General features: G+C 38.2%; 4 protein-coding genes across 6 annotated transcripts; 2 read left to right on the forward strand and 2 right to left on the reverse strand.

The window, feature by feature from the left end:
* Positions 1-2610: 2610 nt before the first annotated feature.
* On the reverse strand, positions 2611-18080 carry LOC116495571 (granulocyte-macrophage colony-stimulating factor receptor subunit alpha-like). Of its 2 annotated transcripts, XM_032198150.1 has the most exons (12): positions 17993-18080; positions 16027-16120; positions 15713-15846; positions 13571-13697; positions 12133-12262; positions 11858-12033; positions 9781-9920; positions 8296-8334; positions 7237-7366; positions 5621-5717; positions 4116-4197; positions 2611-2953 (listed from the first exon to the last, which is right to left on the reverse strand). In XM_032198150.1, exons 2-12 carry the CDS (start codon positions 16109-16111, stop codon positions 2882-2884), a joined length of 1212 nt encoding a protein of 403 aa, XP_032054041.1. In that variant the 5' UTR covers positions 16112-16120; positions 17993-18080; the 3' UTR covers positions 2611-2881. The 2 variants fall into 2 exon arrangements, with proteins under 2 accessions (XP_032054041.1, XP_032054050.1); XM_032198159.1 differs by lacking the exon at positions 16027-16120 and having other exon boundaries at positions 2612-2953.
* A 6736-nt stretch (positions 18081-24816) lies between these two features.
* LOC116500207 (granulocyte-macrophage colony-stimulating factor receptor subunit alpha-like) lies at positions 24817-37304 on the reverse strand. Of its 2 annotated transcripts, XM_032205123.1 has the most exons (9): positions 37203-37304; positions 32934-33063; positions 32672-32841; positions 30604-30743; positions 28912-28950; positions 27895-28033; positions 27244-27331; positions 26599-26680; positions 24817-24902 (listed from the first exon to the last, which is right to left on the reverse strand). In XM_032205123.1, the coding sequence occupies exons 1-9, from the start codon at positions 37267-37269 to the stop codon at positions 24834-24836; spliced, it is 924 nt and encodes a 307-aa protein (XP_032061014.1). In that variant the 5' UTR covers positions 37270-37304; the 3' UTR covers positions 24817-24833. The 2 variants fall into 2 exon arrangements, with proteins under 2 accessions (XP_032061014.1, XP_032061022.1); XM_032205131.1 differs by lacking the exon at positions 26599-26680.
* Positions 37305-65357: 28053 nt separating this feature from the next.
* LOC116496310 (interleukin-5 receptor subunit alpha-like) lies at positions 65358-85930 on the forward strand. The gene is made up of 10 exons (XM_032199333.1): positions 65358-65460; positions 65846-66000; positions 66108-66255; positions 66872-66980; positions 67145-67332; positions 70363-70499; positions 77113-77257; positions 81218-81305; positions 83185-83275; positions 85811-85930. The coding sequence occupies exons 1-10, from the start codon at positions 65358-65360 to the stop codon at positions 85928-85930; spliced, it is 1284 nt and encodes a 427-aa protein (XP_032055224.1).
* A 36170-nt stretch (positions 85931-122100) lies between these two features.
* Positions 122101-136769, forward strand: CRLF2 (cytokine receptor like factor 2). Its single transcript, XM_032199454.1, has 8 exons — positions 122101-122176; positions 127381-127492; positions 128249-128421; positions 130547-130686; positions 131406-131568; positions 133790-133904; positions 135012-135096; positions 136497-136769. The coding sequence occupies exons 1-8, from the start codon at positions 122101-122103 to the stop codon at positions 136767-136769; spliced, it is 1137 nt and encodes a 378-aa protein (XP_032055345.1).
* The last annotated feature ends 7410 nt before the right edge of the window (positions 136770-144179 follow it).

Raw genomic sequence — 144179 nt, forward strand, 5'->3', positions numbered from 1 at the left:
TGAGAAAGTAGTCCTGGGAATATATAGTCTGATAATCAAATTTATAGTATCAATTATTTAATTTAGAGTGTCATTATCGTATCATCATAGTAAGATCCAAAAAATATGAATCTCCAAGACCAAAAAGAGCAGTGAGATATATCACAGAATTGCAGAATCATCTAGGTTGAAAGAGATCTCCAAGATCACCGAGTCCAACCTCTAACCTAACACTAACCAGTCCTCCACTAAACCATGTCACTAAGCTCTACATCTAAACGTATTTTAAAGACCTCCAGGGATGGTGACTCCACCACTTCCCTGGTCAACCCATTCCAATGCCTAACAACCCTTTCCGTAAAGAAGCTTTTCCTAATATCCAACCTAAACCTCCCCTGGCACAACTTTGGCCCATTCCTCCTCGAACTGTTGCCAGGCACGTGGGAGAATGGACCAGTCCCCACCTCGCTACAGCCTCCTTTAAGGTACCTGTAGAGAGCGATAGGGTCACCCCTGAGCCTTCTCTTCTCCAGGCTGAACAAGCCCAGCTCCCTCAGCCACCCCTCATAAGACTTGTTCTCCAGACCCCTCACCAGCTTTGTTGCCCTTCTCTGGACTCGCTCGAGCACCTCAGTGTCCTTCTTGTAGTGAGGGGCCCAAAACTGAACACAGTACTTGAGGTGCAGCCTCACCAGAGCCGAGTACAGGGGGACAGTCACTCCCCTAGCCCTGCTGGCCACGCTGCTTCTTATACAAGCCAGGATGCTGTTGGCTTTCTTGGCCACCTGAGCACACTGCTGGCTCATATTCAGCTGACTATCAACCAATACTCCCAGGTCCTGCTCCGCCAGGCAGCTTTCCAAGCACTCATCTCTCAGCCTGTAGCTCTGCTTGGGGTTATTGCACCCCAGGTGCAGGACCCGGCACTTGGCCTTGTTGAACTTCATGCAGTTGACCTCAGCCCATCGGTGCAGCCTATCCAGATCCTCCTGCAGAGCTTTCCTACCCTCAAGCAGATCGACACACGCACCTAACTTGGTGTCATCTGCGAACTTACTGAGGGTGCACTCAATCCCCTCATCCAGATCATCGATAAAGGTATTAAAGAGGACCGGCCCCAGCACCGAGCCCTGCGGGACGCCACTAGTGACTGGAGCTATATGAGCCATAAAAATCAGTGGGGCAACTTAAAGGATAAAGTTAAAAGTTTAAATGTTTAAAGATTAAAGTTTTGCAGCCCAGAAGGCCAACTGCATCCTGGGCTGCATCACCAGAGGAGTGTCCAGCAGGGCAAGGGAGGTGATTGCCCCCTCTGCTCTGCCCTTGTGAGGCCCCACTTGGAGTCCTTTGTCCAGGTCTGGGGCCACTGACAAAAGAAAGATGTTGATCTGTTAGAACGGGTCCAGAGGAGGGCCATTAAGTCGATCAGAGGGCTGGATTCAGCTTCTATTCACCATACTGAAAAAAATATTCCTTCAGCCTCCCTCGAAACAGTGTGTGCTTCAGCTCTCCCCAGTCATCTTGGTGCCTCTCTGCTGAACTGCTTTAGTTTGCCAGTGTCTGAAGGAGGCTGAAATCTGGACATAGAGCTGTATGTGCAGGCTCATAAGTGCTGAGCAGTGAGAATCACTTCCCTTGACCTGCTGGGTTCATTGCTCTCAGTACAGCCTACTACATGTATATGGATAGTTTTTATTACCATAAGGATACATTGCTGATTTGTGTTTGCCTCAGAGCCTTTTCTGCAAACCTGCCAGTCAGACATTCTCTAATATTCATGGGTTTAGTTTGTTCCAGGTATGGGATTTTGCATTTGCAAAACAAAAGTTGAACTTCATGAAGTCCCCATCAACCCATTTCATCAGCCTGTCAGGGACGCTCTGCATAGCAGACTGCCCTTCAGTATATCAGGCAGTATTCCCAGTTTGCTGTCATACATGTCTTGCTAAGGCTGCATTTCATACCACTGTCCAAGCTGTTGTCAGTACTAAGCAGTGAGTCTTAGCATTGATCCTGTAGAAGCATTGCTCATAGCCAGACAGTGCATTCAGCAGCCTGTGCTATTTTCCTGGTACCTTGTCCTAACCCCTTGACTCTGAAAAATACTGAGTAGTAAAGGTGTCTATTCAAGCAAAAGGACACAGAGATTAATTGAGTCACACACTCTATATTTTAAAATATGAAGCAGATAAACAAAAATGAAAGTAATGAGAAAGCAAGTAAGCAGTAAGAACAAAAAGAGCTGGATACCAGCAGGTGGGATACCAGAGAAGATTCTGGGCTGCTATCACATTAATGGTGGCCAAGCCCTTAACACGTAAATAACACAGTTACATGTTCTCTGAGATTTCTGTTGATTACAGACCATCACTCAATATGCCATCCAGTTTTTAATCCCATTATTAATTTTCAAGTTGCCTATATGTATTTTAAGAGATCTGAGGAAACTTCAAGTATGAATAGGCATATTCTTGACTAGAACAGTATCATTCAGCAGACAGGAATCTCAAAAAAAAAAAAAAAAGTTTATTAACCTCAATGAACACATTCTTTGTAATATAAGAAAAACAAAACAAAACAAAAAAAACCACCATTGTTTTTCTTTAAACAAATTGAAATGTTGCTGAAACTTCTTTACTGAAATATTTAAATCATATTCACAAAATGGAAGATACACAATAAGGGCAGTTACACTAACAGTTAAAGTCAGCCAAAATTAGAAGAAAATACAATAGCATTTCAAAAAATTACATGTGAAGTAATCTTCTCTCTTGGCTGTACTACTGTTTTTGCCAAGAAAAGGAAGTAAGTGAAGAAGGCCCATGCATTATTATTCCTGAATTTCCACAGGGACATATAGTTACCTGAGAAATACACTTTCAGGTTCCTCATTTTTTCTTTGTTATTTTACTAATTCAGCAACTAAAATCTGTTCATTTTCAGATGTTATTGACTGCATTTTGCACTCCATCAGCTGAGAGGAAAATAAAAACTTTCATTAGTTTTGTACATGTGGATAAGTTAACTCTACTAACTCGTGTGTAATTCTGACAGTATTTCAACTTCTGTTGCATATTTTATAAAAATAATTCACTTCTTAGTTCTTTAGCCAATAAGCTTTCCTTAGAAAGTCAAAAAATTGACATTTCAACATTTCTGTAATGCTGACACATGGTTTTTAGCTGGCCTGGAAGTGGATAGGGAGAATGTGCTTTTTCTCCAACACATCACAGATTGGTATACCACAAATCATTTCTAAAGAATCAGAACAAAAAGATTAACTTTGTAAAGGTATGCAAGTAGAAACATTGGCCTGAAGCTTGGCTAATTGAGCGGACCATAAGAAACTATTAAATGTCACATAAGAACCTGCTGGCCAAGAAAAAGGATATCTGGGTGCAAGTGAGCTGCTGGGCTGTATGTTTGTCTGGTTTGACAATTACAGTCTGCCCTATCATCTTACAAAATCCTGTTTTGTACTGTTTTCTGTGTCACTTTTTTTGCAGCTTGCTAACAAATTTTATTAAAGCTGAGATAGTGGGTAAGTAGACGATCCACACCCAGAAAGACAAGGTAAGATGATGACTTGGTGGGAGGACCCAGAATCTGGGCACAAAGATCAGATGTGAAGGATTTGTGAATGTGAAGGATTGTGAATGCAGAGTGAAGGTGTGTGCACATCTCACTGGCAAACTTCAGCCCTGCACAGGTGGAGATGAAAAGTAAGACTGGGGTGTCCGTGACCCTGTTTATGTGATTGGTGTCAGCGATAATGTGGTACTGGTTAAGATACCCATGCTGATCTGTGTGACTGGCTATCTCAGTGTGTGTGTTTGTGCATGTGTGTGCCTTGTATTGGGAAAATACACAGCCCTTGCTGCTGGCTGGACCTACCAATGGGAGCATCAATCCCTGTATCTGTTAGACTGGAGTGGGAGAAACCCTCCGGGTCTGGTAGGCCACTGCATTTGACTTCCCTTAGCAAACTCTCTGTTAATTTTCTCTCGTAATTCCTCAAAATATGGCAGAGGAAACGGTTATTCTTTGTGTTAAGTTCCTTACCATTTAAATAATACCTTTCAACCTTCAGTAAAGTATAGTATGCATTTCATATATTTAATATAAAGAAAGCCTACCTCTGGATTTATATCATGCTGTCCACTAAATGGATTTTTTGGCTTTGGGACTGGTGGAAATGCTGTTTTCCAATAATGAGTCCTGGAGATCAAAAGGGATGGAATTAAAAGGAAAAAATAAGTATCTAGCATGTATCAAAACCATTGTGCCCAACTCTTATATTACTTTTCCAGGATAGAAGAGAAATGAAAACTACACATCATCACAGCACAGAATGAACACATATAAGGATAACACCAAGAATTTGTACGCTAATAGTTTTATTTTTGGTAAAAGATTCACTAATAGTTATTTTCTTATTTGAAAGAAAAAGGAACTTCCTATTGTCCTCCTCTTTAAGTCACTGCAACCAGTGTAAAGTGAACATAAACATTTAAACAACTTGGAAGAACAGTATCTTCTCTGAATTACTGTATATTTCTATATGAAATGTATGATAAAGAAGATTAACCTTTTTCTTTCTTTTTCCCTGGCATAGTTTATTTCAAGAAACAACCTGCTTAGTTTTTGTGGTCTAAGATCTATTTCACTTGCTAGGACAATTTTAGTGAATGTTGCAAAATCTTTACTGTTAAGTGCGATCAGCCTGTTGTGTGCAATAACTACATTTCAATAAATTAGATTTGTTTTGCAGACTGTCTACATGTTGGTAGGCAGTCTACACTTGGTGCAGCCTCACCTTGAACACTGTGTGCAGTTCTGGGCTCTACAGTGTAACAAGGATAGTGAGACACTTGAATGCATCCAGGAGAGGGCAACACGTCTGGTAACAGTGCTGGAGGACATGTCCTATGAGGACAGGCTGATGACACCTAATGCGTCCAGTTTCGAGAAAAGGAAGCTGAGAGGTGATCTCATTGCTCTCTACAACTTCCCAAGGAGGGAAAATTGGGAGGTACATGCTGATCTTCCTTGAATGCCAGAAAGAACCGCATCAAGGGAGGTTCAGACTGGGCATTAGGAAAAATTTCTTTACCATGAGAGTAGTGAAACAGACTTCATAGCAAGGTGGTTGATGCCCCATACATGTCAGTGTTCAACAGTTGGGTAAAGCTCTTAATAATATGCTTTAACTTTTGGTTAGCCCTGAAGTGTTCAGGCAGTTAGATTAGATGTTTGTTGAAGGTCCCTTCCATCTGAACTATTCTGTTCTGTTCTGTTCTGTTCTATTCTATTCTATTTTCTATTCTATTCTATATTCTATTCTATATTGCAGATATCCAGTAGCTGTACTGCTAATCTAAGTGATTGTATATAATTGCTCTCTGCCACATTGACAGAAGAAACCCTGGAAATATTTGTGTGGGTCATCCAAAGAAGGACATTGGGCATCACAATTACATTACCTGCCTCAAGACCACCATTTTGGCTTGGCTTCCACTACAGTGTGAGTGGAACAGTTGCAACTATATCTCAAAGGCATCTGTACATTATTTATTTGTTTAAGAATTGCAGATGCACCACGAACCTCCAAAAATTTAAAAAATGCATAAATTAAGTTTACCTTTTGCAGAACAAAACTGTGAAAAAAAACACTAAGAATATTGCAACTGCCACCACTGATAAAATCCATATTGAAGAAGAAAAAACGTCTTCATTTCCTGAAAGAACAAAAGTCATGAAGTATTTTTGTTAATGAAAAGCAATAGATGCACAGCTATGCCAAACATGTCTCTGATGAGTGACTGCTGAATGTCAGTCTGAAAGGTTTCTCCTGGAATAAAAATCATCTCTTAAATTTAGCACCTTAGCAGTAGTTTTCTGGGACATATCAACGTTGAACCTGTTTGTTAATCTCTACCAGTAAGCAGGTAGGCACTCCACTTGCAAATGGATTACTTTTATATTGATTCCCAATGTTACTGCTAAGAGATGAACAAATTCTCTCTCTCTTTTTAATAAGGTAAAATGAAAAATAATGTTTAACAGTCCTTTATATTTTTGTGTGTCTGCAGTTGTAGTGGGTTTACGTGGCAAGGTTTTGGTAGTGAGGGGCTACCCCGGCTGGCATTTGTGAAAAGAATCCATAAGCTACCCTGTGTTAGATAATAGCCAGTTTCTGCTGGCTCCAAAGGGACCCACAGCTGCCCAGAGCTGAGCCAGGGAGCAACGCTGGTTGGGCCTCTGGGAGAGCAGGTTTAGAAAAGGGAAAAAAAAAAATGCTGCGCAACAGCAGCTGAGAGAGGAGTGAGAGAACATGTGAGAGAAGCATCCCTGCAGCCCTGAAGGTGAGTGCAGCAGGAGGGCAGGAGGTGCTCCAGGCAGGCAGCAGCAGATCCCCTGCAGTGTGTGGAGAAGCCCCTGGTGGAGCAGGCTGTCCCCCTGCAGCCCATGGGTCCCACATGGAGCAGATCTCCACGCTGCAGCCCCCCCATGGGTGGAGGAGCCCCCGGTGGAGCAGGTGGATGTGGCCTGGAGGAGGCCGCGGCCCATGGAGAGCCCCCGCAGGAGCAGACCCCGGGCCGGAGCTGCAGCCCGTGGAGAGGAGCCCACGCAGGAGCAGGGGGTCTGGGGGGAGCTGCCGCCCATCCATGGGGACCCGTGCTGGAGCAGTTTGCTCCTGGGGGATGGGCTCCCCGGTACGGAGCCATGTGGGAGCAATTCTTGAAGAGCTGCTGCCTGTGGGAAGCCCCCACAGGCTCGGTTTGGGAAGTTTGGCATCCCGTGGGAGGGACCCCATGCGGAGCAGGGGCAGAAAGTGACCAAGAAGGAGCACAGAGATGAAGCGTAACTACAGCCCCCATTCCCTGTTCCCTTACACAACTCAGGAAGAGGAAGTAGGAGAGGGTGGATGAAGGGAAGGAGAGTGTTTTTTGATTGTTTTCTTTTTTCCTCTCTTCTCTAGCTTGTTAGTAATGACCAAAAAATTTCTCTGTTCTCTCTATGCTGAGTCTATTTTGCCCGTGATGATAATTGTTGAGTGATCTCCCTGTCCTTACCTCGACCCTTGAACCCTTTCCTTCCTATTTATTCTCCCTTTCCCTTTGAGGATGGGGAGTGAGAGAGTGGTTGTGGTGGAGCTCTGCTACCCAGCTGGGTAAGACCACCACTGCAGTACTGTGCAAGGTAGATAGTTCATAGCTAGGGGAGGTAAACCAATGCAAAGATTTTTGTTCTTACCAAACTCAACAGCTGCACTCCACTCCCCCCAGGCGTTATTCACAGAACAGTCAAGGCCAGCTGCTCTGATTTTCACAAGGTACTTCTTTCCCATACTGTAACTTTGAAGTATGTGGCTTCTTTCAATTTCCTTAAACAACAACAACAACAAACAGCAATTAAACTGAGTTTTTCTTTTTTGCATGTCTGTAATATGTAAGTTCCATTTACCAGTGAAATTTCACAAGGTTATAAGAGAATTTCTTGTTAGAGCAGACTGCTGTTACAGAGCAAAAAATAAACTTGCATGTTTTTAAATATGTAATGGATATGTACCTATGTATCTTCTTTCAAAAATAGTTTGTTAGTCTGTAGATTCTTCTGTTCAGAAGCTTTTAATCTTTGACCTTGTAGCCTACAATTTCTTATGATATAGCCTGATTTATTGATACTTTCCCTTGGCAAGTTGACAGAAGCAGAAAAATATCTTGAATTGTCTCATAATATTACAGCTATTATATGTGATGTGAGTAACAAACTGTCTCTGTGCACCTCACTCACATTCATCAGTCTTTGGATTATGACTCTTGAGGACAAGAATAAATTCCCATTCAAACGTGTAAAAATACTGCAATATTCAGTGTTACTAGAAGTTCCTGAAACGTGCTTACTCTGAGGTACTTTCAGGATAGTGAGGGGATGTCCAGACTCCACTGGTTAGAAGAAAGTGCTGCGTACCTGAAGAACAGCCCCCATTCCACAAACATTTTCTTTGTTGTTACTAAAGTGTAACTTCAAGTTCTGATCCAAACATTTGAGGGGCAAAGGGAACAATATAATGTAAAATGGATTTTTTTTTTCCCAAAGCAGTTGCAGAATAGTAATAAAGTTCTCTTTAAATGTGTGATAAATTACCTAATTATCATAATTATTTAGCAGTTTGACACTTCTAAGAAACTTATAATAATGATCCCATAAAGCATAGGATACTGATGCTAAAGCATTTACATACTACTTAATTTTCACAAATAACTATGAAACTAACATGTGATGCTGATAAATAGAAAAGGCAAGACTTACTTTTGTAAAAGTATGTACAACCTCTTCTGCAGAATTACCCTGTAAATTGAGAGAAAACCTTTATTATTATGATTGCTTGGTTTTTGTTGAGATGTCATTTTAATCTACCATGTCCTTTCTCTCCATTACTTAGTTACTTTCTTATCTATTTTGCAGTTTGTTCAGAGGAACTAACAATTTACCTAATGTTTAGTTTCTGGTATGTAATTCATCTGCAACGCCGATTTTATAGAGTAGCTAATTTTTCTTTGGAAATGTATTTATTTTTCTTACTACTAGAATCAAGAAATAAATTTTATTTCAGATTTGTGACTGAAGACAAACAAACCAGACCTGATCTGAATGAAAACTATAGCTTCATTGTTACACATAGTAGAAAAACATATTTGAGATTTTTTATTTTAAATGTAGTATTTATATTTTAAAAGAAATTTCACTGTTTAATTGCAAATGCTATTCAATAATAATAATAACAACAATAACAACAATAATATAATCAATGTATTATTAATTAATATATTGTAATAATAATACTACTAATAATAATAATAATAGTCTCAGATTAAGTCTTAAAGAATTATGTATTGTTTTACTGTGATTTTCATGCTAAAGTTACACTGACTGGTATAAGCTTTCTTTGCTACAAAGGCAAAGCGAGTCAGAGAAGTAATAATTTTTTGCAGCAGCTAGCTGGAATTGTGAAAAAAATCACTTCTGAAGTAGCAAGCCCCTAAATCTGAAGATTTGTAGTCTTTGGACTAAAGTTCAAATAAGAGAAATCCAATGAATTCCTTCAACTAGCATCTCAGTGGCTGTCTGGGAGTAGTACAAGCAGGTTCTTCCTTCATAGTCGCTATCTGCCATCTTGTGGTCACTTGTGGCCACTTGTCTTGCAGGTTGTTTTTTTTTTTTTTTTTTTTTTTTTTTTTTTTTTTTTTTTTTTTTCCGTGCAAAAAAGCTTTTAAAATCAAGATCCGAACTTCACTTTCAGTAGCTTAAATGGTTCTACACAATGACCTGTGCCTTTCACACTGCCTTTCTGCTTTCTCTCATTTGTTTTCATTTTACTTAATATTATGCAGCTTCAAGTGTTAGACCAAAATGTGTGTTTCTTGTCTATAATATCTAGTAAACTGTTTGCATTTTGAATATACAGAAATTTCAGTCCTCTCCACCAATTCGTATTCCTTAACTGGACGTCCATTTCTCCATCCAGTACTTACAGCCCAGCTCTACTGTTTCAAAAAGATACAGTCGCTACTGGAAAAAATCCAGTCCAGGATAGTTCTAGCAGGTCTCATTGAAAGAAGTGACTTTTTTGAGTTCTGTCACAACTGAGAAAGGCACAACCACAAAGAAATATGGTGCTACATATGAGGAAGGCTACACCATATAAGAGAGAGAAATTTTCTTTTTACCCAAGTGTAGTAGAAAATAAAGCTTATGTATTAATGTTAAATGTAGATCAAGAAACTCTCCTCTTACCTTATATGTTATTTTGACTTCATATTTAAAACACCTGTCTTTATGCAAATGACTTATTTGGGGTCGTTGCCACTGAATTATGCAATCATTTTGTTTTTTGTCACAGTTGACAGTGACATTTGAAGGAGGCATGAGTTTTTCTGAAATGATACAGTAGAGAATTCAAATAATCATGTTATCTCCTTTTGCTTTGGTAGAAGAGAGTGCAATAGCAGGTAACAGCTCTGTGAAGAAATAATTATATATATTTTTTTCTTGGGAACTCTGTTAGAAATAATTGAAAGACCAGAAGTCTCTAGATCTTGTCCATTGGATCAGAAAACAAAAAGAAACAAACAAAAAAAAAAAACATGGAACATGACCAGGGAAGAACAATATGATGACAGCCCTAATGTAAGAAATCTGAAGATCATTTCTTTCTCTAAGACTCCTTGCATGATTCTTCTGTTACATGAACTTATGGCTTGCTTGGTGTTGTGAACTATGCAGCTTATTCCCCCTCCAAAAATAGTCATACAAATTTAAGAATTCAGTTTTAAGAATCTAGAACTTTACAATATATCTCCCCTAGGAGGTGTGGACAAAAGTATTGCAGACCTTTGAATTTTGATCATCTCCAAGGACTTGATGGTTATTGTAACAGCAAAAGACAAATAGTCACTGATGACTAAAAAGGTGATAAAAGGATGATAGAAGAAATAGTTTCAGTTACCTTGCACCAGTCTATACAGACAAAACTGGTTATTTGGGCTGTTTGGTCAAAGAACACTATTGTTTCATGTCCCAGGAGTAATATTACAGCTTGATTTCTTCTCTTTATAGAATGAAGCTTTGTCCATTTTTTGGAGGCAATACCAGATCAGTAGGGCTTTGCCAAAAAGGCTTTGCCAATAGTATAAACAATTGCACAGGAAGCTTCCAAGTAGATCACCATATATGCAAGTGCATATGAAAACCTGAGCTGTTTTATACATATCGGTTTCTTTAGTCAAGGGTGTCTGTCCATTCACGCTATCCCTACTGGCAATGAGAAGGAGGAGCAATTGCCCAAAGAAGCTTTTCCTGCAAAGTCTCTTCAGTTGAAACGTGTGAATTGCAATCTTCTACATCCTGTGGACCCTGCTAGTGAAAAACTTAAATACAATTAGAGTAGATTGCTAAAGAAGCTGAGAGAGGCTGCAGCTGTGAAGCTTTTTTGCTGGCATTCCCTCATGGCTGTTTTGCTTAGGGAATAGATTTTCCTGAAAAAGCTACAGCCTCTTACTTTTGACCCTAGGTCTAAAGGCATGACAGGGTACTTTCACAGGTGATTAAACGAAGTGAGTATAGTATAGTGAGAATAGAATAATTGCAAAAACATAATATGTGAAAGGACGTTTCAGGGCTTGCCTCAATGGATACTATTCTTAAATAAAAAACATTCTGTCCAATGGTGCTTGTAAATGGTTAACTGCAGTCTGAATTGACATGTAGAAAGTCCATCAAAAGAAAATGATTACACAGGGGAGTAAACTGGGGTAAAATTATGTAGCCAAGCACTGATCCCAGCCATAAGACCATTTTCAGAAGTTTTAAGTATAACAGAAAATGGTATGGAGGTCTGTAGTAAATGCAGTGATAAAGTCAATACTTATTGTCTTTTAGGTTAATAATCAACTAAATCAGTTGACAGTCTAGGCAACAAAAATTCACTATAGCTACATAAAGACATAAGTAGAGATTTCAACTGGAATTTTGAAACTCTGATACCAACATCAAATGTGCTTGCATGCTCACAGGTTTTTTAGGTAAATGATTTCCAAACCAGGAAATCCTAACTCTCAACAATGTGAATTCTGTTAGGGTGTTTAGACTTCTCTGAACAGTTGTTTCTGAATGGTTCTACCTCCTCTTGTTGTACAATTTGGAATTACATTTTTGCAGAAATTGAGGACAAGATCAAAGCTTTTCAAAGAAAGGAAAAGACTATTTTGTGGAGTGACAATTCTGAAATGAATTCAGTCTCCATCTCAGGGATGGATGCTCTACTACCCTTATGCAATAATGGAAATAAACCAGAGATAAATTATTTACTCACCAATTGTATACAGTTCGATGTACTTATCATAGAATCGGATCTGGGAGACATTGCTAGACCCATTCACCATGAAGTAAGCAGTTTTGTATTTAATCATCACATTTTGGAATCTACATCCCACGTGTCTGCCATTTTCATCTTTAATGTAAAGCTCACATTCTGTCTCATAATCATCTCTGCATATAACAAAGTGTTTTAGTTAAAGATGGGCAGTGGGCAGTGTAATGTGTTGAGTGAGAATTCAGGCTTCCCAGGATTCAAGCAGGCTTACTTACCTTGAATTCTTCCAGTAGAGAAAATATTGGGTATCTCCTGGAGCATTTCTGCCTGCCTGCCAAGTGCAGTTCATGAGAGAAACATCATAAATCACGCAGGAGAAGTTTTCAATGGCTGACCCCTTTATGCCTGCAAACACAGCAATCTCTGTTAGGTTGAAGAACTGTGTGACTGCTCCAAGATGGAGGATCTTGGTGCATGTTTAGATATGCTAAATACCTGCAACTCCAACCAATTAGTGCTAGGGTTAGTAATGATGGAATTCATTTTAGGTAGCAGCATTGGAAGATACTTGGACTGATATGAAAAATTTAATGTGGCTATATTCTCCAAATATATGATAACAGTTGTATTTGGTAGAATGAGGCTCAGGGAAGCCTATACTGCCATAGAACAGGCTGACACCCAAAGTGGCCACCACTGTGCTTTGAACTGTTCTGATTCAAAAGGACACACTGGTGTCCAATGCTGCAGACCGAAATCTCTGCCTATCATCCTTAGGATCCTGCCATAGCATTTTTATTTGAGGGATGTTCTTCAGCATTCTGTCAGATAAATGAAGAGCAAGAGGGGCTTCACTGAGAACTCTAGAGAGGGAGAGAAGGTCAAATGCAGAGCTGTGAAGATTTTCCAGACTTCATGGAAGTGAATATATAAATACCTGAGGTGTTCTCTGCAGGGATACCTTCTTATAGCTGGAATAAACACCAGGAACCTTCCCCATATCACAAACATTTCAATTAGCTCTTTAGCACCTACTCCCCGCAAAGCCTAATAAGGAGATTAAACATGGCGTTTAAATGGAAAGATGACTTATTCTCCCTTTTATAAGGAAACAACAATTTCTTTGAGCCTGATGAGGTAGGGAGTTTTTTTTTTTTTTTTTTTTTTTTTTTAATATGTGTCAACTCATGTTGCTTAAAGGAGCAGATCATGTACCTCATTCTCTTAACACTCTTATATCTACTATCCCTCTCATACAAAGAAGGGTAGATTCAGTCAGAACTTTCATTATTGTGGATTGAACAAAGTGTTAGGCATAACAGCATGAGTTATGCTGTGACAAAATTTAAGGTATCATAGAATTCTCAAGAATTTAAAAACTACAGACACAAACCTGTTTCACCTTGATTTTTAATAGCATAGACATCCGAATGCAGTCAACAAAATATTAGCACAAACATTTAAAAAAGAATTAGGAATTAAAAAGATTGCACCAAGCAAGGCAGCCAACTAAGGACTAAAGAATTATTGAGTTAGTTCTAGGAAACTCCTTTACTTGTCTAAGAAACATTGTCATAAGGGTGTGAACAGGAAGCTATCCATTTACAGGAAAGAATTTAGTAATGAAAGATTTTTTTTTTGTTATTTATTTATTTATTTAACCCTCAGGCCATTGGAAGCAGGCAAATCCTCTCTCAAAGTCTAGTGTATTACCTCGAGGAATACATGTGCATATGCTTGAATATGTACTGTTGATGTTCACTGCTGTAACTGAAAAGTTTGCCCCGTTGTGCAGAGGAAACATTAGATTTCCATCAAATATGCAGGTCATGTCCACTGCCTGAAAAATGACATGCAGGTAGTTTATTTTCAGTTTTTTGTCTAACAGTTTACATAACGCTTCCTGCAGAAAGCTTGTGCTTGCTTTGTAGCAGCGTGACCACTACAATAGTGAAGTAGATACTGATGTCTCCCCATGTTTAAGAACCTCCTTCCCAGAAGTTTTGTGTAATGAACCTTTAACAGTGCAAGGTGAAGACACTGGCGCTTTCCTCCAGAAAATCTCATGACTGAACAGTGCCAGGAGCAGAAGTTCCTCCCCTCTTTCCAACAAATCTACTGTACCTCCTCAAAATGGAGTATATGCTCCTTCATAAGAATCAAAAGATGACTTCAATGTGCTTTACTCTCCTTTCAGTGACAAAGGGAGATACCCCACAAATGTGTGCCTGTATAAGGAGATGGCTTGAGGTTCATCTCCAGTAACATTACCTTTCTGAATACTAGCAGACATTTTCAACAAGTCATATAGCTGCCCTGTCTGTGCAGCAGTGAAGGAGGGCACAGATGTTAGCATCTGAGATGTATGAGATACACTGTCTTCAGGCAGGGCCTGTACCTCTCTAGTCACACCTGTCAGAGCTTAGAATACTACAATTTCCAGGCTTAGATAGCTGAAATGAGGGTGATATAACCCTATTCTGATCTGTGATTAGCAATACTGGTGATATAACTGCATGGAGTATTAAAAGAGTTCCCCAAAGTCAGACTTTTCTAGGAACTGCCTGCAGAACCAGTAAGCATGTATTTGACTTATTGACATACTTGTGTAGCATAACATGCTTACTCTCTATTAGTGCAAAATACAGCATCAAAAACAGTGGCTTCTGCTACAGTTCCTCTTTCTGAAACAACTTCATTTTAAAGATAACATACTCTAGAGATAGAGATAGAGATAATCTAGAGATTTAGAGATAACCTACTCTATCACAAGAAATATTGGCCAGATAGGCTTCAACATTAATGCAACTTTGGGATCTAGAGGAAGAGAGCTTAGTGAAGGCTGGAATAATACACGTATTCAAGAAAAAATAAGTGCAAGGGCACAACTTCATGACTTGCTTTAATGTACCTGTGCAGTTTGCAGAGGCTGGTAAAAGATAAACTATTCTTGTTAACATGCATAGTAATTACCAAATAGGGAAAGGTTTAGCTTGCAATCTTCTCTGCATGAGAACTTCTGAAAACAGACTAAATCAGAAGCAGAAGTTACCTTCCTCTAACGTCAGAACACTTCTCAAGTAATCCATTCACACAAGATTTGAGTTCCATGCCTCCTGTTATCAAAAGGTTAGATCTATAGTTTAAAAATCCAGTGTATTTCTCCTTTTTATCTATTTATATAGGTTAATAATTGCATCAGGCTAAGGTGAGCATCTGGAACATGCTGACTTGCAGAGTGATCCAGAGTGCATGCCTTCCAAGAATGTCTAGCTACAGAGCTGCTGGCTGCTCAGGCACACGTTTTTTAAGGTCTTGGCTCTGTTGGCCTATACAAAGGTGCCTACTGCATTTGAAATACCCCAGACAACCTGCTTAGCTCCCACGAGCCATTCCAGAAATATTATCCCTTCACAGGCTTCTGTGTCACATCAGTCAGTCCTGAGCAGGTATATCACTACATTTCCAATGCCTTATTTTTAGGTAAGTCAGTCAGGACACATGTATCTAACTCAGTTTCTCCTCCATACTTTAAATACAGCATCTGTACAGCATGAGATGCCTCTCACTGAAGTTCCTCTGAAACCAGGAAAGAGGAAATCTTACACTTAAGTCTCATCAAGGTTCTGATCTCCCAAGAATGATCTCAAGGCAAGAATTTCACAAGAATGGCCAGAGAGGGCAGACATATCTCAGTACAAAGATGGGCCTTAATAAAAACTAGAAAAAAAAATGCTAAAACAGAGACTATCTTGTTCTAACCAAGAATACCTTTTTCAATTACTTAAGAATGTGAAAGAGAAAGAACAAAGTGTAATGATTTATTTCTGTTAAAACTTTATATAGAAAATTTACCTTTATAATGGCCTTTTCGTTGTCTGCTGCCACAGAACACTTGTACTCGGTGAAATTTGTACTGCTTATCCAACTCAGTTCCATTTTCCAAGGATTCAGTGTCAAATTTCTGATAGGTGGCTCTGGCATCTCCACTGAAAATATCACATAATAGGATCAGTAAGGTGCAGGATTGATGCTACCCATTTTTTTGGAGTGCAAAGGCTACTACCTATCAGGTCTAAGACAACAGGTAACTGGAAGACAACTACCTGTAAAGAGAAGCATGCTACACCTCGTCTGGGAGGATGTCTGCATGGAAGTGTTCTACTCACAATCTGTGCATTGCCAGTCAATACACATCTGGGCGACCAGAAGCAGCCACTGGGTCATGAAGATGAGTCCAAGACAAGCAAGCATCTCTTCTTCCTTGGAGACAGAAAGCAGCAGAACTTGCCCAAGGTGAAAGACACCAGAGTGAATCACTGTCCCCTGAATTTGTCTGGTCTAATCTGCTCATGCTGCCTGCTTCCACACCATCTGCCCATCTCTCAATTACTGACCAAGAAAAGATTCAATAGACCTCTCAAAGTCAGAGAAACATTCAAATAAATGGTAACAAAGTTAATGAAGTTGCTCTTTTCTGCAGAAAAACAACCTGTGTGATGATTTATAAAGCTGTTTATTTGGGAATCACTCTAGAAATGCATACACTTATGACTGCTGTCTTAAGGCCTAAAGATCACCTGTCTGGTGCATAGAAAGGTTAGGATGAGTGGACCTAAAGCATGTGAGTAAACAGCTGCAAACAAAATCAGCTGCATATCAAAATCAGTCACAGCAATATCATAGAATCATAGAATGGCTTGGGTTAGAAAGGACCTCAAATATCATCTAGTGCCAACCCTCCTGCCATGGGCAGGGATGCCACCCACTAGATCAGGTTGCTCAGGGCCCCATCAAACATGGTTGTGAACACCTCCAGGGATGGGGCATCCACAGCTTCTCTGGGCAACCTGTGCAAGTGCCACATTACTCTCTGAGTGAATAACTTCCTCCTAATCTCTAATCTAAATCTCCCCTCTTTTAGTTAAAAACCATTCCCCCATGTCCTGTCATTATCTGATTGAGCAGAGTCGCTCTCCATCTTTTTTATAAGTCCCTTCTAAGTACTGAAAGGTTGCAGTGAGGTCACCCTGGAGCCTTCTCTTCTGTAGGCTGAACATCCCCAGCTCTCTCAGCCTGTCTTCATAGGAGAGGTGCTTCAGCCCTCTGAACATCTTTGTGGTCCTCCTCTGGATCTGCTCGAACAGATCAACATCCTTCTTGTGATTGGGCCCACAGACACAGTACCCCGAGTAGGGCCTCACAAGGGCAGAGCAGAGGGGGACAGTCACCTCCCTTGCCCTGCTGGCCACTCCCCTGTTGATGCAGGCCAGGATGCAGTTGGCCTTCTGGGCTGCAAGTGTGCACTGCCGGCTCCTGTTGAGCTTTTTGTCCACTAGCACGCCCAAGTCCTTCTCTGCAGGGCTGCTCTCAATGAGTTCTTTTCCCAGTCTGACTTCATGTCTGGAACTGCCCTGACGCAGGTACAGCACCTTGCACTTTGACTTGTTGAACCTCATGAGGTTCACATGGGCCCAAATCTTAAGCTTCTCCATGTCCCTTTGGATGGCATCACTTCCTTCTGTTGTATCAGCTCTACCACTCAGCTTGGTGTCATCTGCAAACTTGCTGAGGGTGCACTTGATCCCACTGTCTATGTCACTGGCAAAGATATTAAACAGTACCGGTCCCAGGACAGACCCCTGAGGGACACTATTCATCACTGGCCTCCACTTGGACATAAAGCCATTTTCAATATCAGTCAGCTCTCATTACCCATTGATCAGTAAGTTTGGTGCTTATGTTGCCTCGGAATAGTTTATGTACTTTCAAGGATATTTTTGAGTACGTGCATAAAAGTGAATCCAGTAGGAGTATCTACTGTTACTACAAATTCAGTGCCAAAACTAGAGAGAGAATAAACCATATGGCTGGGAACTTTCTTAGCAGGCAGTAGGTCCTTGCAAAAAAACTTCATTCAATTTAGCTCCGCATATTTCTTTTTCAGCTTTTAAGATTTTGCCTGGGATATTATCCCTCCAGCCCTGGGCTTCCAGTATCTCTCCTAAAGCCTTACCAAATACCACTACAAGAAAGAAAAAACAAAAACAAAACAAACAAACAAACAAACAAAAAACAACAAGCAACAAACAAACAAACAAAAAAACACAACACACAAAGATAAGATGAACCTACCTTGTATTTCAAAACTTCTTTGTCTCACTTATATTTGTATCATAGCCTCGAGGCTCAGAGAAGATGGAAAGACTTGCAGTTGAAATGGTTGTACAGTTACAAATAGGGCTGTCTCACTTGTCACTTGTGTTTTAGAGAACAGTCCTACCATCGGAAGTGTTGCAAGATAGAATGTTCATCACTTCCTTCCTGTTTCTTACCAAATTAATGCAACTGTAAAAGTCACAATTTCATTAAACTCAAACAAGCAGCTAGATTGTTAAATTATCTGTTGTATTGAGTCCGTTTGTGTTAGGGAATCCAATAAGTACATAAGAAATTTCTTTTACAGATATTTATGTCTCGCTCTTTCTAGTGGGCTTGTGTGGCAATGTTTTGGTAGCAGAGGACTACATGGGATAGCCTCTGCGAGAAGAATCCAGAGGCTGCCCCATGTTAGACAAAGGCCAGTTTCTGCTGACTCCTGAGTTCTGCTGACCCACTGCTGCCCAGAGCTGAGCCAATAAGATGTTGTTTTGCACCTCTGTGAAACCTTATTTAAGAAAGGGGTAAAAAAAAAAAAATGCTGCACAACAGCAGCTGGAAGAACAAGGAGTGAGAACCAGCCCTGCAGACCCCCAGGTCAGTGCAGAAGTTGATCAGGAGGTGCTCCAGGCAGGCAGCAGCAGTAGTCCTGCTGTGGCCTGTGGAGAGGCCTGTGGAGCAGGCTGTCCCCCTGCAGCCCATGGGTCCCACATGGAGCAGATCTCCACGCTGCAGCCCCCCCATGGGTGGAGGAGCCCCCGGTGCAGCAGGTGGATGTGGCCTGGAGGAGGCTGCGGCCCATGGAGAGCCCCCGCAGGAGCAGGCCCCGGGCTGGAGCTGCAGCCCGTGGAGAGGAGCCCACGCAGGAGCAGGGGGTCTGGGGGGAGCTGCCGCCCATCCGTGGGGACCCGTGCTGGAGCAGTTTGCTCCCGGGGGATGGACCCCGTGGCATGGAGCTGTGTGGGAGCAGTGCTTGAAGAGCTGCTGCCTGTGGGAAGCCCCCACAGGCTCGGTTTGGGAAGTTTGGCATCCCGTGGGAGGGACCCCATGTGGAGCAGGGGCAGGAAGTGACCATGAAGAAGCACAGAGATGAAGCGTAACTACAGCCCCCATTCCCTGTTCCCTTACACAACTCAGGAAGAGGAAGTAGGAGAGGGTGGATGAAGGGAAGGAGAGTGGTTTTTGTTTGTTCTTTGTTTCTCGCTTCTCTAGCTTGTTAGTAATGCTTGTTAGTAATGTGCAATAAATTTATGTGTTCTCCCTATGCTGAGTCTGTTTTGCCTGTGATGATAATTTTTGATTGACCTCCCTGTCTTTATCTCAACCCTTCAGCCCTTTTCATTGTATTTTCTCCCCCTTTCCCTTTGAGGATAGGGAGCTCCTTTACTTAATAAGGAGCTTTGTGATGCACATAAAGTAATCTAATTTCACCACTTATTGAAATTGAAACATCATTAGAAAATATATATATATATTTTTTTTTTTCAAACAGTAAAATGTGTATTGTGGTTTAACCCTGGTAGGCAGCTCAGCACCACACAGTTCGCTCACTCTCTCCAGGTGGAATGAAGGAGAGAATTGGAAAGGTAAAAAAATGTGAGAATTCATGGGTTGAGATAAAGACAGTTCACTAGTTAAAGCAAAAGCTGCTTACACAAGCGAAACAAAACAAGGGATTCATTCACTACCTCTCACTGCAGGCAGATGTTCAGCCATTTCCAGGAAAGCAGGGCGTATCAGTGTATCACATGCAATGGTTACTTGAGAAGACAAATGCTATTACTCCAAACATCACCACATCCTCCTTTTTTGTCCCCCAGCTTTTATTGTTGAGCACAACGTCATATGGGGTGGGATAACCCTTCCGTCAGTTGAAGTCAGTTAACCTGGTTCTGCCCCCTCACAGCTTCCTGAGCACCCCCAGCCTCTTTGCTGACAGGGCAGCATAAGCACTGCTCAGCAACAACTAAAACATCAATGTGCTATCACCACTACTTTAATAAAAATCCAACACACAGCATCAGTGAGCCTCTACAAAGAAAAGTAACTCTATCCTAGCCCAAATATTTACAATATTTTCTTCTTAAGAACAGGCAGATGCATTCTACTGTGGTTAAAATCTAATAGGAGTCTGTCTATATGCTCCTTTACCACTCCTGTTTCTTGCCTATTTTATTTAGAAAAAAAAAGGGCTGCTGCCCAGCACCCTACCAGGCTGCTCCAGGAGTCACCATTCTCTGTCAAAATCCCCAGTTCCTGTCCTGCTACTGCTTTATTGACATATGTAAAGATATAACCATATCAGTATTAGTTTGTATTATCAGCTAGTCGTATATAGCTATGATACAGTTATTTCCAAAGGAAAAAGCTGAAGATATAATGCAGTGGGCTCATGAGTATTTCCACTGCCTAGATTCCCGCTGCAGTGTGAGACTGATCACTGATGAGCTGTAAGTGTGCTGTTGTTTTCCAGGTTCATGCTCTTACACTGCTTGTAAACGTCAATGATACTGAGTTGTCACTAAGGCCAACCATCACCCCCAAATGGATTTCTGACCTGCTTTCTTCTCTGCAGTTCAAAAAGAGAGACGGTGTGGCACAGTAAGTCTCCTTATTATCAGCTTTTTGACTACAAAAGTCTTTTCTAATGAAATGAAAATCACACCATCTCCACTTATGCTCACATGATGTATTAGAAGTGTAGAACAAGGCTGGACTGGAAAACAATGTATTAAGTGACACCTTGTCGTTGAGTTCATGCATTTGATCATGTCCATCAGTAACTCAGTATTAATTTAGAAGATGAACAACTCACCTTGAGCATTGAGAACTTAAAAAAAAACCTCCAGTCATCCCTAGAAACAGTAATCACAAGGGAATCAAGAAGGCCTGGCTTAGTCTTTCATGGTTTCAGACAGAAAGGTTTAAGGGAATGGTGTTTTTATAAGGATGCATTCATGAGTCCCTTGGGAGTGCACTTTCTCTGTATTTCAGGAGAGAATAAAAATGTGGCAAAGTTTTTCTGAAGCATAGTTATGAAACAAACAAACACTGTGAACAGGAATGATGAGCAAATAGGAATAGGTGTTTTTTTTTTCTGTCAAAAAAAAAAAAGATTTAGTTATAGAAGAAGCTCTTTCTGTTGAGAATAACTTTTCCTGTTGAAAAAAATGAAAGTTCAGACTTCAGGTCTGAACCCAGTGTGGTCATTCAGAGGAAAAAGTCATCTGAGGATTCACTGCACTTCCAGATAAAAGAAATTCCGTGCTTGCCCATGCAGATATCTTTTTAACACTTACTGAGCTGTAGAGGTAGAAGAAAGGACTTCCGACTACAAAGAATTTAAAACAAACAAACAAGCAAAATACACTCTATTGTGTCCTCATCTTTGGAAGAGAATCACTCTTTTTAATGGTGGTAACAGACTTTAATGGTGATTACATTTTATAGAGAAGGAAGGGGGCAAAGTGTCTGGGCTAATAAAATTAAAGCCATATGAAATTCCTGGGAGAATCAAATGGGGTTCAGGAAATTGAAGGAAGACAGAGTTTATGTGCCTTTCACTCTCCTTTCTCCCAGCCTTTTACTTCCCTTTTTCTCCCTCCTCCAACAATATAGGTCCCAGAGTGCTAAGCTGTCTCCCACCCATTCCTGAAGAAGACGCCTCCAAAATAGGAGCTCTGCTCATCTCCAGGCACCTCATACTTCAGGAGCAAAGACGGGAAGGAGTTGAGTTGAGCCCAGAGATTGGGCTGGAGAGGAGAAAGGATCAATTCTATCAAAATTGCATTTGTTAATTCTGCACCACTTTAAGGATGGGGTTTAACGTCAACTTTTGCTGTGAGGGGACTGTAACTCCACATGGTTACTTGTGCATCCCAGACAGATCTTCCTGCTCCCACTCTGAAGAGCTTTCAAGCCTGTAGCAAACAGCAGAGGAGTGGCATGCTCTCTGGCACTCTCTCAGATTGTGGATCTGCGTAACACATTGAGGAAGTCTAGGTTTTGAGGTTTTGGGGTTTGGATACTTTTTTAAAATTAAAAAAAAAAAAAAAAAGAAAACACTACAGGAGAACAATCCAAGCAGCCCACAAAGACAGTGTTGTAACCACCACAAAGGAACTCTTCTACCCAGGGGATTTCTTTGTTTAACTATATTTAGGGCAAATTCTCACCTGAGGCTTTAAAAAATGTAAACAAAAAACAAAACAAAAAAAATCTCCAAGCAAGGCCAGTGCAGTTGATGATATTGTCAAAGCCTGTTATCTTCTGGAGGCTAGGGAACCAGCACTGAGCTGTCTCATTATAACCCAGGAGAGGAAAAACAATAGGCTATTTCCAGAGGAAAACTGGGCAGAGATACTGAGATTGATTCTCACCTTTGAGCTTTACAAGGAGTAAAGTCACTGCAGAAACAGAATTAAAAATAACCTTTCCTAAAAGTCGCTAAAGCTCATAATAATTAATTGATCCAACAGCAATAAGGGTACTCACATGAACTGCCTAGACATTTTGTACTGCTGATGTATTATGACTTGTATAGACTGCAACATTACAAATACCCTGTTTTTTGTCCTTGCACCAAAGATCCTCTATTTTTCAGGAGATGATGTTTTCCACAGAACAGAGGAACAGCAACAGGAGACCAGAATGCAGGGCTTTTATGTGTGTAAATGTGAATATTCAAATCACTTGAATAGAAGGTTACACAGCCTGACCATCCTTTTGTAGTGATCACTGTATGGGCCTTTGCTCAGGGATGGGAAAGGGATACCTTAACCCCACCCCTACTCCCTCCTCCATTGTGTCATGGAGAGATTTCTTGTGTTCTCATCAGGATGCTAGAAGTGAATTCCAGTGAATTCCAGGTTGTTAAGTGGCTTTGTAGCCTCATCAGCTTTCCTAGTGAAAGCAGTGTGGATGCAAGAAGGTCACCAATAGCCATGATTGAATGTGAATGAAACAGGATGGAGAGGATCTGGTAGACCTTATCTGTTTCATTTCCCTTAAATTAAAATAAACTTTGCCTTTAGTTGAACACTTTTGATGCAGAAGCTTTTATTGTTAGGAAGTGATAGTTTAAGATTAGGCTCCTTCTCTGTTTCTGTTTTTAAAGGTAATTGAAAGAAATTGTTAATAAAAGCTTGTTTAGAAACACAGAATCAGAAAAAAATTGTTTTCAAAAGGGACTTCTTGTGGACTAGTGGAATTTTGTCACCCTGAGTGAACTTTATCTGCCAGGATGAGATTTCAGCTGCCTAAGATGTTTTTAACTATCCTGAGACCTGCTGGAAGGGCAATGTGTCAGGATACATGTAAAACAGGAGAATTATAGAAATCACCAGAAACAATATTTAGATACACATGCTGGACAAGCGAACTACAGGATCTTCTCAACTGGATCTGCAACTCATTAAACAAAAACTGGTCAAGGATGTGAGTCAAGGGCAGTCTTAAATGCAAGGACTATGATGTGATGGACTTTAAAATCCTGAGAGAAAGCAGAAAGGCAAACAGCGTAATATATACATTGGATGACATGAGAGTCAACTTCAGCTTGCTCAGGGCAGGATGGGGTCTCAGATCCAGAGGTCTGTCTGTCTCTCACACCGTAGTTTGGAGACTGACAGTAAGTCAGAGACTTCTATGGATGTGTCCTGCCAGCAACCCTGATTTAGGTTTACTTTTATCTTTGTGTGATACCACCAAGGTACCACCACTGATGAAGGGTATCCTTGTATGACAGCAGAGGCCTTTAGAAGTGGAGACACAGGATATGGTAATGAAGTGTACAGGCATGGGGGAAATAAGAGATGGGACACTGGGCACCCCATGGTTATAAATGACCTCTAACCCTTGGTTTCCCCAACTGAAATGATCCACATGCTAAAGTGGAATGCATGATTAGCTTTCCATACTAAGGTTGTGTCTCATATCTGCTTACTAGTTAGAGGTTCAGGATATGTTACTTCTGTTTTGTCCAGGTGTTATAAAAACAGCCAGCCTGTACTTCAGCTTGCAAGTGTCAGGCTTCTGGTTGAAAGTTCAAACGTTTAATTTCTGACATTGTACACCATCCCTCCTCCCCTTCCCAGCTATCTGATACCTGTTAGTATTCACAATTCAAGTTATACTTTTATCTACCACAAATATGAAGTGATGAGAGGTGGGAGGAAACCTTTGGGTTTGTAAACAGTGAGGGTCAGCCCCTAGGTGATATTGTGCTGAAGGACTTAGCAACATAGTTTGGAGGCAACAAATGGGTTTATGAGAAAATTGTCTCCTGAAATCTTTAACAATATTCATTTTCTGTGGACAAGTGAGCATTTTTGAGATGTTTAATCTTGGCCTATTTTCAGTGGGTTTTCATAGAGATGATAAATTTTTACTCCTGATTACAGCCTTGATCAAGCTGTTTCCTAGGCAGTGGACCACTGAAGGCTCTGAATAAAACCCTTAAATGTGGTTGCTTCTATTTTATTCTTTTGGATTAGATTGAAAATTAGTATAATAACTTCCACAGCACTACTGAAATATTTTTGCTGAAACACTGCAAAAATGGTCTTCATAAGAAGAAGGAAGAAATCATCATCATACAACTGAAAGTATTTTTTGAAAATGCAAGCAAATACAAGGAGTTTTTCAAAGACAGGTTCCTGAGGAGCTGCCTCTACAGGCAATGATGTTATCTCTGCTTAGAAGAAGGACGATATGAAAAACCTATAAATTATTGCCAACAAGATACATAATTGTTCATGTGAAAAAAAACAAAAACAAAAACAAAAACAAAAATCCAACTCTCTTCACTTGCATGCCATTATGCCACTTCTTCAATAACAGTTATTTCTTCAGTTTCATGCTTTATTAATTGATTCTTATGTTCTGTCTATTAAAAGAAGAAAAAAAACATTTCATTAGTGTTTCATGCATTAGATTAGTCACTATGTTACAATTTTGAACCTCCTACTATTTAAATGGTAGTTATTTATTATATAGAAGCTGTTGTAGGACTCTGTCAGTGAGAGGACTGAAGTAGTAGTGTCTAGATATTCCCTTCATGATGAGCTCCCCAAAGAGGACCAAATGACATCTCACAGAATCCCAGAATCCCAGAATGGCCGAGGTTGGAAGGAACCTCTGAAGACCATCTAATCCTACCCCCGTGCTGAGCAGGATCACCTAAAGCACGTTGCATCCAGGTGGGTTTTGAATAGCTCCAGACAAGGAGACCCCACAACCTCTCTGGGCAGCCTGTGCCAGTCCTCTGTCACCCTCACAGTAAAGAAGTGCCCTCTTGTACTTAGCTGGAACCTCCTGTGCTTCAGTTTGTGACTGTTGCCTCTTGTCCTGTTGCTGGGCACAACTGAAAAGAGATTGGCTCCATCCTCTTGACACCCTCCCCTCAGATATTTATACACATTTATGAGGTCTCCCCTCAGTCTTCTCTTTCCTGGGCTAAACAGGCCCAGTTCTCTCATCCTGTCCTCATACGACAGGTGCTACAGCCATCTAATCATTTTAGTAGCCCTCCTCTGGACTCGCTCCAGTAGTTCTATGTCCCTCTGGTACTGGGGAGCCCAGAGCTGGACACAATAATCCAGGCGTGGCCTCACCAGGGCTGAGTAGAAGGGGAGGATCACCTCCCTTGACCTGCTTGCAGCACTCTTCCAAATGCACCCCAGGGTACCGTTGGCCTTCTTGACCACGAGGGCATATTGCACTTGCAACAGCCTGCTGTCCACCAGGACTCTCAGGTCTCTCTCTGCAGAGCTGCACTGCAGCAGGTGACCCCCCAGCCTGTACTGGTGCTTGGGGTTATTCCACTGAACAGCCAGAAATCTAATCTTTTTTAGCATTGGAAAGTTCATGTGACTAAGGAACTGAAATTAAAAAGATTAACAGAGGCTTCCAGTGATCCAGTGTTTCCTTGTGGACATGTTCTTGCTTCCAGGCCTGTCTGTAGCCAACTCAAATACTTTCTGAATTGCAGCAAGTTTTGCACAATGCTCTCCAGACTGTCAGTTCCCCTTTGTTACTTGCAATCTGTTCCTTGCTCTCATGAGTCTCTCAAGCACTCTGTGTAAGCTAGAATCTCTTAGCTGTCTACTACACTTTCTTACCATAACCTTGAAAATTTCCCGTCTTAAGCAGTGTTGCCAAATACTAACATGGTCTCAGCATCTATTACACAAGTATTTTTTACCAGAAGTAGATTTCTCTGTCCATTCTCACCCCATAACTGAGCAGCAACCTAGATTTGCATTATTATTGTCCTGAGCTTAGGCTCAGCACTCCTAGTGATAACATATGGTTTATAAGGAGAGCTGGGTGAAATTATGTATTTGTCAAATGCTCCAGGTGTACATATCACAAATATCTTAGAATGGAAAAGGAAAACCATAAGAATTATTTTCATATGGAATTCCTCTTTCAGTACACCAACAGAAGGAAAAAAAAAAAAAAAAGAAAAAAGAAAAAAATTCTTTGTTTATGCACATTTCTCTGACACTTAGATCATACCTTTGAAACTGCAATGGATCCTCATTTACAAAAAATTTTGGACAAATGGAAGGAAAATATACCTGGAAATTCATTGGAGCGATCTCATGGAATGGGTCTTTTGGCTGTAGTACTCTAGCAGGTACTGTTTTCAAATAAATATTTCTACAGTGACAAAAAGGGGTGGTGAAGAAAAGACTCAGTATGCAAATATCAAAATGTACTATAATTTTATTATACTCCTGAGTTATTATTTTCTCCCTCCAAGACAAAAGTAATGAAAGGTTAACTAAAAATTATGTGGATTTAAAACAATGGCATCAGTTCATTGTTCAGAATTTGGATTATAGTAATCTCTTTTATGACTTTTTAATAAATCATAGGAAGTTTTTTCATCCTCTTAAAGAGAAATATTTTTAAAACAAGGAAATTTTACATGCCACACCTCTACATTGCAGTATCTGAAAGTAGGAAAGGGGAACTGATATAAGACCTTGTCTTGAAAGGAGTTGTGCAATATTGATCAAGCAAGTAAAAAGGTTGGAAATCAGAAATGTAGAGCCCACTTGAGGAATGTCTACATGTATGGTGTCATGACTCCTGCAACAATTCAGTGTCAGTTTTTTCCCCCTCCCTCCTCCTTAAAAGACACCAGAACATTTCTATTGGAGAAAGAGGAGTTATTTCAGGTACAGAATAAAAAAAAATGCACAAGAAACAAAGCTTACACTGCACAGAGAAAAAATACGACACTTGCTGCCAGTTCTGATACCAGAAGTAGCAGATATGATGAAGTAGACGTAAGTTGTTCTCCTCCTGAAAGACATGTAGTCATCAAAATGTTGTTTAGTATCACAGAATAAGAAAGATTGCTCAACTATGTGAAACACCAGTATGAAGTCACTTCTTCCTTAGCCTAGCTCCTCATGATCTTGTAACATGTGAATGAGTAGGATGGCAGACAGTATGTGGGCCATATCCAGTAACTTGAGACTACCAAGCCTCAAGCCTCAGAACCTCATTTTGTGAGGTTCTGAGTCCTACAGAGTACTTCAAAATTCAAGGTGGCAGGGAGCAACAGGGAAATAAGAAGTTTATGAAGACAAAAGTAGAAATGGAAGAAGGAAAACAGCTAACAATGAAGACCTGAAAAAATGTGCTTTATTCACTGTCTTCTTGCAAGAAGAATTAACCGTCACAACAGAATGGTTGGAAACCTCCCTTATATTAAGAGATATTCCAGTTCTTTGCTCCTTTCATCCTAGCAAATTGAATAAATTTGGAAATATAAAAATATTTCTATCTGTGAAGTAAGAAGTGAGGCAGACAAGTAATATCTGAGAAAAAAATTAGGTCAAAAAAATGATTTTCATTCTTACCAAACTCTACAGGTGTACTCCACTCCCCCCAGTTTTTGCTCACTAAGCAACCATTGTCAGTAGCTCTGATTTTGATGCTGTATCTTCTTTCTGCACTAAAGCTGTCAAATATGTAGGAGTTTCCAGTGATGTTTGTTTCCTAAACAGAAAACTAGACTGAGAGCTTTTTCTTTGCTAAATGACAATGTGTCTGCTTCATTTAATGATGTAGACACTTACAAATTTTGCACATATATCTATGGACAGATGAGTGAAATAACAAATAGAAAATCATCCCTTAAGAAATTAGTTTGTTCCATTTTAATTCATTTTGTATGAATATCTTTGTCAGTGGTGCTGGGAGGGTGAAATTTGCAGCATTTAACCTCTGCTAAAGAGCAAAATTTTGGAAGAAAACACAAAACAATAGTGTATTTTCAATCTGTAAGTCTTTTAGCAGGAACTTCTCTGAAGAATTGTCATTCCCTTTCCTATAATTGTTTTCAAAACTGAAGTAAAGTTTAACAATTAGATTACATAGAAGTGAAACATTTGACATATATGGAAATGCTTCTCAGAAGAGTACTGAACTTTCTTGAAAACTGTGTTTTTTTTTTTTCTTCTTCCTCCTTTATACTGATTTAATCTTTCAGTTGATATTTTCCTGCATCCTTCATCTCGACCTCTCCCAGAGACCATTAATAAAGTACAAATCTCCATAGTTCTCCTTTACTTTTTTTTAATCTTCAACAGAAATGTGGAATTATGATCCATATTTATACACAAGTATGAGTTTGCTAGGAAGTACAATGAACTGTAAAATGGAAGATTTTGTGACTTGCAAAGAAATAATATAAAGTTTCATATATGTGGGAATATATTTTATAAACAACAGTTTAAAACTATGTTGAGGAAACTTGTCAATAAGAAGCATACACAGTATACTGAAACCAAGGCAATTTGATTGGAGGATGTTCTTACATAAACATAGCATAAAAACAGCATAAATGTTAGATTAATAGGATAATAAAGACTTACCATTTTAGATGTGTCTTTGATGCCTTTCTCAGGATCAACCTAGCAACAACAGAGAACTTGAATGTTTATGATTGTTCCTTTTGTTTCTTTGTAATAAGGTGTCTTGCCTTATGAATGTTTGATTTTCAGAAAACAACAACAACAAAACCCACATGCTTCATATGCCTTCTTTTATAGACCATGAAGTTAAACGGTTCTTCCACTGAAACATTTTTCCTTACCACTAATGCTCTAAAATAATGTATACTTTATTTTTAATTGCAGAACTGTGAATCAAAGAACTAAACAACAGCAACAAAAGGCTCAGGTTGCCCACAAATGAAAAGTCTGTGTTTCAGTTGTACATAAGAGTATCTTAAAAAATACTAACAAACTGGGGCAATGCTTTCTTCATCCAAATTTTTGTCTATGTAACTTTTACACTGTTAATCTTTTAATTAGTTATGTTATGTCTTCCTTTTTATTTTTTTATTTTTTTATTTTTTTTATTGTTACTGTTGGAACCATGAGTTCAACTGTTTCTACAGATATTTCAAGCGGTATTTTTGATGGATAAATACTTGCAATTTTTAAAATGCATAGTAACAACCACATATAGGTAAGATATGGAAAACCTGGATATTCTGTTCTAATAACATGTACAATATATATGTATACATATTTTATTAAGACATGGATGGTTCTTTCCACTTTAAGTTAAAAAAAAAGACACTGAACTTGAAAAAAAAAATAAAATAAAAAAACAACAAACAAACCCAAACCCTCCCACAACCCACAATGAACTGATGTGTATTTCTGCCCATTTATATCTGATTGTGACAGCTGAAGTGAAATTCACAACTGTATATAAGATGCAGACCTACTTTAGCTAAACCTCAGAATCAGATAAGGTACAGACATTGAGGTCATCTAAGTAGACAGTTGGATCTGGGAGGATGCTTGTTTACACAAAAGCTGCATACAAAAGAATTACAGAATTCCAGTTAACAGTAAAACAGGAAACATATAAGAAACAAAACAAAACAAAACAACAACAACAAAAACAAAACCACGAGGGAGAATGTCGCACAAGCTATAAGATGAGCATGTTAAATGTTGGTGTTAGCATTATCTATTTAAACCATCTACATTTCTACTTCGCATTGCTCACTTTTTTTCCTCTAGTGCTCTGCAAATGAGGAACATCGTACACTTCTGATCTTTAAAACAGATAGCTACATTTAAAGTTAAAATTTTTGGCAATTTTGAGCCCTTGCAACAATCCAAGAATTCCAGTTACACATTGAATTCACTATGTAATTCACTTTATTGGCCAACTACATCCTTTAGCAGAATTATGTTCATGTCAGACAACTTCCATACATAGCAAAACCAAGAAGGCCAAGCTAGGGTCTTTTTTTTTCTTCTTTTCTTTTTTTTTTTTTTTTTTTCGGGGGGGGGGCAAGGTGAAGGAGGTAGTAATAGTAATGGCGAGGAAGATTATGCTCTATGTATTCACCCTCAGTGTGGGGATCCTTGCCCAGTTTCTTTAATGTAGCATGGACTGATAGCACTTCTATACCTGTGCAAGGATACCTTGTATAAAAATGGAGTGGTCACTCAAACAGAAGAACAGGGGATCAGTTGTATGGTAGTGTGTGTGGAAATACAAGCAGGCAAACAGAGTTAAGTGTTATAATCAATTCTTCTTACCTTCTTTTCTATGACAACTTGGTATTTGAAACAAGTGTCTCTTTTCACATGACTTGTACGAGGTGGTTGCCACTTAATTTCACAACTATGAGAAAGTCCTTTACAGTTCACAGTGACATTTAATGGAGGGGTGAGCTTCTCTGAAATAATTTAATTAAGAATAAAATTATTATGCATCTATGAATAAAACTGATTAAAAAACAAGTCTTTTTTTTTTTTTTTAATATAAGTGGTTAGGTGGCTGTTCAAATAAGTGGTCTAAAAAGTTGTAATGTAACTTTGTGAGAATTACCAGATTCACCCCATATTCAAAAGCAGAACTTCCACTCCACTTGAGGTGCTTGGAATATCAGAAATAACTGTAGGTAAAATTAAATTAAAACAAACAAACTCCAGTTGGAAATTAGGAGAAATTTCTTCCCAGAAAGAGTGGTCAGGCATTGGAATGGGTTGCTCAGGGAAGTGGTAGAGTCACTGTCCAAGGGGGTGTATAAGTAAAGTTTGGATGTGGTGCTTAGGGACATGGTTTAGTGGGTGACATTGGTGGTAGGGTGATGGTTGGACCATATGATCCTGGAGGTCTTTTCCAACCATAATGATTCTATGAAACAAACCTGTTGTGATATTTTACTGAATTGAGAAATTTAATCTGAGCAACATTTTTTGTGTGTGTGTGTATTCATATTAAATTGAATCAATTTCCTTCTTCTTTTTTTTTTTTTTTTCTTTTTCTAACTATAAACGCATTAAAAAAAATGAAAAAATATTTTACTCATTGTACTAAAGCGCTTGGTTCTTTTGTATTCTGCGGATGAACAGAGTTCAGAATTATGAGATACTGGTATAGACCTAACATCTAGTTAGTCCCACTCAGGCATCCATGGCCACTTAATTCCAAAAGATGAGCTTGTTCTTTCACAGAACACATATTTGACTGAAATGTTCAAAATTATCTGACCTGTGGGGTTTCAGATTGTCTCTCTGTTCTGAGGAACAGATTTTTAAAAAGTTTTTTTTTTTTTTTTTTTTTTTTTTTTTTTTTTCCCCAGGGATGACTTCTTCACTCCCTTAGTGTAATACTAGAAATAGAAGGGAAGGATGATGGATATCATCTACCATGATGATGACGAAATTGAGTGCACCCTCAGCAAGTTTGCAGATGACACCAAACTGAGTGGTGCAGTTGATACAATAGAGGGAAGGGATGCCATCCAGAGGGAACTGGACAGGCTGGAGAAGTGGGCCCATAAGAACCTAATGAGGTCCAAGAAGGCCAAGTGCAAGGTGTTGCACTTGGGCTGGGGCAATCCCAGTATTTATATAGACTGAGCAAAGAAGAACTTGAGAGCAGCCTTGTGGAGAAAGACTTTGGGGTCCTGATGTGGACCCCAAAGAAGGTGCACATGAGCCATCAGTGCATGCTTGCAGTCTGGAAGGCCAACTATGTCCTATGCTGCATCAAAAAAGGGGTGGCCAGCAGGGAGAGGGAGGTGATTGTCCCCTTCTACTCTGGTCTTGTGAGGCCCCGCCTGGAGTACTGTATGAAGGCCTGAGGCCCCCAGCACAAGAAGGATGCGGAGCTCTTGGAACGAGTCCAGAGGAGGGCCACCAAGATGATCAGAGGTCTGGAGCACCTCTCCTATGCAGAAAGGTTGAGTGAACTGGGCTTGTTTAGCTTGGAGAAGAGAAGGCGCCAGGGAGGCCTCATTGTGGCCTTCCAGTACTTGAAGGGAGCCTATAAACAGGAGGGGGAACACTTGTTTATATGTGTTGATAGTGATAGGACAAGGGGGAATGGTTTTAAACTAAGACAGGGAAGATTTAGGTTAGAAATTAGGAGAAAGTTTCTCACTCAGAGGGTGGTAAGGCACTGGAACAGGTTGCCCAGAGAGGTTGTGGATGCCCCATCCCTGGAGGCATTCAAGGCCAGGCTGGGTGCAGCCAGCTCTAGTGGTTGGTAACCCTTCCCAGAGCAGGGGGATTGAAAGTAGATGATCTTTAAGGTTCTTTTCAACCCAGGCCATTCTATGATTCTATGAAATAAAATTGAAAAAAAAAATATCCTTACCAATTTTGTACAGAGCAATGATATTCTTGTAGGACTGAATGTTTTGTCCACTTCCATTTACCAGGAAATAAGCTTTCTTATTTTCTATTGTCACATTTTGGAATCTACATCCCGTGTGCCTTCCCCAATTATCTTTGACATAATTCTGGCATCCTATGAAATCTTCTTTCCTTTATATGACAAATTGCTTCAGTTAAATATTAGTAATGTCACATGTCAGACCAGAATTCAAAATTCCCAAGACTCAAGAAGACCTACTTACCGTGAGCTCTTCCAGTACAGGAAATATTGGGTATCTCCTGGAACTGTCCTGCTCACATGCCAAGTGCAGTTCATGAAGGAAACATTATATATCACACAGATAAAATTTTCTATGGCTGTGTCATTCATGTCTGCAAACACAGGAAGAATATCCCACATCAATTCTGTGGAGAGATTGTGTAACTGCTTAAACCCTTTAGAGCTCTGCATGTCTATTTAGTGGTTTGTAAGCACTTGATTAGCAAAACTAACTGCATACTAGTTGGGTCTTGCAATTACATGTTTACTTTAACGTAGCAGTGATTTTATCTGAGTCTGAGGATTACCTACCATTGTTACAGATACTGAAAATTTGACTATGATTTAATCAGCTCAGGGACATGATGTAGTGAAGATTATTAATGAAGACAGTCACTATTGAGAACTTTGTCTAGATCCTCAGTTTATGTAAGGTCCAGCCTACAATGGAACATAAATTCTACAGCTATGAGCCAGGGAAGTTCTCTATCCCATGTCTGTGTTAAGCACTGACTTTTGGTTTATTTATAAAGGACTAAGGATTTAAAATAAGCTTTCCACCTCTTTCACTGTGTAACAATTAGATGATTACAACCTAACTCTGAGACTGTTTCCCAAAGCTAGTTCCTGCAGGAGAGAATGGCATATTTTCAATCTTGAATTTAGAACCACTGTTAATCTGTTCAAGACTAAGGCACTTTGGATTCAAGGATATGGTGAATTTTGAATGCACAGGACTTGATATGCCCAAATATCCATATCATTAATGCAAAACCAAGAAAAAAATGAAGAGTAAGTTGATAATTTGCTTACATTAAAGAGCTGTTCTAGTTGTATATTCACATGAGGAATAAATTCCATGTGTTGTGTCTTCCCTATCAAAAGGTAAGATCTTCAATGGGAAATAATCACGTAGTAGCTATCATCATGAACTGAAGGTCTGCATCACAGCTTTCCAAGTCAGTGAATTGTTGAGCTTAAACACCATCACCACCTACCAGTGTACCTCCACAGTGAGCCTTACAGCACCCCCCATGTCAAACACTTGTTCCCAAACAATGCTAAGAAGCCATCATCTTATGAGAACAATTGGCTGTCTCCTGTCCAAGCTTCATTGCAGTCCAAGCTGGAAGCCTCTTTCTCTTTATTTCCCCATACAGCAACTGATCACATAGCTGACAGCACTGATTTCAAACAAAATGCTGTATTTGAGCAGACCAAAACTGACATCAGTGGATTCTTAGGGAGAAAAGTAAAAGGAAGGAGAAAGCACAGAGCAAGCCTCCACTTATAGAATCTCTCAGCTGCTGGTGAGAAGTGTCCTAAGGGGTTTCAAAGTTAAGAGCTACTTTTTAGATTGTTGTACTTAGCAGTCTGAGAAAGCCAGATCCCCCATTAATTTCTTCTATCCCTTCTAAATCTATTTTTTTTAGTTGTGTAGTCACCATCCCTGGAAATGTTGGATATGGTGCTTAGTGTCATGGTTTAATGGGTGACATTGGTAGTAGGGTGATGGTTAGACCAGATGATCTTGGAGGTCATTTCCAACCCTAATGATTCTATGATTTATTTGGCCTCCACTGCATCCCTTGGGTGAGCAAGGGGGGAATTTAAAAGGTGTATTTTCCTTCTGGATCCTTTTATTTCCTCGGCAGTGATGTAAGAAAAAGTAGTGTTTCTTCAGAAAAGGTGCTCAAGAATACACTCTTATACCTTGTACCTCATATTTTTTCTTGGCTAGATTCAGGCAGGTACTGTGCTGTATAAATGGTTTTGGGACTACTCTACAGAAGGGATTTATTTTTTTTTTTTCATTTGAACATACTCGGAATGTAGGCACATAATAAATATGGCCTGGCTCAAAGTTTCCAGAGGCAAAGGCTGCTATCTAGGACACCTAATACAATGAGGCTGCTATCTAGAAGACCTAATACTATGTTATAGTTTTGTGGAGATTTATTTTTAATTTCTACTTTATTCATCCGTCTGTGGTGTGCAAAAGTATGGCTAACCTTCCTTCAAGGTGCTGTTTATTTTTGAGTGGAACTGATGTGATTACTGTGTTTGCACCCAACACACTACAACACACTATTTTAAGCAAACAGTGTTTTCTTTTCTTTGTTTATATATTTGCTTCTATGTATCATTCTTTCTTTCTTCACTTTCTTTGAGTCAACTTAGGTTAGCTCCATCACTTCTGTGGATATTACAAACTGTAGGAGTTGTATCTGCAGAAACATGTCAAAGAAAATAAATTTGACTCTGGATTCTTTGTGGCAATCAGGATTGCTAACAAAGAAAGACTGGATTTCACTTCTGGGTCTTGAGCCCAAGACCTTTTTTAATTTTTATTCAAAAGTTCCTGAATAGAAAATGCATAAACTGCTCTCAGATCTTGGACACAATTGGACAAATAACGTATTTGGAATTAAAACATCATACTTTACTATTAGAAACAAACAAAAAGAAATTAACTTGCTTTAACCTTTTAACCTAACTCTGAAGATGCCACCAGACTGCAGGGTGGAGTTCATCTTACTTAACATTGTACAAGTGCTGTATAGCTCTGCCCACAAAGGAGCCGGTAATTCTATGCTGCCTTTAAAGTGGCTGGAAAGAAACAATACTTAAGACTGTTTATTCAAGCTAGCATGTGATGAATAAAGCATTCACTCTGTTTGTTTCCCACCAGTCACTGGAAAGATAGGTCAGGATGACCAGCCTAGAGGCATCCCTCTATAACAAAGTTTTCTGCCTTTAACCCAGAAGGAATAATTCATTCTGCATTTTACATTATCTGGAATCCACATGTAACTACTACACAGAAACACTGCCTTTTTTCTTTTTCTATGAAAATCACAAAATCATTTTTGAAAATATCTTTTCCTTCTCTTTCTTATACCTGTGGTATTATCATATATTTCTTCTCTTTAGAAAAACTGTTGCAGTAGAACTGTACTTTTTTTCCCTCAAAGGTGGGAAAAACTTTCTTTTACATCCCAAGTAATTGCTGTGCAGATTATTGACCAAAATATTAAGGAAACAAAGTATTTCCATGCAAAGCTGTTTTATTCTTGCATTGTAGAATTTTCCATGAAAATAGGCTACAGCTAGACTTCATACTGCAGAACAAGTCAATTTTAATTACTTTTTTTTTTTTTTTTTCTGAAAATGCTCAGTCCTGAGACATGTCCCCAGACAATGTTTATTTTAGAATTTTGGAAATATTATCTAGGTTGAAATCCTGCTGCAGTGACTATTCTCATTCAGACTGATTAGAGACAAAAAAGAGAATGATTAGACAAGAAAAAATCTGCCCAATAACCTGCTGGTTATAAGTAATATATGACCGTGTAGCTTATCATGTCTTCATGTCTGATAATGTTATGACTTTTATAACCATTGGAAAGGAAGGTTTCTTACTGGAAAATAAACAAACAAACAAAAATAACACTTTTTTTTCTTTCTTTCTTTTTTTTTTTTTTTTTTCTCCTTTGGGGAGGGGGATGGGAAGGGAAAGAATACCTTTTTAATGCTGGGCATCTTACTTAAGACTAGACCTCTGAGTTTATTTCCCAGCTTTACCTCTGAGACATTTAGAGAATTATTTTTGCCTGTAGGCGAATATTAGAGATGTAATTATTGCTTACATGTTTTATGTGCTATAAGGATAAATTTATGCTTACATTCCTCTGACATATTCAGAGAATTATGGATATTGTGAAATATTCTACCTCAGTATTAAAATTGGAATAAGAGAAAAGACACATAAATACTTCTATTCAGCTGGTACTTAAATGCAGTACTACTCAAAGGAATTTACTCTGTATAGAGATTTTTCTGTATGAATTTAAAAATCTGAATATTTCCAGGCAAGCTGTGCTTTCTGCAAGAGAATACAGAAAGTGACATAGGCACTCTTCAATACTGTAATGCAGGGTTTGCTGTAACAAGCAAAATACTGCTTCTTGGATGAACCCAATAATGCTGTTAATATGGTCACTTTTCATTTTTAAATATTTTTAAATAACTATTTTCAGATTGCAGAAAAGAATGTGCTAATAAGCCATCAAAATGTTGTCTAAGACAGTCTTTGGAGACAAAAGCATGCATTTTGTAAGTAGTGTTTATCCACCTCTCACAGAGTTATTCTAAGAATATCACAAAAACACAATGACAGAATACAGTATTTCTTTGCCTATCTTCTTTGAGATAAAATTTAACAACAGAGAAATATAAAAAATAAACATACCTCCTCCTTGCAAAGATGTTTCCCTGTGGCGGTTACAGTAAAGGGGCACAGAAAGGACGGAAGTCATAAATTCGTCTCAGAGGCATATTTTTCTGTGCTTTGACAGTGTTATTTCATTATTAAGCTGTTCTAAACTGCTCACGTAAGAGGGTGTGAAAAAAAAAACAAACGCCTACATCTTACTCATTTCCCTTACCTCACACTTCCGTAAGGCAACAGGGAAAAAGCACAGCTACATCCATTGTATTGTTACAGGAAGGCAAATAAGTAAGAGGAGAGTGACACGCTCTTCACCACTTCCTTTACATAATTTTAATTCGTTGCTGTCACCTGTGTTTCACAGAGGCTTCCATACCGGGCACAACCTCAAAGGCAGGTGAAGATACAAGTTGAATTTCTGGCTCAGGTACAGGTCAGCACCATTGTTTCAAACAACACCACTGTTTTCAGCTTATTGCCAAGGGTCACTGCCCTGCATGGGAGATTATGCCTGGTGCTGTGGACTTCATAACATCTGTTCACAGCTCTGCCTCAGTCATACTTAAAGACAGCTCCCATGGATGAGCAGCAAACCAATATCACCAGCTTCCACAACTTTTCTACTTGACAAAGTTAATGTCCTCTATGCGTACATATTTTTGGGGGGATGAATTCAATGTATGGTCAAGGAAAAGTTTGTTCTGGCATGCAAATGCCCTGAGTGTACCAAAACAGCACTATGGCAACTGCCTGTACTAGTGCCCTAGTCCTAGGATGGTGTACAGTTCCTCTTGCTCTCTGGCTGCAGAGTCTGAATGTCCTCTTTCCAAATGCATTCAGTGATGTGAGCATAGTCCTAAGCTATCATACTACCCAGCTATGGAGATGCACAACTGCCCAGGTTAACAGGCTCTGTAGTAGCCCAAGGCTTTTTGACTGTTTTTGAGACTGAAGCATGTGCCTGGGTACTGAAAAACATTTGTCCAGGAAAGCATCTTTCTGTGAACTGAGAAACATAGTGCCTGCCTTTTCTTATGCTGCATAGTACAGTCTGAGACCCTAAAACTCACAAAGACAAACTTGTAGACGTTCAGGGCACAAACACATGGAAGGAAAGGTTGCCATCCAGAGAGACCTTGACAGTCTTGAGAGTTGGGCCTGTGTGAACCACATGAGGTTCAGTCAACTAAGCCAAGTGCAAGATCCTGCACCTGCATGCCAAGCACAAATTCAGGCGGGGTGGAGAACGGATTGAGATGGACTTGTGCAAATTCATGACTGAAAAGCTGAACATGAGCCAGCAGTGTGTGCTGCAGCCCAGAAAGCCAAATGTACCCTGAGCTGCAGCAAAAGAAGCATGGTCAGCAGTTCGAGGAAGGCGATTACCTCAACTCTGCTGTCATAAGACCCCCCGTGGAGTACTGTGTTCAGTTCTGGGGCCCCCAGCACAGGAAGGACATGGACCTATTAAAATGAGTCCAGAGGAGGGCCCCAAAGATGATCAAGGGTTTGGAGCACCTCTCCTATTAAGATAGGCTTAGAGAGTTGGGGTTTTTCATCCTGGAGAGAAAGAAGACTCTGGGCAGACTTTACGGTGACCTTCAGGACCTAACGGGGTCTACAGGAAAGCCTGGAAGCTATTCTTTATCTGGGAGTGATATGGGATAAAGGTTTTAAGCTAAAAAAGGGTAGATTTAGATTAGATATTAGGAAGAAATTATTGGGTGATGATGCCCTGGCATAGCTTGCTCATCAAAGCAGTGGATGTCCCATCCCTGAAGGTGTTCAAGGCCAGGCTGGATGGGGCTCTGGTGGGAGGTGTCCCTGCCCATGGCAGAGGGGTTGGAATTAGATGATCCTTAACGTCCTTTCCAACCCAAAGCATTCTATGATTAAATGATTTTATGTCTGTGATTACTGATTCCTCTGCCTTTCTCACCTGTGAATTACTTGAACAGGAAAATAAGTTTATTAAACAACAGCATTTAAATCTGATGACTTATAACGTTCACTGCATGTACTTGTCTTTCTACACTTATTTGTTATATATCATGGAAGGAGTGGTAAATCAGTTGAGATCTGTCCTGCTTCTGTTTGCTTGTGTCTTGTACAGCTTCTTTCCTATAACCCTTTGTTTTTCTTGCTCTTCTGAGCAGAGGAGGAATTGGGAGTTTCTTGAGAAGATGTTTCCTCTTCTTCAGGTCTCAATTCCTCAATTTTATTCATAGATTAGCCAGCAGGATACTAGGCTGTTCCCTGATATGACACTTAATTTGAGAAACTGTAGAAGTAAGATCTTCTGTTCTCTTTCTCACTTTCTATGGTAGAGACTTTTTTAAAAACTGGAATAAATGTGGTTTTGGGATAAATTTTTATCAGCAAGCCTGAAATGTCATTTTATCAAGGTATATACAGTCTGTCCAGCTAGATGACAATAGTGCTGAGAAGATTGGAAGCTAAACAATTGACCTTCATATTCATCTGTAAGGCACAGACTGAATCAGGTCTTCTGTGGAAAGGATATAATTATGTAATTAAAGACTGTGTCACAATTAATATGCACACATCCCAAAAGAAATAGGGCTGTATAAGCAAATATAAATGAGGATGGATAATCTTGGTATACTTCCACAGATTTACTCTTAATTTAAATTGCACTTTCTAAAGTTTTGACAATTCTATTAAATAATCATATGGTACATGGACAATTTCTTTTGTGATATGGGAAACTACTGTGACTCTTAGTTAACTGTATGTGTGACTTTTTTTAAGGGAAGACCTGTGAAATTGTTGAGATATAGACATGTCTTCTCATGTACTTGGTGTTTCACTGCATGCAATCATTTGGAATCACATAGGAACATTTAGATTTTCTTTGTTAAGACAATACTGATTAGATAGGAAGAAATATTTTTTTTTCCCCTCCATTGCCATAATTATACGGAGTTTACTCACATTTAACCTCGTTGTAGTGACTCAGGTGTGTTTCCAGGTAGAGGTAAGAAAGAACCACAGCTGGACATCTGACCAAATTACTTATGGCATTTGGGATCCTGTGAAAAGGATTTGGAACTCATCTGAGCAGTGGGATCTGATGAAACTGCATTAGTTACATACACCTAAAATTGCTCCTACTATGATTTTACATCTGCTTGAACATAAGAGCTGTTTTTCCAGGATTCGCTGATTTCATGGGTAAGAGAAACAAAAAAACAAGCAAATGAGAACCTCTTGTTCTACCTCAAGTGCTTGATAACTTGATCAGTTTGTCAGCATGAAAATGTGCCTGATGTGAAACCCTAATTTTGCTCCTGTAATTGTAATGCACACTACATGACAGGTGTAGGGGTGAAGCAAAAATACAACAGAAGCCCTGTAAACTTGTAAGGTTCCATATAATTCCCACAGAGGCAGGGGAATTCTGGAGGCCTGGGAGTAATGGGTTGTCCCCTAGGGATGGCAGCAGATGCTGCCTTTTTTTTTTTTTGGTCCTATATGAAAATTACTATTTATTTATTTATTTATTTATTTATCAGGGTAGAAAACACTGAAATTAAAATATCAGTCAGTTAAACAATGTGCGACATGTGCAAAATAATAAAATATTTTTATTTTTAAATTCTCTCTCTTTTTCTCTTTCTCTCTCAAAATGCAAGCAATTTTTCAAATTTGACCAGAATTGATGGGTTTATTTTGAATGATGGTCTGCTGAGTTATAGTCCAAAACAGCATTTTATGCTGAAAAAAATATTTGCATGAAAATTTTAAAACTCAATTTTAAAGGTCATATAGCTGAGTAAGAACTATATGAATTCAACCCAGAAAAAGGTTTTCCTTATTTGTATTTTATTTCTTCTTTGGACTGAAATTACATCAGATTAGATTTCACCATTTCTCCATTTCTTTTGTGCTATATTAATGAAACAAATTCATAAAAGGTAGAATAATGTTGATTTTTCTTGGCTAATATTTTTAAGAGCAATTTTGTTTTTACTTTTGAAACTTACATAAAAATAAACAATTACAGTATTGGAAATCTTAGCAAACCATTGCTGTTAACTACTGTAACTTATGTATGCTGGATATATGAAGCTTTCTAGCACAAAAAGCGTTAAATTAGTTACTTATCTACTGTAATGCTCTCTGGATCCAAAGCCCTTAGGTTATTCTCTTTATCAGTTATGCTTTTAAACATAATTACTCATTGTATTTTCAGAAAAAAACAAATAGCATATTTTCACAGTAAAAGCTCTACTAGCCAGCAGTGGGAAGGATATTTTAAAAAAAAAAAAAAGAGTAAAAGAGGCCCATGGTTTCTTTGATTCATCAGCAATGTTTCTATCTCTGAAGACTGCAGTGTGTGACTGGAGTTTGTATTGAATAATCAATAAGGGGAATAATCTAGGCACCAAATCCAGAGTCTGCTACAATGGATATTTAGCAAGCCATCATGAGACAGTACTGCTTGCATGATTAAACACTTATGTCAATAACAAGTGATTGAACTTTCTCCATCACAGCATCAAAACAAGAAGCCACCAGCTTACACCATCAAGAGAAGGCAATGGCATGGAAAATGAAACAGCGTAGGAAGAAGAGATATAGTGCAGTTCAGCTGTACAAATAACTCTTGCTCCTTTAATTTTTCCTTGAACTATTTAGTTCAGAATCCATAAAAGGGATTATTGGTAAAGAACTGATAAAGTGGGGAGAGGAGAGGTTATACTTGGAGATGAAATTCAGAAGTAGATATGAAGATGAGATGTAGGAGAGAGATACCTTAAGCCCTATAGAAAGCAAAATAGACTGCTACTAAACTATCACAGGAAAGGATGTAAAACATAAAATCAGCTGTGAGCAGGAGAGAGGCATAGAATCAGTTCTGACAACATGGCTGAGACATTCATAGGTCTCTCAAAAAGCCTTTGGTCTCTCTCTCCAGCTATCAAACCCTCCTCAACTCATCTATATGGCAAAAAGACCCCTCTGTCCATTTATCTTCCCCAAGATGTAAAGAATATCCCTTTTCCTGTGTGATGCTCTGTCTATTATTGTCTACATCCATACATCGTTGGTCCTGCACTGACAAAAAAAGTCTTTGCTTTTTATTTGTATATTGAATCCCTGCAAAATATGCCTGCTTCTTCATATAATTCTTCTTCTTCTAGATACAAGTATAGAATATATCTTGGCCTATTAACACTTCCTTTTTGAAGGAAGGTAAGGAGTATATAAGGGGCAAACACATGAGTATAAGAGCAATAGAAAGCAGGAAGGAGAAACTCAATTTCTCCTGCCCTTCAACTTGGTGGCACTGCTTGTGTGTTTGGAAAAGCTTAGTCAGGGAATGTCAACCAAGGCTCCCTCAGGGACTGCCTGTCCTCTTGTAATCTCATACTGACATCAAAACTTTCCAGGATGGCAAGAAAGGAAATTCTAGTTGTTGTGTAATGGACAGTGCTTTTTAAGGTGTCAGTTAATTCTGTACTACCTTTTAATTAATCACTGACAAAGTAAGGACTTTGCCACCCTGCCCTAGTGCCTGGTAAGGTCAAATTGTATAGGGAAACTTAGAAGTTAAAGCAATGTAAAGATTTAGGAAGGCCAGAGCAGAAAAGAGTTTAAAACCCATCAGTGCTGTAGACAAATTCCTACATAATCTATCATGGAACATGTAAGGCTTCAGGTGAAGCCACTCTTGAACACTGCAATGTGGGATCATGTAGAAGAAAACTAGGAATGTTTTCTTTGTCATTGGTGACAGAGGGAGAGCTTTACCTTCCATTTGGTTCACAGAATCACAGAATTTCTAGGTTGTAAGAGACCTCAAGATCATCGAGTCCAACCTCTGACCTAATGCTAGCAGTCCCCACTAAACCATATCCCTAAGCTCTACATCTAAACGTCTTTTGAAGACTTCCAGGGATGGTGACTCCACCACTTCCCTGGGCAGCCTGTTCCAATGCCTCACAACCCTTTCAATGAAGAAGTTCTTCCTAACATCTAACCTAAAACTCCCCTGGCTCAACTTTAGCCCATTCGCCCTCGTCCTGTCACCAGGCACGTGGGAGAACAAACCAACCCCCACCTTGCTACAGCCTCCCTTGAGGTACCTATAGAGAGTGATAAGGTCGCCTCTGAGCCTCCTCTTCTCCAGGCTGAACAAGCCCAGCTCCCTCAGCCGCTCCTCGTAGGACTTGTTCTCCAGGCCCCTCACCAGCTTCGTCGCCCTTCTCTGGACCTGCTCAAGCACCTCAATGTCCTTCTTGTAGCGAGGGGCCCAAAACTGAACACAGTACTCGAGGTGCGGCCTCACCAGAGCTGAGTACAGGGGGACGATCACCTCCCTAGCCCTGCTGGTCACACTGTTCCTGATACAAGCCAGGATGCCGTTGGCCTTCTTGGCCACCTGAGCACACTGCTGGCTCATATTCAGCCGACTATCCACCATCACTCCCAGGTCCTTCTCTGCCTGGCAGCTCTCCAACCATTCCTCTCCCAGCCTGTAGCTCTGCTTGGGGTTATTGCGCCCCAGGTGCAGGACCCGGCACTTGGCCTTGTTAAACTTCATGCAGTTGACCTCAGCCCATCGGTGCAGCCTATCCAGATCCTCCTGCAGAGCTTTCCTACCCTCAAGCAGATCGACACACGCACCTAACTTGGTGTCATCTGCAAACTTACTGAGGGTGCACTCAATGCCCTCGTCCAGATCATCGATGAAGATATTAAAGAGGACCGGCCCCAGCACTGAGCCCTGGGGGACGCCACTAGTGACTGGCCTCCAACTGGACTTGGCTCCATTCACCACGACTCTTTGGGCCCAGCTATCCAGCCAGTTTCTAACCCAACGAAGCGTTCGGACCTTAGTATTTAATTTAGCCCCAAGATGTGGCATCTGGTGAACTTTCATGAAATCACTCCATCTTCCTTGAAAAAAAAATATAAATTGTTTGCAACAAAAAATGGAAAAACAAAACAAAACTAAACAAACAAACAACAACAACAACAACAACAAAAAACAACGACCTAATATCAGAAGATAGGTGGAATCACCAACATAAAGGCACATCTTTCAGTCCACATGGCAAGTCTTATTGGAAATATGTTTCTGTTTCTATTTCACTGTTCTATAATGTACAGAATAGTAACCATTAAGTATGAAATGCGCTTTTATGTTATTATGCTCAGGTAAAGCAAAAGCTATTTGGGGTTCTTGGGACTAGTGTGTGTTCTCCCCTTGGCCACTGAGAAAATCTCATTACTAGAGAAAATTCAGTCAAACCATCTCTGCCCATGTAGCACCTGTGGCAGTATGCCAAGTTGGTACCAGACGAGATGTAACAGCTTTGTAAGACAAGTGGTCTCATGACAGTCCAGCATGGAAGTTACTCATACTCTTTTTACTGATGATGTAAGGAAGAAAAATACAAGTATCAAGTGGTAGTCTACTCCTGCTGCAAGGGAAAGCACCAATTTTGCCACCTTTCTCCTTTGTATTAACATTTCTGCATGTTGAGTGCATGTATGTGAAGGGAGTGCTTGGAATGGCTTCCCTCAAAACCTCTGCAAGGGTCCACACAACACTTTCTTGATGGATACATCTACCACAGGAATGTTCCATGTTGCTAGTGTTTCTCCCACAAGCCAAGGAAAGGCTTAGAAAACCCTTACCTATAATTTCCACTTTGTGCTGAGTAGGCAGAATTGGTTAGGCCTGCCTGTTATTCAGAGACCTTCTTTGAATGCCGGGCTATCTGCCTACCTCAGGAAAGAACCAGTTTTCAAGTTCCATCTAGGTTTCCAATTCATTTCCAATGCAATAGTGAACATTTCTCTCATTAGATGAACAATTCTCTCATCTGCACATTCTCAAGGAGAGAAAGTAGTTTAAAATATGTTTCCCCGTTGTCTGCTTGTCTGTAAAGTTGCCCTTGCTGGAATACTTTCACTGTGATAATGAATGTGGTAAAAAGTTGAAAATTCATTGTAAAGCTGCACTTTAGAAAAGTTGCTTGGTCAGCTAACCAGATCACAAGATTTAGAATAGAAACAGAGAAATAAAGGAAACAGAGCTAATTGTATAATCAGTAGTTACTATAATGTGGCCACAAGGAATGAGGTAGTTGACTTGTATTGTAATACTTCTTTTTTTAATTATTTTTCTCTCTTTTTTTTTTTTTTTTTTTTTTTTTTTCTGATTAGCTTCTTGTACATTAACCATAAAATACAGTTAGATAAATGGTGTTTATACAGGTACTGTGGTTAACAGCAGACGAAGTAGTGCTGAGGGAAGTCATTATTTTTTTCTTAGTTAAGAGAAAGCATGTGACTTATTTATTCCCTTTCTTCTAAAGAGCAATAGTTTGCATAAATGTCAAGGGGCTTTTAATTGGAGGCTTGTGGGATCAAATAAAAGAAGATATGCAGAATTACTGTGAAAATATGGAAACAGAATCCAAAGAAAAAGGTAAACAAATGCTCTACCTTACCTTTAGAGGCATGAAGTACAGAGCATTCTGCAGATCAATTTCAATGTGAACTCCCCAAAGAAAATGGGCACTTAATTTGATGCATTTGCCTTACATAAAATGGTTTCTCTGGGAAAAAAAAAAAAAAAAAAAAAAAAAAAAAAAAAAAAGCTTTATTGCCAGTGGTGATGTTGTCATAAGGAGGGGGTGGGGATTTATGTTATGGTTTAGATTTTGTTTCTCCTTCATCAGTTGCCCTGAGCTAGATCTGAAGCTGATTTCATGAAACGTTTCACATGGTAAACACATAGGGAATGGTTAATGTTGTCATTTCACAGAGGAATCAAGAGAACCTCTTTGAACCTGGTAGAGTGAGCAAACTGGACAGGTCATGATGAGGAAGCCAACAGGTCTCAGTAAGAAGACACAGAATTTGCTTTTTCTTCCCAACTTAATGATGCTTATTCCCAAGGTCCTTTCAGCAAGAGAAACACCTTCCTGAAGCAGTGAAGCACTGAAGCACATGCATGCCAGAGTGTGTGCAATGATAGCAGTACTGAATTGAGACAAGCTAAGTTGTGTAGCTTTTTATAGTACTCACACAAATACTTGCGTCAAGCACACCCATAAACATGTGCCAGATAGAAGTCCACAATTATCCTAAAAGTTTATCATGACAAATTTCATTATGCTAATGTATGTGAAACTGGGTGATATTGTGAATTATGGGACAATGTATTTACTCAGTACAGTTACTGTATTCATGAAACAGGAAACGAGAGAACAAAAAGACTAACTATAACCGAGCTGCTCAGAACTGAGTTGTTCTGGTTAATACTTGGTAAAGGAACTGAAAGGGTCCTACTACAGGTTGAAGATATTCCTGTGACTCATGTGGCTACTCAGCTTCTGTAATTCTTGAAATTGGATCCTGCAGACTCTCGTAACAGGATTATACTTGGAACGGCAAGTTCCTGCACTGGGGAAGTTGGGTCATGATGTAACTGTTACAGTGAATTAGGATACAGGAAACTAGGCGATATAAAAATTAGTTTATTGCCATGTGAACTTCCTTAGTAATGAAAAAAAAAAGAAGAATTAGAACAGTTTAAACCCTCATTATCTATACAGAATAAACTATGTGCTATCAATTTCAGTGTACGTATTTTAACTAACTTCTGGGAACGTATGATTTCCCATCAGGAAACAGCAGGAGGAGGCATCACCTTCTGTGTCAATATGAAGCTAGAATACATGGAACTCTTCCTCAAGATGGGTGAGGAGTTGACAGACAGTTTAAATGTCAGGATTACAGGGAGGGCAGGGACAAGGGACATTATAGTGGGAGTGTGCTGATAGACAGAAGCAACCTCCTGTGCACAAGTGCTGGTCCTCCTGGGGCGCTTCAACCACCCCCATATCCGTTGGAGGGACAATACAGCAGGGCATAGGCAATCCAGGAGGTTTCTGGAATACATTGATGATAACTTGCTTCTTCAAAGAGTCAATGAGGGGAGGTGCTGTGCTGGACCTCATTCTCACCAACAAGGAGGGGCTGGTAGGGAATGGGAAATTCAAGGGCAGCCTTGGCTGCAGGGACTATGATATGGTGCAGTTTGGGATTCAGAGGGCAGTGAGGAGGGAGCAGAGTAAGATTGCTACTCTGGACTTTGAGAGAGCAGACTTTGCCCTCTTTAGGGATCTGCTTGGTAGGGTATCATGCGAGAAAGCCCTGGAGGGAAGAAGGGCTCAAGAAAGCTGGTTAATATTCAAACATCACCTCCCTCAAGCTCAGGAGGGGTGCATCCCAGACAAGAGGAAGTCATGCAAAACCACCAGGAGACCTGCATGGATGAACAAGGAGCTTCCAGCCAAAGTTAAACAGAAAAAGAAGGCCTACAGGGAGCAGAAGCATAGCCTGGGAGACAGCCTGGAAGAGATACAGAGACTTTGAGCATCCAGAGATCAGGTTAGGGAAGCCAAAGCCCTCTTAGAATTAAATTTGGACAGGAACACCAAGGGGAACAAGAAAGGCTTCTATAAGTACATCATTGATAAAAAGAAGACTAGGAAAATTGTGGTCCCTCTCCAGAAGGAAACAGGAGACCTGGGATATGGAGAATGCTGAGGTACTCAATGACTTTTTTTGCCTCAGTCTTTACTGACAAGTGCTCAAGCAACATAGCCCAGGCCCCAGAAGACAAAGGCAGGGACTGGAAGAATGATGAACCAATGTAGGATGTAGTCAATGAACTAAGACCATCTAAGGAACCTGAAGGTTCACAGTCCATGGGACCTGATGAGATGCATACACAGGTCCTGAAGGAACTGGTGGATGTAGTTCCTAAGCCACTGTCCATCATATTTGAGAAGTCCTGGCAGCTGGGTAAAGTTCCCACTCACTGGAAGATGGGAAATATAACTCCTATTTTTAAAAAGAATAAAAGGAAGACCTGGTCAACTGAAGATGTGTCAATCTCACTTCTGTGCTAGGTAAGATCATGGAGCAGATCCTCCTGGAAACTATGCTGAGACACATGAAAAATAAGGAGGTGACTGGTGACAGCCAACGTGGCTTCACTAAGGGCAGATCATGCCTGCAAATTTGGTGGCCTTCTACAATGGGGTTACAGCACTGATGGATAGGGGAAGAGCAACTGACATCATCTATTGGAGTTGTGCAAAGCACTTGACACTGTCCCCCATGATATCCTTGTCTCTAAACTGGAGAGACGTGGATTTGACAGACAGACCTCTGTGTGGGTAAGGAGTTGGCTGGATGGTTGCACTCAAAAAGTTGCTGTCAATGGCTCAATGTCCATGTGGAGATCAGTAACAAGTGGTGTTCCTTAGAGATCAGTACTGGGGCTGGTGCTGTTGAACGTCTTCACTGGTGACATGGACAGTGAGATTGAGTGTACCCTCAGCAAGTTTGCAGATGACACCAAGCTGTGTTTTGTTGTTGACGTGCTGGAGGGAAAGGTTGCCATCCAGAGAGACCTTGACAGTCTTGAGAGCTAGGCCTTTGTGAACCTCATGAGGTTCATTCAACAAGACCAAGTGCAAGATCCTGCACCTGCATGCCAAGCACAAATACAGGCTGTGTGGAGAATGGATTGAGAGGAGCTCTGAGGAGATGGACCTGGGTGTGTTGGTTAATGAGAAGCTCTACATGAGCCAGCAGTGTGTGCTGCATCAAAAGAAGTGTGGCCAGCAGCAGGGAGAGGGAGGTGATTCTTCCCCTCTACTCTTCTCTCATGAGACTACCCCTGGAGTGCTGCATTTAAGTCTGGGGACCCCAGCACAAGAAGGACGTGGAAGTCCAGAGGAAGTCCATGAGGCTGATCAAGCAGTTGTAGCACCTCTCCTATGAAGACAGGCTGAGGGAGTTGGGGTTGTTCATCCAGGAGAAGAAAAGGCTCTGGGGAGGCCTTACAGTGGTCTTCCAATACCTTAAGGGGGCCTAAGGGAAAGCCGGGGTAGGGATTTTTTTGTCAGAGAATTTAGTGATAGGTCAAAGGGTAATGACTTTAAACCATAAGAGGGTAGGTTTAGATAACATATAAGAAGGAAATTCTTTACTCTGAGGGAGGTGAGGCCCTGGAACAGGTTGCCCAGTGAAGCTGTGGATGTCCTGTCTCTGGAAGTGTTCAAGGCCAGGCCTTGTTTGTTTTTAATTTGCAGTTTATTATCAGTGTTTGACCTAGATGTGGGTGTTTTTACCAAAACAGTCAGTTTGAAAGTGAATTTCTCCTTAGATGCTGTGTCAGTCTAAAGATTGATTTGGTTTGCTTATGAGATGGAGGGGAGTTGCATGTCGGAGTAGTGTAAAAGCATCCCTGATTAGACCAGCACATTATACCACAGACTTTTAGGGCTGATCTGTGGTCTTTTCAAAACCAGAATCATTGTAGAGGCTTTTTATGACTAGCTTTCTAACCTTAAATTTGAAACATAACAATTTAAAGAACTGCATGCATAAGAAAGAGCATTGCTGATCAGGAAGAAGTTGATAATCGGACAATCTTTCAGTAATCTTTACTTTTATTTCTCTGCCTTAATGTATTTTAAATTTATCACCTTTCATTGGAGGTACCATACCTAGAAAGAAAATGAGCTTAGTAACTTGGGTATGGATTAGAACTTTATTTATTTTTCTTATTATTTTTATTATTTAATTTTACAAATGGACACATTTGTGCTATACATGTATAATTACCCAGGCCCCAAGATGGCTTCAGGGACAGTGAATTTTTTTTGTCGAACACAAACTGTTTTTTTTTTTTTTTTTTTTTTTTTTTTACACAAAGTAGATAAGCTTAAAAGCAATTTTCATATCCTTCCAAAAATGAGAAACTATTACCTGTAATCAGTTCAAAACAGCAAATACAGGTATCCCCAGACTATAAATTTGGGTAATACTGTCCAATACAAAAAAAATAAAAAATCCCTCTTTTCCTTTATTTACGGCATACAGCCAAAACTATTTTTTTTTTTTTTTTGTATAATGCGCAAGAGATTCTGAGACTGTAGCAAGGAGATTTGTTTAAACTTTTGACTCCTGTTTTGCACTTTAAAATAAAAATTGAAATTGTAGCTGGATATGATATGATATGATATGATATGATATATGATATGATATGATATGATATGATATGATATGATATGATATGATGACCTCACATGTAAGAGAAGTGTAAGGACAAGCTTACTAGCTGTAAATTTGTTTATGATGTCACAAAGCTCCAGACACAGACCATATCTAGATGCAAGTCAATAGGTACACTTGAAAGCCTTTTTGTGGATATTACACTGCTTGGAAACCAAAATATAGTTTACCTCCTCCCTCTATGGTACCAACGGGTTCAGAGGTTTACTTTGATTTCTGTTTACAAGAAGTAGTTTTTCACTCTATTTCCTTTCCTTATGTGATTTAGCAGTTGATGCTTGCTTGTATCTGATCATAGGCTACCATCATGTGGCCACTTTGAGAATCTTCCCAAGTAACAGGATCTTGAAGGCTGATTACTTCTCAGCCTGGAAAACACCACTACGTACACCATCAAATCCACATATGGCTTTTAGAGGGCTTAATTTTGCTTCTTAATTGCACTCAGTTATTTCTTAGGCATACTTCCCTTTGATTCGTGTATGTTTTTTTCTGCTCCCCCCTCCCCATCCCCATTCCCCCTCAAACAAACAAACCCCTAAAAATGGACAAAATGTACCTTCATTTCAGAAAGGAAAAGGTGCAAGTTTTTCTGTAAGTAGCTTCTTTGGGATACTCCAAGCATTAAATTCTAAGACATAGGTTTATTTATGTTGTGTATTTCTGTTCATGCACACCATTCTCAGAGCTTCAACCATACTTATGTAAAATGTGATTGTATGGCTGAAATCTAGCCAACATGCTCCAAAGCTTATGCTTCTGAACTATTACTTCAGACTGTATACCAAAGCAATCAAATATGGAAATATCTAAAGTTGTAGCTTTGCAGGCATGATGGTAAGATAAGAGATCTCCAGGTGGAATGGAAGCCTATACTGTAGACCAGAACCTTGTACCAATTAAAGGTTCTTTTATGGGACTCATGTTTATTCATGTACAATCCAATTAATATTTAAAAATAAATTACATCCTTATTATATTCATTGCAGAACTGACTAGGATTCTTTGTTGGATTGTTTCATCAGGAAAGCCAAACTGAATATTTGATATGGTGTCAATTTATCTTATCTTTTTCCCAATGTACACCAAATTGCTTAAAAAGCAGAAAACTTAACATACTTTAGACGAGGATTTTTAGTAACAGACATTGATAAATTCCAGTCTTTAACTTTATTTTTTATTTTATTTTACTTTATTTTACTTTATTTTATTTTATTTTATTTTATTTTATTTTATTTTATTTTATTTTATTTTATTTTATTTTATTTTATTTTATTTTACCAGAATTAATGTTTTAAATCAAAATATACCCAAATAGAAGTTCTGCTAACAGATTTTATATACTGATGAAAAGCAGATCAGTGCTGCATTTGCATTGATTTGCATTTGCAGGTAGGCTTATGGACCAGAGTAAATAATGCTTTTGCTTACAGTCATTTTTTAAAGTTCATTCATACAGTGAAGGTTAAATGAGACATCAAGGATGGGATTCATTTCTGGACTATAGACTAAAACTCCATATTATTGCAATCTACACCTTAGTTTTGGTGCTGTCTGCTCACTTCATGAACAATGGATGAGTTCTGGGTGAATCAAATGGGGTGAATGAAATGTTTTCTTGTCAAAGTGTAGTTTTTCATTGACAATAACAACAGATGGACCTGATTTGTGCACATCTAAATATCTCCAATGTAAAAACAAAACAAAACATGTATTGAATTCAAAATTAATTTGTCTTTGAAGGTGCAGTGAGCCCAAGCCATCAACTATTTGTTCTCTCATCATATTACCTGTTTACCAGGCTCTATGCTAGACTCTATGCTCTCTGCTGGAAGGATACTCCAAGAAAAATTATCAAAGGCTTTATTGAAATCCAAAAAGATGACATCAGATGGCTTCAATCAATCAGCTAGATGGGTAACCTTGTCATAAAAGGAAATTAAGTTCATTAAGCAGGACTTTCCCCTTGTGAAACCATTAGTTGTGATCAATGACTGCATTGATTCGGGTGTTTCTCAATAACCTCCAGAATAATCTTCTGCATAATTTTACCAGGCATGGAAGTGACACTGACAGGCTGGTTATTACTAGGGTCTTCTTTCTTGTCCTCCTTGAAATTGGAATGATCTTTGCCATCTTCTACTTGGCTGAGACTTCTCCAGATTCCCAAGACTATTGAAAGATAATTGAGAGAGATCTTGTGAAGGCATCAGCTGGCTCTTTGAGTTCCCTGGGATGAATCACCCTGTGCCTCATAGACTTATATGCATCCAGACAGAGCAGCACTTTGGGGTTGGCTGGGAGTTTATCATTACCATGGTAACAATCCTCCAGCTCAGTATCTTTTCTGTTTCTCAGTTTCTTTTTTCTCAGTTTCTTTTCTGTTTGCTCACTACTATAGTCTGACTCACAGAGCATTGTGCTCAGGTTTCCAGTCTGGGCTACTCTTGATTTTTTTTGAAAAAAAAAAAAAAAAAATATTGAGGAAGTTAACTAATGACGCTCTTCCTTTGCCTTATGGAGTTCTTTGTAAGCTTGGGTTTATCATATTCTGATCATTAATTTCTAGTGAGGTTTTTCCTTAATGTAGATTTGTTCTCATTCATTCATTGTTTTGTTGCTAAAGTTCATGATATATTACCCAAGCCAATCCTGCTTGCCTTTTCTTCTTTCAAGTCTTTTTAAAACACTAAGTATTAAATATTTATTAGTACCCTTTCCACCTAAATGTGGGTAGTCTCTCAGCAACTCTGTTTTTCCCCTTTTCTTTCTAAAACAATCAGAAGAATGAAATAAAGTTGAACAAGAGTATCTCTGTACACCACATACTCTGAGAAGAATTCCTCTTCTGCAACAGCACATTCTCAGGTGTGTAACTGTGTAGTCTTTCTCACCAGAAAAATAGTTACAGGTCAGAGTATGCAGGAACATTTTCTTCTCCTTAACTTAAACAGTAAGATTATGAACTTACCAGAATTAATGACCCAGTAAAGATAAGTTCCTAGCAATTTCAGGAGAAGATGGAGATATGAATAGTCTTCATATGATGCACGCAAAAGATGCTTTGGTTCAACTATGGGGCTATTTTTCCAAAGCTAAGTTCCTAATAGGTATAAATTGGCCAGTTTTTAATAGAAAAGTAATTCCAAATGCATAGGTTGAGGTTTATCTCTAATGTTAACCCTCTGAAAATTATCATTATTATGATCCAGAGTCTCACCAAAAAGGGCTTTAAAGGAGCATCCCCAGATGATAATTCATTTGCTCTGCTTGATGGGATGAGATTAACCCTATTACACATACATAAATCAAAAGTAGTTTGTTTCTGTTTTCTCTATGAGGGGAACCCAAGATAATGACCACAGACTTAGGGATCTTAGATACCTAAGAAATGGAGGTGAATCTTAAACTCCTGATGTGGAGATAGATCTTTGCACAGTGCCACAAATGTCTTTTCATCTGATACTAGTACTGGTAGTTTCAGTGGGGTGGTTACCTGCTACAAATACTAGCTAACTCTATTTTGTTTGAACAATGTTTATTCCATCTTCCTCTTATTATTTTTTTTCCCAGCACTGGAACACTTGAGGTGATTCTTCAGAAATAAAATTTTGTTAAACTAAGCAACAGCTGCATAAAAGGAAGAAAATGTTTAGCCACTTATACTTGTCAGATAAAGCAAAATGGAAGTGGCGAAATGAATATGACTCAGCTGAAAGCAGGAGCAGTTTAATAGAGCGATGACAACCCTGACTCATCTGGGAAAATACTTAGTTCTCTTGCGTCAAGAGAGTTGGTACTGCTTGCATGAAGAAGTGTACTAGAAAGGATTAAAAACTGAGGTAGTGCCTAGGAGCAACTCTAACTTAAGAGTTAGCTGATCTGGTAACACATAAGGAGGTGAGTAAACTGATCTATAGAAAAAGGATAGTAACACTGGACTGAGTGCAGGAAAGAATTTGGAAATAATTAGTCCAAAGTGGAAGTTACAGCCTTGACAAATCTACAGAAGCTATGGAATAGGAAAGCTTCAGAATGAGAAACATGTCTTACTGGGACTCTCCCACATGCTAAATGGAAATTACCAAAGCTTCACAGTTGGAAATAACACAGTAGAGAGACATATATTAGATCCTCTTCATTAGAGTTGAGTGTACCTTACTTGCAAGACTGAAGGAGTGAATTGTACATGGATTGCCACAGGTGTGAACCTCTGACAAAGGTAGGTGTTAAAATTATTCCTTTTAAAAAATACTTTCATCCTCTTCCTTCCTTCCTTCCTTCCTTCCTTCCTTCCTTCCTTCCTTCCTTCCTTCCTTCCTTCCTTCCTTCCTTCCTTCCTTCCTTCCTTCCTTCCTTCCTTCCTTCCTTCCTTCCTTCCTTCCTTCCTTCCTTCCTTTCTTCCTTTCTTTCTTTCTTTCTTTCTTTCTTTCTTTCTTTCTTTCTTTCTTTCTTTCTTTCTTTCTTTCTTTCTTTCTTTCTTTCTTTCTTTCTTTCTTTCTTTCTTTCTTTCTTTCTTTCTTTCTTTCTTTCTCTTTCTCTCTCTCTCTCTCTCTCTCTCTCTCTCTCTTTCTTTCTCTCTGTCTTTTCTTTTTGCTTTCTTTTTTTTTTTTTTTTTTCTTTTTTCCCCCGGGAAGTCACATCCTCTTTGTTGATGAAGTCAGAACTCTGCTAGAACAGCCTTCTGCCAACTGACAGATTTTAACCCAACTTCCATCTCACCCTCTTTTTTTTTTTTTTTTTTTCCCAGCAACTCTTAAGCAAAACATCAATGTTTAGTCTGGAAAGTAAAGTATCCTCTATTGGGAAGCTGAAAACAAACAAATAAACAAACAAAATGACAGAAAAACTCCACCTAATCTTGAATTATTTTCAAGGCAAATGTGTTAATTTCAGAAGGCTCTTCTTACAAAACTTTCTAAAATTTAGAATAAATCTGATCTGTTGAATGTTTAGCATCATCTGGTTTCATCACAAGTAATACCTTTTTTTTTTTTTTTTCCTTTTTCTTTTTCTTTTTTTTCTTTTTTTTTTGTTTTTTTTTTCTATGTGCCCACAGATAGCTCAGTATTTTGGGTGATAATGGAATTGTTTCAAAGAGCACATAGGACAGCTGCTCAAAGTCTATGCCTGGTTGCTGAAATGCTTCTGAATTTTCATTACCAGCAAGTGCAGCTTTCAGTGTGATTTCTGGCAGTGTGCCCAGGTGGCCAAGAGGATCAACAGCATCCTGGCTTGTATCAGGAATAGGGCAGCCAGCAGGACCAGGGAGGTGATCGTTTCACTGTAGTCGGCTCTGGTGAGGCCACATCTCGAGTAATGTGTTCAGTTTTGGGCCCCTCACTACAAGAAGGACATCAAGGCCATCCTGGAACATTCAGAGAAGGACTACGAAGCTAGTGAAGGGTCTGGAACACAAGTCCTGTCAGGAGTGGCTGACGGAATGGGGGTTGTTTAGTCTGGAGAAGAGGAGGCTCAGGGGAGACCTTATTGCTCTCTACAACTGCCTGAAAGGAAGGTGTGGGGAGCTGGGGGTCAGCCTCTTCTCACAGATAACTAGTGATAGGACTAGATGGAATGGTCTCAAGTTGCACCAGGGGAGGTTCAGGTAGGAAATCAGGAGACATTTCTTCTCAGAAAGAACAGTCAAGCATTGGAACAGGTTGCCCAGGGAAGTGGTGGCATCACCATCCCTGGTGGTGTTCAAGGAAATGTTGGATGTGGCACTTAGGGACATGGTTTAGTGGGTGACATTGGTGGTAGGGTGATGGTTGGACCAGATGATCTTGGAGGTCTTTTCCAACCTTAATGATTCTAAGATTCTTGCTCAGTGCATTCTCACTGATAGTAGACTGAAAGACCATAAGAATGTAAAAGAGTGAGTTCTAGATTAGTAATAAGGAGCTAAGAATGTGAGCAGGCACAATATCAATGTTGACCAGTATATAAAAGTTCTGTACAGGTGATATAGAAACTTATCGTTCTCTAATGCAGAATGATTTTTTTCAAAATCTGCCTAGGTGAAATAAATGCCAATGATTCTGTTGGAGTTGCAATGAATTTGAGTGTTTTTAAACTGGGATTAGCAGAAGTTATTTCACCAAAAAAAAAAAATAAAAAAAAATCTGCTTGCGATTGGTGGACAAATAAGATTTTTTCCCTCTGATTGTTTCTGGTGGATTTTATATCATCAGCGTGCTTGGCAACAAGTCAATTTTCTTTCAACTGAGTGGTAAATGCTGCTCTTCACTATTGTGGTTTTGGGTAGCTAGGGTTTGGTAGGGGAGGAGTGCCATGACAGTGAGAGAGTGAAAAAGTCTTTCCAAAAATGATAGTTATAGCAAGTGAATAGATTTTTTCCCCTTCTAGCTTTGGCAGTGTAAAGGACACCAATATGCTTGTCTTCAGTGAGAATGTCATCTGCACATATATGTTGTCCTTCTTGGCTGGGCAAAGAGCATCACAAGGTAGCAATAGATGGCTCCTTATCAAACCCTGTTTTGTGAGTTTGAAAGAATCAGGTGAAGGATACAGGAGACAGCACTTTACAAAATCCTCAGGAATCCAAATAGGAAGCAGTATTTTAATAGCCATCTGCAAAACAATAGAAGCTTTGCCAGAGTCAGTCCTTAGTCTTAAGACTTGAAGTCTAAAGATATTATAAAAGCAGGACTATTTCTGAGCACCTGATGCAATTTCTGTACACTGACTGTGAAGGAAAATAGAAGGACATTCTATTCTGAAGATTCTGAAGGACATTCTTAAATGAATTGTGTAGAGGAAGCCTGGAGAAAAAATAACAGTACTTCATTAAAACATTGCTTTTTAAAATCTGTCCATTTTTAAAAGTTTAATCTAAACAGGAAGAGCAGGGATTACATGTTTAATAACTGTAGGGTCTGAATTTCAATTGTAATTAGTGAAGATCTAGTCAATTTGGTTTAAAGTGTGATTTATCTGATTGACACTATGGGTTTACCTTAAGGTGCGATGAGTCTCTATCTAATTTGACTCCTCAAGTTTATAGCTGATAAAGTATATATAGTACAATTTCTGTTGTCAATGCTTCAATATCTGATCAGGAATATTTAGACAAATTAGCAATCAGATGACAATACATAAGGAAATAAGTAATAAGCTCTTAAGCATCTACAACTTTATTTTATTTTTTCTGTGTTATGCTTTGCCAGTTTTCTTGAAAGAATTATAATGGTTAAGAAATATAGCTTATCTTTTATAATACAGCAAGATTTCTTCCTAGAAATATTCAGGATACATATACATTGTTTTCACACTAAAAGATAAATCATCTGTTTCAAACCTTGGTCTCACAGCTGTTATTCATCACAATTACTGTGATTCATCACTGACCTGACCATTACCCCAGAAAGAAGTTATGTCATATGTGTAATGAAATATCAGCTCCTGATCAGTATTTTGAATTTTTCCACGCAGTCCAAAAGCTTTAAAAGGAAAATCTCAGAACAGTATAAATTCCTAGATATTTCAGCTATTTCTGGTATGATTTGGAAAATGTGTATAATCTCTCTATACCTCAGTTCCTCACTCAGAAAAGATTAGGTCTGTTTTTATTATTATTATTATTTTTCCCCATATTTCCCTCCTTTTTCTCTCCCATATTAAAAGTAGTGCATATTCTATAGTAAGTGTTAAATTGATCTAATTTAGTCTAAGCATCTGCCATGGAGATACTGGCAATACTATTAGTACTGCCTTTTAATTGAAATCTTTCACTGCTTCTTTCTAATTAGCTGAGAACAAGCATGTCTATATAATGCTATGCTTTTTTAAAAGGCTCATTCCCACATCAATGCAAAGTCAGTTTATCGTAGAGCACATCCCAAACCCATACTTTGGTCTCTGATAAATCTCTACATGTAGGACTTGACTGTAATAGATATTAACCTGCACAGATGTAGAAAAAAACAGAGAGAAAAAAAATGTATCAAGTTTGCTTTTATGGTCAACAGATGGCTATTAGCTGTAGCTGACAATTTTTGGAAAGCAAAGAGATATCTTCTCCAAGAAATCACTTTCTCTGGTTAACGTATTATTGTATATACATGTTCATCTATCTATTTTGAAAAGCATTACAAAAATATTTGACAACAAAAGAAACATTACATTTTAAGATCACAGATTCAGTGTAGAAGGCCTTATGTACAGTTGCCGTCTCTATTATGTGAAACAGAAACATAAAATTAGCTGCAAAACAGCATTAAAAACCCAAAGGTTTGTATTTTAGTCACTGCAGTAGAAACCTGTGATGCCAACATTCCCTTCTGCTAACAAGAACATATGCATTCAGGACACTCCCTTTATCTTAGTGATATCCTTTCAGCTTGTCTCACTATTCCTTTGTAGTTTAACGTTTCCTTTTCAGTGGCACAAATCTTAGAAATGTAATTTTCCCTGCAGTGCAAAGAAAAATATGAGATTTTCCCCTCTTCCTCTATTGGTGTAAACAGAGCTGGAATTAAAGAGTATCTCAAATGCCCCTAGCATGATTACAAGCATTAGTTGCTCTAATACAACATAAAACACTTAAGGGAGTGTGAGAAAGGAAAACCCATATCCTGTAGCCACATGAATCTTCACTGGAACTATCTCAGCACAGTGCTTAGATGACCACAAAACAAATGATTGCTAACTACTGAATACATACATAGATCATATGTACATACATAGATGCATAGATCGCTGGTTTTACAGAGTTAGCAGTCATTCCTTTTAACAGGCAGCTAAATGCTGGGTGATGTACTGTTCAGTGAATTGGCTTTATGGATTTTTTTAGTTATATGACATGCCATTTTGATCAGCCCAAATACATATGTGGTTTCAATGAAACACATTTATAATCTATTACTGAGTTCAGTGTAAGAGTGTGCTAAAATGGAAAATGTGATGAATTCTCATCATTCTTACTTTTCTGAGTACAGTTAAAACTGTATGATTATTAAAAATAAATAAAAAAAAAAATCCCTGAGGCGTAGCTTTCTTCCTTTTCATCTTTAATTACTTTAAATTATGAGAAAACTCCAGAAAACATACTACTACTAGGTAATGAATGTTTTCTCTGAAGTCAGCAATGGGAGCATTTTATTGGTGTAAGCAATGTGCTGCAATTACTAATGTGCAGACATCAACTCAGTGAATAAACTGCTTTTAAACCAGATAAAACTTACATTTTACTAATATGCAGAAGACACAACGGGAAAATAAGTTTTTTATATTTTAAAAATAAAGTACTAAGCCTGTGGCCAGGTTTGCTACTGTTATAATTGGATTTGAGATTCTAAGTCACACTCTTCTCACTTAAATGCAACATGCCTCTAAATTTAGTTGAAGATGTCAAGAATCATTTACCTTACTTTATGTAGTACATTTCTATAGATGAGAGGTTTTTTTTCTGCATACACGTGTCTTAAGCTTGGGTCTGATACATACCAAAACAAAGGAGCAGTAAGAAATAAAAGCTGTTCTTTAATTACATAGTATAATTACATTACAGCAATTATACAATAATTGTATATTATTTTTATTATTTAAATGTATATTATTTAATTGCATATTATTTTTACTAATTTATTTATTTGTATTAAATTTATTTATATTACAAAAACAAAAATAATTGTAGAAATGGTGTATAATTACATTAACTCATTTAAAAAGTAAAATAACATGTGGACCTAAACACATTATTTACTAATCTAAAGCCAAGATTAGCTTACTAAATCTATGTGTAAGAAAAATATAGATACAAAACAGTCCCAGTAATCATAGCAAAAAAAAAAACATTATTAGAAGAAAGAGATACATGGTGCAAAGCACCAGGTTTTGAGGCTTTAATAATAAGAATTTGGAACACAGTATTGAGCTTTTGTATGACATCTGGTTTTGTTTGTTTATTTTAATGTTAACTTTTGTGTTTTTAACATGGATAACAAAGTACAAAAAAGGTTTCTATTCTTACCCCTTAAAATTTGTGCCTTTTCAACTCTTCTTCAACCAACCTCTTCAACTGAGTTGAAAATCTTTAGGTCTCTACCATTTCACCTAACAACCTGTCAAAGTGAGGGAAGGCATAGGATCCTTCCTCCATCAGCATTTATCCACTGTGTGTCTGGAAGCTAAAAAAGGAGAAAAGCAAAGCAGAAGAGCCAGTTTCTATGGTCTGGAGGGGAGCACAACAGCTAGTAAATGAAAGAAGATATATACTTTGATCTGTTCAGCAGTTGTGAAATGAGACTTTTAAGAAGTCCTTTTTTTTTTTTTTTAAGGTTTTTAGTTTAAAAAAAAAAAAAATGCAGCAAATGGCAGCAAATAATTCATTTTTGACACCTTAGGCTCATTTCAAACCTTTGCACCAAAACCTGAACTATTTCAGATGTTCAGTTAATAAACTTCTTAACATGAAGAAGAGGCATATCTGTTCCAAACCACATTCCCAGAGAGACATGAGTGAGTATATCCATAATTCTCCCATCAAATTCAGCTTAAGGTGGAAAGCTGGAATACAAAATATCAGCTTGCATGAATAAAATTAAAAGTTAATATCAAACCTATGTATTATCAAGGCTTCTCCAGAACTCCACTCACAACACTTCAGTATGGCAGCAATAACTGGAAATTAAACCCATTTGCTAAGCAAGTTAAAGGAGGAGACTTTCAGATGCTCTGCTGGGCAAAGTTTCTGAGATGAAGAGTAAAACAAACAGTGACACTTTTCCAAAAGTTAAGATTCTTTTGTTCTTTTCTTTTTTCTTCCATTATTTCTGGGATTTTTATCTGTCTGGCAATTTGTTTATTTTTAGCTTTAACCCATTAATTCATTTTAATTTAGTGTGAAGTGACAGATATATATTAGCCATCACAAAAACAGAACAGCAGCAAGGAAGTTATCTTTTGGGAATGTTGATCTCGTAGTCACCACTTGCCCTACACAATTAAATTTCTTCTGTAATCTGACTTTTTCTTAAAACATCAAAGATCATTGCAATATCTAAAATGTTTGGAAATATTTCTCTTTCATATGAATAGAGAAAAAAATACATCATCTCTCACCACTGGGGTTAGTCATAGAGAGGTGCGCGTTTTCAAATTATTTTTGAAGAATTTGGCTAAGGTTCCATGTATTAAGAGGTGTGTTTTGGTCCCATAGGAGGAAGCAACAGTGGCAACGGGCTTTTCTGAGGTGGCATATTGAGAAAAAGGGAAGTCTCTTGAATCGGTTTCTCAATATAGTCTTAAATCAAGACATTTGATTCTGTGATTCTGTGATTCTCCAGTGCTGACCTTGCCATTGTCTCAGCCCAAATGATGCTGCATTTAACATGCATTAAAAAGAAGGTAAGTTTTGAAAAAAACAAATGTAAATAGTAGTGCTATTTTAACTATCTACCCAGACATTTAAAATGTATTTGTTGTATGTTGTTCATGTCATTATTCCTCAGTCAATATCAACATTGTGTACTATCACATATAAGGACTTTGAAATATATGAATTCTCAGCCTTAAATGAAGTGTAAGTTTTAGATACATGTATGTCTTAATAAGACACATGGTCTTAGTGACGCCCCTTATCTAAGACTGCTTTGTAAATTGGATTTGAGTTTAAGAATGCAAGATTTTATTGCTTAATGACTGAATTTATGCTGTAAATTATGCATAATATAGTTTTTTTTTTCTAATGCAATCGAATACTTTTTGAACAATTTTATTATTTTCTCAATCAAAATATAAAAAGTGATGTTCCTCATTTATTATTATTATTATTATTATTACTATTATTACTATTATTACTATTATTATTGCTTTTGTATTTAAGAGTAGTCACATAATCAGATCCACAAAGGTTTCAGAAATGCCTTTCTTCAGATGCATGGCCAGTGCACACGTCTACATTTCAGGAAATTCTCTAGTCTCTTGAATTCTTAAAATTAAGCAGTTCATTTTCCCTACACTAAAAGTAACTGCTCTAAGTTTTGCTTAGATTGGTTTCACTACTTTAATTTTCTGGCCCTAACCGTCTATTTCCCAGATTTGCCAGGTGGGTTTTGCACAATCACTATGTTCTCCACAGCTGTTCTGGTATATGGTGGGCAGCTTCTCATTTGTTACCACCCCTTAACATTACTCCATCCACCCACTGTTGCAGAACAAAAGCATTGCTGGGCAGCAACCAGCAGGCACAATGGCTATAGTTGAAGTTCAACGGTGAAAACAAGGGGACAAACAAAACAAAACAAAGCCAAAGAAACAAACAAACCAAAGACATATAAGCATAGTGACATTCTTTAATTATTAAGAATACTTTTGTAATAAGTGATTTTTTTTTTTTTTTTTTAGATTATTTGTATTATCTATGTATTTTCTATCCCATTAAAATCTTTCTTTAAGTACATTTGACTAGAATTTATTTCTTCAGGGGAGAAATAAAGGACTAGAGAGTTCTTTAAAAAAAAAAAATCATGCAATTAATTTTATTTTGCACCTCATGGACTAAATTTTGGCACCATATGCTAACATAAAGCCCTTTGTAACAACACTACAAGCACAGAGTCTTGTCTGCTTATGTCTGAGAAAAAATGTTCTGGTACTCTGCTCATCTATGGTGGCATAAATGAAAATATGCTTTCTTTGACAAGTAGTGTATCGAAAAGCCTTTTACATATGGATGGCTTTTTGTTTCCTTGTGATCACCTTGGGTGTTCTTATTTTACCATGTTTTGCCTTTGCTGTGTTCTGGGGACTAATGCATTGTGTATAAACATAAGAGATGTCCTGTGGGGTCAGCCCAGTGGTGCACCTCCTATTCTGTCTGCAGCAATGGCAACAGGAGGTACCACTGGGATATATTCCACAACTTTGGCCACCTCTTGCAACCCAGAATTCACAGTTGCTAAATTAGAGATGTCAGAAGCTACTTTCATGCCTAATACTTTTTGGAACCTTTTCATAAACCTGCTTTCTGCCAGTTTGCCCAGTCCTATTCTCAGCCTGCTGATATTGTCTGCCATCACACTTCCTGTGGCTTCAAGGTGCAGGAGTTCATTATGCACTGAATAGAGATTGCCTTCAGTGCTGTACAAAAGGTACTCCTAGGAACACGCCGCCTTTGGGAAACAGCAGTGATCTCTCCTGAAATGTCTTTCTTTGACTCAAACCGTCTTTTTTTTTTTTTTTTTTTTTTTTTTTTTTTTTTTTTTCCCTAAGTTTATTCAGACTTTTAAAATCTTTTCTCTGCCCCTGTGTTTTCTCTCTCCATTTGAATGCAGTCAGTTATATTGCCACACAGATGATTTGTATTTTTGTTTCTAACACTGGAAGCATTTGTTATTTTAAAATTTATTTTGTTCCCTTTAGGGGACAAAATAGGGGGACTATTTTAAGTCCCTCTTCACTTGTGTTTTCCATAATTGTCATGTTACTGACAGCTACAAATATTTCAGTTTTAACTTGTTTAGTGTTTTCCACCCTCATTTTTCCCTTTCTACTGATTTAAATACATACATGTTCCTAAGACTACTTTTCGTGGCTTCACCATGGGAATGGATGAGATCTTTATAACCACTACATGTTGGGTTATAAACCCATGAAACCTTGTTTTCATTTTACATTTTCCCTGACTTTCACTCTTGCTACAAACAATACCATTCCAAGGGTATCATTAAAGAGCAGCGAGAGCAAGCATAGCTTATCCTTTCCCTCTCTGGGCAATCAGAACTGTCTTATTTCCCAGGCACACCAAGCAGAGAAAAATACTTTTTTATTTGCTGTGCACATGGTCAAATGCCCTGATTTTGCACACACACTGCAGCTGTTGCTGCTGCCATAGCTGAAACAAATACCAGAGAGAACCAGGTGGGGGAATCTCTATCTTAAAGCATTTTGTCATGATTTTTCATAGCACTTCATAAACAACGTCAACCTGAGAACTCTACAACTCATTAAATGACCTCTTGCTCACTGCATTGCACCAAAATAACTTTATAAATGTATGCATATGTGCATGTGTATATGCATATATATATATATTATTTTTTTTTTCCCCAGGTTACCTTATTGTAAACTTTTTTGGGGTGTGCTGAACACATTTTCCTGTACATGGCCACTGCCTCCTTTTAGGCAGCAGCTCCAGAGGTCTTTTTGCTGATTCCTGGATAAAACAAAAGCATGCATGAGTGTGGATTTAATACTGAAAACATTCAAAGCTATGGTAATTCGTAGTTGTTGAGTGAAAAGCACAGAACACAGAAGCTTATTAATTCTGTGGAGAACTGTTTGAGAGGTCGTCTTACAGCAAGAGAACTGCCTTTGAATGAACAGTCAGCCATCAGAGAAGCATCAATGTGTATATCTTTCTAAAAACAACTTCGACCAGTGTGTTATCTGTTTGCTCACTCTATCCCAAAGTTTGCAAATGTGGCATATTCTTACTGATACTCACTTTTGAAAATGGCAGGATTCATTTATCTTCTCCTCAGATAGTTACCATTCATTTTATCCTAAAGTAGACACCTAAAACAGGTAATGTGAATCACAACCTAGAAGTGACAGTTGCTCTACTGCCACTAGAGGCTAGAGGACTCCCACAGATAGAGCTGATGTTTCTGTATCCATCTAAAGTTATCTTGGATGATTCCCACCCAAGCTGTCTGCTACCAGGCACTATCAGTAGTGTCGTTTCTGTGATCTTGCCATGCAAATTAAGCAGCGCCCCAATTCAAAACCAGCTCAGTATGGCACATGCATCATCCTTGGCCCTGGCACACAGTTAAAGACTAGGTTTAAATACAAACATCCTGATAATAGAAGACACAGACCAACAAGACCCATTGACAAAGAGTTATTTCATGCTTACTTCCTATATTTTGAACATAATTTAAGTGGTTAAGTTACTGTTTCATATTATTTCACAGATGCAAAACGAAAACATCATGTTCTAAGAGTTTTTCCAGCCAAACTTGCAACTAGAGAGTCTCAATTTCTGCAGACCTGTGGCCCAAAGCATTTGCTATGGCACATGTTACATTTGTTCCTGTCGTGCTGATACTAACTTTATTACAGCATAAAACACTGTTTTCCACTGGCCTGGCAAATGGACAACCAGACGTAGTGGGTAAGTAACATATTCAGTGACAGTTCATCCTATGTTAACCATCCCAGATGTCTGATTAGAACTTCTTGCCAAAGTTCCCATCCCAGATGTCTGATCAGAACTTCTTTTCGAGGCTCTTTCTACAGCCAGTGGATAGACATAGAGATCAAACCCATAGGAAAATTCTCCAGGATAGTTAAAAGTGAATCACCTGACATTTTGGGAGCTATAGATAAGTAAATGTAAATCTCACGTTAAAGTTACATTACTGAATATGACAACCTGCTCCATGTGAGAACAGAGCTCTCAGGGATCTGATGAATGTGCAAGCCTTACTGGAAGCAAAATCCTTTGTCTATGCAGTTGGGGTTAGGTCTTCCACTGTGTAATGTCATTATAATTGCAGATGAACTTGGGCTACATAATGATCTTCAGATTACCAAATATGATTCCAGAGTTATTCTGTCCTGGAACAATAACCTGACAGAAGAAGAGACAAAGAAGTACCGTGTGAAGTATATTTTGAGTTACACATTCTTCAATACCTCTTATGAAAGGAAAGTAAGTTCCACAGTTACACACAGTTTAAAGTGAAGTCACACATTTGGTAACTGAATTTGCATCATTTTCCTTTCAGTACTTAGTACTGTCTGTCCTTCCCTTCTTAGGAAAGACTACAGGAAAAGAAAAAGATAATACGTCTTGAGTTACATTCCGGTTTTAACGCTAAAGTTAAAACACAGCTTTTTGCAAAAGAAACTGAAGAGCTAATTAAGGAAAGTGGCTGGACAGAATGTACTTACAAGGCTCCTCCAGGTCTGTTATTTCTTGCATGTTGTTAAGACATAAAAGCACTCATGATAATATTCTGTCTTGGAGTCATATTGCTTCTAAAACCCCATTTATGACATTTTTTTGGTATGGATATAGAAAAATGACTCATAGCATCTTGAAATATTATGGAATTATTTTAGGCATGTTCAGATTCAGAAAACACTAGCCCCGCTGCATGAGATGTCAGAACAACCCAAGCACTCCCTCCATCTTCCCTGACAGCTCCTATGTCTGTTGAGATTGCTTTCTGTATTACCTGGCTTCAAGAAAACTTAAAAGAGTAGAGACCTTCAGCTAGTATTCCAGATATTTTATTTTATTTTATTTTATTTTATTTTATTTTATTTATTTATTTATTTATTTTATCTTTAACTGTGTTAACTATGTTTAACTGTGCTTTTGGTGGTAGCCAAAGTGCTTCTCAGTTATCATGTCCTCAAAAGCTGAAAGATCCATTTGTTCTCATCCACCAGTTATCCTCCAGAAATAAGGATATCTGATGGGTTTGTAAAGGCATCCATCATGTTGTTATTAGAAAATTCATATAAAATAAACATCATATTTTCACTTATTTTTTTTTCTGATTTCTTTGTTTCAGTATATATTCAGAATCTTTCATGTATCATATATAATATTTCTTTCTTCAATTGCACCTGGCATGTTAAAGCAGAAGCTCCTGCCGATATCCAGATTTTTTTTTCATACAGGTAAAGACCTTGTGCAAAATAAGTATAAAACCGTTTTTTTTTTTTTGTTGTTTGTTTGTTTGGTTGGTTGGTTTGTTTTGTATACTTGCTTAACCCAAGTCTATTATACCTTGTCTAAGGTTTCTTGTAACTTCATCTACAACACTCATATTTTCTTCCGACAGACAGACAGGAAAAGATTTTGAATGCCAGCAATATATAAAAAATGCAAGGAAGAAAAATATTGGATGCCACATGAAAGACATATATTTCCAGCCATCAAGAAAAATCAAATTAAATATATCTGTAACAGATCTGAAAAATAATTCAAGAGGACTTTCTTATTACAAAGCTCTTCTACCTCAGAAAATAGGTAAGTATTGTCCATTATTGCCAGTTATGAAAAGTTCATTTATTAATTATTTTGTTGGTCTTGAAACAAAGAAATGAAAGAGGGAAGTGTGAAAAATTCAAATATTATTTCTAACTTTCTATGCATTTATATCTCTGAGAATTTAACACAAAAATTAAAGAAAAGTAACTGTGGCTCAGAGGCTTTTATTTATTTTTCTCTGAAGTAATACAATTGTTTATCTATAATTGTCTTTTAAAAATGACATAAAATCACAATAAAATGTGATAAATGAAAATGTCATAAAAATCACAATATTGTGAGAAAATGTTTTAAAGGTTTCATTCCATGCAATTTGAAAAAAAAAAAAAATCTCTGCTTTTCTCCAGTTCTTCTCTTTTCTATCATTTTTTCTTTTATAGTTCTGAGGAAAGGGATAAAGAAAAAGGAATATAAACCCACAAAAGTCTCACTAATAACTGATCTGAGAATATGAGTGTTCTCAAATACCAGTAACATTTCTATTTATCTATGAAGGCATTTTTCAGTTAAAATTATTTTTGCCAGTGATTTTTAACTACTGGCAGTCCTGAATGATCAGATTACTTTATTTTTCTTTACTTCATCGTGATGTTTAAATTAATCCCACTAGTGAGAAATTCTTCTGAGTTTTAGCACAGATTATAGACTCAAATACTTTAAATCATGAAAGTATTGATCATATTTCAAACCTGTGACTTGGGAATTGGGGATAACTCAAATAAAAGCAAAAACTCATTAAAAACTATCAAATCTATCCTGAGCTAGGTCTCTTTTATTCTTATACAGTATTCTCTTTTGTTCTCATACTTTATAATTATTGGTTTTACCAAAATAATTATACTGCAGTCAGAATCAGCTAAAAGCAATATGTTCTGCTTTCGCACAACGACATATTTTCAAGGAAATACATGTAAGTTCTTCCACCCTCCCCCCCCAAAAGAAAAAATCTGCAGGACACTGTGTTAGGTGTTTCATAGCTGAACTGGGAGGAGCTCACTTCCAAATTGTCTGCATTACAATCTCCTCCCTCCTGTTTAGAGCTATATCACTGCCTCCCCTTTGCTGAGGCTAGGCCACCAGCACTTCCTCCCAGCCCATCCTGACATTTCCATTGAGTCATAAGCATGGCTGCATGCCAGCCACAGCTGGTTCAGCCAACAGCTTCCCCTCCTGTCCCAGTGTAGAGCACAAATCTACCTTGCTCCTAAAATCCATTGCCAAAGTTTGGTAGCGTGCAGCAACCCCAAGGGTGTTTGCAGGTGATGCTTTTCCACACATTACAAATCATGGCATTGCCCTTGCAAGGCTAGTGTTGCAAGTCAGTGCTGCCCTCTCCACCTGAGAAGCCAGTTGCACCCTTTGTACCACACTCATCAGAAAGGCTCTTTTGTGCTTGGCTTCCCTTCTTCAACTGGAGCACACCCCACTGGGCTTCAGCCAACCTTGTCCTGTCACTCTCCTGGAGGTGCTCTGGGGTGCCAGCCCTTGCAAGCCCAGTTCTTGTCACATACCATGACATGCTTCCTGACTAAGCAGGACTTGTGCTTGCCCTGTGCTGCACACAGCCCAAGATAACTCAGCCCTAGCTGCCAATGTGGCTGAAGAAATTTCCTTCTTTAGGGTTGCATTCCTACTCTTGGTACACTCACAGCAGGGTGAGATGCTCTGGAAATAATATCTCAGAGGTGGAAACATTTTTTTACCACTGCCAAACACAAAATAGCTGCTGTTCACCTTCCTCACCTTTCATGGCTGGGGTACACCTCGACCCTTAAGGCTGGTCTGTGCCAATAGGGTCAGTTTCAGGGGCAGGCGGAAGAGAACAGCTTTACAAGCCTGAGGTTGCGAAAGAAGCTTTTGCTAACTTTGTGGAGCCTGCCTCGGGCTCAGAGAGGAGACTTCTCAAGATGGGGAACAAAAAAGAAAAGCCAAACAGGAAACCTTAACATGATACAAACTCTTGTAGAGGTTCATGCAGCTGCAGCTGCAGGAAAACACACGCAGCTGCTTTATGGGGGAGCAGTGTTGCCACTCTCCCTCTTTCCTTCTGCATCTCTGTCTTCTTAGTGCCATGCTGCAGCCATGCCAGTCTCAGGCCTTACCATCTCTGTCCCCACAGCCCTGTGGTGAATACATGCCTCTGCTGGGAGAGCTTTTTTGGAGGACTGCAGCTGTGGTTCCTCCCTTTGTGGCAATGCAACAGCAACTGCAGAGGGGTCATGCTGCTTGAGCGCTCCAGCACACACCTGTACCTGACTGAGATCAGTGCCCCAGCACTCGCCATGCTAGAAATTGGTTATCTAAACCAAATACTAAAATCCATGGAAGCAAAACGTCCCTTGCTACCAACCCTGCCCACCTTCCCTGCACAGAACACATGGCCTCTGCATGCCTTGCAGTTCATGATGAGACGTGGTGGGGTGGGGAATTATTCTTTTATTGTTTATATTTCCTAAGCCTGTCTTGCTCCAAAGGAAAACATTTCCTCCATAGCAAGTGCTCATGTGCTCATTTGAAAAAGAAATAGAAGTTTTAAGCATGTGTAGCAGAACTCATAAAGTGAATAATACTTGCCAGAAGCTGCTACACGTCAGTGAGAACTGAAACTCCACTTTTTCAAAGTTAAACCACTGGACTCATAGACAGACGTAGGGTATCCCACAAGACACGGTGGAAATAATCCTAAACCACCTAAAGCCTACTCCAAGGTCTTCTTGACACCCTCCAAAACTCGGTGAACACAAAGGGCCTGCTCCTCCTGCCTGGAAAGTTATATGAGAAAAAACTGCTTCCCTTTATTTTGAGGCGCAAATGGATACCACTTAGTGAGCAGCACTTTTAAAGAAATCATCTTGTTCACTGAGTGCTTGCTCTGCCTGTGGGAAACTCCAGTTCAAACAGGCAGTTGTCTATTATAAAGACCAATGTACTGTGTTGTTGTTGTTTTGCATCAGCAGAAATATGAGAAACAACATGAGGTACAGAAGAAATTTCTGTGCTTATTTTCAGAGAAACTCAACCCGCCGATCAACGTCTCAGTTTCCCTGGAAAACAGAAGTATTAAAATTCACTGGAAACCCCCGCCTACCGTTGGTTCAGCAAGTAACAACTGCTTCATGTATCAAGTGAAAATAACGGACCATAAGGTAATCATTCTGGGGGCAATGTACTTACTCCCCATAGCATAATTTATATAAAAATGAGGCATACTTTGAGCTTAAAGGAATTAAAACTCAAACAACTTTAAAGAAACCTTAAGATCATTCTTAAATAGCCCAGCATTTTTTGTCTTTCTGGTCAAAAAGAAAATTTTAGGAAGTTTTTTCAGATTCATTTTTGCTTTCAAGTGGACTGCTTTTTTGTTTTGTTTTGCTTGTTTTATTTTTTACCTTTCATCTTGAATTCCAATTGTACATTAACATCACTCAGATTAATGACTTTTTGCTATTGATAAAAAGACATCATTTTGTGAAAACTGAGAAACAGAAGAAAGGGTAAAAACCTTTATTTCAGAAAGGTAGTTTTCAGCCAGAAGAATATGTTATTGAAAGATGTTGAATATCACTGTTCCCATATCTTTTCCATCCAAAGATTAGACTTGCATATTTTACCTTTTTTTTTTTTTTTTTTCATACAAGGAAAAACTGGATGGCCACAGTTGCACTGTAAAGATACTGTATGGTGTGTTTTTCCATCAGTTTGTTCACTAATATGTATTGGTCAGGCTCCAGCTTATCTCATTTGTTCTGGAACTGCAACTATCTTCTATTCTACAGAAGTAGTATACAGATTTATTCACTCTTAGCAGCTCTTTTCCATGTATAAATATTCAAAGCTATTTTCAGAGTTTTTCTGAAGGATGTTAAACATTTTTAAATGTTATTTAAAAACATTGAAACACTTTATATCTTTTGTTTAGTGTTTGTTGAGATGTTCCTAGTTAAATTAAGTTTTTGAATCTAAACTATGTATTGCTTAAAAAAAAAAAAAAAGATGCTAAATGTGAAAAGTAGGAAAACACTTTTACGAATTCAAGATGATGATTATGAAGATGAAAGGACTGGAGCACCTCTCCTATGAGGAAAGGCTAAGAGAGCTGGGAATCTTCAGCCTGGAGAAGAGGAAGCTAAGGGGGATCTCTTCAATATCTATAAACACCTGAAGGAAGGGTGCAAAGAAGACAGGGCCAGGTTCTCTTCAGTGATGCCCAGTGCCAGGACCAGAGGCCCTGGGCACAAACAGGCCCACAGGAGGCTTCCCTTGAGCACCAGGCAGTGCTCCTGTGCTGGGTGATGGAACCCTGGCACAGGCTGCCCAGAGAGGCTGTGGGGTCTCCTCCTTGGAGGCCTTCAAAAGCCACCTGGAGATGGGCCTGGCCTCCAGAGGCCAGACAGCCTCACCTGTTCTGTGGCTTTTTGAAATTACACTTTTTTTTTTTTTTTTTTTTTTCTTTAAATAAGCTGAGTGTAAATAAGATTCTATCATACACCAAGAATTTTGAATCGGTTTCTGCCTGGATAACATCTGTGTCTTCTTGATGTTCCACCTGAATCTTAAGATAATATGTATAAGTATTTTGTTTGAAAAACGCTTGTAGATATTTCAAAACACTCCCCCACCTAGACAGAAACTGAACATGTATTTGTTTTGAAGTGTAGCTGCAAAATGTTGCATTTTAACATGGAATTAATTACTTGTAGAAAGGCACTATTCATAGAATGATAGAATCATATAATCATAGAATCACAGAATCACAGAATGGTATGGGTTTGAGGGGAACTTAAAGATCGCCCAGTTCCTTCCCCCTGCCCTGGGCAGAGACACCTCCCACTAGACCAGGTTGCCCAAAGCCCCATCCAGCCTGGCCTTGAACACCTCCAGAGATGGGGCATCCACAGCTTCTCTGGACAACCCGTTCCAGAACCCCACCACCCTCAGAGTAAAGAATTTCTTCTTAATATCTAATCTAAACCTACCCTCTTTTAGTTTAAAGCCATTCCCCCTTGACCTGTCACTCCACCCCCTGACAAAGAGTCTCTCCCTGACAGCTTTCCTGTAGGCCCCCTTTATGTACTGGAAGGCCACTGTAAGGTCTTCCCAGAGCTTTCTCTTCTCCAAGCTGAACAACCACAACTCCCTCAGCCTGTCCTCACAGGAGAGGTGCTACAGCCCCTTAATAATCTTTGGAGCCCTCCTCTGGACTCATTCTAATACTTCCATGTTTCCCCAAAGCTGAACACATTACTCCACGTGGGGTCTTATAAGAGCAGAGGGGAAGAATCACCTCCCTCTCCCTGCTGCTGGCCATGTTGCTTTTGATGCAGCCCAGGGCACAGTTGGCTTTCTGGGCTGCAAGCACACACTGCTGGCTCATGTTGAACTTCTCATTAACCAACAACCACAGGTCCTTCTTTTCAGAGCTGTTTTCAATCCATTCTCCACCCAGCCTGTATTTGTGCTTGGCATTGCTCTTACCCAGGTGTAGGGCCTTGGATTGGCCTTGATGAACTGTGTAAAGTTCTCACAGGTCCACATCTCAAGCCTCAGAAACTCACAAGTTCCTCTGGATGGTATCCCTTCCGCCCTGTGCTCTGAAGCTGTAGATTAAAAGCATATGATTTCCTGCCATCAGAATAACACTATGTTGACTCTCAATGTACTCCTCAAAACTAAACCAGCTTTGCTAATTTAAATTGCAATATTAATTTGTTGCTAAAATTTGTAATTAGGTTTCACCCTTGCAAAGTTTTTCTCTCATACTTAATTCATGTTATATTCAGTGAATTATTCATGTGAAATACATGTGAATCCTTGCAGGATGGTGCTCACAATTTACATGTCAATGTTGTTATTTCTAGATACATCACTAAAATAATCACTTCTGTTGTTTACATACTTTATTATATATTTAATGATCATTCATGTTGTATCAGCAGCTTCTCTTAGTTTTAACACTAAAAAATAGAACAATGTTATAGTTTTGCTTATGCAGCATGGTGACAATATGGTGGCATTGCCAGCTGGTGGTTTAAAAGTACATAGCAGTAAGAGCTGAAATGTTTTCAGGCAGATTCTCATTTGCACTCCCAAAGAGTTGAAGGCCAAGCACTTAACTCAACATATGATACTAAAAAACTCAGATATGTGTTTGAATGTGAATTTTCTGAATCTTTGGTGTTTTCATTCAAGGTCTCTTTTAAGCTGTGTGTTTCTTCAAGAACCTAAATCTTAGCTAAGATGCCTGAATGCGCAGTATTGTAGCAATAAAAGGCTTATCTAAGCTAATGATACTATTCAAGTCTGAAAGAACAAGTTAATATATATCCCATTCTTCGTTAGACACAGTAGAAAGGAAAAATACAATAAGGTAGGCAAATTACTGGACACATAACATTATTTTCATATATTACATCAGGGTTTATTAGTTCAGATGTTTGGTTTATTAGCTAATTCTGATAAACAGCTTCCAGAGCTGCATTGGATCTTCTCATATTCACATATGCCCCCACTGCAGCACATGGAAAAGGTGTTTGGGTCTGTATGTGGATATTGGACCTCTCAGTTCTTTTTTTTTTTTCTTTTTTTTTTTTTTTCCCCAGAATAAAGACAGCTAGTCTCCTTCTAGGCCACCTCAGCACATAGTTATCATCTCCTTAACCATTCCCTAGTATAACACTTCAAAACTCATGCTAGATGCATCTGCGGGCTTTCTCCTGCCCTTTCACTAAACTCCTAATCTTTAACAGCTGGAAGCAGAGTGAGCAAGGGAGGTTCATGCTGGATCCTTGGTATGCTGCTCAGAAATGTGCTGGAGCACTTCTGATCCTTTCCTGCCAATGCAGGCAGGTTACTTTGCCATTTCAAGACACAGAGCAAGTGAAGTAGAAGCAGGGAGGGCCAGGAGTAAGAGGTCCTTTGTCAGCCCAGGGCTAGGATGTGCCTGAGTTGAGTAGCAGGGTTCTGCTCTTTATAGTTTGCTGCTGCTGCCCCTTTCCAGCTTCCTAACACCTCCGGCCCTCTGGAAGGAAATGTCAAATGCATTAAATTTTCCAGCATCTTTATTTACATGGAGTAAACCTATTCTATTTTTCTTTTCTTACACAGTTGTTCCTCTGTTTTCTACACATATGCAGGATATAAACAAAGCAAAGGAAACAAAAGGAAAATTGGGGTGCTGGTGGAAGAGAATAAACACCTACATCAGCGGAAAATTGTTGAGCTTTTTTTTTTTTTTTTTCATTGTTTAGATGGTTGGGGAGATAGGAGAGAGTCAACCAACAACAAAGCGTAACATGTGAGGGCACCAGCTAAGTGAAGGATCTTTGAGGCAGATTTGAGGAGAATCAGGATAAAGGGTAGTAATGGTTGAAAGGTAGTTACCTAGCAAAGTAGCACAAAATTGAGACACAAAGGTAAGGAAAAAAACTGCAGCAGTGTTACAGGAGACATGGGAGAGAGGTGAGTGGAGCAAGACTGAGGTTCTGTTTCCTGGTCAAATCCAGGTATTAATTATTTTCAGATAGACTTAATTACTTGAGGTATTAGGGTATTCCATAAACAGGGTTGTGGATATTTGTTTGATATTTATCCACCTAAGAGGATAATGATTAAAATATGAAAGTCTATATTTATTTATTCTGAATACTAGAAGAGATGACTTGCTGAATACTCATGTGTACAGACAATATTATTGTGATACAAACAGATAAATCTTAAAATTAGATAGTTAAGTCTACAGGTGACTGAAAGCTAGGAAGGGTTAACAAGCGGTATGGAGAATAAAATCTGAATTTGAAATTTTGGGTAAGTTTGAAATCAACAAGGCAAAGTTAAGTAATAGGGAAAATCCTACGATTAGGATGTATAGGTCAAATCTGCAAAAAAATATTTTTTTTTTTTTTTTTTTTAAAAAAAGAGGAATTAATGTGAAGGCAACAAAGCTGAAGAAAAAAGGTCTGTGGATTACATTGAACCACAAACTGAGTCAATAATTTTACGTTATTACACAAAGGTCAAAAGTTATTAAAGTATATATGATAGGCATGTCACATGTAGGTCATGACTAATTCTTCCTTCTAGATGCTAAGTTTCACCTGGAGTCTCAAATTGTGCTTTGGGCACCACCACAAAATATAAATATATTGTAAAAAGGTTCAGAGAACATTTACCCTAAACCTGTCCTTCAGTCTCCACCACCTGGAGCATGTTTTCAAAACTTCTGCTCATTTTGTCAACATTTTACAAGCAGAAGCTTTGAAGACATGCTCTAGGAGGACACCGTCTAGAGTAAAGGAGTGTCAGTAACTTGTGTGAACCCTCCTCTGGTACATAAAAGGATATTAATGAGAGCATAGGTATCATACTTACTCATGACTACTTGTGAGTAAGATAAATAGCGATTAGCTAAATTTAAAGCAAGAAAAACAGGCTAAAAGTTAGGACAAGTGTTCTAATTCCAAGGAAACTCTAGCAAGGCAACAGGTTTTCAAGCCTGCTTGGGGTGACTCTTATTGAGTTACAGATAGTAGGTTAGGCAAGAATCCTCCAAGAATGGTCTGGGTGTAGCAACATTTGGTCTACCGTTTTTTGGTCTCACTGACATAAGATGGCCTACATAATTTTACAAGATGTCTTTCATTCTAGCACTTTGGTAATTTCTTACAATGACATTACTTTATTATTGTCTCCTTAGGAACAAATGGTCAGGCACAGAATGTAGTGAGCACTAAAACATCGTACGTGTAGTTTGCTGTTGAAAGTCCTCATATCACACATGTTTACTTACTTTGAAAACCTTAGCATGTATGCTTTTGGATCTGTTTCTGGCAACAGATCTGGAAACAGGGTCACAAAGAGTGAAGGAAGAGAAAGAAGTTGTGTGATACATAGCCAAATCCATACTGTGATCAATATAAGGAAAGCAGTAGGTCACCTTTTCTTAAAGTTGCCCTAATTATGCTTTCCTAACCCCAACGATGCAAAGATTCTGTGCTCATTTATTTCTGAGATGTGTATTCAGAAATACTATTATTCTTTGCAAATTCCTAACATTAATGCCGATTTTTTTTTCTGAGCAGAAGCTTCTTGTCTTTTTAATTTTTTTTTTTTTTTTTTAAATTTAATTTAATTTATTTTTTTTATTCTTTTCTTAATTTTTTAGCATTGTTTGTTTATTTTACCTAGCTCCAGTTTTCAAAGTTGGTAAATGATTTTGAGAACCCTCTGTTATAGACTGTAGTGAACCTTGCATATGTTTAATCTTTTGAAGTGACATGCTTTCATTTATAGACACAATTAAGGATGTTTCAAAATAGTCACTAAAATAATGGAGAACCCTCACCATTAGACAGTTGAAAACTGAAAGCTTTTTTTCTAGCAGAAAACTAAAAACAGCACACCACCCACTACAAAAGCTTTGAAACTTGTGGATTCATTATTACTGTATTCATCCTATGTTTGGCGTGAGAAAAAAAAAAAGGGAATAGGTGCTTTCAGATTCTGACCATTCACACAGCTGATACTTCCTTCCATCTTTTTAGTTTTAACCTCCTGATCTTTAACCTGAGTTGAGTTTTAATACATGCCAGCTAAAAGACAGATTGTGTCAGATATAAACACTTTTTTTTTTTTTTTCTGAAAATCTCTTTTTATTAGGTAAGTGACATTGTAGTTAAGTAGTATTTGACATCCATAGAATTTTATCTGTTTCAATTGCAATGTGAAATCACCTAAAATAACCCCTTAAACCTGTCTTGATAGATTGTAAATGTTGCTGCAGAGAAATATGAGTATCCACTTCATAGGCCAGCAAAGAAATATACAGCACAAGTGAGGGCAAAGAAAGAGGTATGCATAAGAAACAAGATATGGAGTGACTGGAGTGAACCAGTGATTATTCATGATGGTAAGTTATCATGTATTTATCATTCATAACTCTTATCATTATATATTAGTATAATTTAGCATATTTACTTTCTGTTCTCTTTGCTGTACTGTATTATTATTACTGTACTGTAGCAGTATGTGGAAGTCCATGCCATGCACCAGGTCACACAGTTCTACATGCTGTGGGGAAATGTACCGTTTGATCTAATAGGTTAGATCTAATGGGTTAATAGCACAGGACTGTTCTCCCGGTGTGATTTTTGGCAGCCTTTAGAAAACAAAAATGGTCAGCAGCTGCATGGCTCACAACATCCCCCTGCCTGTTCTGCAATGGACATCTTTATGAATGCTTTCAGCTGAAGACAGTAAGCCAAGAAACACATGAATGTCATAAAGCTCATCAAATCATGTAGTCCTCAAGGACTAAATTTAACATATTTCTGTTACTGTATCAGGAGAATAATCTCTCATCTGACAGAGATAGGAAGTAGTTACGCTCACATTCAAATATATGTGCTCTGGCTCTCACAGTTTGCTTTAGTACAAATTAAACAAGAACCATGTTTTTTCCTTGACCTCCTATGACAAGATTTTAACGTTCATATGCTAACAAGTGACTCTTGTGCTTTCCATGGTTAGGAAAATGCCTCCACGTACAGCAGCTTCATAATGTCAGGTTGGGTAAAGGGGAAGTTGGATAATAGAATGAGTGACACTCAATATCTACACAGAGGAATGTACAGACTTGTCTCTGCATGTTAACATGAAAAACTGTTGAATGCTATTGTTAATAACATGATTCAAGATAAATATTTAATGTATCAGACTGTATTTTTGGCATATGTCTTTTTGATTCATTGAGTTTCAAATACATGTTTATCTGAGGATACAGGAAACACAAGGCCAGACATTAATATTTTTGCAATGGATTGAAGGTAAATTCACTCAGAGGGTTTATATGATGCCGTCTGTCTACTCCACCAAATGCCTTACCACATCCCACTATTCTGTTGGCACCTCTCAGCTACCATCTCTGCAGTCCAGACTCATTCACTTCATTTCAGAAGCATTTCACTTCTTAAATAGTCAGAAAGAGGAGCTTCATGTGCTCACTATGGTGAAGGAGAGGACACATTTCAGCCCATCAGAAACTTGAATTGCCTTTCGGAAATGCTTCTTTCTTCTCATTGAAGAGAGTGTGAGCTTTGGACATTAACATGCAGAGAGGTCTTCCTGGTGCCTCATGTCAGGCTGATAGTCAGTGGAGGGAGGGGAAATTAGAAGGGCTTTTCCTAGTAGGGAAATGTAGGTTTACTCATTCTCTGCCATCCCCTCACTAGAAAAAGGAAATGGAGTTGAGCAGTTATCCACCCTGATTCCAGCCTACCAAACCTTTCAGCAGCTGCAGCTGTCTGACTTTTCAACACCGTTGGTTTCCCAACTTCCTCTACAGCTGTTGTTGGAGCTTAACAACCACAGCTTGTTTCCTTTCCTTCAGAAAAGTTTGTGGAAGACAAGACTGCAATTGCATATAATATGTCATATCTCCATGTGTTCAGTGCAGCAAGTTGATTTACCTATGGCGCATACTGCACATATGCACAAGTTCATGTAATATGCCTATTTCCCTTCTTCCTTCCTGTATTCAGAGAGGATTAGTGGTGTTTGTAAAACAAATCTATGGAATATATTACACTGAAGGATCGCATGCTCAGGCAAACTTCTTTAGGCATCTATTTTGATACCTAGAAAGAGTTTTCTGTCCATTTTATTTTGTATTCTGTTGAAATGATTTTGGCTGTTTTTAATTGGGAATACATATAATAAATAGACTTTATGTAGTGCATTTTAATGCTGTCTAGATTTTATTTATTTATATTAAAAAATATGTTATTATTAGTATCATTCATGATAATTTCATGCAAGTCACATACTTAATTTCACAGACACAGTTATTTTTAAAATATTGAGACTTACCATGTAGTAACTTGAAATGAAAAACATCCATTCAGTATTTTATTTTGGAATGTGTCATTTTTTCTGCTGAAAGTTTTGAAGCAATGTGGACTGACCTGCTTTTTGTTTACTTCCACATGACGTTCTGATGTTTCATCTGGAAGTTAAGTTACATTTCTTTAAGAATGCATTTTTAAGAGGCATTTTATCCTCTACTTAAAAAAGCTGAAACATCAAAATGAAATAACATAATTCAAGACATAACTAAAATATTTGTTCTAAAATGTTCATTTGACATGAAAAGAATTTGTTAGTTTTCTCATGGGAAACACATTTGTTTTCCATCAAAATTAGCATATGCCCTTGAAAAATAAAACAATTTAAACTGAACTGTTCAGTATAGAAACTTTCTGCTGAAAGAGAAATGTTTGATCAGCTTTATTCATATATAGAAACTTGAAATAATTGGTCTAATTTTTAGAGCTTCTGAGCATTCATAGATCACTTTGAAGTTAATAGTAATTCAGAGGTGTTCTGAATTTTGCAGGCCAAGCCACTGTTGTATGTGACTAAATTTATACATTTGCATTTGAAAAAAAAAAGACAAAAAACAAAATAGCAAAACAAAATCAATCAATCAATAAAAAAAAATAACAACAACAACAACAAAACTTTAAAAGGTCTATCTCAAAGAATAAGTGCTTCTTTTTCTTTCACCTTTTCAAAATGTATGAGTTAAGAAAGCAAGAAGACCGAACCTCTTTGTGGTTTGGTTTGTATAAAGACCACTGCTTCCTCTTCTCTTGAGTGTGTACGTGATACAGGGTTAGCAACAGAATGTTGCAGAACAATCACCTCAAAATAAAGAATTAATGTTACACAGTCCAGAAAGTGTTCCAAACTTATTTTCTGAGCACTCAAAAGACAAGGGGAAAACTCTTGTCTTCAGCTTAAAATGAATAAAGAATAGGTTAGTATTTTAGTAGAACATAAAGGTTGTTCTTACACTTAGTTCTATACAGAGGTTTGAGAGCTTTTTCATGGTTTTACATCAAATTTGTGGAAATTCATTTCCTTGGTTTTAACTGCAGGTGGATTCAAACCAGGAACTTTTATTCAAATCTTTTGTTCTTTGAATTTGATCTAGATTGGTCCTAAAACCATTGTTTAACTGGCCTAGGACCACTAACATTTTAAGAACTGTTCCTACGTGTTTTTCTTCAAAGTACTTAGTTCAAAGGAATCCAAAATAGTCATGGTTCTAAAGCTAGGTATCAAACAAAAATAAAATTTGCCAAAAAAATGCATTTTTAAGTCTATCAAAGACTTTTGTATTTTGGTATTTGGGGTATTTTAGAGGAGTGAATGCAAGGTAAAAAACCAATATTTTCTGAACAGTATAAATATGTATTTCAAAATGTTTACTTGCATTTCTTTAGGACTTTGCCTAACACGGTTTAAAAAGGTAAGTATAATGAAGAACAAATGTTGCTTCTTGAGTCAGAGAGAATATTTTGTTTGACAAAAAGCTTTTATTTTCATTTTACCTTAAACCAGTTACAGCTGTGAAGGGGTGAGGAGGCAGCAGCATGAGTCTTATGGTGTGTGGAGATGGGAGGTGGCAACATCAGGAATCCAGGAGCAGCTGGGGCAGCAGGAGTGTCAATGACAGATGAAAAAATGGAGCTGATATCCAGAGAAATCAGGGCTCAATGGAAACATGCAGTGAAAGGACAGGCCATGCACAGCGTGAGAGAAATCCAGGGAAAGGAAGGGATGGAGTCCATTTATGCAGAGGAACATGGGGATTGAGACAGCAGCAAAAGCTGAGGGCTAAAAGGAAGAGAAAAAAACAATGCTGAATGCAGAAGCCCTTGTTCCATCTAAAAAGCTTGGTGAAATATTTGTTTAAATCTTTAGCAGTACAGGAATGGTGCAATATTTATGAGTCATTAATATATAATTCATTCATTTATGAAATATCCTTTCCCACATTATTAACATTATCTTTCTTCTTTCTAAGGAAAGACAGTGGACATCATGCTGCTAAGCCTCACATTGCTTTGCCTTCTAATTTTCCTTGGAGGTTTGCTGATATGTGCGTGTAGAAGGTAATATACATTTCTGGAAGGTAATATAAACTGTTGGTATGAGAGCGGTCAGGGAAAAAGAGAGATGAAGGTAAGGGTCAGCAAACCATACTCAATGGAGTAAAGTCAAACACCAGTCTTCTCAGATGAATTATTGTTTACAAGAAACAGATAATTGTGCATTACCAGCTGTTGTTTTAACAAAGGTGTGCTAGATGTAAGACTACATCTACTACTGAGCAGTATCTCACAGATCCCATCACAGTCCCTGGAGCTCCAGTCTCACACCCAGATCTTAGCCATATCTCTGCCTCTGTAGACGACATTTTTCCACCTTAGTCTGACTTCTGTCTCTCACTGTGATTTTGCCCCATGGTCTTGTGGGTTCTGCTTTCAGGCCACCAGCACTAATCACACCAAAGACAAATTTCATTTCCCGTGTTGCCCAAGTTCATTTCATAATTTATGGGTATTGCCTACAATATTCTTTTCCTCTAAACTGAACAGATTACCAAAAAAAAAAACAAAAAACAAAAAAAACCAACAACAACAAAAAACAAAAGTGAAAGTCATTCTGACAGAAGGAATTTTCATTGCTGTACCATTAGTGGCCCTCCAACCATCACTAATAAATGCAGACAACTGACTTGACACCACTACTTTTCTTTTCAGTTACACATTGTTCCTATTGGCATAACAGAGCAGGCTTTCTGAGAAACAAAAAACAAAAAACAAAACAAAAAAAAAAACAAAAACAAACAAACAAAAAAAGTTCAGGAAGGTAAGGTAACTCAAGATACCTTAGTATTTGTAACATGTAATATTTAAATGGAACCAGTGTTAAAAGTAAAATAATTAATTAATGACTAAAATAACTGCTGATTAAATGCTGATTAGGATAAAAGAGGTTACCATACATTCTACTTTCTTTTAATAAACAAAAACTCAAGAAACTGTGGCTATGAAAGAGTTAACATTAAAATACAATATCAAACGTTTCCCTGTGTGCAAGTAAAACATGTAATTGAGAGCCATCTGCATCTAAACATAAAAAAAATATTCTGGTCAAATAATGAGGATTGCTTTTGGTCTCAAGAGAGTAATTCAGCTGGTAGATCTCTTCTGTGATAAATTTGCATAGCATTGAAAACCAACAGATAATCCTTTGTGATGGCACAAAATGTGTTCATGAACTCTATGCAAACACCACTCACACTCAAGTTGAATTGTGCTAGACTTCAAATGAGTTAAAAGACATCTCTGATGTAATGCCTGTCCCTGTCCTTTATGTTTCTTTCTTTGATTAAAATATTTTACAGGTAATATTTAAAATTATTAAAATAGGAGTATTTTTTGTACTTGTCATAGTAGTATGCCATAAGCTCTTGCTTTTCTTGGAAGTCAAATGTGTGTGCATATCTATAGAGTCCTTTTAAATCTCTAGCTCTAGTTAAAACCAGTGAGGCAGAGGAAAAGCTGGAAAAATGCTGAGCAAAATGTCAGTAATGAAACAAAAAACCAAAATGTGTTATAGCTTTAGAAATGGTTAATGTCTGTTTAATTTAAATGTCTAAATCATGAACAATTTTTTGACACCTATGGAAACAATCTCCCCCAAAGTACTCAAGTTCCCTTTCTAGTCAGTGTAAAGAATTCAGAATCTCTGAAAGATGTTAGGCAGTTCCTAACCACCTCAATTTAGATGTGTTCCTTAGATTAATAATTTATTTCATGTGGGTCACAGACCATGCTCCACTTGTCTGATTATCTCCTCTCTGTGTTTAAGTTTCTTACTCAGTTAAACTGTTATCCAGTGTCCATTGCAGGTGCACCTATTGCAAAGTATTGTTTAATTCCTGCAGACATTTTAGAGTTGCATGTCTATATCACTCTCTTGTAGGTATAGATGCCTGGAAGTTATAACCATGCCTGTTCCACATCCTACAGATAATATCATAACTTGGTTAGCTGCAGATGAGACTCACCACCAGGTAGAGTGTATCTGTACTTTTTCTCTCACTACACTGACACGCATGATATTACTTGCAATCAGAGTGGCACAGCATTGCATTTGGAACAGCAGGTCAGTATTAAGAAAAACTGGGAAAACGGTATGCAGAGTTCTTGTAATGAAGCCAAAACAAAAACAAAACAAACAAACAAACAAAAAAACACCAAAAAAGAAAAAACAAACAAACAAACAAACAACAAAAAAAAAAAACATAGAGTGCTTGTGCAGGTTACAGGACAATGATTTCCATACAAACGATGGAGAAAGTCCTCAAGAGAATATTATGTCAAGTGTGCCTCAGAGAGGGCTTCAGCATAACCACACTCAATGGACCAATGTTTTAAGCAGCAATCACTATGACTCCCTGCAGAATAGGCATTATTACATGTATAAGCATGTGGGCAAGTTATCAAAGGAAAGAGTTTTGTGGCGAAGTGTAAATCATTGGCTATTTCATAATAAGCGTATACATACAGCAAGAGGAAGCTTAGCAATGCATGAAGTATATGCTACCTCAAGAGTACACCTGCTCCAAGGTAAATCATGGCCAGAGATATTTACTCTGGAAAATATTCCATTCTGCTAATGGAAGTTCAGTTGCTAGCTTATCTCACAGGAGATTAAAAATTTTCAGTCAACTGGACAAAACAGAAAATAAGTATTTCCAATATTTGTGTGACTGTAATTAATGCAGCTCCTTGGCTGGCACATTCAAGTCTTTTTATTACTGCCTGTGATTGTGTGAGTTAGAGGAAAAATGCGTTAGTCAGACAGTAGTCTAGATCTCTATAATTTTGGTGAAGCTACACAGTAAACTGTGCTATAGGAAGCACAGTAAGATTGTCTCTTATCTGGTTCTTCTGCAACACATGATGGAAAGGTGTGCCTTAACAGTGTGTTTTGGCAACATACCATTGAAATAGAAAACTGTTATGAGGAATTTCTCCATCCTGTGTTCAAAACATTTGTTTCAGTGCCTTTTTTTTTTTATTATTTTTTTTTGATTTGTTTCATTCATTTTACTCTGTCCTATTCAACTCTGTTGCTGTACAGTACCTTGAAGATTTCTATTAGTGCGTTCAGGAATGTAACTGACAATTGCTAATGTAAGCTTCTATGCCACCTTCTTTTCTTCCAGGGGAAAAAAAAAAAAAGTGTGCCTTTCAATGCTTTGTTGTTGTTGTTGTTTTTAATTAATTAATTAATTAATTAACTTAAATGTAAATATACAAGCATAACTACAAACCCTGATAGAAATTGTGGACCATCTAAATTCATGAATCACAACTAGATTGTAAGACAAGGGAAGTGAGTCCCCTCCCCTCCCATCGTGTCCCATCCCCTCCCCTCCTGTACCCTCCCTTCCACTAACCTCCTCTCTCGAAGGCAAACTTATAAATAAATTGTTGTCTATATGCCTAATGATATCAGAAATGACAAGACCGATGGCATGTGTTTTAAACTCACACCTGGAGTTCGTTCCACAAGCCTCAGCCTGGCTCCCAAGAGCAATCTGTGCTCCTCTACTTTATAGTCTCAGAAAAGAGAAGCCCAAGAGAGCTCCAGAACTATACTCAAGTCAAATCTTTCATTCTCAAGATTCAAAGTCATTTCTATGATATTTATGGCCAAAATTATTTTATTGAATTTGATCTAAAGGTGTCATATTTGCTACTTCTTCTATGCAAAAATCCTTTGGCACACTTTTCACGAGCAATGGCGTGCAAATTAACTAAAAATACCCCTTGTGATTATCACATATGAACTACCAGAATATAAAGACAAAATTATCATCAAACATATATTCTGTATCTCCCACAAACATTGAACTGCATGCACTACTCTTCAGACATCTTTTGTATTCACTATATAAAACAAAAAATACAACAAATAATGACCACCACAAAAAATATATCAAATATTACTAACTGAGAAAGAAGACATCTCTGTCCCCAAACTATTACAAAACACCACACACACTTTTGACAGGAAGACCTCAGCATATCTATGTAATTGTTGTCTAGATGATTACTACAAGTGGCTGAGATGTGTGTTGATGGCACATCTAGGAAAGAGAAATTGAATAAAACATATGGAACAGATCAGTACCTCAGATACTGCTGACACCTGAAATAGCAGTGACATTGGCTTTGGACATAATGTAAGAGTAAAGAAGATTGCAAAGAATGGTGCTGAGATAATCTGTTTTACCAACACATAAATACAACCACTGAAAGCTAGAGTGTGACTTTGACATAAACTCTAGGTATACGGTTATATCATCCTTCAAGGCAACAAGCAACAAAATAAAGGCTCAGAACAGTGAAGCAAATTTGTTTATGATCACCTATTACAGGGAGAGATCTCTGTAACTCAGTTATCATAACAGACGAAGTAATCTGTACTAACCCCAGATAAATCAAATAGCTTGTAATAAAATTCAAGCAGAATTTGTAGTACCATTCAATGCAGATGTTGTGCATAACATTTTTTTTTTTTTTTTTTTATCCAACAGAAACAAATTTCAATGCAAATGGAAATGCACTCAGAGGTTGTTCTGGGAATACTAGAAGAGAATGGAGACAACATTCACCAACAGGGACATTTGAAGGATTTTGAATTAGAAGACCTGTAGGAGTGATATACCTTCTTTATTTACATGCAAGAGTTAACTTTCTGTTAGCTGGATGATATTCTGACAGATCTAAGAAAGGCTGATATTGGAGTTTGTCTGATACAAATAGTCTCTTACATTGTGCAACTCTTAAAATGAGCTCAAGAAAACACTGCCTTGTAGTTTATCTCTAACTACTACTGATCTTCAGCCCAGTAAAATTACAGCAGCCGAAACAGTATGATTGAATATTGGAGTCCACTTGGGTCAAGACAGAATCAGAATTTCTCTCCTATAATGCTGCAATAGTTTCCAAATAATGTCCAATAAACTACTGCCTTTGGACTGGTTCTTCATACAAATTCCATGCTAACTATTCAATGTCTGATTGCAGATATAAGAAATGATGGAAACAAGAAACATTTCTGGAAACAGCAGCAGAAGCTCACAAGGGTTCTTTAAAGTTCCAAAAATAAATTTCTGAGGTACTACATTGTACGAGTAGACATTAACTAGAAACAGTCATGTGAGATGACATAAGGTTTTTAAATGCGATGGACTTAATCCTTTGTAGTTAACAAAAGCAGAAAATCTTTGACAAGGTAAAGAAAACAATATTGTTGATGTATCATAACTGTTTGAATAAATATAACTCAGAGAATTAAAAGTTCAGAACTGTCTAACTATTGCTATTTTTTTCCCCTATTTTTGAAGAAATTGTTCTAATTCCATGAAGCAGTATCCATGAAAATTCATTATGAGGTACATAACTGGGGCAGACTCTTTGAACTGATACCTAAGACAGTGTTTGTTTGACTACAAAAGAAGGGATATAGGGCCTTGATCTTGCAAGGAAGACATATTTCTGTAGACTTTTTCTGTAGGAGGGCAATACAAGTAAATGTATTGACTTAAGTTAATGATGAACTTAATTTTCTGGAGGGCTAGGAAGCAACATGAAAAATCCTTGTTTTCTTTTCTGGTAAAATTTCTTCTTGTTCAAAGCAATTTTGGTTGAAGGCAATATTTAATTTCACTTGATATAACAACTTTTGTGTTACTTTAGGGAAAAATACAAAAATTTTGTGAAATTTTTTGAAACATTTAGTAACTAAAGTGTTGGACTCAATGATCCTTATGGGTCCCTTCCAACTCACGATATTCTATGATTCTGTGACTAAATTAGATTCTAAATTTCTAAATTAGATAGTATATCATAGTATTGATATAGTATTGATTCAAATGAATATGATGTGAATATGATGAATATGCTTTTTTTTTTTTTTTTTTTTTTTTCCTCCGGCAAGATGTCTCTCTCATTACAGTGGAGAAGACGAGAAGACTGCACTCTTTCTCCTTTCTTTCCAAGGAGGATCTCAAAAGCCCAAGCTAGAAAAACATGAGCAATGAAAATACTTTCATTGACTGTTTTTGCCATAAGAACAGGTTCATAAATTCAGGGGGAAAAAAAAACAAACAAACAAATGAAAAAAACTTTACTAAGTAGTATTACCTTTCTTGACACAGTGTCGTGTTTTTGTTTGTTTTTCTTTTTTGTGTTTTGTTTTTCACAGAAGGTAAGGGTCACCTTACCTATGAACATCAATGCTCTTCCCCCGGTAAATGTTAGTCTGATAAGTAGGCAAATCAGCAGGGAGAAGATGAATGGTAGATAGGAGGTACTGAATCAGGTTTCAGTAATGTCTGCTCCTGTAATGACAACTCCTTCTCTGACTTGAGTGCAAAGGGAAAAACAACAATCAGCATACTTATTTTTCTCCTGGATGGTCAGACACCTTCTCTGTGCATAGACAAGGCACTTCAGCCCATCAGTCATGGTCCAGACCCATTTCCACAAAAAGGACAGGAAGAATTACTACTTCAGCTAAAAGTCATTACAGAAGGCATTTAGGAAACAAGTATTGTGAATTTACAAATTCCTTTTTTGGTGAGGATATAGAACTGCTATAATGAAAGAATCAGAACATATGTTTGCTGAGTGAGGTGGAGAAGTACCACACATTAGCTGAACACATCTGGAATCCAGATTTCATATAGTGAATATTACATTGTTCCTTAAAATAAATTTTATGTACACGCATTTTATATAGTTTTGGCTTGCAGTGCTTGAAGCCCAAAACCAGTACAAGTATTTAAAGTAAAATAGAGAACTTCTAGATTAAAGTAACTTTATCCAAAAATAGAATAATTCTTTTAAATCAAAATTGCTTTGCTTACAAGAGACCTCAGTTTTGGTTGATACACACAGTTTACCCACATACACATGGCAAATTCCAGAGACAGACCACATAAAACACAAAAATTACAATATTAGTTACATGGTATCCTAAAGTGCAAATTTTGAAATGAAAAATAATAACAAAATCAGTATCTAGACCTTTATGGGAAATATTTGACCAATGCATCTACAAAGCAACATAAGAATTCCTTAAAACAAGAACATAATTCTAAACCTAACCCAGACCTATTAATCCAACCATGGATTAATTTGCAATATTTACACAATTAAATATAATTATCTGAAATCAAAACTGTACAATCTTTAGTTTGGCGATGAACATTTAAGTATTTAAAAAATCTCACTCATCTTACCTGGTTTGCTCCTGTGAATGAAGTGGTTACCTTCACAACACTGCATCTTCTGGTATTCATGTGGCACAACCTGATGAGTCACTGAACAATATATTGAACAGAGAGAGATTTCTTTTTCTCTGCACTTTGTATGTGCATAGGGTAATGGAATCTAAATCACTTTCTTTTTTTTTTTTCTTTTTCTGTCTGATTCATAACACCCTAGCACAAGTAGCTATTATCATGCTTTCAACTCCAAGTGTGTACTTCCGCCATATACATATAGCACATAAGGATTTAGAGCTAAAAGTATTACTAAACATTTACGTCCCTTCCTAAACATTAGTTGACTATGTAGATATGGTTGACAAGAAACTTGTTGTGAGCTGGCAATGTGCTCTTGCAGCCCTGAAGGCCAACCATATCCTGCACTCCATCAAAAGACATGTGGCTGGCAGGTCAAGGGAGGTGATTCTACCCCTCTGCTCTGCTTTTATAAGACCCCACCTGAAGTACTTCATTCAGCTCTGGGGCACACAGCAAAAGAAGGACGTGGAGGTATCAGAATGAGTCCAGAGGAGGGCTCCAAAGATGATCAAGTGGCTGGAGTACCTCTCCTGTGAAGACAAGCTGAGGGAGTTGGGGTTGTTCAGCCTGAAAAAGAGAAGGCTCTGGGGAGGCCTTCCAGTACATAAAGGGAGCCTACAGGAAAGCCAGGGTGGGTATTTTTTGTTAGAGACTTTATTAATAGGTCAAGGGGTAATGGCTTTAAACTAAAAAAGGGGGGATTTAGATTAAATATTAGGAAGAAATTGTTTACTCTTAGGGTGGAGAGGTCCTGGAACAGGCTGCCCAGGAAGCTGTGGATGCCCCATCCCTGGAAGTGTTCAAGGCAAGGTTGGATGGGGTTTTGAGCAACCTGCTACGATGGGAGGTGTCCCTGCCCAAGGCAGGGGAGTTGGAATCAGATGGTCTTTAAGGTCCTTCCCAACCCAGACCATTCTATGATTCTATGATATTAGGTTTACCTTACCATAGCTTCTGAAGTCACAATAGCTCTTTCTCTCTGTTTTAAAAAGATAGTTGCAAGAGGATAAAAGGAATAAGCAAAACAACACTGATACCTAGGACTCTGCATGAAGGCTGACCAGCTTGTCTATTACTGCCACCTACAGTACACACAACCTACTTTTAATGAGAAATATTTGTGGTTTTCAAACTGTTTTAACTCACAGTAGGTCTTCTGCTTTATCTGTTTAACTCAGGGCAGGTCTTCTGCTTTATCTGCACTAATATAATTGAATTCATGCACCTCCCTCTCTATCTTGAAGACCTGGTCTTTATTATGGACAGAATATATTTCCCTTATTTTTAGCTTCTTCAAATTTAAGCATTTAATCAAACATATCTGGCTGGAGACCTGAGATACTGAGAGAAGACCTCCAGGGAGCACTTAATTCCAATCTTAAACAGATGTCCAAGACAGGATGAATCCTCCCTTTAGAGATGACTGTCTCTTTCTCAACAAATCCCAAATGGTCAGACTCAGATTAGACACGTACACTGGCAAAACATACTTTTTTCGACCTATTCTTTTCTGGATATCCCTGCTCTGGAAAAAGGAGATACTTTGGCCAAAGAGCAGCTTGTCAGGTATAGCTTAAACTTTGTGTGTCTTTCTGTCACTTAAAGAAGTCACAATCATATTTCAAACCAGATTATTATACCAGCAACAGTAGTTTAGGTCAGAAACAGCCTTGATCAAGAAGGGCGGACAAGCCTGGCCTTCAGTATTTAGGTCAAATGTTGAGTCCACATTTTCAGTCTTTCATTATGAGGTGGAGAGACTGGAGGACACAAAGTACACTTACATATAAGTGTACCCTCTTATAGGTTTCACCGAAGTGAAATGTATCAATTAGTTAAAGTTTGTGAGTGTGATGTGTGTGTACTTATGCATATGGAAGGAACATCGTCAAGAGAATGTTTCTGTATTTTTTCAATTTTATCGGAGCCAAGTATACAGTGCATGCGATATTCTTAGCATACTGCCTCTATTTATCAGTTACTACTCTATACGTTATCTTGCTGGCATTTGAATTGCCAGTGCTAACTGACTGGTACAGCTTAATCTGCTTATATCAAAAGGAACCAGATGGCACCTACAATGTAAATGATTCTAAAGATAAAAATGATGTTGAGAAGATAAAAATGCTTTGGTGCCTGGTGCAGCACTGGGTTGCACTGTGTTGTATCTCTGCATCTTATCAGAATATTGTCTCCCTGTACTCAGCTCTGGTGAGGCCACACTTTGAGTACTGTGTATTGGGCCCCTCACCACAAGAGGGACATCAAGGCCCTGGAGCGTGTCCAGAGAAGGGCTATAAAGCTGATGAGGGGCCTGGAACACAAGTCCTATGAGGAGTAGCTGAGGGAATGGGGGTTGTTTAGTCTGGAGAAGGGGAGGATCAGGGGAGATATTATTGCTCTCTACAACTGCCTGAAAGGAAAGTGTGGGGAGCTGGGGGTCTGCCTCTTCTCACAGGTAACTAGTGATAGGACTAGTACTAGAGGGAATGTTCTCAAGTTGCACCAAGGGAGGTTTAAATTGGAAACTAGGACACATTTTTTCTCAGAAAGACCAGTCAAACATTGGAATGGGTTGCCCTGGGAGTTGGTGGAGTCACTATCCCTTGAGGTGTTTAAGGAAAGGTTGAACCTGGCGCTTAGGGACATGGTTTAGTGGGTGACTTTGGTGGTGGGGTGATGGTTGGACCAGATGATCTTGGAGGTCTTTTCCAACCTTAATGATTCTATGATTCTATGATTCTAGTCACGTCAACATCTTTTTGTTAATCTCCTTGGAAAAAGCCAGGTGAAAAACAGAGTTTTGAGTGTAAATTGTTTATAAACCCTGTATCCATGCCTCTGGTTCTTCTGACATCTGACAGGCAATCAGTGACAAACTCCAACCATGGGGCTTTGGACAAATCATTTGATAATATGTTTTTGGTCTTTAGTTCAGATCATCTGGAGTGATACAAACCCAGAGAACCAGTGAACACCTGTGTCTAAACTATCATGGCTTTACTCAGACTTCTTATTACCACCCTCCAGTTCTGTAAAATCTTCTAAAAACACAGTGATACTTAGCTAGCTGCTGTAAATCCAAAAGTTATGAAAAAAAAAAAAAAAAAAAAAAAAAAAAAAAAAGAAAGAAAATAAAGCATTTATAATGCATAAGCAAAACAAAACTTTAACGAAGAAAGAAAGAAGAGATGGAAGCTGAGGGAAAGAATGAAAGAATTAGTATTTCAGTTCACTCAACAATATTTTTATGTTATTACTGTTTTGCACAGATTAATCTGGGTCTAGCAAGCTACCACTTCACATTTATATAAATGAAAAATAATCGTATTTGGGCTTGTTTGGGCTTCTGTTTTTTATTTTTATTTTTATTTTTTTTAACGGTATGGAAAATGAGAAATATGGTGATTATGTAAATATTCTAGATCATGCTAGCTATCTGATAATCTTTTCATCCTTGATTTTGTTCAAGAGGCCACTATGTGGGGAAATCTTTATCTGCATTTTAAGCTATAGGACTGCTTGCCACAGGATGTTGAAAATGTACATGGGTTCAAAAAGAACTTAGTCCATACCATGAAAAAATATCTATTAAAGACCTGCTAGATGCAAAGACAACTCTTCTGTTTCATGTGGTTCTCCATGCAAGACACAGTACATCTGACCTCTTACATTCTTTCCTGCCACCTGCTACTGCCACTATCAGAGCCAAAATGGGCCACTGGTCAGCCTTAGGACTGATCCATTATGACCATATTTATAGAGCAGCTGGAGAAACTGCTGAGGTATGTGTTTACTGAATGACTAATATGTTCATTACCAATATCAAAACCAACTGTATGACCTCTGTGTTCAAGTGAACAGCAATTCATTCTGTTCATCTAACATCTAAACACAAAAACACTCAGATAACCAGAGGGAACTTTGAAAATACTTCTAAAAGTCACCCAGTTCATCTTTACTGTGTTAATGTGGGGAAACTTTATTAAACCTGGAGTTCCAGTGATGGTATGAAGAGGGGATTTATCCACTTACATCATTTCAGTAGCTTCTTGAACCATAGGGTGTTCACAAAATATTTAATTTAAAATATATTGAATGGGAAGGCTTTATCTCTAACCCCTTTTGGACATTTAATAAAAAGAAAAACATGGTGTATATACCATGAACAATTCCAACATCTGGCAAAAATAGAAAGATGAGGATACAAGCAAAATTTGCCCACTTTTAACAGTCTGCAGAGAATTTACAGTAACATGTATTCATTATATTGTGAATGTAGTCAGCTTTGATGCATTGTAAAGCTGTCCTACTTGACTAAAGAGTTTCTGAACTATATATGAGGAATTCAGAGTTATATAAAAACTGTAAATTATTGGCATCTTTACATTTCTCAATTTATTTCTTTATGAAAACTAATAAAGAATAAAATACCAGAATACCTGTCCCATATGTAGCATGTATTTTGGATTCCTTTAGGTAGTAGACTGTGTGTTAAAGGGAAAGGCTCTTCTGAGCCTGGTGAGCAATTGTTAGTCTTGGCAATTTAAAATCAAGAGGTTTCAAGATAACCTGCTTGGGAAATGTATGTTGCTCTTCTCCTGCCATATTGCTAGGACACAGAATTTTACTAAATATGGTGAGGAACTGCTTTCCCAGCAGTGGGAACTGGGACAGTGTTGGACTTTGCGATGCCCTGGAACCTCCTGGTCACAGAGGTGCTAAGGCCACCTCACAGGAGAATGACAGGTTACTTCTCTACCAGATCTAGAACCACAAGTTAATCTTAATGGCACAGAAAGGTCTGAGGTAGAGGCAGTACAGTTCAGAAGATTAAGTTAAAAACACAGTGATTATCAAGCCTGATTAGGTAACACAGTATATCCTGTTATCTCTTTAATGCTTCTTTTCTAGGACACCTCAGCCCTCAACCTGAAGCACTGTTGATGGGGTGGTATTTTCAAATGACTGGGAGCTCTTTCTTTTGTTTCCATTGTTTTTCTACACACTTTTTTTTTTTTTTTTTTTTTTTTTTCCTTTTCTTAAACTTGAATAGACTTTAAACACTAGATGTCAGTCAGTCACCTCACAACAGCAAATTCTTAAGCCATAGCACATTTATCTTTGGTAGCAAACATTTTTAAAGAGAACATTAACAATAAAGTAGACATTAAATAATAACTGCAGTAATGCCAAAGCCAGTTGCAGCAGTTATCCCACAGGGCTGTTTAGCAGACAGAAAGGTCCTAGAGACAGGGAATGTGGAGAAAAACATTTTGTAGAAAGACTCTTGCATACACAGTGGTGAGAATTCATATTGTCTCTGTGAAATCCTTGTTAAACTGTTGTCTAAAGCTACAGATGACTAATTCTTCTGGTAAACTGTTCATTTTATTCCAGCTTCTGGAGTACTTGCAGAAACTCATGTTTCAAAAGAAAGGACTCTCATCAGCTAAGATGAAAAACTGGAGCTCAAGAAGCACTCTTTTCTGTATTTTCTGCTCGCTAAGTTAGGACAATGGCAAAAGGTCATACAACTTAATTTGGAGAACTTATGGGCCCCTCTTTTTCTGATCTTTGGAGGCTGCTCTGCACAGAGCTGCACTGGCATACAGAGACTTAGGCCTGCAGCCAAGCTACATCAACTATGATTTTGACTACTGAGGGCTGTTTCAGCAAAATGTCCGCATTGACAATAGAGTTTAAAGTTTGCTTCTTTTGCCGGACCTCCAGTGGAGAGGCAGTGCAGTTGACTGGTGGTGAACCACTGCAACAAATGTCCTTGGACTTCTTGAGTCAGGCCCCTCGGGCAGCTCAGCTCTGTGGGTCTTTAGTTTTGTGGATCTGGCTTTTAGTGTTCTGGTACCAAAAGTGATTCAAAGATACTCAAACTGTCTCCATGCATTAATGATATACAAGGGGAGCTGTTTACTTAAGCACTGCCATGTGACTACAGGCAGATGTTCTGCCTCAGGACCCAAACTACTATGTTCTCATTGAGCTCCCAGAATGGATATGTGGGGTGGGATCCTGCTGCCTCTCTGCTATGTGACTTGGGCACCCAGCTTTCTGTTCAGGTTGTGTCATGGATCTGTCTAAAATGTTCACAGCCTTACTGGATGTCAGGGCATATGCATCCTCTGTGGCATCTAGCCAATGTCTTAAATCTGTGTTTATAACTGTGGAGTTTTTTTTTTTTTTTTTTTTTTTTTTTATCATTTATATTTATAATTTTGAGCACTCGATTAGTTTTAAGACAATACCACTGCGTATCTTGAATGGAAACCTACTCCAGAGTGCATGAAGAAATGTATTCTACAATTCTGATCTCTACACATTTATAGATATATTAAAACTATATATTTAAAATTACTGCATCTCAATTGTGAGACTTTGAGGAGAAACATATTTTATCAGAGTCTGACTGCAAAATAGACATTTTTTTCAGCTAGTGTATGAGGTATCAGAGTCCTGGATTTACGATGATTTTGACTATGTAATCCTATGGTAACACAGGTTGGATTAGCACAGTTCTCTCCAAAAGTCAGCGCACAGGATGAAAGAAATCCTAAGATATGTCATCCGAGGCGGCAGGTAACAGCTTTCAGGCTAAATAACAGAGTTGAATTTTTCACTGCTCTGTACTTTGTGAGGCAGAATATAGCCATGTGCCGGACTACCCCATGAGAGCAGTTGTATTTACACCTACTCCACACTCATCTTGCCCGAGCATAGGTCACTGCAAAAGGCAAGAGGACTGGAAACCAATCCCTTTGATCTCCAGAAGATCACTGCATTTGGATCTTTTTTATATTATTTACTTTGTTTGATCTCACATCAGTGCTTTAGTACTTTTTTTTTTTTTCTTTTTTTTTTTTCCCCTGGTGAAGAAACAGCTGTGAATTAGTTCCTCATCTTTGTACCTGTCTTCGTGCTGTGATCACTTGGCCATCCCTTCTTGTTTCCTTTTCTTCATGGTAGTTTTGCACTTGCACATCATCATGATGGCTGACAGGCCATCAAACCAATAAAATTTAGACATACTTGTATGGCTAGCCTCTTACCAAGATAAAGGCTGACTTGTGTGGAGCAATACGGAAACGCCTGTGCCCAAATTCATACCATTTAAATGAGGTGCCTTTGTTAGAAAACCAGAAAGACTCTGCAGCCCATGGAGAAAGACAAACACCTTCAAAACCAGGTTCATTTTACCTGAGGATGTCTGTTTGCATTTACTTTTCTCCTTTGACTGTAGAGGGATCACGGTCTTGCCACAAGAGCTCTAGCTCAACACATTAAATTAGTTGGAATGAAGTAAGGGAAAGACATTAGCAATATCAAAGATGGAAAACATAGTTAAAAGTTGAAAATTTGAAAGACTGTGAAAAGTAGTGTAGTGGTGAATAGGAAAATGTCTCTCAAGGTGTCATGCTTCCTCAGACCTGTCATTGGAATGTGCCCTGTCTTGGACATATAAAGACCTGCTAGTTTGAAACTTCTGTCATTTTCATAATTCTTTTGAGAAGACACAAGACTGATCAATGTTATCAAAATGTCTTCCAGATTGCTTGAAATATACATTTATGATTCCTTCTAAAGCTAACTCAGAAAAGTGGGATGAATTTTGGATTTGTCTGTATGAAATCTAAGGTTGACCTGGTGTCGTGACTACTATCTCAGAATAGGAGCTAAGAACATGATATTAAACTGATTGATTCTGTGAGATATAGCCAGAAGCAAAAAATTATATCCTTCCAAATTATCATGTGGACCTTTTGTTCCAAACTAGCCATGTGAAGTTAAATTTGGTGTTTTAATGCTAGAGAAAAATGAATGAGCACTGTAATAAAAGTGCTCTACATCATTTGCCTATGGGGATTCTTTGATGGCTCTGAAGGTTGAATGAATTGGCTTGACAAAGGCTTTGCCCTCTGCCTTAATGACAACTTCTTCAATGTTTGTGAACACTGAATATTTAACTGTCTTTTACCTTTGGTCAAAATCTGGCTAAAGCTTGCTAACAGAATTAAAAGAAAAAAGAGGTGACTGATAGACACACCTCCATATACACACAGATTGATCAATCAAGCCTTATTTTCCAATAAATCAGGCTCAAATTTCTTGAAGACATTAATATTCTGAAAAATGAAATTATCAAAATGCTAATATATTATGTATAAGATCAGACCTTTAATGAGGTTAAACAAACTTATTGACCTTAATTAAATCAATACTTCCTAAGTCTCAGAAATATTAAAAATCTTCAGCAAATGAGTTTATTGGTGTTGTTCGCACTTAATAATAATTTTAAAAAATAAATTATATTTTTATGATCAATAGGGCAGAAAAGGACTCAAAGACTCAAAAAGCTGAAACTTTTTTTGTCTCTGCAAAAGAAGATCTTCTATTATGTGAAGCTGAGTTAAAGGGCTGTGTGAAAAAAAAACTTTTACAATGCATGTAAAAGCATGACACTATTTGTCAAAGAAACAAAGTGAGATAAACACTGAGCTCCTTGTAAATAGTATGGGTTTATTAATTATCTGATTTCCAAAGCATGCAACCCATTATTGTGGTTACACACATACTAAAGATGTGTTCGGCTCTCTCAGTCACTGAAATACAATTCTTGCACTTGTGGTGAATGCAAGTCAAACTATCACGTAAACTTTATGTGGGCACACCAATCTTTCTCCAACTGAAATTAATAAAAAAATTCTCACTGAGTACATGGATTATTTATTTATTTCACTGAAACTATGAGAAATATGTGAAATTACTGCACAAAGCCTGGCTGCTCAGCACAGCAAGGCAGCGTCTGATTTTGGAGTCCAACATCATCTATACAAAGAAGGAGAGGAAGACACCACCAGAGTATCAACTCAGCATGAAGGTATATCTTCCCTGGCTTGAAGAGGAAGTATAATTGTGCAAGCAGGACGTATTTCATAACAAATTTGATGCTCCTGAGACAAATGTTATTTCAATATTGCAAACATCACATCAGAGAAAAAACTAAAAAATTAAAAAAATAGTTTTTGTTTAGCTAGCTGGGGTTGGCTGGCTGGGGTTTTGTTTTTGTTTTGTTCCATATTTTTGTCAAAGTTAGATGATACTTGATATAAAGCTGCAACTTGATCTGTTGAATCATATCACAAACATCCTGTTAAGACAGAATGATGATCTATCTAGTTTTTTCCTGTATAGGGTGTGGGTATACTTTTCACCTACTTTTTGACTGGTTTTAAGAATGTTTGGAATTAATAGGAATGTAAGAAAGAGCAAACCAGAGAATATAATATTATAAAAAATCAGGGTGCATCAGTGGCTCAAAAAAATCACGCAGTTATGGTTGTCTCATCTAAAAAGAATATAACAAATGTAGGAAGAGAGAGAGAACAGTGGTGGAAGGTGCGAAATAGCTTGCATCTGAGAATGAACGAGGTAGACTAGGATCCTTCTGCCTGGAACAGAGATAGCTGAGGGTAAGTAGGATGTAAATTTAACAAGTCAGATACACCTCTTCCAACAACATACGTTGCTAAGTTGTAAAAATCTTTGCCAAGGAGTACTGTGGATGATGAAGGTCAGTATGGCTGCAAAAAGTGATTTTAAATAAAATAAATAAAAAAATAAAATAACTGTTGATTCAAGAAGAACTATTAAGCACACCTCTGAGCTCAGGGGCTTACTGAGCTACAGACAGCCAGAAAAGGGGAGGTTACTCACTGTGCTGGTTCCCTTCTTACAGCTTTCCCTTGGCCCTTGTGTGACCCACAGCTGGAGGTGTGGTTGTGTCAGTGGTACTTGGTACCCTCCCCACCTGCATCAAGGACATCCTTGGCATGGTGTCCTCCAGGCTGGTTTCCTGAGTACCGAAGGACTGGGGCTTACAACCTTCTGCAGGCCCTTTCTAATGGCCATTCTGGATGGACTGTAATGACCAGGCCACAGGTGCAAGCACAGCATTACTACAGAGGTTCCCATCTCTGCATGAGGACACATGCCAAGCAAAAGTCTCTCACCTAAAGCTGGTGGGCATATTTCATATTTTGGCTCACTTCTCTGCCTTCTTCTTCTTCTCCCTTACTGCAAAGAAAAATATTTGCCCAAATTAGCTGCCTGAACATGGACTTGGGGTAGAGAGAATCATTTTTGTTCAAAAAAAAAAATAAAAAATTAAACTTGCTCAGTTTAACTTGCTCTGCTATCTCTGCATTGTTGCTTGATGAAAGAGATAATGAATTGGAGATAAGAGGAAAAGGAAAAAAAGTCCTATCTTGATCTTTTTTTTTTTTTTTTTTTTTTTTTTTTCCCTTCTTGGTACTCTGTGTTAGGTGTCACCAAACTTTGTTTGTATTTTTTAATGTGGCATTGACTTCAGCAGAAATTGCTAGTCCCTTTTATCATTTGTCCAGTTTGTCATCCCCATGGGATGTATTCATCCTAATCAAAGTTTGCATTTCAGTGTGGCATTGGGCCAGAATGTGAGCCTCATTGATCCTTTCCATGGTGAGAGGGATGCCAGGGACTGGCTGCAGCCTGGGCTGGCTCTGCTGGCACAGATGCCAGCCTTTAGTTCTAACAGCATGAGGTGGGCTTATCCCTGAGTGAAGGAGAGAGTAAAATCTGTTATTTCACATTTTCATGACTGGTAACTGATCGATGGGGAAAAAGGCTGAAAACTTTCACTTGCAGGTGTGCACTTGAGGTAGCAAGGGAAAACAAGATAAGATCAGGTCATTCTCTTACAGCATTGTATGCTCAAGCAGAACTGCGAATCAAGGTATGTGTTAAAAGGTGCTGAGCATTCAGGCTGGCCACCTCTTAGCTGAGAGTGATGCTTTCCCAGTTTGCCGTCTAAGTGAACCAAGAAGGTTTCTGCTATGAGAGCCCTGCAGTTACAGTGACATAAATGGATTTGTCTGGGAGTGAAGCAGCGCACAGTGGGAGCAGTGGAGTTGGGAAGCTTGTGTTTATTGCTTCTTAATCATTTAAAGGTATTTTTTTCTCCCTTTAGAAGTAAAGTTGAGACTTTTCATCAGAAATTCAAATGTAATTGTCACATACTAATCTTTTGTGAGTATGTGCACTTTTTACTTAGATTCTCCAAGACTAGATTTTGTGACTACTGTATATCACTGAATCACTTTCTAGTGTAAGGTTGTAACTGAGGCTGGGCAAGAATTTGGCTCAAACCTTATTTTGCTGTAATTATCCATTGACTGTTGAAGCTGAAGCTGAATGATTTCAGGGAAAAAAAAAAAAAAAAAAAAAGTTTGTAATATAAATAGCTTTGATATATTACTGCATCATGAAAAGTACTCTGCTTACGTTCTTATGCACTCAGGCTCTGTCATACCCAAACAACAAATCAAAGGAGAACATTTTCAGGGAAAGCAGATATAATTTTTCTGCATGATTTTCCATAAGAGTAGTTAATACATAAGAGTATTTTAAACTGTAATAAAAAGAAAAGGACATCTTGAAAAGATGTTTGTTTAACAAATGCAGAGTCCTCCTTTCCAGCCCAAAAGCAATATGATTTTTCCATCAGCCTTCCCAGCCTTTATTTGCCCTTTCCAGATTGTTTTCTAAAGAAAACTAAGAAAAAAAAAAAGACCCCAAATACACGTTCTTCCATTTTAGATCTAATTTGATAAAAGCTGCCACCCTCCATTCCCCAAATGCCTGCCGGTCATGGCCATCACAAAGTTAATACTGTTACCAGAAATGAGCTTAACTTAACTCAAAACATATGTTTGCCTGTACAATGACATTTTAGAAAACATTGCTTATATTTCTCCATCCTTAACTTTTCTATGGTTTGTTTGTTTGAAAACAACATTAGAAATTCAATTACATTTACTGCAATTCTGAGAAGGGCCCCAACTTCCTGCTTTTTTCTTAAAAAAAAAAAATAAAGGAGGGGAAAACAAAATGGGGACTGTCAAGAAAAAGACCAAGCTGTTGCTGGTGCAAGAGACAGACTCTTTGGCTGGCTTCCCCTCCCCATTCATTTTTTGGACAGATTTTTTAATATTTAAGTATATTATATATACATACCTATCTTCCAATTAGTTTTGTACTGAAAGATCATTTCAGCAGACAGTAATGATTGTGGCTGGATCATATGGTAACAAAGGAAGAAGATGTCCTGGGTGAAGATTCCCCCCCAAACCAGAATTAACTTCAGGTCAAAAAATGGCAGCAGAACTGGTGTAATCATCAGAGTCTTATGTTCTGTCACCTTGGGATCCTGTTTGAGGATCAGCATCTCTTTAGGAGAAATGGGATGCAACTTCACTAAGTGGGGAAAAGATATATTTAATGATAGGATGGCTGACCTCATATGGAGGCCTTTAACTAGAAAGGAGAGGGCAGAGAGCAGGTAACCAGCAGCCCTGTGAAGGAATGACACATAGGGCTGCTGAACAAAGGGCATGAGGTTACATGGTAGGGAGTGGTCCAGCACCAGCAGATTAGCAAGGAAATGCCTAAAGGAAATATTACAGAATCATAGAATCATAGAATCATTAAGGTTGGAAAAGACCTTCAAGATCATCTGGTCCAGCTATCCCCCTACCACCAATATCACCCACTAAACTGTGTCCCTAAGCACTATGTCCAACCTTTCCTTAAACACCCCCAGGGACAGTGATGCCACCACCTCCCTGGGCAACCCATTCCAATGCCTGACTACTCTTTCTGAGAAAAAATGTGTCCTAATTTCCACCCTAAACCTCCCGTGGAACAACTTGAGGCTGTTCCCTCTAGTCCTATCACTAGTTACGTGTGAGAAGAGGCCAAACCCCAGCTCTCCACACCTTCCTTTCAGGCAGCTGTAGAGAGCAATAATATCTCTCCTGAGACTCCTCTTCTCCGTACTAAACAACCCCCATTCCCTCAGCTACTCCTCATAGCACATGCGTTTCAGACCCCTCACCAGCTTTATAGCCCTTCTCTGGACATGCTCCAGGGCCTTGATGTCCTTCTTGTAGTGAGGGGCACAAACCTGAACACAGTATTCAAGGTGCGGCCTCACCAGAGCTGACTACATGGGGACGATCACCTCCCTGGTCCTGCTGGCTTACTCACAGTAGAAGCCAGGATGCCATTTGTCTTCTTGGCCACCTGAGCACACTGCTGGCTCATGTTTAGGTGAGTGCTGACCAACACCCCCAGATCCTTTTCCTCTGCACAGCTTTCCAGCCACTCTGCCACAAGCCTGTAGTGCTGCATGGAGTTTTTGTGACCAAAGAGCAGGACATGGCACTTAGCCATGTTGAACCTCATCCCATTGGCCTCTGCCCATTGACCCATCAAGTCCAAGTTGCTCTGCAGAGCCTTCCCACCTGCCGGCATATCAACACTTCCCCCCACCTTGGTGCTGCTTGCAAACTTACTGAAAGTGCACTCTATTCCCTGAACTAAATCATCAATAAAGATATTAAAGAGGATGGGCCCCAACACTGAACCCTGGGGTACACCACTCATGACCAGTTGCCAGCTGGATTTAACTCCATTCACCACCACTCTCTGGGCTCAGCCATCCAACCAGTTTTTAACCCAGCAAAGAGTGTATCTGCCCAAGCCATGGGCTGCCAGCTTCTTCAGGAGAATGTTGTGGGAGACTGTGTCAAAGGCTTTGCTGATGTCTAGGTACTGATGTCTCATGTACTAGGAGAGTCATCCAGTCATAGAAGGAGATTAGGTTGGTCAGGCAGGACTTGCCTTTCATGAACCCATGTTGACTGGGCCTGATCCTCCAGTTGTCCCACATATGCTGTGTGATTACATTCAAGATGACCTGGTGGATAAGGAGACAGTAATAGATTTTCTTTATCTGGACTTCAGTAAGGCCTTTAACACTGTCCCCCATAAAATCATCACAGAGAAGCTGTTGGGATATGGACTGGATGAGCAGACAGTGCCATTGATCAAAAAGTGGTTGAATAGCCAGGCCCAAAGGATAACGGTCATCAGAGCAAAGTCTACTTGGAGTGCAGTAATAAGTGGAGTACCCCAGGGGTCAGAACTGGGCCCCATCTTGTTTAACATCATCATTACACTAATGATCTGCATGATGGGGTAGAGTAACCCCTCAGTAAATTCTCAAACGACATGAAACTGTGGGGACTATCATATTCACCAGAGGGCCATGCTGCCATCCAAAGGGACTGCAACAGGCTGGAGAGGTGGGCTGACAAGAATCTCATTAAGTTGAGAAGGGAGAAATGCAGAGTCCTGCACCTGGGAAGAAACAACCCCAGGAACTAGTACATGCTGGAGACCACCCACCCGAAAAGCATCTTTGCAGAAATGGACCAGGTTGAGTATGAGCCAGCAATGTGCCCTTTCCAATAAGAATGTTAACAGTACTCTTGGCTGTATTAGCTAAAGTATCAGCAGTCAGCCAAGAGAGGTAGTCTTTCTGCTCTACTCAACTCTGGTGAGGCTGCACCTGGAGTAGCGCATCCAGTTCTCAGCTCCCCAGTACAAGAGAGTCCTAGACATACTGGAAAGAGTATAAAGTAGGGCCACCAAGATCCTGAAAGGACTGAAGCACCTATCCTATGAAGAAAGGCTGAGAGAGCTGGGAATCTTCAGCCTGGAGGAGGCTCAGGGGGGATGCAAAGACGATGAAGCCAGGCTCTCTTCAGTAGTGCCCATTTCCAGGACAAGAAGCAATAGGCACAAACTGGAACACAGGAGGTTCCCTTGAACACCAGGAAGCACTTCCGTGCTGTTCAGGTGGTGGATTGTCCAGAGAGGCTGTGAGGTTTCTGTCTCTTTGGAAATGTTCAAAAGCTGCCTGGAGATAGTCCTAGGCAGACTGCTCTGGGTGGCCCTGCTTGAGCAAGGAGTTGGACCAGGTGACTTCCAAAGGTCCCTGCCAGCTCAATCATGCTGTGATTCTCTGTGATTCTGTGAGCTGGTATTTGTGGAACAAACAAACAAACAAACAAAAGTAGACAAAGAGTCAAACTGTACCTAGACATTGTGACATAAGCTATCAAGCTTCTTTGATGACACAGTTCTCTTTTAGATAATTTTTGCATAATTGTCCTATTGTCCTTTCTAAGGACAATAAAGGGATTCTTCAGTCTAAAATGGCACAAGAATATTTTGTTGTTAAAAGTTCACACAGCAAAAGGTAAAGTACACGAACTGCATTCCCAGATGCAGAACCTTCTTCCCTGAGGGCAAAGATTTGCTAGACCTCCAGAGACTAGAAATGTATCTCCTACCCCTTGACTGCAGGAACATCAGCTACAGAGTGATTAAATAAATTTCCTTAACTGTCCTCCATACATGAGCAGTTTTTCCCCCAAGACTTGCTTCAAATCTGCAGCGTTACTTGGGGCACAAATAACAGTAACAAAACCACTGCTGTATGAAATTTTACTTTCTCATAGTTTTTCAGAAACACAGGTAAATTGGGGCCTGAGGGAGCAGAAGCATCTTTAGCCAGCCTTATGGTGGGCAGCAATTTGGTCACTGCGAGGGAGTATCATTAAATGTTTATTTATCCCTGCCGTCTTTGCCATTATAGAGTCTTCCACAGGTGCAAAAAGAGTGCAAGCTTTCCTCAAGTTAATATATCCTATTCAGGTTTAAGCTAATGGCAGGTGAGATAAAAAGCTTTGACTAAGTGTCCAGCATTGTCTGTTGAGCATTGAGACAGAATTGCTCATATGGAGACCCCAAAATTCCACTTGGGGTTAAACATAGTATAGGAGTTATTAGTAAGATATGTCTAGTCAAATTTAGGTGTTTCCACTGTGCTATTAATTATGATTAACAAAACAAATCTTTATAACTATTTGAAATATATATATGTTTCAGAATAATTAAAATATTATGCATAAAACACAAATAAATTTCATTATAGGATCTACTGTAAAAGATTAATGTAGGATTACTATCACTTTTATTATAATGGAGAAAAAAGCTAGTATATAAAAAAAGAACGTGGTGTTGAATTTTCATCATGTTTTTCTTCTGAAAATATCTGAATTTTGTTATTATGGACTAAAAAAAAAAAACAAACACACAAAAACAAACAAACAAAAAAATACAAACCACAAGCAAATAGTTCAGGTTAAAATTAGTCTTTTTTGTTGTTGTTGTCATTCAGAACTCAAACCAGAAAGATGGAATGAGTGAAGTTAATTTTCCTTTTGCAATTTTATTTTCATAAACTTTTGCATGTATAGGTTCACTTGAGAACAGATGAAAGAAGTGGGAAAACACCACAAAACAGACATGAATCAGGACAAATCTGCATCAGCTGGTAGTATGCAAAAGAAATGTCTGGGATTTACAAAACCTCAAGATACTGAAAAACTTAGGTTTTTCTAAATATTCAAATTATTATTATTATTATTAATTATTTCATTTGTCATTTTACCACAGGAAAAGCAAGAAAAATGGCAGTTACCCCCTCAGCCGCCAAAAACAAACAAACAAACAACAAAACATCATATTCTTAATTTTAATAGGAACACTTTAATATTAAAAATGATCAGTACGGTCCATGCAGAAATATACAGTGAAACAAGGTTTGTCAGGAAAGACGTGTTTTATGAAATCAACTCACAAGCAAATGTGAGGAAAACAGAGAGAAGATTTTAAGCACACAAACTTTTTAAAAGTCTGAAGTGGATTCAGCAATCCTACAGCTACACAGAGGTTGTGAACAATCAATATGTTTTTTTACATAAATGTGTTCATCAGAAAGTTACAATGAAAAATGGTTATTGCATGAATAATACAAAGGCATGTATCACAGGAGGAAGGGATAAGGTCTTTAGCCTTGTCACAGAGAGAAATTATGTTATATATGTACTTCAATGGGTAAAACAGAACAACCATTGAAGGAACTCAAAATAGATGACTACTCTTTTCTGCAAGCATGGTAAACCAGGATGACTCATTGTTTCCTTTAATTTGCATTAGGAAAAAATTTTGAATTGATATAATGCAACCCAATGTGCTTTTCTCAGGGAAGTGGGAAGGGGAGAGAAGAGGAACAAAGAGGGAAGGCTAAGCTTTCTTTGGGGCAGAGGCTGCTTTGATTTGTTTTGTTTTTAAATAGAGAACTAGAATGTTTCTACATCTCTGGGAGCCCGCCAGCGTACCAAATACAATTATACAATTTGAAAACAATGCTTTAGCTTTTATCTCCCAAGTGCTGAAATACTGGAGTCTGTACTGTTGACACCTGGGGCATAATGGAAGACAGCTTAGATGATATGCTTCAGTCCTCTTCTGCTGAGTTTTCCGTGGGGTGTTGAAGGATTGAGTCCAAATCCTTCAGTCTTCTTTGGAATATCTATTCCAGGGAGTTCTTTCCAACATGTACTCCTGTTTTTTACAAACATGAAAAATATAAACTTCTAATAACAATTCTTCAGTTGTAATCAGGACCTCCAGGTAATTTCCTAAAGATGTGACTTATCCTCCTAACTTCCACATATAACCTTACACGTGCAAGTAGTTCAATTGAAATTAATATTTTCTCACTGGGGAAAAAAAAATATGGCCAGCTGAGTCTGGAAGAAATGCTTTGTTAGTTCTGTGGCCTTCCTATGAAAGTTCTTTAAACAGTTTGAAATTTTCAATTATATCAACTGAAATAATTCTATTGTAAGTTTTTTCTAGATCTTTCTTTATTTTGAAAACTAAAAATTATGGATACTTTAATAGCATTGGGACTACAGATAAAGCTACCACTATGAGGATTTAGATAAAATTTTTGTTTTTCAAGTTGACCAAAGTGTATTATGGCTATAAACAAATTTAGGCTTTACATATCCATGCCATTTTGAGACTTCGAAATCAATGACGAGGTCACCCAGAGCAGTCAGTGGTCAGAGAACTCTGAAGAACTCCAAATTATCTGGGAATTATCTACAGCACTACTTCGATGTCCATCTGACAGCACTTCTCAGTTTAGGCGTAAAAATGCAGTCTAGCAATATCAGGCTGCCAAACATCCAAAATTAGAAAGCATTATCCAAACCTCTGGCTAAAATTTTGGTTGCAATGTGTTGATTCTAAAAATCTGCCTTCTGAGGTGTATGCAGTTAATGGCATTTTTCACTCCCTCCTCTGCTGTGTGGTATTTGGAACTGCTTAACCTGACAGTGGAGTAACTAAATTTCAGTAGAAAATCAAGGTATGTTCACAGATAACTGTTTCCTCAAGATTTGCACACAAAACTGGAAGAGTACCAAAGAAATCCAAATGACTGTTATGTGTTTAGCTAAGCACGTCTTATTTTACCGAGCTTGTATCGTTTTCTAAATCACTTTGGGGCATAAACTAGTATAAATGCAAGAAATTCATATAATGAAACAATAATTTTATACCTAGGAAAAATGCCAAGATACATAACTATTGCTCCAACTAAATTATACATTGCCTGATTTTCTGAATTAAGTGGTGGTAATTATGTGCCTAATATGCATTCCTAGTTAACATGGTTGTCTCTATAAATTCAGTAATTGCCTATTCAAACAATACAACAGGCATGTAACACATAATTGGCATGCACAATTAGCTGATTTGCATCAGCAGTCACAGTAATTTCATGTCACACTGAGTTTGCATGAAATCAGGAGTGTATTTTTAAAACATTTGAAAAAATAAAAAAGCGGACACAGCATAATCCTCTCGTTTACTTCCCCCCCCAAAAAAAAATATTTTATTTTCATGGTGATGTTCTATATTTTTGTGCTTTTACTTTGGTTTAGTTATTTGTGCTTTTCTTAATTCAGTGTCCTATAACCAAGTCTGTAGAAAACTGTGAACAAAGTTTGATGAGAGGAACAGAGCTGCTGTGACCACCTGTGTCAGCTTAAATGGTGCTTATCGTTTTCATGAATGTTCAAAGAGGCCCAGAATTTTCAGTAAGGAAAGTCTGAATCATTTTCATCCAAGCATAGCTATCTTCTGAAAAGGAAAGTTATCTCTAAATATTTGGTATTATTGATGACTATGCATTTGCTACTCCCAGTTAGTGACATTCTTATTTCTATTTTTGAATTCAAAACCATTTTTAAATGTTACTGCAATTTTGATTTATTTCTTCATTTTAAAAAATTGGAACTTTCAGGAAATTACAATTTTCAATTTTGAAATATTTAAAATTGTTCTCATATGCATTTCTTTTACAAATTGAATACATATATTAAAATAAACAAGAAAAAAAGTATAAAACTTCACTGAGGGAATAAGTAAAAGGACGCTGTGCTCTGTTTTTCAGTGTAGAACATGATGCAGGGGGAAGCAGAGCATTAGAGTAATTTAACAAGGTTAAACACAGGTAGCCGTAGCCTTGCCGATGTCTTCAGAATGGGACAGCTGAAGCTGATTTGGCTGTTTCAGTGCCTGTGACTGGCTATATAACAGTTCTCAGCTCAGGTTTTCATGGGAGGTGAACTTAAACAGTTTTAAAATTTATCTGGTTTTCAGTTTTTCAGTTACTCAGACATTCAAAACCATTTTACTTCCCTGTATTTCCCAGAATATCCTCACTTTAGATTCATGAAGCTACTACTCATTAAACCTTAACTAGTGACAGCAGAGTGGTAACTTCAGTAGACACCAATTTTTCTTAAGAAATCTGTGCAGGACTTCACCCCCAAGCAGTTCATCCCCATGTCATGCTTGAAAAAGCACATTCAAATGTATGTGTCCTCCTGAAGAAGATATCATTCAAAGCCAGAGTGTAGAGTTATAGAGTTAGAACTCTAAGCTGCTCCTGGCCCCACATGAGATGGGGTCCAAAGGAAAGATACACGAAGTGTTTTCTTTCCTTCTTGCCTGTGACCGAGTTGTAGAGAGTCATATGGAAACTGCTGGCTACTGGATAGCAGCTTTGAAATATATTTCTCACAACTATTCATTTTTAAGGAGAGATTTATTCTGTCAGCAGCTGATTATTGCTGAGTGTTCACTGAACAGGCAATTGCCCATGAAAAAACTGCTTTCTATTGCCATATAGAGGGAGGTCGGGGTGGGCAAAAATACCAAGACAATGAAATGTGGCATGCACCACTCTATTATGACAGCAAGTTCCAGCTGTAGGTTGTAGGAAGCTGCCTAAAAGCCTTAGCATGAGCTGTCCTATCTTCTCAAAGAGAAAAGCCGAATAACACTGGAAATTGTAATTACCAACAGAGGAGTTTCATCTTCATTGTATGATCCTCAGGGCTATGCATGACTGGATGTGTCACCTGCAGCTGCATGATTGTACAGAACAGCTCAGGCAGCCTCACTTACCAACAGATACCTTCAGTGCTATATGTGCCTGCATTTCATCCCATTAAATGCTCTCTAATGCTTGATTTTTCCCTGTGCTAAGTTATAAAGCGAGTAATGGAGTACTGCAATCTGGGACTACTATTAAATGAAAAGCAAGAAAATAACTACCCTGTAGGTGAAAAAGATGAAAAAAAATAATATCAGTTGTATTACTGGGATACTTTACTAATAAGAAAAACATAAGGAGATAAGACTTAAAGGAGGAGCGTCAAGAAAACTACCAAATAAAAGTTTCATTTTCTTCTTGTCACTGTAATTGTTTCTATGGAGCACCTTGATTTCTCTTTTTAATTAATTTTAGCTACTTTCACTAACTACATCGACTACTTTTTTGACCAAAAATATATTAAGTGAAAATTTTGAGACTATATATTCGTCTTTTAATGTCTGGTAAACTCTGTTCCTTGGCTGCCAAATATTTTTGAGTTTTCTCTTTGATTTCAGGTGCTTCTGAGAAGACAGTTCTTCATTTTATAATACTCTTATATTACAGAATATGGTCACCTGGTACCCATCTTTTCTCATTTTTATTACTGCAGAGTAATGGGTGTACTGGAAGAGCAATTCTTGAAACTGAAGAAACAGGCTAGGCAGTAACACAGACCAAAGCCAGATGACAACATCAGCTGGTCTTTCACCTTGTGCTGAATCAGGCTACACTGCAGGACACAAATGGCATTATTTTGCATATCTGCAAATGAAAAACTTCCTTGTCCCCAATGCACTATGGAGTTATGCGTGAGCAATATGTGATGAAAACATTAAAACAGATAATATTTTAACATATACGGAACACAGTTACTTTTATAAAAAGTTTTCATTTTACAAGTTTCTTTTTGTGAAAATTAGATAATCTTACTTTTAGTATTTGTTTAGATCAAACCTGGATGACTTGTGAACCAAGTTTTCAAGAGTTCTTACTTCTTAAAAACAGTTTGAGATCCATCAAAGTACAACCATGTTTCTATTCAGCATGACAAATGCTAGAAGCTCTCCTGGCCATTGCTTGTCAGGAAGAGACGATTTCTCCTGATCCATGAAATGCCAGCTCTCATGCCAGCCGTCTGCTATAGAAGGGCACTCTGAAACTGTCTCAAGCACTGCTTCAGAAAGCATGGCACTTCCTAGGGTGGGAGAAGAACTTGCTAACTGGGAGAACTAAAGAAAATAAACAATACAATCTTCCTAGAGAAAGCACAAAACTTAGAGTCTTTGTTTTTTCCTCTTTTCAGCTGACATGTTGTATGTGTCTTCTTGGCCTGTGAGACCAGGGATCTATGCTCACTGCTTGCTGCTCCTAGAAGACGATGCTCTTCGAAGCAAACCCTTTTGTGACAAAACACTCATTTTTACAGCGAATTTAGCTTTTCTCAGGGTCTTCCAAAGTTTTAGCGTGATTCTATTCCTCTTCCCAAAGCTTAGCAAAAGCCAGTAAAGTTTAGAATGCTGGAAAACTAAGGACTGCTGCTTTCTGTAGGAGTGTAAATGTTACTTGTGCACTGCAGGTGCTATAACATAACACGATCTGTTTGTGTTTCCTTGGCACAGTGAGATGTGCAAAACCACCACTGTGAGAAGTGAGATTATTTTCCTGGTGGCAACATCAACGCTAGAAGATTTTGTTCCCTACATATTTCATGGTCCCCTGCTCTCAGATTCAGATTCCTTCACTGCCCTATAGCTGACCTAAATTCTTTGCTGACTTGAAACTTCTTTTAAATTAACTCAATACCTGACTTTAAGGTCATGTGAAAACTGTTCAAAATATCTTTGGTGTTATCAGATTTTCTGCAAGATTTGAACTTGAGAACACTGAAATACATTCAAACAATAATTGCAGTCTGGAATATTTTTAGGAAAGTGCCGCCATTAATGGCAAAATGTGAGAGTTTTCAGAAACAGTAAGTTCAACTGGTTTATGAGAAGTTTATCAGCTATGATAACTTGAATGAGCAGTTCAGTGAACAAGTCCACAGAGCTGAATTTCAAATACTGGTGTTGCAGTTCTTTCTGTGACTGAATTTAGCCATGTTAGAAATAAAAAATGCTAATTCTGAGTCAATATCCATGTGGAAAAAAAGAAATTTACTGATTTGGGAAAGCAGCTACAAATTCTCAAAAAGAAAATACCAACAGAGATCAGTTCCAATTCTGGAAATAAAATCCTATATTCCTGAAATTCCTTGCTCAGTAGTTTCAGAGGAATTAAATTGTTATGCTGAAGTTTTTGGATGGTTTGTTCTTGTGAAAAGTTAATCTTGCGTAAAAAAGAACTGTAAAAGCAAATGCAGTAAACATCCCAATGAATTAAATGAGCATGGTACTTGTGTCTTTCAAAACACATACTTGACAAAAGGATTACAACATTTTCCAAAGATAAGAATTTGCAGTCATCTCAGTACATCCTGTGATTACAGACTACTGATTCTAACATTACTTAACACTGATAAGTGCTTTTTTTTTTTTTTTTTTTTTTTTTTTTTTGGTGTGTGTGTGTGTGTGTGTGTGTGTGTTTGTTTTTCTCCCTCAATGGAAAATTGTTGCATGTTGTAAATGTAGCCCGTTCCTTGAAATGTACTTGTAGCACAGGATTTGCTATTGCTCTAGCTCGCATCTTTGCAGTAATAGAAGATGCAGTAGAAAACACCTGTCACTTGGTCTTTTCTAATGAAAAACTCTAATGACTGTAAACAATAAAACAGACCTATTTCATTAATATAATTTGACTCAGAATGTTAGCTTTGGTTTAGTTTTGCTCTGCTAGGAGCAGAAAAATCCAACAACTACATTTTGTTGCGATGCATGAAAGCAACTGCATTCATAAGAACTTGAAAGTAACATGGAAAAAATCATTCTTAACGTTCTTATCTCAGTTTCAGTATCTCCTATGCAACTGTATGTGCAGATACTTCTCCGGAAGAGCTCTTAAACTGTGTCCTTATCTTGTCTCCATCAGTGTCTGTATCAGTGGAGGGAGGAGGGGGATGAAAGTGTGCTGGAAATTCTAGGGTGCATTTCTTGGAGTTTCCCAGCTCCTGTGGACCCACCAGTATGCACAGGAGCCTGTAGTGCTTTATGAGAACCTTGGCTTGAAACCAATGTCTACCCAATGCCTGTCTTCTTTTTCCCTACCAGCAAGCTGCATAAAGCAGGCAAAATGCTCTTGACTGTCAACTCAAACTGTCAGCAGTTTCATCCCTCACCCAAAACCTGTGGAAATGAGTGCCTGTTCTTTACAAATGAAAAAGCAAATCAAGAATAAACCTTATTCTTTCTCTCCCTTATCCTTGCTAACAACTTTCATTAAATTTAATTTTCACATGATCTAGCTAAACGAGAACCAGATATCGTTATGGGCTCCAGAAGCTGAAACTCTGACAGTGAATCTCTGCACTAAACATGTCAATGCACAGTTTCCTCATGTGTGGGAAAGAAAAGTTTATATTCAGAACCAATAATATTTCTCTCACTATTTAAGACAGGCTAGGTTTTTGGTACTGCAGCCTCAGCTAGTGAGTGACTTATGGGAGAGACTAAGAATCAGCGAGACCTCTCTTCCTTGAAACAACTGTTTGACTCCCATCTACTCTAATTTCCTGTGATTTCTAATGGGCATTTCACCACTGTGCCTTGCAAGTATTTTTGGATCTATCCCTAAGTAGTTCAACTTTTAGAAGATGAAATAATGCTCTGACCTATTCCCAGTCCCCTGCCCATGGTATGCAGCCAGTGAGGACATGCAAAGTACCAAGATACATGCGATGAAGCAGCTATTAAGGGGAATAAGGAAAGATTTATGTTTTTGTATCAGCTCCCAACTTACCCTTTCTTTTTAGTAGTGGAAAAACTTGTGGCTAGTTTTGGACTACTTATTTTCTCTCTTTTTTTTTTTTTTTTTTAATTTTTATGTATGTATTTATTTATTTAAACGTGGGGAAGGTATGCAGAGAGAAGGATACAGTCACTTTAATAAAATGTGTTTTCTGCCACGTTGCAAATAACTGTTTAGGTATTTAGGTACACAATTACTCTTCCGTCCTCTACAGATTTATAGACTGTATGGTAAAACTTGCCTTGACATCTTTTTAGTTTAGATGTAGGACTAGGGCAGTGTTTTGACTTGTAGTTGAAAGACCCCACACATGTTGTTACTGTAAGTAGATGAGAAAATATAAATATAATAGAAATGCAACTGATCGTCCAGTGTGCATTTGATACAAAATACTCCAACAATACAAGAGAACTAGGTTCAGTTGCACCTCTGAACTTATAATTCTATTCTCGTCTTTCCCAGAAAATAAAAACATTATAAGAACAACAACAAAAAAAGTACCTATTACATATATTTTTAAAGAAATGCATAGCAAGTATGAAATTTAACAAATGATAGAGTAAAAATTAAGCTTTCACTACTGAGTAGAGTTATGAAAAGATTTTTTCTAAATTACGCTGGTAACCCCTGCTAATATACGAATTGTTCAACGCTTCTCATTTTATTTTGTTTATACTGTTTCACAGCTTTATAGCTTAAACTGCTTTTAGATAAGAACTTGGAAATTTTATTGGAAATTAAGAACTTCCAGTCATGGCAGTCAAGACATCCTCTTTATTTCTGTAGCACCTAGCTTTGTTCCAAGTATAATTTCCATGTTCTTTAGCATATCAAGTAGCATCCAATACATGAAAGAATCCTTTATGATCTAGTTTCGATCTATTCAAAAAATAGTTTCTTTCTGCCTGACGGACTCATTTCTCTGTGGTTGTGTGCAGGAAGCACAAAAAAGGAGCTGAATAAAGGGTTCATCCTATAAATCATTATTCTGTCTTTGGGATAATTCAATTTCCAAGCCTAATATTGATCTTCTGAAATTTCAGTTTATTTATTTATTTATTTTTATAATACAGATTTATCTTCCAATGAACTACCTACGGAGTCTACTTCAATGTAACACTTTTCTTGGTATAGGTGTGGTTGCCAGCAGCAAGTGAGCATGGGACAGGTATAAGGCAGTGCTAAATAATGATTGCACTGGTACAAATGACTGTGGATCAGGCTTTTATTCACTGCTCTCTGCAATACTTTTGGTGAGTTCACAGTTTTGACTACATGTTTTCTGTGGCTACTAGTAGCCGACAAGCAGTGCCTGAGAATGAATGAAAGCTTAGAGTTTCCAATAAGTACAGAAGGAAGTGTTGTTCAGCAGATTGTAATGATATCTTACAAATGAATGCAAAGCAGCAGGAAACTTTCAGTGCTCTTCAGTGATAAACCCCTGTACAACAATCATGTATATAATCTATAATGATGCTTACTTGCATTTTAATGCTGGAAAGGCAATGTACATGCACACACAAAGCTTAATCATTGCTTCATTTAGAACAACCTCTACTTTCCTACTTCAGAGCACCCTGTGACTAGTGGTATTCCTCAGGGGTCAGTGCTGGGTCTGGTCTTGTTCAACATCTTAATTGATGACCTTGATGAGGGAATAGCGTCCACCCTCAGCAATGATACAAAGCTGGGAGGAGTGGCCAACATACCAGAAGGCTGTGCTGCCATTCAGCGAGACCTGGACAGGCTGAAGAGATGGGCAGGAAAAAAAACAAATGAGGTTTAACATGAGCAAGAGTAGAGTCTTGCACCTGGGAAGGAACAACTACATGTATCAGTACAGGATTGGGGATGACCTGCTGGAGAGGAGCTCTGTGGAGAAGGACATGAGGGTCCTGGTGGATGACAGGTTGACCTTGAGCCAGCAGTGTGCCTTGGTGGCCAAGAAGGCCAATTGGATCCTGGCATGCATAAAAAGGAGTGTGGCCAGCAGGTCAAGGAAGGTGATCCTCCCCCTATACTCTGTCCTGGTCAGGCCTCACCTGGAATACTGTGTCCAATTCTGGGTTCCCCAGTACAAAAAAAGACAGGGATATCCTGGAAAGAGTCCAGTGGAGGGTCACAAAGAAGATACGGGGCCTAGAGCATCTTCCCTATGAGGAAAGGCTGAGAGACCTGGGTCTGTTCAGCCTTGAGAAGAAAAGACTGAGAGGGGATCTTATCAATGTTTACAAATATCTTAAGTGTGGGAGACAGTGGGATTTGGCCAACCTCTTTTTGGTGGTTTGTGGGGACGGGACAAGGAGCAATGGTCAAAAAATGGAGCACAGGAAGTTCCGCACCAATATGGGAAAGAACAACTTCACGGTAAGGGTGACGGAGCACTGGAACAGGATGCCCAGGGAGGTTGTGGAGTCTCCTCTGGAGATATTCAAAGTCCGTCTGGATGCATACCTGGGCAACCTGCTGTAGGGAACCTGCTTTGGCAGGGGGGTTGGACCTAATGATCTCTCGCGGTCCCTTCCAACCCCTATAATTCTGTGATTCCGTGAAATCGCTTCAACAAACATCAACCAGATAATTGAAAAGAGACAGATTTTACTCCCTACACAGAATGCTTCAGTGTAACTGTTGCATAACTGTCCAGAGAAAGAAATAGAATCATAGAATCATTCATTAAGATTGGAAAAGACCTCCAAGATCATCTGGTCCAACCATCCCCCTACCACCCTACCACCAATATCACCCACTAAACCATGTCCCTAAACACCATGTCCAACCTTTCCTTAAACACATATGTAAACATTAAATATGTAAATATTTGTTCAGTTTTAGTCATTGAATATGCCCACATTGCCAGCACAGGATTTATGAAATAAAATTGACTGCTATTTTCATACGTAAGAAGTCAGATCTCTTGATCATGATCTGATATTCCACACTTTGTCCATTTTGTTCCTCTTTCTTATCTGTACTAACAGAAACTTCAGGTCCCTGAGCATCCTTCCTCCGGCCATGTCAGGTCCTCTTTCCTGTGAACTGTCAACGTATTTATCTCTTTCCTCTGTTGTAGACAGACCCACTGTCAGACTTTCCTCTGGGTAGACAGACCCACTGTCTTCTTACTCTTATTTTGTGCTTACTGTTGCTGTCTGTATTGGCATTCCTAGATCCACCATAAATACAGTATCAGTTGCCAAACTGCAAGTTGCTCACTATAGAACACAGTCTGTTCTTCGAAGGTATATTTTCATGAATAATATTACTTGATATTTGTTATAATCTTGGTGCCTCATAACTTCATTTGTCAGGAAGCCCCACATTGTAAGAAAAGTCATGCCTTCATTACCATCCCATTATTCATAAACTTCAAGACCTATATCAGTTCTTCTCCCAGTTGTCTTTTCTATAAGTTCCAAAGCACCAGCCTCGTCAGTTTTAACTCTACAGTTCTGCTTGCTGCTGCTGCTTTTCTCTCTGCTTTCTAGCTCTACTACATCCTTGGAAAATGGGGAAGAGGAAGGTACCAGAACTGCTTCACTATTTCAGATGTGAAAATGAAAAGAGGTGTGACATTTCCTTCATTGTTACAATACCAGACTGGTTGAGGTTGGAAGTGAACCCCTTTGAAATCATTTAGCTCAGCACTCCGCTCAAGCAGGGTTAGATACAGTCGGTTGCCCAAGACTATGTCCAATTGGGCTTTGAGTACCTCCAAAGACTTGTCTCTGTTTTTGACAACCCTCACAATACAAAATGTTTTCTTATGTTCAGATTGATTTTCACATATATATATATATATATATATATTCCACATATATATATATATATTATTCTAGTTCAAGCCCATTGCCTCGTATCCTGTCACTGGTCACCATCAAGAAGAGTCTGGCTCCAACTTCTTTACTCCTCCCATAAGCTATTTATACACATGGCTATGATCCCTCTGAGCCCTCTCCACATTGAACAGTCCCAGCTCTAAGCCCTTCTTTGTATGCAAGGTGATCCACTCCCTTGATTATATTTTCAGCCCTGCACTGGACTTACTCCACAAGGTTCATATCTTCCTTGTATCTGGTGAGCTCAGAACTGAACCCATTACTCCAGATGTGCCTCACCAGGTATGAGAAAAGGGGAAAGATCACCTCCCTCATCCTGCTGGCAATGCTCTGCCTAATGCAGTCCAGGAGTTTGTTGACGATTGCTGTGAAGGTGCATTGCTGGTTCATGTTCATCTTCTTGCCCACCAGGACCCCCAGACTGCTGCTCTGCAGAAGTGATTTCCAGCTGGCCAGTTCTCAGCATGTACTGGTTCATAGGGTTACATGTCCTGAGATGAAGGACTTTGAATTTAGTCTTCCTGAACTTCATGAGGGTTTTCTCTACACAATTTTTCATCCTTCTCTCAGATCCCTCTGCACATCTATCTGGTGTACCAGTAACTCCTCCCAGTTTTACATGGTCTGTAAACTTGCTGAGAGTGAAGTCTGTTCTAGCATCTAGGTCATTAATGCAGACGCTAATCTGTATTGGCCACAGGCTACACCATTAGATCCCTAGGCTACACCATTAGCTGCTGGCCTCCAGCTGGATTTCACACCATGGATCACAACCTTCTGAGCCTGCTAGTTCAGCCAGTTTTCAGTCCTCTTCACCTTTTATCTAGCCTGTACTTTGTCTACTTGTCTATGAGGACATTATGGGAGACACTATCTTAAGGCCTCACTAAAGTCAAGGTAAGCAGCATCTACTGCTTTTCCCTCATCCATCAAACTAGTCATCTTGTAGCAGAATGCCATCAGGTTGGTTTATCATGATTTCATGTATTTGGAAATGGAATTTCCAGGATTAGTTGCTCTACCATCTTCCTAGCCTGTAGTTCCCAATGCTCCTACATGTTCTTCTTGAACACAGGAATGATGTTTTCTGGTTCTTCTGGTTCTCAGGAATCTCTCACACCTGCCAGCTCTCTCAGCACTCATGGATTTATGTATGTTTATGTATTTTGGTATGTTCAGTTTTTTAAAGTGCTCACTAACCATGTCTTCCTCCACAGGGTGAATGTTCCTTGCTCCAGACTTTCCCTCTGATCTCAGGGACTTTGGATTTCTGAAGGCTGGCCTTGTTAATAAAGATTGAAGCAAAGGAGACATTGAGTACCTCAGCATTTTCTATGTATTTTCATTAAGTCCTCTCTCCCCCTTATCAGGGGCCCAAGGTTTTGCTTAATCTTCCTTTTGCTGTTTATGTACTTGTAGAATCCTTTCTTGTTGCTCTTCACCTCCTTCACCAGACTCTACTACAGGTCAACTCTGGCTTTTGTAACCCTGTTCCTGTGAGATCAGAGAACACATCTACGTTCCTGGATCACCTGCCCCTGCTTCCACTGCTTGTACACTTCCTTTTCATGCCTGAGTTCAGATAGTAGGTACTTGCTCCTCCATTCAAACCATCTTGCTATCATTTCTTTTTATTTCTTTTTATTATTTTTTCCCCTGTATTACTTTCCTGTCACTCACAAAGAAGGCTGGACAGACCAAGCCATGGTGATATGATGGAAGAACAAATGACACTTTCCAAAGTGATTGTATAGGAGTTAGAATGTCGGGGATCCTTGAGGTTTAATTCTCTAAGCTTTGCCCACGAGTAGAATATGATCTCCAAAAAAGCACAGGAGAGACCACTATACATGCACTTGGCAGCAAATTACCAAAGGGAGCCATATTCTGCTATCAGAACAAAGGACTGAACTAACTAGCTGACTGAACTGATTGGCCATGGAGCAATGGGACTATTTTCTATAAATGAGTCAATGTTCTTTTTATTCCACACATTCTAACCATGCTTAAATAACTTCCTGATAATGTTTAAAAATACAAGGAATCATCATTACAAAAGAAAAAAATACTATCTATATCTTTTTGTGAACCATTTTGTGGAGCCTTAGCAAGGCCATGAGTGATAAGTAACATTCGGTGAAAATTGCTCACAGGCTATTGTTTGATTAGGTTCTAGGTGAAGGAAGAAATAATTTTCTTCCAATTTGTTTTGCTTCACTATGAGTTGATCAGAGACCCACTTCACTCCACTGATGACATAATAAGGGGTTACAAAATGGAGGAAGGAAGCTGATGAAAGTCATAGAGGGTGCTGGAAGTTGCAGCTGACAATTGAAGCCACCTCTAAGAGCTGTTGCCATGGGTGGAGGAGTTGGCAGAGGGACAAGAGCTGTGAGGTCCAAAGTGCAAAATGAAGTGAAAAAAGATTTGGTTGGATTGCAGATATTTTAGGTCAAGTCATACAGTAAAAAGCACCATCCTCATTCTCTGGTTATCTTGTTAGAAGTTGTCTTTATTGGCAGTCAAAATCACTAACCCCAGATGCAAATTATCCGTTCACTCTCACTCTTTCCTTGTTGCTGAGTGAAATTGCAGTAGTAGGATGGTTCTTGTTTGCTCAGGCCAAACATGCCAATTCTGCATTGTGCATGAGCTATGAGGAGAGTTCATATTGTTGTGCAACATGGCCTTGTCAGCATGGGATCCATGACCAGGAGGATGTGGGAAAGTTAATGTTTCCAACACATTTTCAGACAGGCAGAAAACCATTTGGGTTACAACCGATCACAGGCAACTGTTCAGTTCACATATTGGGATCATCTGTATTTGGAAAAAATCAAACTGGATAATCAGAGGTAGTTTTGAGAAAATAGAATATGAGGCAAGTGGTTGAGCAAGTGGCTGGACAAGTCTCCCTGCATGGGGGTGAACTGGGAGGTGCACAGGCCCCACTAGGTTTGGCCATCAAATACCAAATTTGCTATTTGTCAACAGCTGTAAAAGTAGCTCAACAGTGTGTCATCTTTATGTAACTAATTTGTTTGACCTAGTTGCTGTTTTTTTTTTTTGTTTTTTTGTTTTTTTTTTATTTATTTATTTATTTTATTTTATTTTATTTTATTTTATTTTATTTTATTTTATTTTATTTTATTTTATTTTATTTTATTTTATTTTATTTTATTTTATTTTATTCCCCTAGTTTATGATAGTTTTTTATTTTTATTATTGTGTTAATTTATTTATTTAGTATTTTCCAGGACGTTGGCCCTAGATTTTATTTCAAAAGTAGTTAGAGTAATTTTGTTTGACCTCAAGAGGACTACAGTGTTTTAAAAGGAAGTAGAGATTAGTGAGAGGGACAATTTTTTTAGGTCCCAAAATACATGGAAGGAGGAAAAGGTCAGTTAAAATGGGTTGTTGTCATCTGATAATTAGACTTTGGTTTCACATATAGAGTCTCAAAATATTTCCAGAAAAATTATAATCCAGAATGTATGTTAGATACTTTTTCTTTGCGTATTTTCTCCCCACAACTCTTTGCTTCAAAGAATGAACTGTCTTAAGAAGACTTCAATCAAGTGTGTTTCACATGTATAAGAAGCATACAGGGACAAATTTGTATCTGTTACCCTCTGCTGAAGACTAGACACATGTCTGGGGAAGAAAATGTCATTTTAACTCAAATGGTTACATGGGAGTTGCTCTGTCCTGAGGAACAGTTTGTCCTGAGATAGGTTTTCCTCTATGTCTTCATTTGCTTATCACACTGGCTTCTGCAATGCTGACTGTAGAAAGAGTAAGAGATTCTAACTTTCCATGAAATATAATCATCCATGACCCAGCTTAGTGTTTCAATTCTCTGTTGCTTGTTATTTTCATTTCAAGAATTAATGCCCACCTAGAAGAACTTGGTCAAAGAAGGGACTAGACAGGCAGCAGAATATTGTATGTGTGTCAGACACTGACAGTGAGGTTTCCAAGACTCTCTGAAATTTGAATAGGTCTTCCTGGATGTATAATGGGTAAGTGAGTGGAAGAAGCTAATCCAAGAAAAGTGAATAACCAGATCAAAACTGGAATGACATCATCTGGTTGGAGACTTTCCTGATACAACAAAGCTGATAAGGGTCTCATCTGGCATAAGTAATGTGGGTTTAAGGATGACAGTGATAGATAAGGGTTAAGGGAGGCTCCAAGAGGAATGAAAATAAGCTTAAACAGAAATCATGGCAGCACTTCTCTGTGTATTTCCACTCATGATACAGCTCCCTATCTTGGGAGCAGTTTGGCACTAAGAGCTGTCTTCCTGAACTTTTGCTGGAGAAAGCAGTAGGGTGGAGTAACACTGTCTGGTCAATTCAGATTAGGCCTGGCTTGTGAAGTCAATCTTCCAATACTCCCTATGTTTTTCTTCACATGGAGCTGCACTGGATTCTTCTTGCATGAGTCTAACCTAGAGGATGAGATCTAGCAGGGCACCCAGTGGACTCCCTTCACTACAGGGGATTCAATTTCTGGTGCTGGACTGGTGCTAGTCTAAGGAAGTTCTCCCTCTGCCCCTTCCCCATATACATTGCATGGCTCTTAGGTCCTCAGTGCTGACTGCTTCACTCCACTGCTTCATCACTCCTGCTTGCTACACTGCTGTATGGATGTAACCTGACCCCAGTTTAATCCAGACCTACGGACAATTGGCCTCTTTAGACATGCTGACTGTAATTATTACAATTTCTTGAAGTTCTACTTATTTCCAAAGTATATTTAATATCAGGTAAAGCACTATTCCCCATTTTCTATGTATAATTTTAGGTATATGGATATATAAATATAGAAGCCAGAGCAGCATACAGCATACATAATTCATTCTAATGTTACCTCTTGTGTAATAGCCTACCTACCCCTGGCAGATCTTTCTGCCACAAAAGGCCTTCTTACATCTGCCTTTGATCTGGGGGACAGAGTTGGGCCAAGCCTTCTGACCTGCACCAGGCATGTGGACGGGCAGGATAAATGTCTGCTGACAGCTCCCAGTTAGTAAGTGGGGAGGAGATAGACTGCTTGTACTTCACCTATCATCTGGTTACTGGGTAGTTTGTGGTCAGTGTGTTCATGTTTATGATGTGGTCACAGCTCCTCACAGCTACATGATCCTTGTTTGTATCATGGCTATTGTCACCTCTGGTACAATTATGAAAAGATAAAGCAAGGCTAGTACTGACATGGAAGATATTCTGGAAGTTTCTTATTCTTTTCTTGTTCTTATTCTTTTCTTGTTCTTGTTCTTAATTATAATTATTATATTTTCTTATTCTATTACATAGTAGAAATAAAGCATGCACTCTAAAGACCTGCATTTCTAATTTGTTTATTGCTAGAGATATGTCATTTTTTAATTTCCTGTAGTCATTTCCTCCAGTTCCCTCCTGTCTGTGATATAAAGTGATCAAATGGTAAGTCCAGAGATAACGATTATTCATCTCTTCACAGCCTGTTGTGTGATTCCAACCATGAGACTCATCTTTCAAGCATGTTCTGTGATCTTCACACTGGGCAACCTGATGGCTTCTCAGTCACAGTCAGGTGGTAAGTTCAATAGATATTTATTTAAGTGCTTGATATACTAATTAGTAATATTTCTATGGGTACTTCATGTGTTACCTACCATATTCAGTACTTTTTTCGTGAAAAGAATCAACCAAAGAGAAATCGAAATCCAGGAGAGGTGAATGAGTATTCTTAAAACAAACAAACAAACAAACAAACAAACAAAAAAACCTACTGAAATTTTATAAATACAATTCAAGAAAGAAAATGGTAAGCTTGTGCCTATTGTTAAAGAAAGAAATATTCAAATTGTTAAGCAGGACTACTTGCTGCCTAAGACAGAGATTCTAATAGAGAGGACTGCATCAGAAAATGACTACGATCTTCCCATTGAATAAAGTTGCATAAAATGGACAAATGAATAAAACTTCAGTACTTAGTATTCTGGAAGAATATCCAGCAATATCTTGTGCCTGTAAAAGCAATGAGGTAAAAAGACTATTAAAGAGCAAAAATAAGAAAGGCTTTAAAGACCGGTAATTTGGCTACCTAAATATGAGAACACCTCTGTTTCACTTGTTTGTTTGCAGTGCCATTGCTTCTAGTTTCCCAAAGTCAAATAGACTGACAATCTAATCTTCACTCTTACTAATTTATCACATGGTCCCTGTCTTTATGAGAAAGAAATACTTTAAAGTTATGCCCTCTTCTTATCAACCTGTACATCAATTCTCTGTTCTGCTGTACTTACGATAAGTCCTTTTTTTTTTTTTTTTTTTTTTTTTTTTTTTTTTTTTTTTTTCTGGCAATGCATAACTGATTCTCCAGTGTTAATTGCTCTTGTGAGTTGCTGTCTGTGCTGTGAGGGGACATGACTCTTTCCTGCCTTGAGATGGCTACAACCTGTAGCTATGTCATACTGATGGCATGACTTTGTGGGACAAAAAAATGAAAATTACAGTTGTGATGCTTATTTAATGTGAAGTGTGGTGATGCCTAGAGATGGTTAACTATCTTCTACTGGAAACAAAACAAAATAAACAAATTTAAAAAATCACAAAATCATCGTAATCAACAACAAAATAAACAAACAAAAAACCCTGCACCACTCAATTTGATGAGTTATGAGAAATATGCTATAAGGATATAAGGAAATATGCTTTGCCTCCAAATGTCTGTAAAAACCTTCTCTTGGTGTCCCGTTAGGTCTCTTGAAAAGAGACTTTCTACTCAGTAGTCCTGTGTGCAAGGAGTTTACCTACATGAGTTCCTATTAATGAAATGAAACAGTTCTCATAGATGAGTAGTAGTAAGAGTTATTAGACTGTAGGCCCAGGTTTGGGTATTGCACTCCCGTTGTTTCTATACAGTGTGTTGCTGCAATATGTGGAAGTTCAGCATGTGGTTACTTATCAGATTGCATCAATGTAAGAAAATCAAAAGGGTTTTTTCTTTGTTGTTTCAACGCAACTGTTCCCATACATATATGTTCCACTCTGTTATCTTTGCAGATTGACATTCTTTCTCTCCTTTTTCTCATTTCTGCTCTGTTCCATGACATTTGGGCTTTTTACAAGGTTCCCCTTCAAGCTTGAAAAGTATCTTAGAGGTGGAGTATACTTGTTCATGTTATTGCTCATGTTATTGGTTATGTCTGCATAATTTATTGCTCAAGGAAATTTCCTTTTTTTTTTCTGCTGTAAAAGTACTTTCTCCACACACAATAGTGGTATTTTCCATGCTTCTCTGTCCTGAGAAGAGCAGTGTTTATGATGCTAAAGTCTTGTGTGGAACCCTACCAGTTCCCCTCTGTTTTTAATGAATGTTTGGATAATTCTTTCCGAAGCTTATGTTCCAGGGTACTGGTATGCATTCTATACCACTACAAGGTACTGCCATCTACTCATCTAGCCAGGGAAGCAGGTCATCCTCAGGCAGAAAGCTTCTGTGGCTCCTCTTTCATCTGGGGCCTGCCTCTTCATTATACTTTTGACCTTTATTCTAGCTATTATCATAACAAAAAGAATAATGATAAACATTTTACTGTTGTCTGTAGGATCATGAAAATAAACATGCTTTAAATAGTTACAATTATTGTGGAAGAACTGGCATATTAGCTGAGAAAGACCCATGGTGGGTTCATAAAACTTGCATCATAAAGAACGGGAGACAAGGAAGGAAACATCATTTTGGATAACCAGTGCATACCCTCAGAGCATTTGATGTCAAATTAATACAAACTTTAAAAGTCTTACTTAAGCTTTACATCTTTTGATGTTGAAATAGCAAGGAAACATGGATAATGCAACACATATATGCTATGGTTTGAAAAGATGCACACAATTTTTTATTGCACACTTGCACAAAACGTAGCTCATGCCACATTAATAAGGTTACAAAACCCACTCAATTAGAAAGTATAGTAGAAACTTGCACTAACTAGAGGTCTGGAAAAACAACCTTTAATAAGAAAAGTTATTTTAAAGACTTTATTTGTATTATATAGCTGAATACATTTCAAAGTAATTAATTATGTTAAGGCTGATTTCTGATGAAGTTCTTAAAAACTAGAATGCGGTAAAGAATACGTATATATCACCAGACGTTTATTACAATTTCTGTTCCATTTTAATTAAATGATTCTATTTACTGTTAAGGTATTTAATAATGCATTGTCTTCCATTTCAGTTACTGGAGTTTATATATAAATATTAAAATCCCAGAGTTCTAATTCATAATATGTAGGATTATTTACTTATTTATTTATTTTACAGGAAAAGAATCTGAGTTTAGCAAGATTTATATATGGGGTTAATTTGATGTGCTCTGAGTAATCCTGCTGAAGTCAAGTGGACTATTCAGAATGTGCAAAGTTAAGTTAATCCAGAAATCACTTCAGGGCTGGAGCAAAAACCATATTCTTTTCTGTTATGCAAAAATATACCTCACCAGACCACAGAGCTAGAGTTCCATATAAATATTAGTTCCATACACTAACATTTCTATTATTTTTTATAAAACTAGTTTTATTTAATGAAGGGGAACATGCAGTTATACAGTCAAATATGTTAAACATATATTTAGCTAATTTTATAGAAAATATAACTCTAAGTAGTCATATGGGTTTAATTTACATTAACCATAACACTATATACTGCAAACACAGGCATGTAAGAATTTAGTACATAAAAATTAAAACGTGTTAGTGTATTTGTTGACCAATAGTCCACTGTAGGGCACTTTGCCATAGAATCATAAAATGATAGAATCATAGAATCATAGAATGATTTGGGTTGGAAGAGACATTAAAGATCATCTAATTCCTCACCCCTGTGTGGAAGTGGCATCTTCCACTGGACCAGGTTGCTCAAAGCCTCATCCAACCTGGCCTTAAACACTTCCTGAGATGGGGCATCCACAACTTCTCTGGCAATCTCAACTAGAGCCTCATCATGCCAAAGCATAAGTAAAGAATTACTTCTTAATATCTAAGTGGCTAACATAATATTAATGGCTTCAGCTAAAGACAAGATGATCTCTTAGACTTGCTGAAGGGACTTGATATCTCTTGGGCAATCTCTTGTACAAAGGTAGAACTAACTGAGTAAATTCCATTTTATGATAGCTTATGAGGTTTTGAAGTTTTTGCTTCAGTGCATAATTGCATCGACTTCTCCATTCTTCAGAAAACCAAGATTTTCAGTTCGAGAAAGCAATATAAAACAAGCCTGCAGCCATTAGTTAGGAAACAGAGGAGTTGGGTTTAAGTACCTCTCTTGAGTAACAACAGAATCTTTATTTATTTATTTGTTTTATTATTTTATATTAGAATTCCATGAACCATGTAATAAGGATCTGCATCTAAATCTAGACAGATGCTTTTGGACTTCTGTCATATCTGTCTCTAGAGTGATTTTGAGATAACAACATATTAGAACACAATGACACCTGTACAAAAATATTTTGATTATCTGTAATTGCAGAAGTCGCAAAATCTGTAGACACAGAGATGTAGCCTTGAAAATAGTTAGGCAACACCATTATTTGAATCCAAGTTTCCACATGCTTTTCTCACATGTTTGTGTTGATTACTGAGCAAAAATATAGCAAACTTGAAGATATGTAGGCCTGATTCACTTGAACATTCAGGATCTTTATCTGTAATAAACAGTTCATCAGAAATGTTTTAAAACTTTTCCACTTTAAAATCTTCAAAAGGACAGAGTAGAATAAAATATAAATAGGAATCAGGGTCTAAATACTCTATTGTCCTGTTAGACAGCAATGCTCCTGCAGAAGTTTTTAGTGGGAGATATTTCATGTCTGGAGATTGCAGCCTGCAAATTGTACCTTCAAGAGGTTTTCTGCCAATATTCACTGTGTATTTTCCTCCTCTTTTTTTCATTCAACTAAATATAGTTTCACATCTTATAGAACTTAGAAATAAATAATTCGTACTTCTTGATGGATTTCTATCATGGATTTCTAATCTTTCTGGTTTCTTATCTTCTTCATTTTTCAATTTCAGAATTATCTCCAGTGTCTAATTGTGGAATCCTGATGGACACTGAATTAAAATACCTGTGTCCTGGAAAGAGCTATAACAAGGGGGTGGTCAGAAGAAGAAAAAAATATCTGTGTGCAGTCAAAGGACATTAAATGATCTTCCTTTGAGAAAGCCTGTAAGGTGGAATTGGCCAAGACCCCATAGATTGTGGTCTATTCACCTATTGTGGTGACTAGATTTATGGTCAGTTCACCTATTTGTGCTGGTCTGCATTGGGTTCCTATAGGTGTATCTGCATTAGCCACCTGGTGGACAGTAAAAAAAAGACATCCTTGTTTTTTGTGGTAAGCATTACAGACAGTTTACACACAGGATTCATGTAGCATTAGTTCCCAAATAGTTCTCCTCAGCAGGAAATTCTTAGCAGATATTAGGGGGGAAGGTTGGTCTCAATATTTAGGTCCTATGCACAGAATACATGTGAACCAGTGTATAATTTTTGGCCCAGGGATGGTTGAACTTTCTCTGGTGTTGCTGTGCATATTTCCATTTTTCTATTTTGAAATTCTATTTTATTTTTATTTTATTTTTATTTTTATTTATTCTGTTTTCTTGTATTTTAGACATTCTTATGTCTTAGTTTTTAAGATTATCTGAGTCTACAGCAATAGCGATATCAAGTGATGTTTCTCATAAACACTGCTGAAATCATATTCTCTGTAAATGTACCTGGCAGGTCAGAAAGATGCCATCAACACCAAAATAATCAACTTCAATAACGAGAAGATGCAGATCACGTGGGCAGTAGGAGAACTATTCCCTGGCGAGAATGTGTCATTTTCTTATACGTGAGTATTAATGATGACTATTCTCTTGCAGGACTTACTTTGGAAATTTAAAATAGCTAAGTCCATTTGACTCTTCTGTGAACTATATCTGGAAATGCTTTTAACATTTTTGTAATCATCTGACATGAAACCTGTTTATATCCATACCTTGCTACAAAAGTGTACAAAAGTGTACTGCTGAATAGTCAGTCATAACAGACAATATATGAAAGCTTCATATCTTTTTTTCTTTGCTTTAAATGTTAATGTTAATTACACTGTTGAAAGTAATGGTGGTTATTTATTTATTTATTTATTTATTATATATATTTGAGTTATAATGTATGTATATTTTACCTATGTCATTAGTTGATGTAACAGAAATTCATTGTTTTGGTTAAAGGCAGTTATAGAGCTTGATCTTCCCTGTTCTTTCTGGTATGTGAAGGAAGCAACAGTACAATATTGGAAACAGGTTCGTGAAAGCACCTGTTTGAGCAAGGCATTTTCTTATTAGAGAAACAAACAAATAAATAAAAACACAAATGAAACTTGGTAATTTCAGACTGCACTGAATCCAAGGACTGGAAAGTCAGTGAATTCATGTGAATGAATTGCCTCACACCACTATGAAAGTTCCTGATTCAAGAAGTTCCATATGTAGACTTCTCTTGGTAGGACGACTGAAAACATACAAACAAAAAGACAGTAGCAAAAAGGAATTAACTGGTTAACTGGTAAGAGTGTTTCCATTCAACAAAGTTTTTTCATTCCTAGATTTGAAGAAGGCAAGCAGAAAGTTTGGAAGCCATGTCCCACTTATTTATTGGATCAAGGTTATAATTCCGGATGTCTTTTTAAGACAGAAGGACACACCCTTGCCTTCTCTATCATGAACAGCAATGGAAGTGAAGAGCGTTTTTCTAAAATACTAAAATCTGATTTCTATAGTAAGTATGTAAAATCACAGCTATGTCTTTTGGTAGTTTTAGTGTCTTCCCACAAGCATGAGAAGAAATCATTTAAATGTGTGTATTAAGTGCTAATAGTGTATACCAATACCAAACTATTGGTATTTGGAATTACTGATGCCAATTTTTGTCACTTGCTTTCATCAGTAGCAACGTAGGCTCTCATGGCACTGTGGTTAAAGTGGATTACACAGGACAGTCAGATTTGCCCCAAAATACAGTTTCAAATTAGAATTAAAATATTATATGGGTGTGCCTGATGTAATGTAGATCTACTCAGCATTCATACCAGGAAAATTAATACAACTTGTTAATTTCTTGTCTTAGTGCTGGCGATGTTTGTCGTATTTTAAATCTTTAAATCTTTGGCCATTTTCCATAATATATGAGGCAGCAAACTACTTCTTATCAAACAAGCTGTGGTACAAACCTAAGGGGATGTAAACAGAAGTTAGTCAAGTTGCTCTGGTATAGACCAATGTCATAAAAGAGATCTCCTCCTACTAGCAGAGATCTGATGATCCTGGTTTACTAAATCCCTCCCATATCTGTTTTTCAAATCTAGTGTGAGGTTGATTTATCAAAATTTTCTGTCATTATCCTTATTTATAATGTTTAAAATGAAGGGATTATTTTTTTTTCTGATAAAAAATCATGCGAGAAAATGTAGCAGGCAGAAATTATCTGGAAAATCATAATCTTTTAAGTATGTTGTTAGCATTTTTTATTAACGTTTTAGTAAAAGAGATCAATTAAAAACATGTCAAGACATCTAACTTTGAGAATACTTTTATGTCCCATCTGATAAACCATGGAATGTTGCAACTTAGTTCCTGAATTTTGGCTATTGAACTCCCCCTGATACCAAAATTATGTTAAAGATTGATAGATAACAATGCAGGAATAACAAGGATTGGACTTAAATTTTGAAATTCAGAAGGCAGGATCTTTATAATATGAAAAGGAATCTAGAGGAATTGAAAAAGCAAGTAACACTCTTCTCACCCATTTATTTCTTACTACTGAAGACTACCTAGCTACATAGGTCAAACCATTGCATTCTCTTTGGATCATCTGAAAATAGTGAGGGGTAGATTCAGTTGTGCACAGGTAAGCACCTTTTTTTTTTTTTTTTTTTTTTTTTTTTTTGCATATTCCTCACCATACCCCACGTGGTCTCCAGAAGATGAACATGTGTCCTGTAGGTTTGATGGTACTGAATTTGTCAGATCTTTTCCAATGAAGAAGCATCTTCCTTTCTCTTGACTGAAGGAGATTAGAGTCATTCTTAAAGTAGTTTCCTGCTTCTACTCTGTGCTGGTGCGGTCTTACCTTGAGTACTGTGTGCAGTTCTGGGCACCACAGTACAAAAAGGATGTAAAACTGTTGCAGAGTGTCCAGAGGAGGGCGATGGAGATGGTGAAGGGCCTAGAGGGGAAGACATATGAGGAGCGGCTGAGGTCACTTGGCCTGTTCAGCCTGGAGATGAGGAGGCTGAGGGGAGACCTCATCACAGTCTACAATTTCCTCACGAGGGGGAGTGGAGAGGCAGGCGCTGACCTGTTCTCCATAATCACCAGTGATAGGACCTGCGGGAACAGTGTCAAGCTGAGGCAGGGGAAGTTTAGGCTGGACATCAGGAAGAGGTTCTTCACCGAGAGGGTGGTTGCACACTGGAACAGGCTCCCCAGTGAAGTAGTCACTGCACCAAGCCTGTCTGAATTTAAGAAGTGATTGGACTGAGCACTTAGTCACATGATCTAAACTTTTGGGTGGACCTGTACAGTGCTAGGAGTTGGACTTGATGATCCTTATGGGTCCCTTCCAACTCAGGATATTCTATGATTCTATGATTCTAGTTACAGTAGTTTTCTGAATCAAGATGATATCTACTTTTAAATGTGGCACCTCAAATTGTAAGTAGTGTCATGATGCCAAGTTATATTTTGACATTTAGTAAGGAGATCAGATGCAAAAGTGTATTATCCAAGAATGTCCACCTTCTTTACTTGCTACTCAGGGAAACATTGAGATATGGGAAAAAAAAAAAAAAAGTAATTTTTTTTTAAGAGTCTATTGCATGACTTTTTTCTTTTCTTCTTAGTAAAGCCCAGTCCACCAGAAAATGTGACCTTCTTCTGGAAAGATGACACCGTTACCATAACCTGTAATAAACCAAAGAGAGGTGTGAAGTGCTTGAGACTTGAGCTTCAGTACAAAAGCAAATTTGACAATGGGTGGCAAGTGAGTTGGGCATGACATTTTTAATCAACATTGGAAGGAGCTGGAAGTAGCATCTCCTTAGAAAGTGAAATGGTGTTGTTTTCAAATTACTCTCCCCTCCCATGTTTTCAGGATTGATGGTAGCAGAAAACTGTTGGATATTTTGGTTCCTAGATCCCTGCCATGCCAGAAATCATTTACTTTTTAAGCTATAACCATCTTCTATGCAAACAGCTGAGAACAATCTAAAGAAAAGGTCATACATTCAAAGTAGAAGACTTAGAAGGTAAAAGCAGAAAGCAGAGTAGAGTTAAAAGACAGAAAAAGGGAGAAACAGCATAAAATAAAATGAAAGAAAAGAAAAGATGAAACAGGATTTTTATCTATTCTGTTTTTCTGTTAAGTATATCTACATATTATTTCATTGACTTAAATCTTTCCAGTCACATACATAATATATTTTGTGGTTTTAAAGTTTTTTTCTTCTATATTGTAAATAGCAACTGTAGCATAGTATTCTATGTAATGATTGTTATGCCCTTCAGTTCACCAGCAGATGGTAAGCAATGGGCAAGAATAGGTAAAGAAGAGGAATTCTTCAAAATTCAGAGAAGTTAAATTTCACTTATGAGGTTTTGGTTTGGCCTACCCCTTATCCTAGTCATGCTCACACCTGAATGTAACATTCTGAAGCTTTGTCTTGAAAACTGGAATTAACGATGATGTGCCTTCCTTCTCAGTCCAGAACTTCTAAGTGTTGCAGAGTTGGAGAGCAAGGCTTTGATCCAAGGAAATGCTATTCTTTCCGTGTCAGACTGAAGAGGCTAGTACCCTACTGCAATGTAGTTAATTACAGCAGTGACTGGGAAGCAGAAACATTTTGGATGAATGGCACATTATTAGGTAACAGCTGTGCTACATTCATATGTTATCTAAGTGTAAATGGGTAAGGGGTGACTGCAAAAGAAGCTCAAAAGCTGTATCAGGTTCATGTTGCACTGTCACGATCCATCTTCTGTCATCAATTATCTTGGGGGTTTGGGCCAGAAGATCTCCAAAGGTTCCTTCCAACCTGTGAAAAAATGCCTGTGAAAATTTTGTGATCAGAGAAAGTTTATGTGGGTGTCTGAATGCCCACTTTTAATTCCTGTCCCCTTTGTCCTGATGATTCATAACACTACCAATTCATGCAATAATCCATAAAGCTAAAAGTGTTCTTATTTTTTTATGTTACTATAGTGTCTAGGATACCCCAATGACAGTGATGTGATACATACTGTGTACATATTGTGTATATATATATATATATGTATGCACACACATACATAAATATATGCATATTTATGTCTGTGTTTTGTATTTACATGCACATGCAGGCACTCTGGTGACAAATGATACATGGACATTAAGCCTGAGCCCTAAGAAAGACCTTTATGCCCAAATTTTAAGGCCATTTCTTTTAAAATGCATCCAGTTTAATTACAGAATCAGAAGTCATAGCTGTCTGGTGCTCATAACTGATGAATTGATTAAAACAAAGTATGGGGGAAAAAAAGTGAAATGGCAGCAAAAGCAGTATCAGCATTGTTTTCCTTCCTGGAAGACCCATTTAGATAGGCATGATTGCCTTGGACTAGATCTTTGATGGAAACTATTTTAATGGTTATCAAAACCAAGAGACAGATTTGCTGTAGTAAAGCAAAGACTGTACACCATCCAACACATTCGTATCAGCTAACCTCAGAATGCCACCCACTAGGCCTTATCAAAATGATGAAACGCCCAGATGTCCATTGCACTAAGATCTCAGTTCCCTAAAATGCAATGAGCTACTAGCTCACCCCAAAAAAATCTGTACACACACAGCTGGGCTGAAATGCTGGAATAACAATAACTATGTGCAAACTATGCACTAGTAGTAGGAATAGAAAAGCCTCCTCCACCATGCAGACTGTGAGCCTGCAAGTATGTCCTCTGCTGTGGCTGGCAATGTCTTTCAGAATACACAGTAGACAATGTACATCTCTGAGAGGTGGGTACATACAGCTCTACCTGCACCCTTTGACCAGAGGCTGCCAGCAGGCAACTACAAGCATGGAAAACACAGAAGAGACAGGCTAATTGTGCAGTTGCTTTGAGTGCCTCTGGATCAGAAATGACATTGGCACAGCCCCTTTAATGGGACAAACAACTCACTTCAGACCTTTATTGAGTTATTATTACCTCCAGATCTACCATCACAGGAAGACTTTCATAGCCTCTGAATGTTTTACTGGGTGTTCACAACTTTTCTTGTGGCTTTCTGGCAGCCACAGAGAAAGAAGTGACTCTTGAGTCCTATTTATAGAAAAGTTTACCCTTGATTAATAATTAAGTTTTCATAGTAATTATTTGGAGAGCAGAAGATCAGTAGTAGGAAGTATAGTTTTGCAGTGGCTTTACAAAAGCTGCAGAAAAAAATGCTGAGAATGCCAAAAGGTGGAAAAATATATTTGTTTATATACCTATGTGTTGGAATCTGACAATAGTTCCTTTCTGGATGTCAGCACTTGTGGTTTGCTGACTTTTTGGTATATGGGATGGGGAATTTATTTATTTATTTGTTTATTTATTTATTTATTTTGTCATTTGTTTTGTTTTGAGAAATAAGACATTTAAGCTATGTAAAAAATCCCACTTGCAGCTTTTTATCTCAGGAAAGCTTAAGCTACTTGAAAAATTGTAGGCGTAGCTTTTGTGACTGTATGTAAGATAGATCTTAGCACAGAATTGCTGCATCGCTGTCTGTGCATTGAGAGGAGCATAAGAAGCATCACTCTGAATGCTTCGACTCTTTGCACATATACCTTTGTCCTGTACCAAGTCAATTTAAATAAAATAACAATTTTCTTTTGTTGCAAGATTTGGGTAAGGATATATTTCTGTTGCTGTTTTCTTTTGTTGTTTGTTTGTTTGTTTTGATTTGTTTTTCAATTGTTTCAGTTGAACAACTGAATTTGTTGCATTTGTTCCTAAATACTATTTTTATTTTTTAAAAAAGAAAAGTCAATGCTGTTGTGTAATTAAGAATAATTACTGTTAAAACAAATGAGGTTTTCACATGCTTTTTTGTGATTATTCCTAGATTCATGTGATGATGATTTAAAATCTCAGTCAAACACAGTAATTCTTTTAAGTTGTTTGCTGGCAGTACTTCTAATGATATTTATCCTCTTGATTCTTCTGTGTAAATGGCAGAGGTAAATATAATCTTACTGGGTACTACTAAATTATAATTTATATCATGAAAATAGAGCGATCTTTTAGGATCAAATCTTTTACCACTCAAAATTTCTAACTGATGAAGTCAGAATCAAAATGTAGAAGTAATGTCTTAATTACTTTTTGGCAGCTAATTTATCCTGGTCTTTCAAACATCAAGGTCTTTATCTTTCAACATTATTGTTATTATTATTACTACTACTAATATTATTTTTTATATTATTATTAATAAAATAAAATAAAATAAAATAAAATAAAATAAAATAAAATAAAATAAAGCAATGTCTTAGAAAAAATTTGTCTCTTCCACGTCATTTCTTCTCTTTTTCTAGAAATCCACTTAAAGAGACTTAAATCCATTATTCTGTTTTCTGCTTCTGAATTGTTTTATATTTTTGTGCAAATTTCATCAGACTCAATGTCTAGTAGCAGTAAGCTGAAGTGAGCCTGAATGCACTCAACTTTCATAAGACTATATCAATATTTGTATTTGTTGTCTAATGACTGTTCATGTTTTAAATCTACAATTAAAAAATAAAATCTGCATAGGTCCCAAATTCTGGTCTTTTTCAGTGGAAAAAAAATATAAAAATGCAGTACTGTTGAATATAGATCTTTTCAGATCATAAATTCATTTTTTCCCCTCCAATATTTCTTTTTACATTGGTGTTCACTAAGTCAGCCAGTAAAGCTTTCTGTTTCACCATCTTCCCCATCTTGGGGAACATAGCCAGGAAATGTAAAGTTCTGAATTCTACATAGTAAAAAATGCCACTTGCTGACTAGCTGTAAATTTACTTATCTTCTAGATTTTGCTAGGATGAGAGTGACTGAAAATCCAACAGTAAAATCACTGTTAGCCTGATAATCTTATCGTTCCATTAGATTGTATTAATCTCATCCGATGATTGTTTTAGTGTAGTAATGTAGTAATACTGCTTTTCCACTTTAACACATGTATAAAAGAAATCAAGCCTAGAGTATTGTCATATAGATTGTATTTGTGGCTACACCACTGTGTTGAAGTAGACACTTGTATGAATAACTACATCATAACAGAATGCCTTTTTGCATTTTTCTTTCAGACTTCAGAAGTCTGTCATGCCTACCATACCAGATCCAAAATATGTATTTGCTGATCTCTTCAGTGATCATAATGGAAACTTCCAGGTAAACATTCTATTCCCAGCAAGTCTGTGAACTCTGCAATGCTGTGTATGCTTTGAAAGTAGTTACTGACACTTGTTCTGGGCTGATGTTACAGCAAGTGACCCAAGAAAAAAGCTCTTCCTCTCATGCAACAGCACCAACAAAACTCATAAATTCAGTGTAGTGCTGCACTGTGTAAAGAGGATTGTTGTTTCAAGAGAAAAATTTAATGATGTCCAGAGACACAACAACGTCTAATTAGATGACAGTGTGGCATTTGCATCCACTCTTGCTAATGATAGTTTAGGGAGCTTGCTCTTCCCTTTATGTTTGTGAAATACAGGGAGACTTACTGCCGAACCAACGATGGCACTCATGGCTTTGTGGGCATCAGTCACAGTAGGAAACATACATGTATTCTCTCTCATCACAGAGAGCTATGATCACTAACTATTTAGACACAGAGCAGCTGTGAAATGAAAGCACTACATGTTTTGCATTTGTTTTCTTACTGTTCCTTGAATCCATGACATCACATAAGTGATTTAATATCTGTATTAATTCAGTTGTCTTTAATTACTACCATGTTTCCTCTGAAGGTAGACAGGTCAAATATTTTCAAACTTTTTCAAACCCAATGACAACACAAAAGAGTAGTAATAACATTTCAGTGATGAACTGAAAAGGGACCATACATAGGATATATTTAAAACATAACTGAAGAAGAAAGATATAAATGAAATTAATACAGAAGATTCAATCCAGACATGTGCTATTGTGTAAATCTCCCTGTAAACTCAGTCCAAATTTAGATTGTCAGGACTCAGGTCCTGACTTAATGTGCGAGTCTACCAAAGAAAGAATACAGGATACTTTATATACCCAAAGTTTTCCAAAGGTCTTGATTAAATACAAAGTTCACTTGGTTTGTTCAGTTTGGAGAAGAGAGGACAGAGGGGTGGCCTCATCATGGTCTACAATTTCCTTGCAAAGGAGAACTGAGGGGGAAGTGTCAATATCTTCTCTGTTGTGACTGGTAGTAGGGCTTTAACCATACTCTTGGAAGTATGGTTAAATTTTCAGCTAGTCCTGTGTGCAGCTAGGAATTAAATTCAATGATTGTTGTCAGACCCTTCCAACTCAGGATATTCTATGGTTTAATATGATTCTGTGATTTTATAATATAATTTGGTTTTGATAATTTGTAGGCATTTATATACAAGTGTAGAAAACTGCCTTTCTTCCTCTCTTTCTTCCTTGCTTCTTATTTCCTGCTTGACTATGTTGCTTCATTTTCATCTTCTCCATTGTGGCTGATCCTGGAAAGATGCCATTATTAAAGGAAAATCCACGTCTGTACTGCCAGACTTCTTTTGATTGGATCTTAGAACCTGCCACTAACAATGTTTTAATTCTCCTAGGAGTGGATAGACAAAACTGATCATGCAATGGTACAAACCAAGCTAGAATACGAAGAGCCAGAGTGCATCATTGAGGAGGAAAGCCAGCAAAAGGACAAGAAGAACAGCAACAAACAGGAACCTAGGGAAAAAATCTTCAGCTCTTCAGAAGCAGCTGGAAATTACAGTCCCAAAGCAGGTCAGAATGCCTGCCTGATGCCAACATCCAATAATAGGGTTTCCTTTTCTGGCTTCCAGAATGTAATGGATGATGACACGTATGTGATGTTATAAAATTTGCATAATTCAGGAGGTATGGACAACAGTTAACTAAAGCAAGCATGCAACACTCTTAGTGGTATGGTTTAATTTTTAAGTAGTCCTGTGTGGAGCTAGGAGTCGATCTTGATGATTTAGGCAGGCTTAGTATTTAAAATAAATGCCTGATAACTTTTAAAGGTCTGGTTTTGGTTCATCTTTAGGACTATATGAAGCCCTATTTTCCTGCTATGAGCAGGAGAAAAGAAGAGCTCCTCCACGGTACATTTTCAAGAGCTGAGATTCAGTCCTGGTGCTCATGTAGTGCAAACTACATTATTATTCTTCCCAAATTAATAGGAAAAAAAAATAAAGGTATTTTTCTGCTAGTGGGCTTTGTCTCACAAAAGCCAGGTGATATAACATTCATTCTCATAGGGATAGGATACTGCTTCTAAAGATCTCTTTATACTATAAATTATTGCTTTAGTAAGCTGCTTCTCCCAGTGTGAAATTTTGAGTTCCATGGAACACATCAAAAATTTAAAAAAGAGAAAGAATAGGTCACATGTCTAAGATCAGAAGAGTGAGGATATACAGTACTTAGTCATGTTTAATCCTGCAAGCAGCGCAATGTAAGCAGCTTCCTTCAAAGTTTCCAGTGATGCTTTGTGGGCCTCCTCTGAGGTCAGGGTCTCAATATCTTACAGTGTCTTTTTGTATGACTAAGCAAACTCTTCTAAAAAGATGAAGTTCAATTTGAACAATATTTACTTTAACTGAGTTACATGTATTTTAAACCATTTTTAATATTATCAAGTAGCATTGAACATACTTCCTAGGACTTACTCAGATTAAATATATCAGTCTTTTATACTTAAATGGTATTCTAATGTTTTGTAAAGCATACCATCTTTTAAACATTTTTTTTGTTTAAATTTAAATTTAAGTTCAATATACTATGCAGTTAGATCTCAGAAGCAAAATCTTAACTATTCTGTAAATTTCTCTGTATCACTTAAACTACATGCAACTTGAAAACAGATTTTGTAAAATGTTAAGTGTTAAATGTATCTATGATATATGCCAGATCTTGTAGATATACTGTGATTATATGTTGAAGCAGTTCCAGTTATTCACATGGACATCAATCAGTCACTGAATAATTTTATCAGTTGACTAAACTTTGCCTAATTAATACTTTTATTAACTAATTCATAGTGTAACTTGCAGATTGGACATATCAGAAAATTACTGTGATTAGTAGGCTATTTTTAACTCAGCACTTAAAAAAACTATAATGCCAGGTATCCTTGGGAACTCTGTACAGTAATGTAAATCCATTAGGTTTCAAAATCGGTTTCTAGGTCACCAGGTTTGCTGTACAAGGAAAAACTCAGATTTTTTTTCTGGCCAATAATTGCAAAACTTAACTGGGAAGATAGTTTATACACATTTCCCTTGTTTTGCTTGACATTACCTTAGACTTAATTTTTCACTACAAGAAAAACAGGCTAAGAAAGTATTTCTCATAATCCTGACAAATTTTCTTCCTTTTACTATATAAAACAGATGTATGCAAACCTTTAGGGTCCTTTTGTATACCGCACATTTCTGGTTTTTTTTTTTTTTTTTTTTCATTTTTTACAAGGACAAATATGCAATGTTTCAATAGCATAGTAATATTACTATTCACAGTATTTTCCTGAAATTTTAATTTTGAGGGAAAAGACGAAAGTCATGTGAAATTGTGCTGTCTCAGCAATGTCTCTGAACTGAAAATGTATAGTCATTTAAGTTTTTAGTATGAAGTATAACTTGTATTATATTTTTTAGTCATAAAGTTTCTGTTTGCAAAACTATACAAGCATATTTACATAGTGTATAACAGATAAGAAATAAAAGAAACAAAATGTCTACATTCTTGGCTGGTTAAGCCTGGAAAAGAGGAGGCGAGGGGAGACCTCATCGTAGTCTACAGCTTCCTCATGAAGGGGAATGGAGGGCCAGGTGCTGATCTATTCTCTCTAGTCACCAGTGATAGGACCCAAAGGAATGGTGTCAAGCTGAGGCAGGAGAGGTTTAGGCTAGACATCAGGAAGAGGTTCTCAACTGAAAGGGTGGTCATACACTGGAACAGGCTCCCCAGGGAAGTAGTCACTGCACCAAGCCTGTCAGAGTATAAGAAGTGTTTGGACTGTGCACTTAGTCACATGGTCTGATTTTTTGTGTAGACATGTGCGGTGCCAGGACTTGGACTCGATGATCCTTATGGGTCTTCCAACTCAGGATATTAGGTGATTCTATAATTCTATATATCTCAAATATTTATTTTAAAAACATCCCCTTATGAAGAAAGTGCAATGAAGGGAATTATTGAAATTCAAAGCAAATTACTGTTCTTTTAAAAAAATATAAAATTTCCATTCTTGAGGAATTCTTTAAAAATGCCTAGAGAAGGATGAAGAACATGATTTAAGCAATGGGAAAAGGCCTTTCTGAAATACTGATGCTGATTCTGTCAAACATGGTACAAGAAGACATAAATCAGATTAGCAACACACATTGCTTATGGCCACTGGGTGCCCTGGGAATGCCCAAGCATACCTCTAAGCTCCACATTTGTGGTGCCTGTCATAGCCCACCTCTGTTGAGATGTAGGCCCTGGTGGCACTCAGCCACATCAGGCACATCTCTATGAAGCTCTAGGAAGGAAGAGCTGGGAGCCAGTGCTCCTGGGCTTTGGCTGAATCACTGCTCAGAGAAACATCAGTGAGAAGGGTGACAGTATGAGAAGCTGGACATGAATAAAAAATATCTGAAGGTTGGGGCAAAATACCTTAAGGAAATGTGTGGGTTTTACTCAGGTGGGCAGCTGAGCTCCACAACAACCTTTCTCTCACTCCCCATCCTCAAAGGGAAAAGGGGACAAAAAAGGAAGGAAAGGGCTCAAGGGTTGAGATAAAGACAGGAAGATCACTCAACAATTATCGTCATGGGCAAAACAGACTCAGCACAGGGAGATTTGAAAATTTAGTTATTACTAACAAGCTATAGAAGTGAAAAACAAGGAAAATGAACTAAAACCACCTTCCTTCCCTTCATTCACCCTCTTCCACCTCCTCCCCCTGAGTGGTGCAGGGGAACAGGGAATCGGGGCTGTGGTCAGTCCCTGACACTTCGTTTCCACTGCTCCTTCATGGTCACTCCCTGCCTCTGCTCCACATGGGGTCCCTCTCACGGGATGCCGTCCTTCCCAAACTGAGCCTGTGGGGGCTGCCCACAGGCAGCAGCTCTTCAAGCACTGCTCCCACATGGCTCCAAACCACGGGGTCCATCCCCCAGGAGCAAACTGCTCCAGCACGGGTCCCCCATGAGTGGGTGGCAGCTCCCCCCAGACCCCCCGGCTCCTGCGTGGGCTCCTCTCCATGGGCTGCAGCTCTGGCCCAGGGCCTGGTCCTGTGGGGGCTCTCCATGGGCCGCAGCCTCCTCCAGGCCCCATCCACCTGCTCCACCGGGGGCTCCTCTATGAGCTGCAGCATGGAGATCTGCTCCATGTGGGACCCATGGGCTGCAGGGGGACAGCCTGCTCCACCAGGGGCTTCTCCACACACTGCAGGGGAACTGCTGCTGCCTGCCTGGAGCACCTCCTGCCCTCCTGCTGCACTGACCTTGGGGGCTGCAGGGCTGCTTCTCTCTCCTCTCCCAGCTGATTTTTTTTTTTACCCTTTCTTAAATCTGCTCTCACAGAGGTGCAAACAACACCACTTACTGGCTAGGCTGTAGGCAGTGGTGGCTCCCTTTGGAGCCAGCTGAAACTGGCCTTTGCCTAACATGGGGCAGTTTCTGGATTCTTCTCACAGAGGCCATGCATGTAGTCCCCCAACTACCAAAACTTTGCCATGTAAACCCACTACATGAAAATAGGATTATATGCCTTCTACAGCAAATTTAAAAGGGGTTGTATGGATCTAGGAATTTAGATGGGAATATTAGCAAGACAGGTAAGTTCAAGAACAGTTTCCTTTTGTTTATGCCATATAACCAATCACTTTGTCTTCATACCAAGATTGTGTAAGGGTATGTAAGAGAGTGTCACTTTGGTCTCAAGTCATTCAAGAGAGACAGTTGCCTCCAACAAAATTCTTAATCTTCAGACTGTGACAAAATACTGCATATGACCTTGCTGTTCAATTAAGAACATTACATAATGTTCTTTATGTTATAAAGGTTTATTTGTTTGTTTATTTATTTATGTATGAATTTATTTATTTTTCCTTTGTGTTTTGTCTGTTGGCCTAATGTTTGCTTTGTAGGAGAGGTCTGGGCAGCAATGCAGCCAAATTCAAGAGCCTTTGCTCCCCAGGGTTTACTGAAAAGAATTGCAGGCTGGCTTGCTGCTTTCAACTACCATCACAAGCAGCAAAAGGTTGGAAAGTCTGTTAACTTAGGTTATGTTAGATGAGGTTTCCCTTCCCCTTCCCCTTCATCTTCCCCTTCCCCTTCCTCTTCCCCTTCCCTATTGTAATTTCCCTGATATTTGCAGAGCCATGAAGCCCCTCTCTCTGAGTAGGCTTGCAGTGATTCATGAAAACCTAGCTACAAACAAGCAAATTAAATGGGCATCCAGGAAAAAGCCTGTTCAACTCCCCACAGCGAGAAGAAGGGTGCATAGCAACTTTCACATCTTTCCTTTCACATATTCAAAATTTGTCATGTTTCTTCAAAGGCATGAGTCCCTCGAATGCTACATCTTGTTCCTAATTATATCCCACAGAAAGACAGAAACTGTGCATCATACAGTAGTCCAGACTAATTGAACTATATTTTCTGAACAGCAGAACAAACAGAATGTATATTTATTCCTCATGCAATTTATGTGCTAGCTATACCAGTACTGAGCCAATTTGCATTGATAGATTGAACATCTGTACTGTTTGCTTTGCTTTTGATGTGTGATTTGCAGTGAGAGAAAGAATAGGAGGAAACCACATGGATTGTTTTTAAGCAAGTAACAGGACTAATTTAAACTGGTCTTGCAACTTCCACTTTCCTTTATTATTATTATTATTATTATTATTATTATTATTATTATTATTATTATTATTATTATTATTATATTAGCATTTTTCAATCTATTTGGAAATATGTTTTGAACAATCATGAGCAGAAAAATGTTCCTTCCTTTCCAATGAACCTAAAAGTTTCTTACAGTGCTTTTATATAAGCTTTTTAAACCATCTTTGCTTTTTTTTGGTGGCTTACATTTTCCTAATTACTAAAATCAGACATGCAAAATATGGTTTATTTTGTTTACTCAGCTAAATAAAATCATTTTCTTTGGAAAATCCATGCAGCTCTAAACTTCTTGAAATACTGAGGAAAAACAGTTAATTATTCATGTGGGAAAAGAAAACAGGCTCTAACTGACACTCTGTCTAAGAGTATATAAGTAGACACTGACTAATCTAGTGTACAGTCCCTATACATAGTCACCTGCAGGGCTTGATCCTACACAATTTCTCGCTGGCAACTCCTGGCACAAGGTTTTGTGGGCCAGAAGACAGGTGTACACTTGCCCTGTGCAATAACCAGTCCCTTCATGCATCTAATTGCCATGTGGGAGGTTGCAGAGAAGCCCCAAATTGGAAAGATAAGAAGCTGCAGCTGCTTAGGGTTCCTCTCCTCCTCACCTGGGAGCAGTGGTAGGGCAGAGCCCACTCTTCTGTGTGTCCACTGCCCAGCAAGGGAAGGGACAGCTGGCTCTGTCTCCATCCTCTCACAGGGAACTGCCAAAAACCACAAAGAGGCACTGGCCACCAGGGCAGTCACAGAGGAGGGGTGGTGGAATCAGCATCCGGGCCAGCACACCTGCCTGCTCCACTCCGCAGCCCCAAAGCCTACTAGCATGCTCTCATTTCTCCTTAATGAGCTGCAGCTGAGGAGCCTGCATGTGTTTCCTAGTGAAGTAATACAATTTATTTCTCAAAATAAAATCCCTGAGACTAGCAATAAGGTTTGTGCCTACCTGCCCTGTATCTAGGTCTTCTGGTTTTCTGGTCTTAGAAGTGCAAGCAAGAGAAAGTAACAACACACCATATCAAACCAAATCTCTCTGTATGTACCTATGCAGCCTGAAAATATTCTCAGAAGAGGGACCAAAGAAATATTTTTATCTTTTGGGATTATATGATAATATAGTTATAAACATAGAAGAGGAACAAATATTCTTTCATGCCTATATTTTGCTTTCTTCCTCTCCATTGTTCTACCAATATGCCCAAGGAGTAACATTTTTTTTTTTGGTAAATGGTTTCCTGTTCTATAGTGATCTCCTAAAGACTTCAGTTGAAAAGTAACCTCTATGACTGTCTTCTTAGATGGCTATTAAAGGGAAGAATATAGTCATGTTCAGATTTTTAATAAGAAAACAAAATGGGTTGATAAATCATGAACAAAAGGCCTTCTAAGGAGGTAGAAGAATATCTTACAATTAGATTTCTGTACTCCTAGATAAATACATAAGTTGCCCAAGGAAACATTACAACACAATCTCCTTAAAGGGTGATAAATTCATAATTGCCAATTGCAGAAGCTTGGATATGAATACAAGGAATATGACTTCCTTAGAGAGTCTCTTAGACTCCCATATGACTCCTTTAGAACACCTAGGAAGAGCTTAACAACAGTAAGATGGAGAGGGAGGTCAGGCACTGGAACAGGTTCCCCACAGAAGTAGTCATGGCACCAAGCCTGTTGGTATTCAAGAAGTGTTTGGACAATTCTCTTAGACATAGGATTTGTTTTTGGGGTGGTTCAGTGAAGAACCAGGAGCTGGACTTGATGATCTTTGTGGGTCCCTTCCAACTTGGGATATTCTATGATCTGCCTTACTGTATGTTGGCATGGTCAGCCAAGAGGTGTGGTGAAGATGAGTGAAGGTGGCACACATGCACATACAGTGTTTTTTTAATGAGTATAGGAGGTCCTTCTCACTAAAACAAAGAGCAATTTGGACCTGACTTCTACACACCCTGTGAGTCCTCTATCTGCTGAGCTATAGGGTCATGGAGAGGAGGAGGATCCAGTGGAAACGATGGAAAAATATCAACCCTCCTTTTCTATCACCTCACATTCATAGAATCATAGAATCATAGAATATCCTGAGTTGGAAGGGACCCTTAAGGATCATCAAGTCCAACTCTTGACACCGCACAGGTCTACCCAAAAGTTCAGACCATGTGACTAAGTGCACAGTCCAATCTCTTCTTAAATTCAGACAGGCTCGGTGCAGTGACCACTTCCCTGGGGAGCCTGCTCCAGTGTGCAACCACCCTCTCTGTGAAGAACCCCCTCCTGATGTCAAGCCTAAATTTCCCCTGCCTCAGCTTAACCCCGTTCCCGCAGGTCCTGTCACTGGTGTTAATGGAGAAAAGGTCTCCTGCC

Source organism: Aythya fuligula, chromosome 1 (genome assembly GCF_009819795.1).
Source record: "Aythya fuligula isolate bAytFul2 chromosome 1, bAytFul2.pri, whole genome shotgun sequence".
NCBI classification, from domain to species: domain Eukaryota; kingdom Metazoa; phylum Chordata; class Aves; order Anseriformes; family Anatidae; genus Aythya; species Aythya fuligula.

Excerpts from the sequence above, each read along its gene's own strand:
- LOC116495571 (XM_032198150.1), bottom strand. The coding sequence starts at position 16,111 with ATGCTTGCTTGTCTTGGACTCATCTTCATGACCCAGTGGCTGCTTCTG. Across the intron at positions 7,367-8,295 it reads TTGTACATACTTTTACAAAA|GAAATTGAAAGAAGCCACAT; the intron begins GTAAGTCTTGCC and ends TTGTTGTTTAAG. Across the intron at positions 5,718-7,236 it reads GAGTGCAGCTGTTGAGTTTG|GAAATGAAGACGTTTTTTCT; the intron begins GTAAGAACAAAA and ends TTGTTCTTTCAG.
- LOC116500207 (XM_032205123.1), bottom strand. The coding sequence starts at position 37,269 with ATGACTTCCGTCCTTTCTGTGCCCCTTTACTGTAACCGCCACAGGGAA. Across the intron at positions 28,034-28,911 it reads TCAAAGACACATCTAAAATG|GAAACAAACATCACTGGAAA; the intron begins GTAAGTCTTTAT and ends TTTTCTGTTTAG. Across the intron at positions 26,681-27,243 it reads GTATTTTTTCTCTGTGCAGT|AAATATTTATTTGAAAACAG; the intron begins GTAAGCTTTGTT and ends TTGTCACTGTAG.
- LOC116496310 (XM_032199333.1), top strand. The coding sequence starts at position 65,358 with ATGGCACATGTTACATTTGTTCCTGTCGTGCTGATACTAACTTTATTA. Across the intron at positions 65,461-65,845 it reads TGGACAACCAGACGTAGTGG|ATGAACTTGGGCTACATAAT; the intron begins GTAAGTAACATA and ends TTATAATTGCAG. Across the intron at positions 66,981-67,144 it reads CAGATTTTTTTTTCATACAG|ACAGACAGGAAAAGATTTTG; the intron begins GTAAAGACCTTG and ends TTCTTCCGACAG.
- CRLF2 (XM_032199454.1), top strand. The coding sequence starts at position 122,101 with ATGAGACTCATCTTTCAAGCATGTTCTGTGATCTTCACACTGGGCAAC. Across the intron at positions 122,177-127,380 it reads TTCTCAGTCACAGTCAGGTG|GTCAGAAAGATGCCATCAAC; the intron begins GTAAGTTCAATA and ends TGTACCTGGCAG. Across the intron at positions 135,097-136,496 it reads ATCATAATGGAAACTTCCAG|GAGTGGATAGACAAAACTGA; the intron begins GTAAACATTCTA and ends TAATTCTCCTAG.